Raw genomic sequence first — 101,957 nt, forward strand, 5'->3', positions numbered from 1 at the left:
AGTAAACACCGAGAACACGCATAGCCTACAGTAGACTTGAAGTGTATTTTTGCTGTAGCATGTGGTTTAGAAGAATAGCTCAAATAATTTGATTTAGGAAGAATTTGATGTTAGATGTTTGAGTTTGTATTATCTTGACAAATCTGAGCACAGTTTGAGAGGTTGAAATCTCTTTTGAAAGAGACATCTGTACTGAGGTGATTACCTCAGGAGCCAAAGACTGAGTCTACTTGATCTAAACTCATTGATATCTAAAATCTCTTTTCCTTATTGTTTTGTTTTTGTTTGTTTTAAGTAGTAGCTAGACCTGGTCCACATGGCATTTGACTCATTTTGCCTGAGCGTCCAGCTAATTATTCCTTTTGTTTCTTTTAAATCAGAAGAAATGACGCAACTTATCAAAGAAAAAATGCTCCATAACATTATCAATATCTATAATATACCATCAAACATATGGTACTGTGGTAATGAAATCATCAGAGGAGCATCTCCTTTCATAATGACGCCTCGGTTTAATTTCTCTGTGGAAACGTTAGTTATGAGGCGCAGTATAGGGAACGTTGATTAGAAAGCTGCATCCCTTTGGGAGTCCGCTCTGCAATTGCTTGTTTCTAATGAGTTTTGAATTAGCTGCTGAGACACTTGTCTGTGACTGTTTTGTGAATAAAGGACAGAATGTTGCAATGAAGACACAACAAAAGCATAACACGTCTGTGAGGTTCTGAGGTGCCAGCATGAACACTTTGGGTTGTTTCGAGTTGACTTTACCATTAAGGATCCAACTAACGATTTAGACTGTCTGCTTTGGTATGAATCTGCGGTACACTCTATCTAAATAAATTGTATAAAGAGCTAGGCTATTTGTGAATATGTGCATAGCCCCTATAGTGTTGCTGTAAATAGACCGTATTGACATGCAAAGGCAACCTTTGCGCAGTGGAGATCCTGAAGGAAATAATATCAGCCAATCAGAGCATCTCAAGGGATGAGAGACGTTATAGTTCTGATTCAAGCATCCAGCTGGTTTTATTATACTCTTCTAAAACAAATAGTTTGCCTTGAATCTGCTATAATAAAAAAGCCAATTGCCTATAGATTGTTCTTTTGATTTAAAGGTGAACTAAGTAACTTTTTTACCTTAACCGAAAAGGCCTCAGTGTTAGGAAGTATCGTGTGATATCAGGTCTCGCGAGGTAACGAATTGCTTTACGGCAAAAAAACAGATCTGATAAAATTCTGATAAAATGAGCATCAAACAGAAATAACCCGGCGCCGTATACATGTGGTGTTGGGCGCGCGCAGCTCTTATGCTACGTTCACACCGGACGCGAATAGCGCGTCAGGCGCGAGTGATTTCAATGTTAAGTCAATGCAAAGACGCGTTACGCACGTAAAAAATTCCTGCGGCGCGGTAGACGCGAATACGCCTGACGCGCGAATGGCGCGAATTGAGCGTCTGGCGCGTTACGCGCGAATTCGGTGCATTTTGTGCATTCACGCGTTTGACGCGAATTCCCGTCTGCCGCCCGAGTTGAAAAATTTGAACTTCTGCGTCAATTCGCGCCGCGTTAACCAATCAGGAGCCTATAGCTGCTTGCTGCTGTCACGTGGTGAAGTATCTGGATGCTTCAATAAATTATTTTGTAATTTGTCGGTGGTTCTAATGTAGTTCTAATGCACAACAAAGCAAATATTTTATCACATAAAACTTGATTTCAATATAGGCCTATGAGACATTTTGTATTGAATGCTATTTATTCCATATCTAGATTAGGCCTATATGAAATATTATTATAATGTAAAGACAACTAACATTCGTGTCTGGACAGATGTGTGTGAGAGAGAAAAAAATCACAAGACAGATTAATCACTTTTGGAGGCTGGCTCCATTTATCATCAAAACAAAAATAAATGACAGATTAGGTGGATGAGGGCGAGGGTGATCCTCGCTCCGATGCGGGACAACAGGTCATCAAGCTGGGCACGGGACAGGCGGAAGTACCGCTGACAGCGGCTGTAAAGTATGGACTAGTGGTTCTTTTTAGGATGGGAACACTACAGAAAGATTCCGGCCAGAGAATCCTTTATCATCTTTATTTCCAAGATCAGGATGCCAATATACAAGTTCGTATAATTGAGTGTATGTGGTCTAAACAGAGAGAAAGAAAAAGAAATAATACAATGGTAATAATAACCGATTAATAAACAAATAAAGGAATACTATACTATGCTCATTGTCATCATTCACAACGGTACAGTACAGAAAATAATCATTAACATTAATCCAGTGTAACAGAATATGTCACCATATGCCTTTAATATCTGTACTGATGCACCTTTAAGTGGCTATGCAGAATGACACTATATCACTATAACACTCGATGCAGATAGCACCAAATAAACAGTATAAATACACTGCACTCGAACGCAGAAGCATATTTCTAAATAACTAACACAAATAAGGTCTAAATTGACATATAGAGGGCTAATTATTTCACACAGGAAACATGTCGAATATTACAGCACGCTCTGGTATCATGACTACACTAATTAGTCACGCAGTTCAACAAATAAAACTAGTTCGCATGAACATACATAAATTTCACAACATTCCTTACAACGCAGTATAAACATACAACAATAGTAGGAACTTACTTGTTTTTCATAAAACGCACACAAACGTAAAGAAAGGGGTCTCTGAGTCTCCTCTCATCATCACTGAGCGCGAACAACTGAGGCGCGCGCGTTGGATTTTCTATCCAGGCGCAGTTCACGTGATGGAGCGTTCGAACGCACTTAGGAAACCTCAGCGCTGAACAAATAGGCTTTCAGACAAAGCCGCCCCCAACTGTCCGCATGGCAGTTGAAAGAGTAGGAGAAAGTCTATTTGGTCGTCTCTTCTTCGTCCTTGTCCTCCAGAGCTGGGAGCAGGATGATCCGGGCGACTGGACGAATGTAGGTACGGTCCTTCACTTGAACACTGATAGTCCGTACGCGTCCATCTGCTCCTGGATGAGTCTGGGTAATCCGTCCTACGGGCCATGACGCTCGAGGAAGTTGGGGATCCACGATTAAAACAACATCGCCTGTGGAGAGTGGCTTACTGTCTTTCCTCCACTTACTACGCTCTTGTAGCCCTGGTAGGTAGTGGCTGATGAAGGATGACCAGAAGCGATCGGCAATGACTTGACTGTGCCTCCAACGTCTTCTCCCGAGGTCACTGGGGTCGTAAACTGCTTGAGGAAGCGACGAGTCGTGACGGCCCATGAAGAGGAGGTTAGGCGTGACCGGGTCTGGATCAGAAGCATCTGATGCCAAGTAGCCTAAGGGTTTCGCATTCATTATGCCCTCGACTTCCACTAGAATTGTCATCAGGACAGGTTCAGGAACAGTCTGATTTTTGAGGACAACGCGAAGTGCAGTCTTGATAGACTTCACTTCCCTCTCCCATGTGCCACCAAAGTGTGGCGCACTTGGAGGATTGAATCGGAAGGATATCTGCTGTTCAGCGAGTTGTTCTTTCCACTGAGGTGCCATGGCAGCAACGGCTTCACGCAACTCTCTCTCTCCACCGACAAAGTTGGTACCATTGTCCATGAGGAGTTCGAACGGTCTGCCACGTCGAGAGATGAATCTTCTCAGTGACAGCAGGAAAGCATCTGTATCGAGGCTTTCTAATAGATCCAGATGCACCGAGCGGGTTGTCATACATTTGTAGACAATGCCCCACCTTTTTTCGGTGCGACGCCCGATCCTCACTTGGAAAGGTCCGAAACAATCAACTCCGGTTGAATAGAACGGTGGCTTATGGAGTCGTGACCGAGCTGGTGGATAATCTGCCATCTTCGGTACGTCAGGTTTTGCTCTCCATCGTCGGCACTCCAGACATGAATGCTGATACTTTCGAATGGCCTCTCTACCACGGATAATCCAAAACCTGCGTCTGATCTCGGCAAGAACCCGCTCTGGTCCAGGGTGCAGTAGTGACTCATCAAAATCCTTGATGATAAGCTTTGTCACCTGATGGCTTGGGTCCAGGATAACTGGGTGGATGGTATCCAGGTCTTGTCCTTCAGCATGCCTTAACCTGCCACCAACTTTGAGTAGCTCCGTGGCTCCTTCATATTCTGGTGACAGAGATGCGAGACGACTGTCTGAAGGAAGAGTACGTCCAGCTTTGAGAGCTCTCAATTCTTCAGCAAAGCAGTCCTCTTGAGCCTTTTGTAACATTAGCTTCTCTGCTTGCAGAAAATCGGCAGCGGAAAAGTGTACTGTAGTATTAGCATCAGCCGCCCCGTGAAAGGAGCTGGCAGTTTCCTTAAGAAGCTCTTTCCAGTTGGAGAACTTACTGGGGTCCGGAAGTTGTGTGGCCAAGATGCTGGACACAGTTCCCACAAAGGCAGACTTCCTAAACTCTGTGGTGTCTGGTTCTAGCTCAAATGAGGGCATGTGGGGCCACTCCCTTTCAGACAAATGGAGAAAATGTGGACCTTTTTTCCAGCGATGATCCTGTACCATCTCTTGCAGAGTGAGTCCACGGGTTATATCATCAGCTGGATTACTTAGAGTGTCAACATACCGCCATTGAACAGGGTTGGTCAGGTTCTGGATTTCCGCGATACGTGTTCCCACAAACACTTTGTAACGGCAGGATTCTGATTTGATCCAGTGCAGCACAGTTGTGGAGTCTGACCAAAGAGTGATGTGCTCAGATGGTACTGCAAGCTCTGTCTCGATCACTCTAGCCAACTGTGCGCCTGTAAGTGCGGCACTGAGCTCGAGCCGCGGAATAGACAACTGCTTACGGGGTGCGACTCTCGATCTAGCAAACACGAAGGAAACATAGACTTGCTGACTGTCATCTGTCGTCTGCATGTAGGCTACTGATCCATAGGCGCGCTCCGAGGCATCACAGAAAATGTGAATGTGACGGGTTGCGTTGGCAGTATCGGCGATGGCTGGTGCATATGGACGAGGCAGCTTGAGATGTTGCAAAGTGGGAATTTCCTGCACCCAACTTGACCATTTCTCCAGAAGGTCAGCGGGTTGGATCTTGTCGTCCCAGCCAATATTGGCCTTCCACATATCCTGAACAAGCACTTTACATCTTGTTGTGAATGGCACAATGTATCCCAATGGGTCGTAAAGCTTGGCAAGGACACTGTAGACGTTACGCAGAGTAGCGTCTGAAGATTCAGCCTGGCGATGTTTGTAACTCAGGGTATCATTCAAACAATCCCAGCAGAGTCCAAGCGTGGGCTCTTGAAGGTTGTCACTGGCCTTGGATAGCCATAGCTCACTGCTAGCTGACTGCGCTTCAGGAGGTAGATGTGCTACAACTTCAGGCATGTTACTAGCCCATTGCCGGATCTCGAAACCTCCTTTGTTCAGAAGCGCTCGCAGATCATCGACTAGAACCTTCGCATACTCAGTTTTACTCACACTGTGGAGGCAATTGTCGACATAGAACGAGTGCTCGATCACATGCATGAGAGGAGAATCTGGTGGTTCGTGATCTCTGACGTGCTGCTGCAGGGCAAAGACTGCACAACAGGGGCTGCACGTTGTTCCGAATGGTAACACCTCCCATTGGAATATGCGTGGTTCAGATGTCCTCTGCATGTCACGCCACAGGAATCGCAGAAGTGGTTTATCACTGGGCAACAAGCGGATCTGATGGAACATCGACTTAATATCTCCGCTGATGGCCACAGCATGACATCGGAACCGCATCAGGACTCCAATCATGGTCGGACCGAGAATTGGTCCCGGCAAGAGTTGGTCATTCAGGGACAGGCCTTTATAGGAAAAGGAACAGTTAAAGACTACTCTGTCCTTGCCATTGTGGTGCACCATATGGTGAGGTACATACCACGACTCTATAGACTTTGCTGCTTCTTCTGTTAAGATTTCCGCGACATAGCCGGACTGAACAAGTTTATCCATCTCCTTGCAGTATGAGGCTGCTCGAACGGTGTCCTTAGCCAACCGGCGCTCAGTGCTGCGTAGGTTTTGCATCACTGCATCTTGCTGAGCACAGAGTTGGATGAATGGCTGACGACGCAACAGTGGAGTAGCGTAGCGCTGGGTACCGTCGACCGATACACGTTCGGAGGCTGTCTGTAAGAGGATGAGTGCCTGCTGGTCTTGCTTGGAACGCGTTGCAGTCTTCTCACTGACATAGGGGACTGTGTCAATGTGCCAAAGACGTTCCACATTTCTGAGGAGTTCAGAATACGAAGACTCGGTGGCGATGTGCAGACAGGAAGACTGGTGAGAAGAGACTGGCATAATGTCAAAAGGACCTTGCAAGGACCAGCCTAGCCTTGTGCATATGGCTACAGGACCGCCAGATGGGCCTGCTCTGACTGGCTGTGTAGGAGTAAGAAGCTGAGGCATATCAGAACCAATGAGGAGCAGAGGTTGAGCTCTGTGGATAGGCGTCAAAGGAAGTCCTTTGAGATACTCATAGCGCTTCTGGAGAGCTGCTAATGGGTACGTGTGCTCAGATAAACTCAAACTGCTTGCTGTGAAAGCATGTGGAATCCAAAACTTCTTGTTTGGCTTGAAGATGGGGGAAACATGAAAGCTAACTGAAGAACCTTTCAGCTCCTTCACCTCTTGCTGTACTGTCCTCAGATGAAGCGTCTCTGGATGCTGAGAGAGTTGTAGCTGCTCTACAGCTTGTGGAAGGATAATAGTTCTCTCCGAACCATCATCGAGCACTGCAAATACCTCAAGAATGCGATCTGCATGATGCAGAAGCACTTTGACAACCTTCAGCAACACTCTCTGAGGGCTTCTGGGCTGCTCAATGTAGACAATGGGCTTCGGATTACTGACCATCAGCACTTTCTGGGATGACTCTTGGATAACATCATGCAGGACTGTAAGGTGTTTCTCTTTGCAAAGCTTACATGGGCGTTTAAGCGTGCAGGCTGTAGCTTTGTGGCCGCGGCCGCATTTCCAACATCTGTCGCCTTCCTGAATCCACTTCTTAATCTCAGCTGTAGTCAGTTTCTTGAAGTCGGAGCATGAGTTAAGGTAGTGCTCCTTATTATTGCAAAACGGACAATAAGGACTGAGTTTGAAAGCTTGGGACTTCGAATGGAAAGTCTCCTTGTCGGCTGCCTCCCCAGAGCAGAGGAAGACTGACGCTGTTTTATCTTTGGGCTTTGGACTACGTTGATCTCTCTTTGGAAAGGTAGGCCCTGTACAGTTATAGAGAAGAGTAGCCCGACTGGCGAGACGCTTGGCTTGAGCCTTCATCTGTAGCCACGCAGCGAGATCGGGCAGGGAGTAGGTGAGCTCTGAACCCGGCTGCAGGATTCCGCGAACGAGACAATATTCCACAAATCCATCTCTGTAGGAAGGAGACATTTTGCTTAAGAGACGGTCAACATGGGAACCACACTTGAGCTCGTATCCCACAGGTCCCTCTAAAGTGCGTAGCATACCGACAAGCGACTGGACCGAGAGGGCAAAGGAGTCGAATGCCTCTGCGTCTCCTGACTTAATGGCTGGGGAATTGAGGATTGCCCCTAGTTCACTTTGAACCAGTTGTCTTGGCTGGCCATATTTATCTTGCAGAGCCCCCAATGCAGCTGTATACGGTGCGGGGTCATACATGTATGATTTGGCCAACTGCAGAGCACTCTGAAGCTTGAGCTGACCCAGAAGAACTTGATATTTATAGTGCTCGCTGAGATGAGGGTGACTATTCATCAAGTTGTCAAGCGCCATCTTCAAAAGTGCAAAATCACTTTCTTTGCCACTCTCGAAGAAGGGAAGTGTCGGTTTGGGAATGCCATAAGATGTAGCAATCAAGGTCTCCATACCCGGGTAGGTCCAGGGTGGTGCCGTCTGAACTGGTGATGCAGTTGGTATACTGCGGTGAGGGTACTGCACTGCAGAAGGTGGCGGTGCCACTGTAACTGCTCGTGGTGGCATTGTGAAACTTGTACTGGCAGCTGAAGCCCCTAGGTGCTGAGACGGGAGACCAGTTGTGACAGAAGACATTGTCATCGGTAACGCTCCACCTGCCTGAGTAGTTACCGTGGAGAGGCTGGGAACGAATGAGACAGGTCCAGATGGAAGTACAGAGACTGGTACTGCAATCGGTGCTGCACTGACAGGAACACTGATCTGCGCACTTGTGACGGGATTAGTAGATGGTGCTAATATCTGATTAGGAACAGTGAAGAAAGGTGCTACCTGAACTGGCGCTAGATTTGGCTGTTGCACAGGTGGGTGCTGTATGGGAACCGATGGCACCAGAGGTGGCTGTTGAGTCAATGGTGATGACAGACGTAACTTGGATAACGTAGCAGGAGCTGACGACGTAGACAAAGAATCATCGTTCGTCCCTGTCAGGTAGGTCTTTACAAGACTGGCAATGTGCACCTCCTTCTCGAGTTTCTTCAAGCGCCTGCGTCTCCCCATTTCTCTAGCTATTCTCTCTTTAGCCAGATGTGCTTCCTCTTGTAGCCGCTGTCCTTCTCTAGCTTGTGCATCCAATGCTGCAGCTTCTAAGTCAGCTTTCCTTTCTTCTTCTATTTCCTGTTGTAGATCAGCTAGCTCCAATCCTTTGATCTCCTCCTCTAAAGCAGCTTCTTGTATATCAGACGTACTTCGAAACAGATGGAGTCCGTAAGATAACTGAGAGGACCGTCGTGAATGTGTAGCTGACCGGTAACTTGTCAAACTCCTAGCCCTGGTTGACTGAGCCTGGTCTGGTTGTCCAACAGGGGTAGAGGAGGCTTGGACCACAGGCTGTTGAGAGGGCAGCAAAGTGACTTCGTACTGGGCCAAATGTACAGGTGGACGAGGTTCTCTCTTAGGTCGGTCCGATGACTCCTGCTGCTGACCATCAGTTGATGACTCCATAGTGTCGAGGAAACCCTATATCCGGCTCGAAGGACCAATGTAAAGTATGGACTAGTGGTTCTTTTTAGGATGGGAACACTACAGAAAGATTCCGGCCAGAGAATCCTTTATCATCTTTATTTCCAAGATCAGGATGCCAATATACAAGTTCGTATAATTGAGTGTATGTGGTCTAAACAGAGAGAAAGAAAAAGAAATAATACAATGGTAATAATAACCGATTAATAAACAAATAAAGGAATACTATACTATGCTCATTGTCATCATTCACAACGGTACAGTACAGAAAATAATCATTAACATTAATCCAGTGTAACAGAATATGTCACCATATGCCTTTAATATCTGTACTGATGCACCTTTAAGTGGCTATGCAGAATGACACTATATCACTATAACACTCGATGCAGATAGCACCAAATAAACAGTATAAATACACTGCACTCGAACGCAGAAGCATATTTCTAAATAACTAACACAAATAAGGTCTAAATTGACATATAGAGGGCTAATTATTTCACACAGGAAACATGTCGAATATTACAGCATGCTCTGGTATCATGACTACACTAATTAGTCACGCAGTTCAACAAATAAAACTAGTTCGCATGAACATACATAAATTTCACAACATTCCTTACAACGCAGTATAAACATACAACAATAGTAGGAACTTACTTGTTTTTCATAAAACGCACACAAACGTAAAGAAAGGGGTCTCTGAGTCTCCTCTCATCATCATTTTTCATAAAACGCACACAAACGTAAAGAAAGGGGTCTCTGAGTCTCCTCTCATCATCACTGAGCGCGAACAACTGAGGCGCGCGCGTTGGATTTTCTATCCAGGCGCAGTTCACGTGATGGAGCGTTCGAACGCACTTAGGAAACCTCAGCGCTGAACAAATAGGCTTTCAGACAGCGGCCGTCATCCAGGCGCAGCTCCTGGAGCGAGCAAATGTTGAAACTCGCCACACTGGGTTCGCCTTTGAAGGGTCTGGTGGACACAAATACGGCGACGATGACCCCTACGCCGCCGCTCTGCTCTCGTATTCAGAATATATGCTATTCAGAGCAAATACAGAGCGGTGACTCTCTCGATGAATGCTCGATCAACATAAAAAAAGATGGCCGCCAACGGGTTTCGATTCAGACGCGCGTAAATTTCGCTTAAAAGTTTTGTTTTTACGCGCGTCAATTTCGCTCTTGACGCGCGAATGGATTCAAAGTGGTCAAGCGTATAACTAGACGCGGTAGGCGCGAATTTGACGCGCTATTCGCGTCCGGTGTGAACGTAGCATTAAAGGGGCCATACCTTATTTCCACTCCTTACAGCGTCCATCCTACTGAACAGGTACCGGTGTACAGGGGGAGGGGATCCGGCCGTGAGTGTGAGCCATCTCTGCGTGAGTGCTATTCACGACAGTACAAGTGCTCCACAGCGACTCTAGGGTCATTGTTTGACAAAAACGGAATTCCTACTTAGTGCTGCTTTAATAACTTTTGAAAAATCCTGAGCAGAGAGAGGGTAGTTCTGATGGTTTTTCTATGACCAAAAATGAAAAATACTTTTTCATCCTAATAATTTTTCCACAGAACTACAGAAACAAATTCAATGTCAATTTTCAAGTACAATCTCAAAATCAAATATGTATAAAACACAGAGGGTATTACTATTTCTCTTAAATTGATTAAGTCAAAATTAATGTTCTGTCATCATTTACTCAATCTGATGTCATTCCAAACATACGTAACTTTATTTCTTCTGTTGATCTCAAATAAGGAGATGTTTTGAGGAATGTTCACAATGCCTCTCTTCCATAGAATAATAATATCATATTAGGAAAAGCCGCTTGGACAATCTGCAATATTTTGTTCCTTCTGTGACAAATAAATGCATATGGGTGAGTAAATGACATTTTTTATGTTTTAAGGATGAACTTTCCCTTTAAATATAGTTTTCTCAAGAGAATCTTTAATGCATTCCAACAGAGGCTGCTCATGCGGGGCAGCATGATTTTCTGCAGTGTATGAAATTCCCATGAGCCAATTATCTTTATGAACATTTTACTGCTGCCAATTCATGGAAATGAAAAAAGAGTTGGGGCATTTTTAAACCAGGACATCAAGATTAATTATTGTGTGATATTAATGAACTTTGAAGGTTAATTTTTATTAATCAGCTAATTACAGAGCCAGAGATGAAGCTGATTGCTAATGATGATGATCCCAGCTCAGTCGGTGAACAAAACTGACTGATCTAGAGTGGATCAGAAATGAAAAAAAGACTTCACTTCAGTGTTTCTGTAACTGAGGCCAAGGTCAAGCAGTTGTAATTGGGTCGTGTGGTGACAAGGTACTTTCCACCTGCAAAACTCAAGACGTTTTCCTTTGCAACTGACCTCCTGAAATTGTGTTATACACAACAATCTGCATTAAATACATAATGAATATAATTTAAATTACAGACTGAGCAACACCTGTAAACACAGATTTACCCAGAAAACATCAGAAAAATGATTCTGAACAGACACACGCCAGTGCACTTTTCCATATGTTTATCCCCCACAATCTGGTTTACTTCAGAACAGTGCTAATATGACATTAGCTGGGTCACACTTGCTCAGAGACCTCTTGTGTCCCACACAGGTGACTCCCGTAAGAAAAGCTGAGGTTGTGAGTGTTCGCGAGCACTACAGAAGGTCCTCATTAGCTTGGTTTGAGGGAATACACAGCTAAGGAATACTGGTGGGTGGGCATTTCAGTCTCTTTGAACACTGCTCCATGGTCTCGGAACACAAACCCTGTGCACTATTCCCAGATGCATCATATTTAGTTTAATGTATTCTTATTTGTTGAATTTAATTAAAAGGACATTTTTAATAAGGTACTTGTGGCCTGTTCTCTGCAGGTTTACCGTGCTCTTGATGAAGCATTGATGAGAGGATTGGTGGCACCAAAATGGCCTTTGAAGTAGAAGCATGAAAGTGTTAGTTGAGGTGCTTGTCAAAGATGTCATTCTGTCTTCCATTTCTTCAAAAACTGCTGAGGACTTGTATGATATCACAGTTCAATCGAGTGGCTGAATAGCTCTGGACTGCAGTGGACATGACAGCTTCTTTTGGCAAACATTTACTGGAAATAAAAAAAACTAGACTTCTAAAATGTCTTTAGAATTTGTTTAAGCTGCACTGCTCAAATGTGTAGACTATTTAAAAGGCAATACAATATTAATATTTTTTTACATAATGAATATTGTTACAAACTTTGTATTAAATAAATAAATAAACACTTCAATCCCTGCAGAATAGTAATTTTTATTAAGTAAAAAAAGTATTTAATTAATAAATTGTCTAATTGTCTAATGAATAATTGTGTAATTCAATTATAATATACATACCATATATATATATATATATATATATATATATATATATATATATATATATATATATATATATACTGCTCCGAGATCATGGATATATTTATATATCATTTAAACATTTAACAATAATATTACAATATAACAATATTTAATCTGTTAACTTGCATCCTGATATAGAAAAATGCCTTATTTCAGCCACCACACCCCCTAAAAAAATGTATAGAAAAAATAGAGAAATTACAGTTCATTGCTACAGTACTCTAGATATGAATACATGTGTGTAGTTTTACAAAACACATCATGAGTAAATAAATAAATAAATAAACGTAAATCGAAATCTAATGATTTATATACAAAACAGGGAGAAAAACGGGATTCTATTAAAGAAAATCACATGAGTTCCTTGCATTGAGGATTACAAGTCCCACCATTCAACGCGCGCTGTTGTTGCGCATGCGCAAATCAATTTCGAAACCTCCTGCGCTGCTACTAGCCTAGTCGAAAGTCAGAGGCAACTATTTCACCCTAATTCGTGCTTTTGTGTCTAGTGTGCAGAAATGGCAGCTAGATATGACAGAGCTATAACAGTTTTCTCTCCTGATGGTCACCTGTTTCAGGTGGAATATGCTCAGGAAGCAGTAAAGAAGGGCTCCACAGCTGTGAGTGTGTTTAAATTATATGGTTATATTTGAGCCGCAGCTTTAGCTCAGTGGCTAACTGCTACACAAATATACTCTCAAAATGTATTGCTATATGATTATTGTGAACAAGTGCTTGATACAGGAATAAACACTGTGATTGATTAAGACTGTTTTGAAGCAGCTGGGGTGTTCGCTTATTTAATAGCAATTTGATTGATACGTTAGCTAAGCGTGACTTGCATGTTGCGGCTAATATTAGCATGGGCTGTCCTGAAATTAAACTAGATATATTATTTGATTTGTTACCTTTATTTTGATCACATATGTATGTAAATGCATTTCAAATGCTGCACTAGTACACTAACTTACTACTAAAAGAAAAAACAATGAATTAATAAACATTTTTGCCAATGATGAATGAAGTTACAGCTCCAGCAACTGGGTTTAGTTACTAGATGCATTTCAAACGTCACGACTGTTGAAATATCCCTAAATAATATAATGCCATATTAATAGTTTATGTTTGGTATTACGTTTTATTGCGCTTCTGCTGTAACAATGATTCATGTAGTTTCATTTTTTAAGTCCGTGTTGGGTAATAGACAATATTTCCGGAAGAGGGCGATGTGCCCATAAGTTAAGGTTTAGACATAGCCTAGTGAAAATAAAGTAGTGCATTCACGCTAAATTAGTTTCTTGTTCGTAAAAGTTACCAGTATTCAGCAGAGGCGGACAGAGTACAGAGCTTTGTTACTTGAGTAAAAGTACAGATACCCCTTGCTAAATTTTACTCAAGTACAAGTAAAAGTACTACATTCAGATGTCTACTTAAGTAAAAGTACTAAAGTACTTGTTTTTAAAAGTACTTGAGTATCAAGAGTACAAGAGTAAATTTTCTAAATATTGCATTACTAATCTACTGCCACAGTGCTTACATTTATGCACAGAAACGTCCTACATGGAGTTATGAAAAATGTTAATGTTAATACCTTGGAGACTGTAAAAGGAATTGAAAGTAAAATCAAGTCAAATCAACTTTTTACCATGTTGCTTTATTTAATTTAAATAAATAAATAAATAATTAAATTTTTGGGGGGTCCCATCTTAAATGCGGGGACAACACACACACACACACCACATGTAAGGGTGGCGCTGCCAATAAAGCACCTAAAAGCTGTCACAAAGAACCGGCAAAAGGAATGATTATGAATATGTAAAATATAGCAAGGAGATATTTTAATTGTTTATTAATACAGTTTTTTACAATCACTTTGCTACTATTTTCAGAACCTTGATGTCATTTTTCAAAACTCTAGACACAAAACTCAAAACGGTTATCACTTGTAACACAGGCTGTCTAATGTTCAAAACATTGCATTGTGCATTCACATCTTTAAAGAAATCTTGCACTTGCACAATCATTGGTTCAAAAAACAAATTTACTGTGAAATACCATTGAAACATAACTATAGATCACCCACACACAAGCAACCGATAGTTTCACTGTGTCATTGTTCCTACAATCATTAAACATTGTAGAACAAAATAGGTGATCCAGGTTTCATTATGGTCTACATGTACTGTAAATACATCTCTGTAAAAGCACTGCAGTAGTAGAGAGAATACACACATAGTGGAATCACTGAACAAAGTGTGTAATATATTGATGCAAAACACTACAGTGCAATCACAACACAGGTTTATTGGAATCAAAGCAAAAATATTAAATATTAGTCTACATCCATGGGTATTGTAGTCTAATTGGTTCATGCTCCACGCTAATTGGTGACAATGAATCTCGTTATCTTGAAACTGTCATGATTTACTGTAAACATGGAAGATTGTGTGTCTGTTTCCATACAACTATGCATTAAGAGTAATGCAACAGTTACTTATCATTTTGAGCGGTTGTATCAATTGATAGTTAGATCATTGTAAGGAAATGAATAGACACTCATTTGAAATGTAATGTGTGAATTGCCTTTTGAAATAGTAGTACTGTGATGTTAAGTTGTGTCATATTGAACAGGTGATTTTTGTTGAATGAACAAATGATCTAAGTTTTATGTGTATTGTATCCAAGCAATTGAGAAAAGGGTTAGAGTTTTGAAAAATGTGCATTTTGATCATTGGTTGTGAGTTTTGTGTCTAGAGTTGTGAAAAATGACATCAAGGTTCTGAAAATAGTAACAAAATGATTGTAAAAAACTGTAAACACTTGTTAATAAACAAGTGTTTTCTTTGTCAGTGTCGGCTAAGATGAAGTTGACGATGCTGACTCGCGATCTTCAGTAGTGAACGCGCCAGAGAGAAATGCACATTTCATAAGGATTACATAAGCAGAGAGCAGTCTGTAGTCTGTTTTCTTTCGTTTTGAATTTTTCTGTTTAAAAGTAGACATGTCTGTGAGAGGCAAGTAGGCTACCTTATACACTGAGTTTCGGTTCATTTATGAGACGAGATCCAGTTCACGTGCCGGCGCCTCCATTTCTTATCTATCGTCTGCTATTTACTTCTTATTTATTAAACCCAGGCAATTGGTTGATGAAACATTGATTAAAATTAAGATACAATTAATGCAAAACGAAATTCAGGTTAAAGAAAGGTTTTGTGTTTTCTGTTTGATGTCTCTGTGAAAGTTTTAAAGCATTTTTTATGCCGCTTTCAGAGCGCTCACGTCCGTAACGGAGAACACATCCATAACATTGTTTTTTCCTCATAAATGCAAACCCGAAAAATAAAATAAAACAAAATTAATATTTTATGTACTGTGGAGACTGAGCGCCAACCCTTCTTCATTCGCTGGGTAGTAGCCTACTTTGGTTTGCGCAGTGTAATTCACATAATCAGTAACATTTTTATAAAATTTTATAAAATTAGTATATTTTGCCTCCTAAATTTTTTTTTTTAAGAAATCAGAAATCCCTCGTGGCTACGCCACTGCCACATCTGTGTTAAACACACCACATACTCAAGAACATCAAACCAAATGCTTGGCTTACATTAAGGTGTAATATAAAATCTGACCATGGAGTTGACTTTGGTGGAAAGCTGAAGGTGATTGCTGATAGGCTGTCCCAATCAGTGGCGCCTGCACAATCCAATCACGTTTGAGAGGGAAACAACAAATTGAGGGTTTCCGAGATTGTTTTTTTTTTTTTTTTTTTTTTTACTCGGGTACTCACGGTTATGGATAGAAATGTATTGGAGTAAAGAGTACAATATTTGCCTCTCAAATGTACTTGAGTAAAGTCATGAGTACTCCCCAAAAATGATACTCGAGTAAAGTACAGATCCCTCAAAATTGTACTTAAGTACTGTACTCAAGTAAATGTACTCCGTTACTGTCCGGCTCTGGTATTCAGATATTAAAAATTCGTTTTTTCTACTAACTGTGAACTATTTTTGCACATCTAAGGTTGGAATCAGGGGGAAGGATATTGTTGTCCTGGGTGTTGAGAAGAAGTCAGTGGCAAAGCTTCAGGAGGAGAGGACAGTCAGGAAGATATGTGCTCTGGATGAGCATGTGTGCATGGCCTTTGCAGGTAATATTCATTCTTCTGTGTGTATAATCAATGCCATGAAGGGATAGTTCTGTCATTATAATGTTTGTCAGTAACCGTTCACTTTAACTGTATGGCCTGAAAGTGAATGGTGAGTGTGACATTCACTTTTTGTGATTTAACCCTTTAAACTGGTGCCACTAGATAATTAATTAAAAACCACTGACTTGACAGAATAGGTGGTGTTTATAATATGGACTCTACAATGCATTGGTGAGCATGGTTTAACATTTGAATGCGTTTGTTGTTTGTGTGCTGTCCAGGTCTGACTGCAGATGCCAGGATTGTCATCAACAGAGCTAGAGTAGAGTGCCAGAGCCACAGACTCACAGTGGAGGACCCAGTTACTGTGGAGTACATCACCCGCTATATCGCCACACTCAAACAGGTAACACCCCCCTCACTCCAGTTGACATACAGGCCATTTAAAGGGATAGTTCACTCAAAAAATGCACAATCTAGACCTGTATGACTTACTCTCTTCTGTGGAAAACAATAAAAGATTGAAAAATGCCTTGGTGTTTTTAGTGTACAGTGAAAGTCAGTGGGGTCCAATTTTGTTTGAATACTTTATTTTGTGTTCTGCAGAAGAAAGTAAGTCATACAGGTTTTAGAATGACATGAGGGAGAGTTATGGCTGCATTACCGGTACTCTCACGTAGCCAGACCTTCAATCTGACGGCTGAAGGTCTGGACTCCATCACAGCTTTCATTGGCCAAGGACTGCCCAAGAGGACTGAAATGCAAAGCAACCAATCACAGGTCATTTTGTTCCATGACATGTTTAGGGGGCGTCAACATATAAAGTCAATGTCCCTACGTTAACAGACCGGCATGTGACTAATAAATTATTGATTCAAGATAAATTGTTTCCCATTTTGTGTGCCTTAGCCTCAGATGTCATGCTCTCAGATCATTGGCCGAACGTCTAATGCATGATTTAGGAAAAATCGAATTGTAATTTTTTTCCTGATAAAAATTGTGTTTGAGATTTGTATTTAACCCCAGGTTTGCTGTTTTTGTTTTTAGGGCTGTGCATTGTAAATACTAACATTCATGGATGTCTTAATTTATTAATTTTCAGACTTTAAACCATCAAGCTTTTGTTCTGTCGAAACACAGTAGGATGTAGGGATGGCTCGATACCACAATTTTGGCTTCGGTACGATACCAGAACCTAATACCTCGGTATCGATACTACATCGATTCCACAGGTTAAAAAAAAAACAGTCTCAAAATTTAAATGACACTTAAAAAAACACTGCTTGAAATTCTCCACTACCAAATGTGCAAAGAAAATGTATCAAAAAAAAAAAAAAAAAAATTCAGTCAGGGAACATACAGTAGGTTAAATTTTGATTTTGAAAAAAAAAAACCCCACTGAAATTATACAATTAAAATAGGTTAATATCTATAATAGATTCACATATAATAATAGAATAATGAAATGACATGTAAACCATTAGCTGTCATGCATCAACAGAGATTTATCAACATTTATTGCATTTATTCATCTTGGTTTGGTTACTGTTTTGGTTCATATTAGTTTAATGCATTGCATAAAGTAATGTTAACATGCTAAAAACATGTATTAGTAAATTAAATTTTAATTACTGATTGATATAGATTAATAAATGATATATTACTGTTAGGTCAGGTTACCTAATGAATGTTGACAAATGTAGCTTAATTGTAATATTAGTAATATTCATATTACTACTGTTACTCTCTCCCTCTCTCGGCTTATTGCTCTAGGGGTCACCACAGCGCCACAGTGATAGGGGTCACTATCACTAATACTAAAATGAATATTATACACATTTTTATTCTTTATTCATTCAAATTCAATTAATACATGTTTGTTTGAAAGTGCAAAAATGATGAGACCTACACTTAATTGGTTCTAGCGTGTCATGCAAGCAGATTTGAGCCTTCGTGTTTACCGTATCATAAATGATAAGCTCGTATGTGCGCTGTTCAATAAAAGTCTAAATTAAATCAGTTGAATGATGGACTAACCTGTCGATCTCTGAACTCTTTGAACAAGTCAAGATGAGCAACTGACAAGTCAAGTGCTATAGGCAGATTTGATGTGTTGCCTCCCCATTTGCAGAGTGGTGAATTGAGATCTGTTTCTTTACTTTTCTCATTACTTTTGTTGGCAAAGTAATTCCTTATTTCACTCATACTGCTCTCTCTGTTTATTAATTTCGGGCGTGTAGAAATTCGAATGACTTTCGTTTGATCCATCGTGTTCCTCTGTTGTCACCGTTTGCCGGTTTCGCGTGACCCGCGTCAGTTTAGGTAGCGCACTGCCGCCTAGCGGTGAACTTCGAAACAGCAGCGCATCAAATACCGAATTGAACAAAATTATGATATTGTACCGTTTGAAATATAATATATACCGGTATTTTTGCAGTACCGGTATACCGCGCATCCCTAGTAGGATGTCCTTAACCCTCTGGGGTTCCTCATTTTAGACTCACACTCAGGACCTTCGGGTCAAAAATGACCCGGAGGGCGGCATTAAGATACATTTTATTTGAGTAAAATCAATGAAATATATTTTTGTTCAATAATATTTTTTCTTTTCTTTTTTGGTGTTTTGAGATAATTTTATAATTTATAATTAATATTTATGCAATAATTAAGACCCATTTTTTCCCCATTGAATATAATAGAAAATTTATATAGATATATAATTAAAAAAAAATTTTTATTAAAGCTGTATTTCATTTTAGAGTCAAGTCTAGACCTCATGAAAGCAATTTTTGAAATGAGATCGGAGCCATCTGGTGGACACACTGAGCATTTTTATCACGCAATAGCACATTTTTACCACTAGTGGATTTACAGCTCTCTGTAGAGACCTATGGTAGAAACACTCTAGTGATTTTTTCACATATTGTTTAATTTTTTCAGGTTTTTGATTTGAATATATAATAACAGATTCTCAAAGACTATATTTGTCATTTTTTTTTATTTTTAAAAAATTATTATTTTTTTGGTTGGTTTAAATGGTAATTTTAAGTGGCAGTTTTACTTTATAATACAGTCAAACCTGAACATTGCATTATAAAGAGAACAAATGGAAAAAAATTTGTCACCCATTGTTTTAAGAGATTCACCCCTTCACTGTTGTGTGCTTTTTTTCTGCATCCTGGCTGTTTTGTAGATTGTATGCACAAAAAAACTCTGTATTTTCACATTTTTGCCAATTTCCCATTCATTTCCTATGGGGGTCATTTTTGACCCGAAGACCCTGAGTGTGACTATTTTTTTTACGACCACTTAGACTTTTAAAATCCTTTCCCCAATTTTTTTTTTTTGGGTGTTCATATACCAAGTACCAAAAAAGTCACCAAGTTTTGGACCATTCTGATGAAGCTACGATTTTTAACATTTTTTTTATTTAAACGCTTCGGGTCATTTTTGACCTGAAGAACCCCAGAGGGTTAAAGCTTTTCTTTTGTTGACAACAGCTGGTTTGAGGTGTTTGTGTGGAAAAGAACACAGTGCCACGCTTCACTCTGAAGCACGCCGCGTATATATTTAATTAAATCGCAGTCTTTTCTATTTAATCACAGCAAGCCATATCACGATTTCAGTTTTATTTCGATTAATCATGCAGCCCTAGGGTAAGAAAAGAATGGATTTACAGGGTTTAATGACACTGTTACAACATTTTGCCACCTGTATTCATTGTGCTTTTTTATTGTGCAACAGCGCTACACTCAAAGCAATGGACGCCGTCCCTTTGGTATCTCTGCTCTAATCGTTGGCTTCGACTATGATGGGACTCCACGTCTATATCAGACAGACCCCTCTGGAACATACCATGCATGGAAGGTAAAGTGGGAGCAGTGTGTTTCCACAATGTTCAGATGTTACCCATTTTGCCACCGTATTGACCCTCTTCTCACCTGTGCTATCAGGCAAACGCTATTGGGCGCAGTGCGAAGACGGTGAGGGAGTTTTTGGAGAAAAACTACACAGACGAAGCCATTGCAAGTGATAACGATGCCATCAAATTGGCCATCAAAGCCTTACTAGAGGTAAACACCATGTCCCCACAGTTACATGCGTGCCAAACACTCTCATATCATAAAGTTGACAGGATGTAACATGTTTGCTGAGGCAATTGTATATGATCTGTGCTGTACAGGTTGTGCAATCCGGGGGCAAGAACATCGAGCTGGCTGTGATCCGGAGAAACCAGCCCCTAAAGGTAATACATTTGATTTATGATTTTTTTTTTTTGTATGTTCATCCGTTTACAATCGTCTCGATGCAACATTCTTGTCATCCTTTTAACGTTGGAACTGTCTCAGTAATCTGGCACATTTGTACAAATTCCACCCCTCTCTCCTTTCACAGATTCTGGAGTCCAAAGAGATTGAGACGCTGGTCGCCGAAATAGAGAAGGAGAAAGAGGAGGAGGCAGAGAAGAAAAAGCAGAAGAAGTCTTCGTAAATCACTCATGTGAATGTGTAGTTTTGTTTATACGGGCAGAAGCACTTGGCTCAGGCCCTTCACTGTACCCTCTCCCTTCCTGCATCTCATCCGTTTTAGAGCACAGTCTCTCAGTCTTCTGCTGAAACCACAGCATGTATGAATATGCTTTTGTTCCAGGAAATATTTGTCCAAATCTGAAGGAATAAAAGCATGTTTAGGGTTGGGAGTTACCAAGCAAGTCATTTGTTGAGCACCTACAAGCTGGCCACAGTATGTCAGTTTTCACTCTTCTCTAACACCACTGAGAATTCTGGGGGAATGTGCTCTGACTGATGTTTCCTAATAAACTCTTTTGGTTTGTACCAATGGACTGATGTCTTTCTATTGTCATATTTATCACAAAAAACATTCAAAGAAGACTTGATACAGCATTAGGTCTGTGATTAGACACTGGATCGGGGTGACAGTACTTGAACTACCAACCTTGACTAAAAAACCTAGCCAGTTGCCTTAAGGTCTAAATCCATGATGAAAGATAGATATGTGTGTCTGTAGGGTTAAAAAATTTGGGGCCAGTAAGTTTTTTTTTTTTATATATATATATACATTTTTACATAAAGTTGATCAAAAGTGACAAGACTTTTTCATTATTACACACAAAAACAGTCCATTTTAACTTTCTTCAAAGAATCCTGAAAAAGTATCATGGTTTAGACAAAAAAACAAAGCAGAACAACAGTTATTTCAACATTGATAAGTGTTACCTGAGCAGCAAATCAGCTTATCAAAATTATTTCTGAAAGATGGTGTGACCAAGACTGAGCGAATAAATTGCATTTTAATATGTTACAATAGAAAACTTTTTTAAGCTGTATTAATATTGTACTGTTAAACACACACAATATACTGTGTGTGTGTGTAGTGTTTTAAACATATTTACATAAAGAAAAGTCAACTTCACACAGATTGTAAATAAACCATTTGGGAAATTTTCATATGCAAAATTTGCTTATTTTGTGAACACCATTAGATTTTCTTTTGACAGAAAATCATCTTGAAACCATCCTGTAATTTCAATTTATTCTCTAAAGTGAGTGCTAGATTTGTCAATATTTACAATTAATTAATTTACACATATCTGACTGTATTGAAGGAAAACACATTTTGTCAGCAAATGAAAGGATATGCGTGCAAACAAACACCTCTGAACATACCAATCCAAATTCCTTGATGCTGTCTGTCACAGACCTCCAGAATCATTGATGATTACAAATGAAAATAAATGATCAGAATCACACATTGGATTGCAGTATCAGCGGATTCTGAATTAACACACACAATTTTATTTTTTTATTTTTACCGATGTATGTGAGAATAATTCGGGCAGTTCGTCTATGAACCACACTCTTACCTCAACTAACCTCTTCAGGGACCAGTCTCGTCCGAATGGGGCTTTAGCACTCGAGTTCAAAAGCTGTTTACAATGTTCAGCTGTTCTGCCTGAGAGGAGTTTTGGAGCGGTTTGGGATGGAAAATGATTGTGTGAGACTAGGCCTGTACTGTGGCAAGCCGTTTTGACTATTAATCATTCCCAGGATTATATGAATTCTTGATATCAACAATTAAATTTTCACTGATAAAAATGTTAATTCGTGATACCTGTAGTTGTATTTTCACTAGTTAAATGTCACCATACGTAGACTGTCCGTTTACATTCATTTGTTTGATATCAATAATTGATGTCTTACTATAGTTGAAATTCCAATTTCACATATCAGAAATACAATTCGTACTACTAAAAAAGATTTTTTATATCAATAATTATGTGCAAATATCTGTTCTTGATATCAACAATTGAATTGCTAATAATTTTTTTTATATATATAATTCGATTGTCAGTGACGATGTTAATTTCTGATATCATGAATGTGATCGTTGCCAGTTTAGATATCTGAAACTACTCTCCTAATTTTTGATATCAGAAATACATTTTCAGATCAGAAATAACAACTGTAACCTGTTGAAATAAATATACAGATATCAAGAATTAACATTCCAACTAGTGACAATTGAATCCTTGAAAGTAGGAATTTATATAGTAACAAAAGTAATTATTGATATAAAAAATAGTTTTTTCTAGTAAGAATTGTATTTCTGATACATGAAACTGGAATTTCAACTAGTAAGAAATCAATTCTTGATATCGACAATTGAATTTAAATGACAGTCTATGGTGACATTTAACTAGTGAAAATACAATAACAGATTATCAAGAATTATATTTTTTACTATAGTTGAAATTCAATTCTTGATATCAATATATCAAGAATTAAAATGTCCTTATATATAAAAATGGCCATTGTTACTAGAAATAGAATTAGCATTTTAACTAGTGAAAATTGAATTGTTGATATCAAGAATTCATATCCTGGGAATTAATAAAAGTCAAAATGGCTTGCCATACTAGACAGACAACATTAAAAACATCTTTGTTTTCATGAGCGCACTCATGCATAATAATGACGGGTAAATTACCTCTGTCTTCCTCCATTTGACGTGCTGTCAGAGGGACGGAAACCTAGAACGCACACATAGTGTGCCTTTGATCTGAGGCAGTTAGCAGCGCATGCAGATGATGATGCAATCAATAATTAATTGAATTGAAGAGCTGCAGTCTGGAACAATTTCACTGGCTCTTTAATGAGTCCATCGAGCACACACTTTTCTATGCATTTAGTCAGCATACAGGACCGTGAAATGCTACTGTAAACCATCCTTGCCTGAAGAAGCTCATTCTGAATCACTGCAAAGTATGCTTTCATGCACTTTAAAAGTGTTGCAGTAAAACAATAATACCTATTATTTAAAAGGTAGGTCTATGTCTAAAAGTGCACCAAGTACTGCCAGATTACGCTACATTTGAAGACCGAACTTTTCGACCATTAAATAGCCTTAGCAAGTCCAAAAGTAATGTCCAGAGTGGATATTTGTTTTTAGTGACTCTACAAGTTCGATTAAACCATCAAAATGGCAAAAAGGTTACAGGTTATTTGCACTATGCAAAAACACACACAAAAAAACCCCACACACACACCATAGAAAAACAAAAAGCAAGCTCACAGGAAAAAGCATACATTGAATTAATGCAATTAATAATTGTAATCAAAATTACAATTATGATTGTGTTATCACAAATAAAACAACTGACTCAAAGCACAACTATACGATCTTACAAAAACAAAGATTTTGTTAATTTGAATAAGGGTGATGTCAATTTTCAACAAGGTTGCTAATCCATGGTAGCCTATTTGCTTCTGTTAAAGACGTCAGACTGCATTATTTAAGCTTTTTTTATTTCTATTTAAATAATCGTGTTTAACAGCGGAATACCTGGTGAAAAACCACATCACCCATGATGCTGTACAGAAAATTCTACCAATCAGAGAGTTAGCACACCAAAAGGTCTCGTTAGCTCCACCCACTCCCATGAAGCACTGTGAATGTAATCGAGTCGATTCCCTAAACGCTCTTAAAATACTGTAACGTTTGTATGGATATTTTGCAATAAACAAAATATATAGTTTTATACATATAAATCAACAATTGTAAATGAGTAGTTTTATATTTCTTCATTTTAATTTTATTATGCTGTTCGCAATGCTTCATGGGAGTGAGGTTATTTAACTAAAGCCGTTATGTAGCCTACACGTGGTCTTGTCTTGTACGTGTCTTTTTGTCCGATTTTCAAAAACTTTGAAATCAAGGTTAGAATCAGAAGTTTGTAGTGTCGTGACTCACCTCGTAGTTGATTGGCTTGGTTCTTAGCTTATAACTCTTTAACAAAGACTTTTAAAAAATCCTTATGGGAAAAATGAATGGAAAAAATACTTGAAAACGCTGCTGAAAAAAGGGGGCGAGCACTAGGCTACTGCACTCTATTCTATCCAGATGATACACAAGTTGCTAAATTGTGGCGTTGGAAGAAACGTTGATTTGAAACTAAAAAAAGATGGACAACGCGTCTCCACTTCCTTCCACTGTAGAAAAATGAAGCCAAAATATCCCAGAAACGGTTATTACTGATTTCATCATTTGGAGCCGGACTCAACCGTTACACCCCGTTTTATAGCATCAAATAACAAACCAAACTTGTTGGAAAAACAAACACTTGAACACACACCAGCCTAATAAGAACTACCTAGAATGACAGAAACCATCTTCTGGAAAAAAATATTTGAGGTATAACTGGATTTTTTTTAGTTTGACTTGGATCCCATTGACCTTTATAAAACATAGGCTACCTCAGCCAGATCGAAATGTTTTGGCTTCACTTTTTATTAATTTGTTACATTTATATAGTGCTTTTATGGGTACTCAAAGCCCTTTACATGTGGTAGGGGGGAATCTCCTCAACCGCCACCAATGTGCAGCATCCACCTGGCCAGAACACCCACCACACACCAGCTTACTGGTCGAGAGGAGAGAGTGATGAAGCCTATCAGTATTTATGGGGATGATTAGAAGGCCATGATGGACAGAGGCCAATGGGCAAATTTGGCCAGGATTTTAGGACGTGTGCGGCACACTTAGTTTGAAACATTGCCGAAACCCTGATCTCTAATATAGATAATAAATCTATATCTAGAGATCAGTGAGCGGAAAACAAGTCTGGTGTAAAGTTGATCACTCGGCAGTCACGGTTTGCTTTATGTATGAAAAACATACCTTGCATTAATGAGACAAACAAATCATTTTCAGCATTTTGAATTCAGATGTAGTTATTGGCAGTGGTGGAGGAAGTACTGAATCTCAGTACTTAAGTAAAAGTACAAATAACCAGAGACATATTTACTTTAGTAAAAGTAGAAGTACCACAATGACAACCCTACTTAAGTAAAAAGTAAAAAGTACCTGATTTTAAATGTACTTTAAGTATTAAAAGTAAAAGTACTTGCATAACAATGTATTCTCTTAATGTCTATATTCTAATGATTAATAAAACAGTTAATTCTAATTCATTCAACCTAATAATGATGTTCAATATGATGGAAAAGCAGTTATATTTTAAGTTTTTGTCACCATTTCTGAACAAGCTTGCAATTAGGCAATATAGCCTACACATCAAGCTTACTATCCCCTTACTATATACGGTATATATATATATAAACACATATAATGTTAAAACGCCGTATATGGCGGCGTTTGCTGTAAACGCGATTCATTTATGGCGTAATTCTGAACCTCTTGGCTTGCCATACTAATCACATGCACCCCACATCACTACTAAACCTACCAATGCGTTTCCTATGCATGTAAAAACTAATTTTCGCGTATAAATTGCACGATAAACACACTGCGTGCTATAGAGACGCATTTAGTGTGACCGGGTTGATACATCTATGGCAACCAAACTTCACTGGTGAGACAGAAACGCTGACTTGAAGAGACAAGTTTCTCAGGCAGCAAGTGTCATGTATTGGACAGATGAATATTGTAGCTTGATCATAACTGTGCATGTAAAAACACTTTGATATATTAAATGAAGCGTCCAATTTAGAACACTGGAGTCTTTTGAGATCCCTAATTGAGTCAAGACTTGATTGAGTCAATTAGACTACAGTAAACTACAGTAGCTAATTACTCATTCCTAACACTCAAAAAGAAAATCACTTGTCCAATGTCACCCACAGGTGTAACGATGTACACCGAACGACCGACTGAATGAATCGAAGCAAACCTTTATGGTTTCAGATTCAAGTCAGTGAGATCAATGGTTTCAAAAACGGTTTCATGTCATGTAAAAAAAAACCCTGCCTTTTAATTTGCATAAAAGGCACATTCTGTGCCTAAAACGCACTGTTTGTTCCATTCACTGACATTCCTAAGCCTGTATTGGCATGTGAGGCTGTGTACCTCTGAATAGCATGCGCTCACACTCTCTGAAGGGACTGTGAATGCTGCAGGCATATCAATATTTAGCTCCCAGCTTCTCATTCATGATTATTCAGAGGTAATGGAATATTTTAGAATCCTGTACCTCAGGCAAGCACACAGAGTATTTAAGTTTCTGAGGCTGAGGCGAAGCATACATTAAATCGACTCCTTTTGAGAACTTCCATTCAACTTACAAATGCAAAGACAGTTGTTATGTCATTGTTAGTTACCCTTTAGTTAACCTCGGTTTAAATCATTTAAGATGATCGGTCAGCAGTGGATCATGAGAGACATCCTGCCCCTGATCTGTTGATTTTGGCTCTTGTTATCTTGATCTTGTTGCAGAAGAGTCCTTCAGGGTATGTATTGTCCTGTTTCTTTCAGCTTCAAACCCTCTGGCTGTTTGCACTTCCTATTGGTCTGCTCTAGTTCTTTTGTCATGTTCTGATTGGTTGGTCAGTATCAAGCTGATTTGGGCTCTGATGCAATATCCTGCTTTGATTGGTCAGTATTGTTGTCTCGCCCACTGTCTCGCTATGATTGGTGGATGTTGTTGCCTAAGGCAGTATTTGTGCGATTGGTTAGTCGTGCTTTGTTCAGGGCATCCACTGCCCTGCAGCTTATACACAGACCTCTGTACAATCCCCAATCGAAATGCAACAATAGTTCAGCATGATTGTAACGGACAAAAAACAAAAAAAATTCTGAGGAGTAAAAATTGAAATATTGGGAAGTTACACAAACATTAAAGATCCACACAAACGGCTGCTGCTAATCGTGTTTAATTCATTCTTTTGTGCTTCCTTACCAGCCAATATGTCTGTACAGTTTATTCAATATTCAAAACAAGGATAGGAACACAGAATTATAACAACATTTCAATTTGAAAAAAAAGAGAGAAAGTATTATATAATCTCAAGAACTTGCTCAAACACAGAACATACCTCAAAGGTTGTGTGTGGTTATCTAGCCTAGAAAGGCTTTATACAGCATTAGAGTGTGTCTGAATGTGGGGTCTTGCTCCATGCAGAAGGTCAGGTCTCTCATAGTGACTCGAATTGGTGCTCGAGTAGCAAACTGCCCGTACGAACCTAACAACTGAGCAGACAGACACAAGCAATGAGTTTCTTGAGCCACATTGGCCTACATGGTTTTTCTCATGAAATCAAGTCTAGAAATGGGTAATGAAAAAGTGTTACCAGCTCTCGCTTGCTATCATCACACAGCCCTTGTGAAAATGAAGTACACTTTAACATACTTTATTTAGAATACTTATGTAAAAAAATCATTTACACTCAGTTCACACTTAAGTATACTCTTAATTGCATGTTAGTTGGAATCGAATTAACACCAATGCAGAGGTGGGTAGAGTATCCAAAAACTGTACTCAAGTAAAAGTACAAGTACTTATAGAAATATTTACTCAAAGTAAAAGTAAAAGTAATAATCTTAAAAGTTACTTGAGTAAGAGTAAAAAAGTATCCAATGAAAAAACTACTCAAGTAGTTAGTTACTAGTTACTTTGGATCACATAGGCCTATATATATATATATATATATATATATATATATATATATATATATATATATATATATATATATAACATGATATTATTTAGATATTTTTTCATTTAAATGAAAGCTATCTTAAGCTATCTTTGCAACAAAAACAGAAGAGACAAACATTATTTCTGTATATCTGTATATTATATCTATAGCCCGAAAACCATTGCCTGTCCTTTGGTTTGTATAAATTACAATTTATATTTCATGCAATTTATGGTAAAATAAATGATATGCCATTTCTGTATGTCATGCATTTAATTCAATTACACATAAATTGTAATATCAATTTAGTACATTTAAAATAAATTTACTTCAAATGTAATATTGAATATATTACAATCAAGTACTTTACATGTGCTTTAGTATGTTAGTCAGGTGTATTTCTTCCAAGCACACGAGATTATTAAACAATGTTTTGAAATGTACTTTGAGGTAAAACGTTTAATTTGACTTTTTATTTTTAAAAGAACACACTTGTGAAAGTGTACTTCTTAAAGTACACTTAAGTGGCCTTTTCTTTAATTAACATTATATATGCAAGTACAGTTTTTTTCAATATACTGTTGAGCCTTGAAGTACACTACAACAAGTGAACAATCGATATGATAAAGCACACTTCTTTTTTTACAAGAGGAGCTATAATGAATTCATGACATTATTCTTTGAGAAATCATCAGAACAAACTCACCTCAATCCTGGAATAAGAAATACAGAATAATAAAGAGAAAGATTTCGGCATATAAATATAGAAAGCTGCTGCAGAGAATTGAACTTTTGAAACACACGGTTGGAGTCTTTTAACCTCCCTGTTTTCCTGCCAACTGCACTTGCTCTTTATAGAGATGCTTAATCTATTACAGAGATGAAACCTCAAAAAGAGGCAATACTGAACTTCCCTAGGCACAGGGGGCTTTTGTTCTAAAAGGCCTGTGTAATTTAAGCACACACAAACTCAAAACCGTCTTTTTACTTATTAGCATTCCCCTCTGCCTAAAGGAAAAGGAATTCACAAATGTAAAAACTAATTAAACTAAACTAACATACAATCCTCTGGTCTTTTGTTCAGTCTTTCCTCGTCCTTTTTTCTCATAAATCTCATAAAATCACGAACAATAACACATGGTATATTACAGATTGAGTTCAATCCTTCCCCTTTAGTCGTATACAATACCATTCAAAAGTTTGGGGTGAGCAAGATTTTTTTGTTGCTGTTGAAATGCACACCAAAGCTGCATTTATTTGATAAAAAATACAGTGAAAATAGTAATATTATGAAATGTCATTGAAACAAAATATTTTATTAAAAGAAATAAAATATTCTCTATTGAAATATATTTTAAAATGTAATTTATTCCTGTGATGGCAAAGCTGCATTTTCAGTATCATTACTCTAGTCTTCAGTGTCACATGATCATGATTCTAATATACTGATTTTCTCTTATTGTTATTATCAATGTTGAAAACAGTTGTGCTGCTTAAAAATATATTTTTTGGCCAATTGTGATTTTTTTTTTATGACTAGAAAGCAAAAAAAGAAAGGTAACTTATAACTTTTGTAACACTGTAAAAGCATTTACTTCACTTTTGATCAATTTAATGCATGTGGAGAATCCAGTCAGAAGTCATTTGCAGGTTCAAAGTTCAAACTCAAACATGAAGCGCTTAAGAAGTAACATAATACACCAATTCCCTTCCTAAAGGAGTTTACTAATGTTTAAGAGACAAAAGCAAAAGTGCAATTTCATATGGCCACACAGGAAGACTTACATGTGTACTTAATAAATGCCACAGCTCGTCTCAATCCAGACAGAAATTCAAAAATGTATGCATGCGAGTGATTTTGAACACGTATGTAAACATTTCCTCCACATCTGCACAGAGTGAAGCAGGAAGAAAAGTCACAAACACACAGGGGTGGTTGTATGGACACATGCAGGTACCTGGTTGGCCCCTGAGCCGGGAGCCTCCAGAGGTTTCCTCTTACGGGGCCCTAGGGCTGCCAGCGCTGCCAAATTTGCATCTCTGTGCTCCATCTGTGCCAACTCCAACTGCTGCATCTAAAAAAGAGGAAAAAGAGAGAATGTGGGTTTGACAGGCACTCAAAAATAAAACCAATATTTCCATTGGATCACCCAAATCCACATGGAATGTAAAAAACCATGGAAAAAACCGGAAAGCTGTTCTTGGTGATGAATCTTTCATTTTAGCACTATTGATTTTACCGATAGCCTATGACAAAGAACCCAAGTGAAAGGCCTGAGCCTGAGAAAACACACAAATAGGTTACGTGCTCTCTAACACACGAGTAGATGAGCGTTACCTTGTAAACAGACACACAACTCATCCAGAGGGCTTTCATTACATTCTATTCCCTGTTTAGCCCCAGGCTGCAATTCCAGACCCAATATTAGACTCAATTAAAATGAGCCCCCAATTAGAGAGCCTTGTCTCCAGGGTGTGTGTATGTATGTGTGTGGATTTGTCTATGTGGGGCACAAATGGGACTTTATGAAGAGTATTGATCGTCCTCATTGCTATACAAGGGAGCAGAAGGAATGAAAAACAGGTTGTGGAGGAGGGACATATGTATTTTTATTAAAAACACACACACAGAAATCCCTCTACCTCTTTGGCTCGCTGTTTCAGACGCTGTTGCTCTGGGTCTTCGCTGTTTGAGCGACTCTACACACACAAAAAAAGCGCAGTACATTTCAAACGGAGACAGATTACTGGTGGTTTTCCTCTTTTGTTGAGTTTGCTAGTTACTCTGGCAATGCGGAGCAGTGCTTCTCGCTCCTCTTCCTCCCTCCTCTGTTTCTCCAGTCTTTCCAGTTGCTCCAGGAACTTCAGCTGAGAGCGCGCGTCATTGGTCTGACTGTAACGCCAATCATCCTCAACACAGACAACACACACCACAGCATCACGATATCATCCAACAAGACACAATTCGAGACTATGGTACACATCAGTTTAGTCCACATGAAATAGCATTAACAACCTATTTTACTTCCATACTGCGATGTGATTCAGGGGAAAAACAGGATGCACAATAGTTGGCTGCATCCAAAATCATGCATTTTCTGAGTAGGTCCTTTTTTTGAATAATTACTTGACAATGTTAAAATAGTATGTCCTATACAGTATGAATGTGTGTAGTGAATGTAATCTGAACGTACTACATCTGTCATGGTCATGTGGCCTACGGCGTCAGTTGCGTCGCTTCACTGCCAATCAAAAAATCTCTCCTGTGGCCTCGTGGGATAGTAAAGTGTTCATGGTATGCACACTTCAGAATCTCGCCAGAAGCAGTAAGTCATCTGGGTACTTTTCGCCTACGGTTTTATGAATACTGCGTATTCTGACTTACTATTTTCATACACTATTTTTTTTCCCCATCTACTACATAATAGGGAAGTGTGTGACTTCGGATGCAGCCATAGCGTAAATAGGTATTTGACTATTGGTTGGAATCATTATTCCCACCCATGTGGCCTTGGTGATGTCATCTAAAAAGGAAAGTTGTTATAGAAAGATTGTTGTAATATTCTGAAGGCAAACTATATATTTTTTTTTCGTGGAATAAAGTGCACCGATCAATGTTGAACGAAAAGGATCAGTTTCGATTTCATTTTGACATCTCTGAACCAAAATCTTTATTATGAAACAAGCTTTACTTTTTCAGAAATTCTGAAAGTTTTTTTTTATTTTGTCTACTGTGTGTTATAGGCAAGTCTATACCTTATAAGAGATCTGTCGATGTTGTGCCACAACGGTTAGCTTCCCCACCAGGTCTCGAAGTCTCTCTTGTGTTGCCAGAGAGAGCAATTCAAGTACATCAGGACAGACCTCTTTGATACTCAAAGAACCACCTATGCAGACACACACAATCACACATATTTTAGCATGGGAGAAGCACTCACTCTATTAACATCCTTTATCTGAATGTTTTCAACCTAGATTTGTTGGAGAAAGAATCAAGATGAATCAGTATTTTGACCCACCCAATTTGAGTCAGTTATACATTTCAGGACTGCATCTAAACATTCCTAAAACTCAGACAACTTCAGTCAATAAATCTTACTCCAGTAATTACCCCGCCCAGACGGAATCTGCAAAAAAAAAAAAAAAAAAAGTGCTGTGGAATGATTTAAACCAAGTTGTGGGCCTGATTAATCATAGTTCCTTAAGGAATCGCAGTTCTGTTCAAATGCTGAAATAGAGTAAGATTCCTATTTACTGCCTGACGGAAATGGAAATTGTGTAGAATTAGAGGCGACTGTCTTCATCGAGCTGGAATCCAGTGATTTTGTTGTTTTCCTCTGCTGTTTATATTGTCTTCACATTTCCATAATGTCAGACATGCTTTGTTCCTGTTGGTCTGTTACGCTTGCCGAGTAGACAGACATCTGCAAACACTCCAATTCCATCTCATTTTTGCCCTTTCTGCTGATGCGGACTGAGTTCCTGCGAGGCCAAGCCTGTCTCTTTCATTTCCACATTCTCTCTTTTCGTCTCCTCCTCCTCCTCCTCCGCACGACTCCCCCTACCTCCTGGCTATCTCCCTCTCTCCCTCCCTCCGCCTCTGTCGTCCTTTCTCTCCCTTGTTCTGATGCTTTTTTGATCAGTGCAGCAGAGTGGATTCCTGCCACTCTGGCAACTTTGCGCGGCTCGGCAGTCATTAGCATACTGATTAAGCAGAACAGGCTCGTCAGAGATACCACTGATCAAAGACAGAGACTGCACTCGTGTGTCACAACACAGCACAACATATGCCCCCCAAAAAACACAGACAGGATGCATGCCGTAGAGACAGAGCTGAGGGAGGTGAACAGACTTTGACAAACAGAGATGGGGGGGAAATGCAATATCACTGAGTAAAGATACACTCATGTACAATAAAAACAGTGATCGCTAATAGCTGAGTGAGGTCAGTGAAACACGGAGGAGTTCAGGAATGTTACTTTTAAATGCAAAATTACTCGCTATATGAAATGTAATGTGTTAAGAATCTTTCGTGTTTATTTTTTCTCACTGTTCTACTCTCTTTTCTCCAGACTGGAAGTGCTCTGCCTAGCTTGCAGGGTTGGTTTTACATTCAGAGTGCTAAAAACACCTTAAACCAGTTGGTTTAAAGTCTTAGCAGGTTTAAGCTGGTCATGGCTGATTTAAGATGGTCTTCAGCTACTCTTCCAGTTTGGAAGTTGATTTAGCTGGTCTGCAAGTTTTCCCCCCAGCCTGAACAGCTGAAAAGTGGGTGGCAATGACATATTTGCTACATAAAGTTGGTAACTGGGATTTTTTAATGTGGCCTTTTAATGCAGAATTCACAATTGAGGGAGTATTATGCACCAGAACCTCAAAAAAACGTACTTAAAAAACCCCAAAAAAGATTATTATCATACCTATGTAACGGACGTAGGCCAGTAAGAGCTGTGCGTGTAAACATCACTCCCCTGATCTCAAGAGGCGCGTTAGCGACAGACGCTAGAGGCTAGCACCCGCCTACCACGCCGGAGACACCAGTTCGAATCCCGCTTGGAGCAGGTTGAGTAGGACCGGTTACATTTGGTGCCATGACCCAGATGGGATAGAGGTTTAGGGGGGTGAGTGTAACAGTTGTAGGCCAGTAAGAGCTGTGTGTGTAAACCTCACTCCCTTGATCTCAAGAGGGGCGCTAGAGGATGCAATCCTACTTGCTAGAGAAAGTCGAGCAGAACCGGTTACATTTGGTGCCGTGATCCAGAAACGGGTAAGATTTAGGGAGGTGAGTGTAACGGACGTATGCCAGTAAGAGCTGCAAGTGTAAACACCACTCCCCTGGCCTCAAGAGGCACGCAAGCGACTGATGCTGGAGGCTGCAGTCTTTAGAGACCTGACCTTCTTAGCGCGCCAGCCTCCCAGTTCAAATCCTGCCTGGAGTGGGTAGAGTAGGACCGGTTACAGTCAACTGAAAGCTAATTTACACCGCACCAACTGACACTTCGTCTAGTTTTGTCAGATCAGTGTGTTACCCCTGTCGGAGTCTGTTGGCTTCCGTCGGCTCTTTGTTTTCGAATTAGAATGTCTAATAAGTGATGTGCTTTAATCTGGTGACTGTCGCCATTGGTCTGTGTCTGTCGGTGCAGTGTGAATTGGCCTTAACAGACAACAAGACTCCAGTTGTCATGACAACAGCTAATCGCAAACTAATTTGGTTATTCTGTCTTCTATAAATATAGTAAAACTTATAGTTAAACTGTACAAGTGCATACATTAAGTATTTTATATAAAAAAATGTGTGTGTGCGTGTGTAATTGAATGGGTTTGGTGAAGTTACCAATGTGCAGCACTCTTGTCTGGAGGGCTGATGGGAATAAAAAGGGCTCCTCTTGGCAGGAGCGGATCACTGATCCCACGAGCTCAGAGCCAGAGGCCAAAATACGAGCGCTCTCCTCACTCAGGTTCACTCCGGCCATGGAGGCCACATCATTTATGTCATCGTCATCTCTGAATGAAGGTCACACAATAAATGAAAGAATAGGACTTCACTGTTTTGTCTTAAAATGAATATGCTAACAATCTAGCTAATCTGGAAATCTTAATCTACAGCGAATTGACTGCCTTCTTTCACATTTATCCTATAAAGAACCAATATGCACATTCACCCACTGTGCAGCAGGGAATGGCCGCAAGTCAGAGCTATTACCGGAAAGAGCCCGAGGTGCTGTCCTTGAAGCCGTGTGCCTGTGCTGGAAGGGGCGACTGGGAAAAGTGTGTTTTAGACGCCTGAAGGATGGACTGCCGCACAACAGCACCTGTGGGGACAGAATAAAAATACAGATATTTTTATCAGCTCAAAATGAATTGGGACACTTGGAGGTGAAAGAAGCATAAAAGTAATAAAAGCTCATCTTTCAGGGTATTTTAATCAATGAAGCTTTTATGTAAGCCCTTATATATATATATATATATATATATATATATAGGGGGGTGACCCTTCTGGCATATATATATACACACACACACACAGGCCACTTTATTAGGTACATGTTCGACTGCTTGTTAATGCAAATATCTAATCAACCAATCACTTGGCAGCAACACAATGCATATAGGAATGTAGACATGGTCAAATTTGCTGAAGTTAAAACTGAGCATCAGAATTGGGAAGAAAGGTGATTTAAGTGACTTTGAATGTTGAACATGATTGTTGGTGCCAGAAGGGTATTTCCAGTATTTCAGAAATGGCTGATCTACTGGGATTTTCAAGAACAACCATCTATAGGGTTTACTGAGAATGGTCCAAAAAAGACAAAATATCCACTGAAAGCGGCAGTTCTGTGGGAGAAAAATGTCAGAAATCAGAGGTGGATGGCCAGACTGGTTCGAGCGGATAGAAAGGCAAGAGTAACCACTCGTTACAACTGAGGCATGCAAAAAAAGCATCTCTAAAAGCACAACACGTCAAACCTTCAAGCAGATGAACTACAGCAGCAGAAGACATACCGGGTGCCTCTCCTGTCAGCTAAGAACACGAATCTAGCATGAATCTTCAATTTGCAAGGGCTCATCAAAATTGGACAACAGAAGATTGAAAAAACATTGCCTGGTCTGATAAGTCTCAATTTCTGCTGCGACATTCAGATGGTAGGGTCACAATTTGGTGTAAACAACATGAAAGCATGGGTCCATCCCTCCTTGTATCAACGGTTCAGGCTGCTGCTGGTGTAATGGTGTGAGGGATATTTTCTTGGCACACTTTGGGCCCCTTAAATCCAATTGAGGATCGTTTAAACGCCACAGCCTTCCTGAGTATCGTTGCTGAACATGTCCATCCTTTTATGACCACAGTGTACCCATCTTCTGATGGCTACTTGTAACAGGATAACGCACCATCTCACAAAACTCAAATCATCTATTTCTGGTTTCTAGAACAAGACAATGAGTTCACTTTACTCAAATGGCCTCCACAGTCACCACATCTCAGTCCAATACAGCACCTTTGGGATGTGGATGTGCAGCCAAAAAAATCTGCAGCAACTACGTGATGCTATCATGTTAATATGGACCAAAATCTCTGAGGAATGTTTCCAGCACCTTGTTGAATCTATGCCATGAAGAATTAATGCAGTTTTGAAGGCAAAAGGGGGTCCAACCCAGTACTAGCAAGGTGTAGCTAATAAAGTTAGTTAGTTAGTTAGTTATTTATTTTTCTTCGGTCATTTTGAACAATGAAATCTTAGGTCATATGTAATTCAAAAATCCTGTACATAATACAATGAAAAAAACATAAAACAATGAAACAAATAGAGAAATAATTTTTTTTTTTTTTTAAATACATTAGAAAGATAAATACAAAATGAGTACCTAGGAATTTAGATGCTAAATAATATCTGACCGAAAGTGGCTGGTGAGTGTATATAAATACAGACACCACCGTTCGAAATATTTAAATAAATACTTTGATTCATAAGGATGCATTAAATTCATCAAATGTGACTGTAAAGACCTTTACATTGTTACAATTTCTATTTCAAATAAATTATTTTCTTTTGAACATTCTATTCATTAGGGGTGTAACAATATATCGTGCCACAATATATCGCAATACAAAAATGCAACAATACGTATCGTGGATAGTTCCCCCAAAATAAAAATTACTGTGTGAGAAATCTTTTAAAAAATTTCAGAGTTTTAGTGTCAGTACTACATTAAACTACTATACATAATGTTGATTATAATGTATAATAATGCAATGGGGGAATATTTGTGGGTCAGGATAATGCCAAATGTCTTGTTACCAGTAAAAAGTGGCCAACATTATTTTAAATATATCTAGTCAGGGACAGAGTATATTCGTCTAAAATAATTCTGCATTTTTAGCTTCAGAATCATGAATATTTTTATTCTGGTGTCTCTATTGTCCTTGGGTAACAAGCACCAAGTCCAAACCTATTCATTTAAACCCACAATGTAATATCAAAGTTAGCATTTTAATCAACAGTACATTTTTTGTTAACCTTTTATCATATGTCTTGGAGTATCGCAATAATATCATATCGTGAGTTCAGTATCGTGATATGTATCGAATCGTGACATGAGGGTATCGTTACACACGCCTACTATTCATCAAAGAATTCTGAAATAAAAGTATCACAGATTCCAGAAAAAAAATATTAAGCAGCACAACCCGTTTTCAACATTGATAATAAAAAGAAATGTTTCTTGAGCAGCAAATTAGAATGATTTCTGAAGGATCATGTGACACTGAAGACTGGAGTTGTAATAATGCTGAAAATTCAGCTTTGATCAAAGGAATAAATTACATTTTAAAATGTATTAAAACAGAAAACCGTTATTTTAAATTTGAATAAAATTACACAATATTACTGTTTTACTGTAGCCTGGGAAAACCCAGACAACTTCCGGCAAATTTAGATTTGCTCTGAAAGTTAGTCTGGCAAAGAGCTCATTCAAACTCATTTCCAATCCGCCGAAATCGCGGCACCAATCAGAAGCGTTGGGGCGGGCTTTACACGATGACGACAGCGCTGGGATTTTGAAGCAGATTTTGTAGCCTACATTACAAAGATGGATGCCGCCGTCGAACATCACTCGTTCCAATCAGCTATCGCGTCTGTTTCAAGCGATTTGAACGTTTCCTTTTATTAAAAACCGAGCAAAGAACAACACTCGGAGATGTTTCTCCGCCGCTCTGCATACGTCATCTCCTTCATCGCTCTGATTGGGTTTAGGTCTATCCGCGACGTCCGTTGGTGACGCCCCTCTGGAAATGATTTGTCTATGACGCTTTGCCAGACCATAACTCAGTTACAACTGAGAATGGTTTGGTTTTAACCAGGCTAGTTTTACTGTATTTTTGATCAAATACATGCAGCCTTGGCGAGCATAAGAGATGTCTTTCAAAAACATTTTTAAAAAAAATCAGTAAAAGCATAGTTTCTACCTGTTGTGCACGTTTTGGTTTGAAGGACCATCTGTTTGGGTTGAGTTTGCTTCAGTGCAGGTAAGCCCACCTGAGCTGATGTCAAAGAATGTTTGACGATTAGTCCTTTAGGCTGCTGGATCACCTGACAAAGTAAAAACAAAGGCATTAGGAAGTCAGCATGCAAATAATATTCCTAAATAAATGCAGCAAAGATGCAAAAATGATGCATATGAAAATATTCAAAGAGGGTATGCTGAGTTTGGTCCACCTCGAGGACATTGCGCAAGCCATTTTTAGACAGGAGCACTTCCTGCAAACCCTCAGAGCACTTTCTGATTGTGAAGTAATCAAAATCTCTAAAGTCTATTCAGGTATATGGGAAATGAGCTTCTGTATTTCAGTGGAAATCCATCAAGACGTCCAATAAAATGCTGATATTAGATTACAGAAAAACAAATCATGACATTATTTGAATATGATAACATGACATTCCTGGTACGAAATGGGGTAAGACTCATGCATCTTTGTCTCTGGTGTAAAACTAATTTGGCTCTGCTTGGGCTTGTGGGGTACTGGTGGTTTTAAGTGAATTAGCCTGTACACCGTGGGCGGTGGTGAGTTAACCAGGAAATGAAGACAAAGTGAAGAGAGGCTGTCATAAAAATGAACCAGTGCGCTGGGAAGGAGGCAGTGTGAAATTAGAGTGTTTCTCTCTCACACAAACACACACACACACACACAGTCTACTGAGTCTACTATTACATAAAACATCAAAACAGTGTATTCAGGATCCCCAAACACACATACCTGAATTCCAGACACCATATGGTACTCTAACTATTGATAGAGAAATCATATCTGCATATTAACATTACAATTATGCACATCCAGGTTTGTTTCCATGGTGAAAACACCAACAGTGAATGATCATTTGTTTTCTTTATTATCGAATTACTCTTCCGTTGTTTCATATAGGCAAATCCCTGAAATCATCATGATAAATGACATTGCTGGGACTAAAAATGGGCTGGGGTTTACCAGATGAGCAGTTCTGGTTGGCTGGTTGGGTTTGAGGGAGGAGCTGATGGACGCAGTGGGCTTCTGGTTTGTGGCCTTGGTTGATGCTGAATCAGAGGGCTTGAGTTGGGCGCACTGCTGAATAAAGAGCTGCGAGTTTGGGGTGAGCTGACGGACAGCTGGCAGGCTCCGCTGAAAAAATGAACGCATCAGCATTTCTAGTTAAGTGTCTCTAATTTAGCTTATACCAAAGAGGTTGCACCTCATTCATACATGAGCTGTGAAGGTCTGATAATAGACTTCATCTTAAAATCAGGTCAAAAATGAGGCCAGCACCCTCATATGTGCCCATCTGACTTTGTTGAAGTTGCTGATGACATCTAAATGGGTTTTATAAGTGAAGAAGTGGCAATCACCTTCAGAAAAGGCACTAGATATGGCTGAGGGGACGATTTGAGCTCCATGTAGAGTTTTTCAGTGAACTCTTCTGCCTCTAGTTTCCCATCCTACGTGCAGAGACGAAAACAAAAGCCTTTTTAAACATATAATGTATTGTGATATGATATATATATATATATATATGTGATACATTGATATTGAAAACAGCAAGTGACATACCAGCAGGCCTTTGACAAGAGCTCGGACGTTTTGGGCCATGTCGGCCGAGCGAGTGCCGCTTGATGCTAGCTTCATAAGAGTGACCAAGAAGTTCTTACACTTCTTCACATTCTCCAAGGTCTCCTGATGATAAAGATTCAAATTAAATATTCAAGATATATATAAACTATAATTTCTTTAATAAATACATATTTTAACATAATTAATTATTTTGACAATTATCTTTTGTGCACACTCATTTCCTATAATTTTACTTTCTAACGTTAATTTAAGAACTTTTCAATAACTATTACTAATAATAATTAAAAATAATTGTAGGTTAGGGTTAGGGCAAAATGTTGGTAACACTTTATAATAAGGTCCCATTAGTTAATGCATTAACTAACAATTAGGAGTATATTTGTTACAGTATTTATTAAGCTTTGTTAACCTTTGTTAATATTAACAGATGCAACTGTTTTCCAATACTATATTAGTAAATGTTGACTTTTTAAAAAACTAAGATTAATAAATGCTTTAAAATAATTTTCATTGTTAGTTCATCTGAATGAATGTAGTTAACTAATGTTAATAAATGGAACCATTATTGTAAAGTGTTAGCAAAATTATCATTTCAGCCATTTATTGAACATTACATGATGGAAACAATTATCGGCTTTTCTGCATCGGGCAAATTTGAATATCAATGCATCCCTACACACATGAACTTACAGCTGTAACAGTAACTGGTGTTGACGATGTGTTTGTGCAGGATCTGGTTGGTACATTAGGAGACACCATGCGTGGGGCATTACCCTGGGTTGAGAGAGCACCTTTACCCACAGACTGCAGACAAATGAAGCAGAGACATGATTAGGTAGATGAATGCGACACAGAATGACCTACATTTCTATTTAAATCACTGAGGGAAAGCTAACAATGCATTTCAGTCAACATCTTGCCCTGAAGTCAGAGTATGAATCATTTTTTTTTTTTGGTTTTGTTTTGTTGTTTGGATCAATAATTGATGCAGCCTATGTGAGTAATACCTTTACAGCAGTGGTATTAATTACGGTAGTTGCAGTGACAGAATTAGTCCTCTGGTTAAAGCTCCCTGATGTGCTGCTGTTTGGAGTCATTTGACTGGCTTTGATAACAGGCCCCATGGTAGAGCTGGGCTTTCTGACGACTGTGCCAATAACACTGGCTGGTTTAATGATGGTAGTTCCTGTGGTACATGATGGTGTGAAAATAGCAGTCCCTGTTGCAGTGGGTGGTTTCTGAACGGCAGTCCCTGGAGTGGGGTTAAGTTTAATATTGGTAGTAGCTGATGGACTTGCAGGTGGGAGAGAAACTCTGATGATTGGTGTAGTGGTTACAGTTGCCTGTGAAAAGAGATATATGAAATAAATGGGTGCATTTCTGTAATTTCGTAAAAAAAAAAAAAAAGAATAAAAAAAAGATTCACAATTCAAAACATATGCTATATGGTGGCTTTTCACTATTTTAATGCCAGGGATGGCCAAATGCGATTATCCCTCTTGCGAGGGATCCTCTTTCTAATATATAAAGGCTGCTTCAGGTTTTCCTATATGCAGACCCATGTGTACTGTGATGTGAAAAACAGTGAGCATTATATTGAAATGTCCCCAACATTACTTCCTTAGCTTTTATTTGTAATTTAATTAGAGCTAAACTAAATTATTTAAAAATATTTAATTTGTATCAAATGTTTATATCATTATACACAATTTAAGATATATTTTAACATTAAAAATATTAATAAATTATAATGTAATATTATAACCTTTTAATAAATTCAAAGTTATTTGTATGATGCTTTTCATAAACAAAATAAGCATACATAAAATCTGAAAAAATAAGACAAAGTATTTTTACACAACTGCATGCATACAAGATTTTCTTTTTTTATTACTGTTAAAACATATTTTACCCTTTTTTTGGGATTGTCTATGGACCCCCTTGCCTGATGATCTGTAGACCCCAGTTGGAAAACCACATCCTAAATCATCCCACTTTTGTTTCTATACCCAGCAGTCAAAAAGAGAGACCAAAATAACACACCTGTGAGGATGGGGGTCTAACTGTTGCAGAGGCATTAGCACTGGCTGGTTTTGGCAGCATTCCCTGAGCCTGTGCCTGGGCCAGAGCCTGCTGAGATACCAACATCAACTGCCCGCTGTCACTGCGGATTAACACCATTCCTTCAGAGGCAGGGGAGAAGGAGAGAGAGAGAGAGAGCAAGACCAAGAAGACTGATAAGTAGGCTTGATGGTTAAGTATAGTATTACAGCTAAAGTGCACCACATAGACCAACAATATTAGATCCTGAAACAACACACCTTGTGGGACCTGGAAGTTGGCAGGCAGCTGCAGTGGCACAGTCTGAGGGGTGCGAGTCATTGGTACACTTTGTGATGGGGTGGAAATCCTTGGCAATGTCACGACCGCCCCTTTGGCAGTAGTCAGTGTGGTGACGACCCTGGGCTGGCTTATGGTCACAGAGCTCACAGACACCCTTCCAGGCTGAGGAACCAGTGCCAAACTGGTGGCCCCTGGTCCCTGAACGCTGGATGTCACTACCCTGGCCCCTACGACCACTGGCGTGGTGGATCTGATCTGTGCAGGGCCTGCTATTATCTTTGGAGCAGGTACAGAGGAGGCTGGTGCACTGGCATTCACAGCAACTGTTACAGGACGTTGAGATGCAGAGTTTGAAGAATCTCTCTTTGTTTTTAGCTGATCTCCTTCCTCATTAAGGGGAGTTGAATCTGGGTTGCTGTTTTCAGAGGTGTTAACATTAGCGTTTGAGTCTAAGTCTTTGAGTCTTTTATTGTCTAATGCTGCGGTTTCTAAAGACTCTTCAGTGTTGCTTGTTTGACCGTCGATGTTGCTTTCTCTTTTCTCTTTTGGCGCACGAGACTGATCATTGTCTAATTTATCTGAGCCCGATATTTCCGACATTATTTAGCCTAAGTTTACGATATAGGCTATACACAGATTTAATCAATTGGTACAAGATCACCCGAAACGATTTTTCCATCTACGTCCTCGGATAATCAATTCTATGTGTACGAACGCGCTGAAGACTCGACGGATTTTTAGCTTTAGCCATCTCAAAAGTTCGTGACCGAATTGTGATTCATCCCAAGGATTCGAATCTTTTGAATTAATCAAAACGATTCATGGTTCAGTGACTCTTCTGCATGTTAGGTCTACATTCGCCAGTAGGTGGCAAAAAGTGATATTTTTTATTGTGATTCGTTCATTGATTGTGAGTCGTTAATGAAGCAAGACTTTATTTGTTAATTGCCGTTTAGCCATTAGCTTATTCGACTTGAACCGGCGCTGCACAGACCGACATCAAAGTAGATCACATGATCACACCAGCGAGAGCGATTCAAAAGCAAGTCGAACAAGCCTATTGCCTGGGTCACTCAGTCAAATCCATATTCGTTAATATCATAGACAGGTACCTACCTATCATCTAACCAATGAAACGCTCACTCGAACGCCATTTGGCCATTACGCTTGGAAATGATTCACGAACGAACCATCAATCAAGACGAAATCCTGCCAGTAGGCTAGTTAATACCTGTGCATTTACATTTAATTGAAAAGATATACATTTGTAAATCTGGTAGACCTACTTTATGTTTTAGACATATTTTCCAGATGTTAATAAACAAGTCTTGGTGAGTTTTTAAAACTTTTATTAACAATATCACATTACATTCTTCTCAAACTTTAATCTCATGGATTATAAACCAGTTTTAAGTGTAGCCAGACACTGTAAATTTATGGACAAACTAAAAAAGAAACCCTTTGTGTGTGTAAGATTAAAATATAAATTCTTCTGACTGGCTTACAGTTTTTCTATTTTAACCTGTCTGTTAAAATGTTAAGAATGAAGAACAGTGGTGGAAAGAAATATACTTTTTAATGAAATCTTTCAGATCATTCAGTTTCATTACTGTGTTTGACAAATTGAGGGTTCATCTAGTCATTTGATCCTCCAGAAACCCACAGCTGTGGTTTAACCTTTATGTGTGTTCATGTATTTTTCCAATTAGAGCTGCTATTCCTCTCTGGTGTGATATGCTATTTATGAGAGAAACACTTGAAGATCAGCAACATAAATCATTCATCAAACAACGTTATCTGCAACAAGTATGGCAGATGAAATTCTTTACAGGATGTCATATAGTCTAACATTAGTTTAGCCTCTTCCACTCAGCTGTCATGGTGAAGACAAATCCAGCAAAAGTGCAATCTGGCAGTCTTGAAGTTTTAAAACAAACCCTCATAAAGAGCATCAAATACATCACTCAGTATGGCCAGAGAAGTTCAGAAACAGTTCTTATGTGATTTTTAAGCAATCTTTTTCCTTTATTTAGGGACAGTACCAATGAAAAAATGTCTCTTAGGATTACAACATAAATCAAAACATCCCTTATATTCAGTTAAAAATACCATATCCAGTTTATCGTTTGTCAGAGCGGGCAGCTAATCCAGCGGTTCCTGTTTGATTCGAATGACGGAGGTCGTGACCCCACGGTGACTTCGTTTGAGCTCTCTCCTCAAAACGTACTCACTGAACTGGGTTGAGTCCACACCGCCTCCACAAGAAGCAACAATCTCAAAGCCTCGTTGCTGCAGTCGCTCCAGAACCTGATGAGCACAAAAATGACCAAACACACACCAAATCGTTATCTTTTCATAGTCAATATATCCTATATCAACAGTCCAAAGAATTAAAATACACTACCGTTCAAAAGTTTGGGGTCGGTACAATTTTTAATGGTTTTGAAAGAAGTCTTTTAAACTCACCAAAGGCTGCATTTATTTGATCAAAATGTACCTGTTTTTACTATATGCAGTTCAAAACTGAATTTTCAGCTGCATTACTCACATGATCCTTCAGAAATCATTCCAATATACTGATGTGCTGCTCAAAATTATTATCAGTGTTGAAAATAATCAGTTTGTTTGAATTTTTTTTTTTTTCATGATTAATGGATGAATATAAAGTTCAAAAGAACAGCATTTATTTGACATAGAAATATTTGTTACCATTATAATTGTCTTTACTATCACTTCCATCGATCAATTTAATGTGCCCTAAAACTGGATGAGATTAAGCCTTGTTTTCAGAGAATATCTTGAATTAATCTCTAAATAATATGCAAATAAATGAACCCCTGTTTGAGCAACTTATAAGATGTGTTTGATCCTTTTGGAGCTTGAAAATGATCGTTGTATGAGAACAAAAACTGTGAAGATTCTGCTTTTGTGTTCCACAGAAACAAAAACAACAGCATAGATGTTTGGAACGACATGAGTATAGTGACAGCGTTTTTTTAATGTTTGTGTGAACTATCCCTTTAATTGAACACCCCTGGCACAGAATCACTGCCGTCTTCAGTTAGAAACACAACACAGCAAAAGGGTTATAAACCATCTGTCCAGCAGCTCTCTCAACTGAATCAAATGAGATACTTAAACAACTTGCTTATTCCGTCTTTCTTTTTGTCTTTTTGTCTGTCTGTTTCTCCCTCACTCTTTCTCTCGTGCCGTTTCTTCCCGTCCTGCAGATCTTCGCTCCACAGAACTGTGAGATCACATTCCATTAGTGTGCCTTCAGGATGTGCCTTCCTCTGTTGCTCTCCAGCGCTGCGTCACTAAATTTCCCTTCACTCTCTCCAGCCATCTACAGTTTTCCACAATTTCTTTCTTGGTCTTTTCCCCCTCCCACAACAACCTCCCATTTACAGGTCAAAGTTTCTGTCTGTCTGTTCTCTGTGACTTTCCATCATGCTTTTGTCCTTCAACTCTCTTTTTCTCTCATTTTTCTTTCCTGTCTTCTGCCTCTGCTTTTCTCAATCTCCTGCTTCCATTAGTGTGACGGCAAGTGCCAGGGGCCAAAAGATTTAATAAGCAAACAGGATTAGACAGCCTCTAGACAGACACACACACACACACACAAACAGTATGAAATGTTTACAGAGAACAGTATAGAAAAAAATGTAGCTCATATTGTACATTCATACCTGACATGCATTATTGGCCAATGTTTGTAGTTTCTAATGCTGAATCAGCTAAAGCTCCTGGATGGAGCCGATTGCAGATTTCATTTAAAGTTGTTACATGTGGTGTAACCATCAAGTAAAAAATATAATTTCCCTTGCACTGTAGATAAATGTGAGTATACATATCTTAATCATTATATAAAAGAAAAAAGTATACTGAAAAGTATATGTGTATATATATATATATATGGCATTCATGATATTTCTAAAAAATAAAAAAATTATATATACAGTATATATATATATATATATATATATACATATATATATATATATATATATATATATATATATTCACACACACTTTTGTAAAAAAAAAAAAAAAATTCTTTGTAAATAAAAAAGTATATATATATACATATATATATATATATATATATATATATATTTATTTGAAAAAAATAAATACATTATATATATATATATATATAAATATATATATTTTTAATAAATAAATAATAATTATTATTAATATAACAATTACATATCAAATTAATATAATTCTTTTAAAAATATCATTATGCTTTCGGGCAGTCATACCACATAACAACCTAAACTAACTTTGCCTTGCCATAAAAAGTGTAAATTATCAGATATTTTAAGAGACTCATTTGCAGTCATGTAAGGATCCTCTCCATGATATAATTTGTATATGTATATATAGTAGTTTTATATATTTTTTTCCTGCATGTTGGTCGCACTGCATGACTTTGATTGGCGGACAAAAGTTTAACATTTATTATTAAGCAGTGAAGCAGGTTAGTTATATTTGAAAGAAATAATAAAAGATTATGCCAAACGACTTAAAGTTTATAACGACTTAAAGGGTTAATTCACCCCCAAATTTAAATTGATAGGGCATAAAGCTCTCAGATTTCAACAAAAAGATCTTCATTTGTGTTCCGAAAATGAACGAAAGTCTTACGGGTTTGGAACGACATGAGGGTGAGTAATTAGAACAGAATTTTCATTTTTGAGTGAACTATCTCTTAAAAGTTTGTAACTTGCAAAACTCATGAGTCCTCAAACAGCAAAAAAAAAGAAAAAGATAAATGCTTCATAAAAATGAACTAAATAAAAAAAACAATAAATAAATAAACAAATGTACGAACAAACAAATAAATAAATGCTATTGCCAGGCGTGTATAAGGTGTTCAGCACCTGTACAGAGTTGAGGTGGCAGTATCCGTTTAGAGGGAAGCGTATGACGTGAGTGGAATCGTGGTTCCAGCCGGCGTTGACAGAGTTGCACATGACGTCTCCTATCTCTGGGAAGATGTCCTCGATGAGGGCTTTATCGCCGCTGAGCGTTATCCTCTCTCCCAGCTCGGGGGCCACACGCACTACCACACACTCACACATGCGTGATGTATACCTAGAGTCCTTCTCAGAACGCCAGCGCTCCAGCTCGGCCTGCAGAGGCTGCAGCTGGAAATATCGGGCCTCCTCGTACAGCAGAGAGTAGTCCTACACACACAGATGCACAGAGAGACTGATATTTAACCCTTTACCTGTCACCCCCCCTTTTGATAATTGACATTAAAATGCACTATACAAACCTAAATGGTTGTAATTCAAGAATGCTTTGGAATATAGACCTAAATTTGGTCTTGTTTTAAAGAAAACAATCAGCAGATTATTACTGAAGTGAAAGCACTTAAAAAAAAAATAAAGTATGAAAAAGTTATGGAAGTTATAATTTACAGTAAATCAAATATACTTTATTAATAAATATTTATTTTATAGTAAAAAATATTTTGCAAAATATTTATTTTATAGTAAAAAATATATTGCAAAATATTTTTTACTATAAAATTACTATAAAATGAACGCTATATATCTAACCATGTTGTGTTCCAAATTTAAAGTTGATATCACAAAAATTGAAGTTCCCATGAAATTTTGTTTAGGCGTTATACCAAAAATAGCCACCGGGTGCCATTGAATTCCATTGAATTTAATTGAATGCATTCTGCCATAACAAATTAATAAATTTCTATCCAAATATCACTTCTGTCACTAAATATGGAACCTTGAGACTCAGACCTTTCTGACGATATGTGTTTTGTCAAGATTAGAAAAGGTTTTGATAATAAATTATGAAAGATGATGCCCAAAAGGGGAGGGGCCTAATAAAAAAAATACCGTTTCTATGGTAACGCAACGTCCAATTTCAAAACGGTTTTCACAGGATGAATTCTGAGTTCGTAAGCTTTCAAATGACACCTAATTTATGATAACTACTAAAATATGTGATATAATAATAATAAAAAATGTATATATATATATATATATATAATATATATTATACTTTTTAGAGGACTTCTTACTTTACTTTTTAAAATATAATTGTATCTTTTTTTACTGACAAATACTAGATTATGTTTTATTATGAACTTTTAGCACTAAAAACCAAAGTTTCAATTATTAAAAGTGTGTGCGTCAACTTTTTGTGACAAAGCTCAGAAACTCCTGTAATGACGTCGATTTTTTGAGGCGCACTCTTGTCATAAATTCATATATTACTGTTCATTCATAATTTGTGAGAAAAAAACAGCGCTAAAATATCTATTTAGGAGTCTTAGACCTTTCCAACGATTTATAGTTTGTCATGACTAGATTAGGATTTAATAGTAATATAGTGAAGTAAATTTAGGTTGCCCGTATACGGGCAGGTGACAGTTAAGGGGGAACGGTTCACCTAAACATGAAAATTCAATCTGTATTTATGGTTGTTACGATACTTTTATTGCGTAGTGATTCTTCAAAGTATATCTTTTTACTACTGGTTCATGAACAAAACAGCATATTGGTTCAGAACAACACGATGGTGATTATGAACTTTTGGATGAACTATTCCTTTTTTCTTTAAAAACCTCTATAATATTGATGCATCATCAGATTTAAAGTCCTACCTTAAATTCATCTGGGATGAGCAATTTTGAGGTCCTGAGGAAGTTTAATATGTAGCGGAACATGTGTCCATCTCGATCTATAAAATAATGCTGCTTCAGGCTGTCCAAAACGATCGGCTCTGTGCCATCAAACAAACGGCCAATCCTGAGAGAGGAACAGATATTGAAATATTTAGATGTAACCAAAACAACAACTTGCTTTCCTAGGTTTTTCTCTTGTGAAAACACCCATAAACCACTACTGTTCAAAAGATTGGAAATCTCTTATACTCACCAAGGCTTCATTTATGTGATCAAAATACTGTAAAAGCTGTTAATAAATTAAAATAAATGTGATGGCAAAGCTGAATTTTCAGCATCATTACTCTAGTCTTCAGAGTCACATGATCCTTCAGAAATCATTGTAATATGCTGAAATGCTGCTCAAGAAACCTTTCTTATTATAGTTGAAACCAGTTAAGCTGTTACATATTTTTGTGGAAAAATGTTCCTTCGGGATTCTTTAATTAATAGAAGAATCCAAAGAACAGCATTTATTTTAAATCTAAATCTTATATAACATTACAAATGTATAACATTTATTGTCACTTTTGATCAACTTAATACATCTTTGCTGAATAAACACTGTAAAAAAAAGTTGCTTATAATTTTTAAGTACAATCAACTTGGATGTTTTAAGTAATTTCAACTTAAATACCTTAAACTGACTTCAAAAATGAGTTGAACCTTGTATAACTTTTAAAAGTTAAAAAACAATGCAAAAGTTATAGCAATGCAAAACGTATTGTTGCCACAACATTGATCATAATTACAGTGTATTAAAAAAAAGTCTTCAGTATTTTTGTTTGAAATGCACTACAAATGTTGTCATGTGAAATTAATATATAATGATTTTTATAAAGACCAGTCAATGGACTTGATTTATCATACCAGTGCATTTTTCATGCATCTAAAGAGATGTCAAGTTTGCCTGACTGAAACAATCTGAGGGAACATTGTTGTGACTAGCTGGTTCTTGGAAGATTGAGAACTACTTTGCTGAAATGTTCATTAAAAACAATCTAACATCATCTGCGTGTGCTCATGTAAATACACGACAGTGGATTCTGACAGTTGTTTCGGTTAAACCGTAGCATGCATCGGCATCATGGAGGGCATGGCTGGAGGCGGCGGCCATCATTGCTCCTGACGTTTCAAATGTCATCATCCAGCGCCCTGTTCCTTTCTCTTTGATGAGTGCGTTGTCATATTGATGTTGTTTGTGATGAAGTAGCCAAGGGGCGAATGGATCTGTCACTTATGCCAATGTCTTTCTCTGAAACATCTATATGACAATCATAAAGGCTTTTCAAAGCCTATAGATTATACCAGACTGTGTGGATCCTATCTGAGACAGACAATATGTGTGAGACATATTTCTGTGCCACTGTAAAGGACAGTGGGAGGCGGAAACCGTGTGAGACATGTGAGCAGTTATGAGATTGGATGCTAGTCTGGCTCAAAGCGCTTCAGGCTCCTTTTGGCCTGTGCTCTGATGTTTGACTCAGTCAGCAGCTACAAGACAATAATGCTCTTTGGCATTGCAGAAATATACCGGTCAGTGAGCTAATGAGCACAGACAAGACACATACACATACACACGCATATGGAGCAAACACACATCATGAAGGACTTGTGTGTGAACAGACGTGTTCAGAGGATGACGTGTTTTTCGAAATTTTAGGCTGACTGCTAAACGCTTTAGATGACAGTGGAATACATGTCATTCAAATGCGGTAACAAGAACACCTTTTAATTTGAACACCTCCCTGCATCTATTACACTACACTGTCCATCTCTCTTTGTTTTGCATCTGTGTGTGTGTGCAGTGGCGGCTGGTGGGTTTTAAAATAGAGGAGGCACACACAATTTTAGCGGTCGGATTTTTTAACTACTTTCAAATGGATTTTTTGGTCACTTCTAGACCTGGATATTTATAGAAAACGACACAGACATCAAGACAATATAAATATAAGTTCACTTACCTAGTCATAGCCTATCATATATAGCCTATCGTTCGGTCGTTTAGTGAAGCTGATTGCTGTAGCCTATATCCAAATAGGCATGGGGTGTTCCTTCGTTTAATGGTAGTTTAGTACATTTGTTTGCGATCAAATATTCAATATCTCCCTTCTCTCCATCAGTTGTAGCAGTTCAAACTAATATCATGTAATTTACGTTTTGATTGGTTGATATACCAAGCGAAGCTAGCCTCCTCTGCCATGTTACTTTTCTCAACACTCCTAATCGCTGAAAGAGAAAGTTGCTGATGGTGATTGATTGGCAATTTTTCTTTTTACCAACGGAGGCACAAGTCTCCGGCTATGGATTTGCCTCCCCCTCCCTTTCTCTATCCCCTCAGACTCGCGTTTCGCAGATCCGGCACATTCGGGGAAGCAGCGCGCAGTGGTTTCACTTACAGTGGTGAAATTACAAACAAGAAATACACATTCTGAGACATAGAATTTTGGGAAGGCTGTGCCTCCCTTGACAAGCTGCCACTGTGTGTGTGTGTGTAATTTACCTGGACTCTGGGTATTTGGTTAATGTGGCCAGGCTGCTGGTATACATGTGACCCCCCACGTCAATGTGCACCGGCGCGTTGGCCTTTGTGAGCTGTGCAGGTGTGGGGATACCAGCTGTGCCCAGCGGGGAGACCGGCGAATGTGCCAAGATAGGCCGGGTCGACATGCCCACACTGTTGCTGCGATTTTCCTGAGAATAAAAAAAAAAAAAAAAAAAAAAAAGATGACAGGTAAGATTGCAGTAATTTCACAATTAATGTACATACAGTAGGGCTGGGTATCGATTCAGATGTTCAAATTCGATTCGATTTCGATTCACAAGCTCACAGTTCGATTCGATTTCGATTCTCGATTCGATTCTCGATTCGACTATAATGAATATAGATGTAATACAAATCTCAGTCTAAATATCAGTTATCATTTTTTAGACAATTTTCTATTACATTGATCTCACCTAAATGTTTGTTTTTACAATGGGGTAATTTTTTTGTTAAGAGTTTATGCAACACATGGAAGCTTGATTTCAATCTTTGAATTAAATTGAAAAAAGTAGCACAAATAAATACAACAGAATAGGCCTAAAGACACAAATAAAGAGACATAAAAAAAAAAGGTTTTGGGTAGGTCAGAAATACTACAGAAACTGAATAAAGTAATCCAATGTAAAATAACACTGGATAGTCTTTTAGTCCTGACTGAATTAAATACATAGGCTATTAATTCTGATTCCTTACAATTAATGCTATATTATGTTGTTTTGACAACAAAATTAATGACAGACACATATGGCTGCGTTCACTTTAAGAACTAGTGCACGGATCCATTACTGTTTCATTATACTGTCTGTCACACGCGTTTTATGCTTATTTAAGACATAACCGACTGTCTTTACGAGGTTACTCACCAAGACCAGAGTTTTGACATCATTTTGCGTGTTTTTAACTGTTAAAGCGATATAATCCACGAAAAAGAACTTTTGTTACTGGCGAGCTGTTTGTGAGGCGGATTTAGGCTTTACTGAATGTGCACGCAGTGAAAAACATGCGCGAGTGCAGGATAGTTTAAAATTGCTTGAATGTTTAAACTGGTAAAACTTAAAAAAGACGTGAAAATGATAAACGTTAGTTACGATGCAATGCTGGCCCGATTGTGCAAGTGAATCATGTCCCGACTCCTAAACACGAGTGTGTATCGACGCCAGCAGCGCTTGACGCTTGCCTTGTGCAGAGTGAGAAGACGCAGCACGCGAGCCCTGAATATGGAAAAAATCGATTCGTGGCCGTTGAGAATCGATTTTGAATCGACCACATTTTAAAAAACTATTAATCGAAAAATCGATTTTTTTGCCCAGCCCTAACATACAGTAGCAGAAGGTTACTTCCTTTCTTTAAAAAACAAAACTAAAAAAGGATTTATGCATTCTGGATCATGAAAAGTGAACATTAGCATACCAGAAGTAGGAGAATACAACTTTGGAAATTGTATGAACTTTCTATGATACTTTTATAGAGACTGAATTTATCCATCAAGATTTGACTGGATCATGAAAAGTGCCCATTGATTGGACCAGGATGGAGGTGGTTGAAAGGGAGGAGATAAAAAAAAGTAAAATTTGTAACGTCAATTGAAAAGGAAAGACATTTCAGAGGCAAAACAAGTCGCTACTGCCTGTTTAAAGTAGATATACCAAAATAAGGGCTCACGGGCCAAAGTTGGCGTGTGCAGACCTTTTATTCGGCCCGCTGTGTCATATCACAAGAGGGCAGAAAAAAGGAAATGAAAACATTAAATAATTCAACATTAAATAATCTTTTTGTTTGAAAATGAAAATTCCGTCATTAACTACTTAACCTCATGTGGTTCCAAACCCGACATTCAGAACACAAATTAATACCGTTTTAATGAAATCTGACAGCTTTCTGTCCCTCCATTGACAGCTACGCAACTACCACTTCCAAGGCCCAAAAACCAGGTTGCTGCTGTAAGAAGTGTTAGTGAGGCCAGCAGGGGGCGCTCACCCTGTGGTCTGTGTGGGTCCTAACGCCCCAGTATAGTAATGGGGACACTATACTGTAACAAGTACCGTCCTTTGGATGAGACGTTAAACCGAGGTCCTGACTCTCTGTGGCCATCCCAAATCCCAAAAAGACTAGGGGTCTAACCCCGGCATCCTGGCCAAATTTGCCCATTGGCCTCCTAATCATCCCCATACTGATTGGCTTCATCACTCTTTCTCCTCTCCACCAGTAAGCTGGTGTGTGGTGGGTGTTCTGGCCAGGTGGATGCTGCACATTGGTGGCGGTTGAGGAGATTCCCCCCTACCATAGGTAAAGTGCTTTGAGTACCCATAAAAGCACTACCGGTATATAAATGTAATGAATTTGAACAAGGTAGTAAAGACATCATTAAAATAATCCATGTTACTCACTCAATTTTATAAAGCGACGTGAGTGATTTACAAATTTACCACGTTTTTTTGTTTTGTTTCGTTTTGCACAAACAGAGCACTCGCATCACTTCATTAAATTGTCACATCGATTACTTTAATGAGGTCTTTACTACCTTGTTGGGCTTTGAAAGTGGTAGTTGCGAAGGCTGTCAATGGAGGGACAGAAAGCTCTTTTAGATTTTATTAAAAAGATCTTAATTTGTGTTACGAAGATGAACGAAAGTCTTACGGGGTTTGTGAGTAATTAATGACAGAGTTTTCATTTTTGCGTTTGTATTCTTGCATTGACATGTAGAGAGAGAAAAAAAAAACATTGTTGGATATAATGCATTTTCACATTTTTTAGTCCATGACCCTCAATCAAGTTGGCCCTTTGAAGTAAAAGGATTGTGGACCACTGTTTTTTTTTTTTTTTTTTTTTTTTGTGGAATACAATGCGTCAATGTAATGTACACAAAAGGAGTCTGTGTAAGTAAACAGGTATCAATTTTGATTTCATGTTGACTTGCATTTCAGTGTCACTAGCAGAAACCAAAGAGAATTCCAGGTTCCCGCACACCTACAGCCTCTTTTGCCTCAAACTCTCGTTGTCTATTGTCAGAAAACAGGTAGTTTGGACACTCAGAGTCCCATTTTAAAAATGACACGGGACAACAGTTTTTACACACTTTTGGGAATCAACCTTTCAATGGCTTGCTTATAGCAGTCTCTGCATACTAAACTGGAATAACAGAAACAATTTCAAGCAGCCTCTTCATTTTGGTTAATGTGTGTGTCATGAGCATGAAATGGGAGCGCAGTGCTAAATGGTTCACAACATAAACACAGATAATCACTTCTACCTTGACAACTGTTACAACAAATTAAATTGACCCATTATGGCATCAATGGTGATTCCGCTGTCAGCACTAAACAGCATTACAGTAGCCACAATCTCATTAGCCTCAGTAGGGGCTCGTTTCATGGGCTTAATATCTGATATATATCTGCTTGTGCTTGGAAATAAGTGTTTGCTAAATCTCAACGGTCACTCTCTACCAAGGCACAATGAAACAGCCATGGGCAAAATTTCCTTTAAAGATGAAAAACAGAAAAAAGTAAACGGTAACATAAGTATACTTGTGTACTTAGTGCAATATCAATGCATTTTTCGCCCAGAGTGGAGTGATGCTATCTGAGTCGACTGTCTTACAGAATGAAACGCGCGGAGAGAATGAGTTCAACAGACTGGCTTTATACAGCGACCTGAAAAACAAGCATTAACCCTTGGTAATACACAGAACGTGCAAGTAAACATGTATCCAGGCCAGCACATTAAAGCACTAATGATAAACATCTCTGGCACAACCGGGCATTTTAGCGGGTGCAGTTTTCTGACGGTGGCTGAATGGAGTGTTATGCCTACGGGGAGAATAACTTGGGTCAAAGAGGCATTTTATCATGCATCATTTTTTTTTAAAGCCTTTTATTTTCTGGGTAATTTTATATACAAAGAGGAAATGAGAGGATGGGTTGGAAAATGTTTGCCTTTATTTATTTGGCAGAGACTTTTGACAAAAATAAATACAGTCAACTTACACACACACACATTACAGAAGTAATATGTGCCTTGAACAAAGTCTGGTGAGCTGTGCAGTAAATAAATGCAACCCATTCATTGAAAATAAGTGTTACATGAATAAAAACAACTTATTCCACAGTCATGGATGGTGCTGGAAGCCTGAGAGGTTTGAGCTATTGGCTCTCCCATTAGCTAATTGGAAAGACATTGACACCAACTTAAGAAAATATACTTAAGAAAATATAAGATGAATTATTAGTACTGATGTGAGTTTAAATAGAGCTGAGCTCTCTACCGTGTTTACGGTGACCAGTAAATGCACATTTTGGAATATTTCAGTAGATTAATTGTAATTTGAGAGTGTGAGGCAGAAAGAGGTTTGTTGAGATGTAGAGGTCTAGAAACAGAAACAGTAGTCAGTGTTATAATGCAGTATAAGCATCATGTGTCAGGATCTACCACTATTGGTATACATACAAGCTTTCTAAATTTCTCATGACAGTTGAGACAGTCTCATGACAAAAATATGCACAACCATTCAAAAGTTAGGGGTCAAAAATATATATTTTTTAAAGAAATTAATACTTTTATTCAGCAAGGATGCATTCAATTGACAGTAAAGACATTTATAATGTTACATTTTATTTAAAGAATCCTATAATAAAATATATTGTATCAGAGTTTCCACAAAAATATTAAGCTGTACAATGATAAGAAATGTTTCTTGAGCAGAAAATTAGCATATTAAAATGATTTCTGAAGGATCATGTGACACTGAAGACTGGAGTAATGATGCTGAAAATTCAGCTTTGCCATCACATAATATAAAATAAATTCAAATAGACAACAGTTATTTTCAATTGTAATATTACAGTATTTTTGATTAAATAAATGCAGCTTTGTTGAAGCATAAGAGACGTATGAATGGAAGTGTACATGTAAATGTAATGGTGGAGCTAAATAATGCAAATGACTCAATGAATGCATGAGGGAAAAAGTCTCTCAAAGTTTCAAAGTCTCTGACCCAAACGGTTTACTGTTAACTCAGCTCACACACACATCTCAGCATGTACAGCAAGTACTAAGATATGAAAAGAAAACAGCAAAGACTCATTTTACATCAGTTAATTAGCAAGGAGGGAACAGGATATAATTGGATGTGAATGTGAAATTACAAAGTGTCATAATTGACAAGGCCTTTTTTTTTTTTTTTTCAGGATGCTTTTTTCCAGCACTCTCTTCCCCCTCTAGGGGTCGCTAATAAATATTTACCTAATAAATATTTACCCCAAACCGTTTTTTAAAGACAAATACATGCTGTTATTTTAGTGGATGGCAACTTCAAACAGAAAAGAACAGCAGCAAATACTTGAACATTCATAATGACAATATAGCCGAGGTTGTACTAAAAAAAAAGCACAGGTATAAACTCCTGAGGATTAATCTTTTAGTGTGGTACAGGTAGTGGCTGTTAATTCTGATCATTAATATAATGTAATGCAGCTGAAGAACACACTACAAACAACTCATCTTAGGTATTATATTTAGGAGTCATTGTTATTTGCTGGAGCCCTGCACAGGTGCGTTATTAGCTCATTCGTCTGCAGGCAACAAATGCTTTTATTTTTCACACTCACTTTCATGCTGAAGGCTGAAGAAAGCATGTGCCTGTTTTAGTGCAGCCTACTTACAAAGCATAATAATAAATATTCACCAACATATAAAGAAATCAATCTTAATCACATTCCCAAATGGACCGCCAATGGCAGATGTGCTGCTGCTGCACCCCCCCCCCACCCCAGCAAAAATGGAGATGGACTGGTTTATAAAGATGGGGAGTTAGAAAAAAAGAACAAATGCATATCTAATAACTAACTTAAAGGTGTATTTATCTTAGTCTAGAAACACTAGACCTCAAAACACAGGTTTAAAAAAGATAATGCATACTTCATATAGTGCATTGTTGGGGAGCAGTGGCATAATTCAAATTTAAAGGGATAGGCTTTCATTTAAATCATTTGTCCCGTCCCAAACATGTATACATTTATTTGTTCTGCTGAACAATAAATTGTTCCGTTGACTTCCATTGTATTCTTTTTTTCTCTCCATACCTACTATGGAAGCCAATAGTGCCCCACAACTATACATTCTTTAAAACATCTGATTTTGTGTTCAGCAGAAGTTACAAAGAAACTCATACAGGTTTGGGACAACTTGAGGGTGAGTAAAAATTTCTGACTGATATAGCACTCTTTCACAAGATAGCCCTGGTTATACAGTAAAGAAAATGTACATTATAATGAAGAAGTAAATCTGGGATTTGCTGACAAATGTTCCATGCAAAATGACACACACAGATGAGTCAAATTGAACATCCCACGGTTGTTGCTTTAATGCGTTAATTTGCATAAATACACTTGGTGTGAAAAAACAATTGTCCTCTGACTGATGTGATTGACAGACAACAGGGCCGCTAGTAAAACTGGTCCTAAATGGTTTAAAGCACTATTCTAAGACCGTGCCACGCGGCAAAAGCGTTTTGTCTTTATGCTATACCGATGTGCTAAAGACATGAAATCGCTGTTACCTGTGAGGGGAGCATATGAGGGCTCTCTCCGTTGAGTTCGCAATGAGAGGAGACCAGCGCGGTGACCGTTGGAGTGTCCGCGCGCTCCACGGAGGCGCGCGCGCAGAGTCTTTTCGGCGATGCCCCAGGTCCCGAAACACTAACCGGATAGACGAGCGTCCGCGGGCGTTTGATCACCTTCTGCGGTTTGAGCTCGGCCTCAGCCTCGTCCTCGCAGTGCAGCGCGTGCTGCAGGTGCGCTCGGTTGTTGACCGTTTCCGGGGACACGTGGAGAGGCGCTAACTTTGACCCGATGCCCGCAATGCCGTTAAGCGTTGCTATGGAGACGGCGCCGATGCAGTGGTTGGTGTAGGTCTTTGACAGTTTGGCGGCCCGCGACAGCATCTGCATTCTCGTGCCCAGCAGGTTCTTGCCGATAGCTTTATTCTCGTACCACGTCGTGTCGGTCTCGCTGCAGTGATCCCGTGGGCGCTGGAAAAAAGCCTTGCAGAGAGGATTGCGCTTCGTGAGGTACTTTACGAAGCTCGCGTAGGGACAAAACTCCGTGGCGGTCTCGTACATGCGGGGAAGATTGTCATCGTCCGTGTCGGATCTTTTTTTCGTCCAGGAGGCGGAACGAGACTTGTGGTACGGCCCCAGCGCTTTAAAGTACACAAACTTCCGTCCGTCCTCGTCCACGGCCAGTCCGAAAGAGTCCTCCTCGAGCTCGCGCTGGTTCTCCCGCCCCCTCGTGCAGAAGTACATGCAAGTCTCGAACCACACTTTGTTGAGCAGCCCAAACGGCGAGCTGGCGCTGAACACGGCCGACGTGTAGAGTTTCCTCAGGTCGGAGCGCGTGATGGCTTGCTTCTGCACCACGGGACCGGCGCCCTGCTCCTCCAGCTTGCGTATGACCGCAGCGAGCGCGAGGTTGGCGCTGCGCAGCTCGGGGTCCTTGGTGAGGTCCAGCGTGCGGCAAAAGGGGGGCTCGTTCAGGTACCGGTTGAGCGAGCTCCGGATGCTGATGAGGGAAGACTTGCTGTACAGCTGTCCGCTTTTGGAGCGCGCCTCCGCGTAGAACGAGCGCAGCACTTTGCATAGCGCGTGTTTGTCCATGCTCTCAAAGTCCGTACTTTGCGCCTTCTCCGTCAGGTATTCCCGGAAGATTCGCACCGCGTACCGGGTGGCCAGGCGCGTGTTCTCGCTGAGCCTGGAGTGGTGCATGTCTCCCTCGGGTCCCGAGTCCAAAGCGGCGAAAAGCGGGTCCCCAGCCGCCGACTCGAGCTGGTCCGTATTCCGCATAAGGACCGCTTCCCCCGTTTCCACGGCAGCAGCAGCGCAGCTGTCAGGCTCCCCGCACTCCTCCCACTCTAACTCGGCTTCTTCTTCTGACACTTCTCCCTCTTCCCCTGTGATCTGGATCTCCTGAATCTCTTCTTCCTCTTCTTCCTCCTCGCCCGAGCCTCCGTCTCTCTCCCGATCCCCCGACATCGGGTCCGGTTCATCATCTCTACAGCACTGGTCCCCGCTGCCAGGCATTCTCGCCATATTGCAGTCTGACAGTGTATGAGTCCCGAGGCACTGCGCATGCGCTATATTGGACCGCAGAGCTGAGAGCTTTTTGTGCGTTTTAGTGACCTTCAGCTACGAGAACAGGCACGCGCTCTTAAAGGTGCAGGGAAAGGGAGCTATAGATTGCCCCAAAATGCCCGAAACAGACTCTTTCATTCACACACTTTCAAACTTGGATGGAGAGATAAAGCGAGAGAAAGAAGCAAACGGTCAGCTATACTCTGTATCGGACTGCAGCTGAATTAAGCAGTAAATTATGTCGTTAATACACCCACACAGACACACACCTGCTAATTATTAAAGGGCTATGTAGCTCAGGGAGGCTGACTTGATTTGGGAGTTTCCAGTAGCAGCTGTGATCATGTCTAACCCTGAGGCCATCCATATACTTTCGAGTGTGTGTGTATACAGCCTTTTGTGCATGTGTGAGAGGAAGAGAGAATGTGACAGATGGGAGGAAGAGAGAGAGAGATGAAGGTGTGGTGAGCTAATTGATATTTCTGTGCATGGTAAGAATAATTTCGACACAGCATAAAGTGCAAACCACGGGTCTGTGTATGCAATGATGGCCAGTAGGCAGAAAACCTATACTCTAAACAGGTGAAACTGCAAGGAACAGTTCACCTACAAATGTATATTGTGTCATAACTTCTCACTCCAACCCTATATTATCTCAAATAATATCCTCCTGCACACTTTTTGCAATTTAATGAAAGTGAAACTGTCAAGCTACACATTATTTAGCACCATAAATATCATAAAAGTGGTCATAAAACAGACATAGGCCAGTAAGAGCTGTGCATGTAAACCTCACTCTCCTGGCCTCAACAGGCGCGCTACAGGCTGCAGTCCTTGTTGACGTGCCCGGCTCCCACGCCGGACACCCCGGTTCAAATCCCGCTCGGAGCATGTCGAGTAGGGCCGGTTACACGTACACATCTTTAAAGTCTTTAGAAGTAATAAAATACCAGAAAAAGACAATCGAAGTTTACTGGAAATCTTGAAATCCATTTTGAGAGAATGAATAATGTCTGGTTTGTGAACGAATCATTCTTTTAAGGCGACATTTCAATGAACCAGTTGATGCCGTTTACAAAACAAACAATTCTGTCAATTCTGATTCAGATCAACTCACTGAATCAATGATCCAGTCAACGTGGCTTCCAGCCGAGCTCATCTTGCAATATAGCACTTAAATGGTCCATATGACTCTTTTATGGTTCTTTTGCATCCTTTTTTGAAGCTTCAAGTCCCCATTCATTGTCACTGCATGGAAAAGAGTGATTATTATTATTTAAAATGTTGCCTTTTCTGTTCCACAGAATCAAGAAACGGATTAGGGTGAATGACTGATGGACAATTTTCATTTTTTGCTGAACTCGCATATGACTTGCTACTGATGTGACAGTGTGAGTGGACTGCATTTAACTTCCGCTGTTCTGATATACATGAATGTGTGATTTGCAACTAGAGCTCAGCTGGAACTCACTGCAGACTTTCTCAGGTTGGAGCAGATTTTCATTTTCCTCTCATAGTCTGTATAGAGGCTGCAATGTAAACAGAGCCCCTTTGAAATGCATCATAGCTTAGATCAGGGCTCACTCGATTATACATTGATCTTTTTATGTATGAATGATTCTAGAGTACCCCGGATGAAATTACTTTTGGCCCTGTTAATCTCTAAATACAATTTATATGGCAAAATATGCCAGTTTTCATTTGAGTCATTAGACCGATACAAGATAATCCTATATGAGTGACCTTGATCAAGAACACATTTCCAAGTGCTTCTACATTCACGCCTCTCTCCTCTCCCCTGTGTTAGTGTGTGTGTGTGTGTCGTGAGAACCCCGAGGCAACCGTTGTCTGAGTATGAACTGCACAGAGCTGAGGTTTGGCTCTGGAGAATAAGGCAGATGTTTGTCTCCGGCGCTGTGCCTCCGAGAGAGGCAACGCATGAGGAAGCGGATTTTAGAGCTCAGTAGGGCTCAAAGCTAGAGGAGGGATGGAAAAAAGCTCTATTCATCCATCAGCAAATCAACAGCGATCATCTGACTCATTAACTTTATACGGTCAGAGTCTTTCCATAGTCTTGTGAACATTTCTTTAAGGAAAAGATAAAGGTCAGTAGCAAATAAGAGTGTTTTAATAATGTTCATGCTATTTTAAAAGAAAAGTTTAAATAATGACTCTAACGTGTCATGTGGTGTAACAAAGTAAAACAAAACAATAAAAGTGAAACTAATTCAATTTTCCTTAGACCAATATATTTATATAATAAAATATATTTAAATATGTTAAACAATTTTTAAAATATTTTATAAAGTAAAAAGTATATGATTTTTTTTCAATTATGAATTAATTCATAAATATATAGTTTGGAGAAGTCACACGACGCACACCACATGACATTTACGACTTGACCTTGCCTTGTCATAAAAAGAGGGGTCCTTTCTATGATATCATTTCCTGTTTTATTTTTCTCTGCTAGTTTGCACCACGTGATTATACTTTAAAAAATGTGCCTCATGAGGTGTTTTCTTTTCTTTTTTGACTTTATGCCTTCCCTCCCCCCAAAACAATGACTTATTATTATATTTGAATACAGTACATATTCAAGTCATGCATGTTACATTTTCTTCTTTTTCAAATAAATAAATAAAATTAATTAATTAATAGATTTCAGAGGGGGAAAAAACCATGTCATTGCAAGTACCACGAATAGAACTTTGAGAATAAACAATAACAATGAACAGTCTTGCAAAATCAGAATTCAGTTTTGTAGTTAGTTTTATTCACTTGCTATAGGCAACACACATTTTTGGGCTTTTGAGAGCTCCATGACCTGAAAGAGCTGTGTTTCGAATGAGAAAGACCTCAAATGTGCAGTGCCGAGGTTCCCGAGGTTCACAGTTCCTTGGGAGAAACCCGGCATAAATAGGTCTCTCGCCCGAGGCTATAATGCCAATGTAACAGGACGGTGATCTCTGTAACTCGAGTCCTCGGGTTTACCCTCCGCTAGAACTCAACCAACAGCCTTTGTTAGAAGCCCGAATCCTTAATCATTAAACTACCGGCACTCTTTTCGCACGGCCGAGGTAACGTTGGACCCGTATCTCATTTCTCTCCTCCGCACAGAACACATATATCCCTATGTGAGGATGAGCCTCCATTTTGAAATGAGAGACCTCTCTTCTTTTGTCTCATTCTGTCATTCCTGCCCACAGGCATGTCACCAGAAACAGCTCTGACATCTCTCAAAGGAAAGAGAAGGAGAGAGAAAGACAGAGCGAGAGAGTGAGAGCAGAACAGAAACCCTCCTTTCCACATTTTAAATTCTCGTTAGCGGAGCCCATTTCACACCTAGATACCCAATTAGCAATTAGCAAAGCTTTAAAGTGCAGTCCTGAGCCGGGGCCCTGATCCCGGCCTGATTTGTATGCGCTTTGTGCAGATAGCGATAAGAGAGAGGCTGAATACATGTATAGTTTTAAATTTAATTTCATAATCATTTGCATGGCAGGGTAGCCTGCAGGCGAGAGGGAAAATAACATGCCCACTCTTCAAAAGGGAGATCAGGCTCGTTACATGGCTGTGCGGAGGATTGGAGAAGGGCTTTTTATGTGCAGGCAGGTAATTTGTTCCCTGACTAATCTGAAGAGATAGAGAAGTTCAGAGGAAGCACTTTTTAAAAAACAGTGTGAGCGCAGCATCACAAATCGCCTCTACCTCCGAGGCTTGGGAGAGAATGAAAGCGAGCGAGAGAGAGGAACACCAAGGTGCGATATAGCTGAACTTACTGCCAGAGCCCGAGGCTGCAAAAAAAGGAGTAACTACTGAATGTGCGAGTGTGTGTCTGGGTATGTACGGCTCGGAGAGAGAGAGAGAGAGAAACCATCTTTGAGCACACCAATGTGGCGAGCCATCCGGTGTGGGAGAGATGGAAATCAAATCGAGCACCTGTAGTACATGACGGTCCTCTCTGATCACTGCTTCAATAATGCACTGACTGTTACAGAGTATATAAATGATAATAACATTTGTCTAGCACACAGACTGTTGAATATACACACATCGGGTCTCATTCATGAAACATTCGTAAATATGCGAGTGATTTGCGCGTAAAGAGACCTTCCCGAAAACTCTTCTCCTGATTCACAAATACTTCGTAAACGTCAGATGTGGATAGTGAAATGTGTGTGTGTGTGTTAATGAATTCCAATCAGTCGTAAATGGGATGCGCGTGCACATTCATTCTCAATTACCATAAATCCCGCCCATTAAATCCGACTGACAACTATATATGAGCATCCTATTATGACATGAATGCGAATGGAAAAAAAAAATCTCAGATGCAGAAATTGAAGTTTTATTATCAGAAGTTCATTCAAAACGCCACATTTTATTTTCAAGCGTACATAGTGGCGTATCTGGTCCTAAAAAAAAAGGAAGCTTGGCAGCATATTACAGATGCAGTTAATGGAGTTTCATCTGTTAATCGAACATTCCCAGAAGTGAGAAGAAAATGGTTCGACATTAAGCTTGAGAGCAAAAAACGAATTAGTTCACTTCGGAAAAATAGTATTCAAACTGGAGAAGGACCACCATCGCAGATGCTATTACTGGCTCTCATAATAAGAAAAACCGTCTGTAATTACTATATATAATATTTTTTCAAAATGCTGTGCAAATATGTGAATTAAAGGTGAATTGAAATGCAGCCTTATTAATGAGCAAAACGTTCGGGTGTTAAGCGCACTATTTACGCGTGGCTGGGAGCAGGTGTAGATTTCTTTGGTACCAACTAACATTTGGAAAATACGAACATTTTAATGAATCCGAAAATTTACGCAAGAACCACTTTACACACGATTTACACAAAAATTCGTTCTGCTCGTGTTTCATGAATGAGACCCATTATATATATATATATATATTCAAGTCTGTGTGCTAGACAAATGTTATTATCATACTATTATAGTTTTATCAATTATTTGAATTTGAATAATTTACTTGTTTACTTGTGTATTTTTAAGTAATTTTGTTGTTCGTTTTTGTCCTCTTAAATATATATCGTTTTTTTATTCATTTTATGTTTTAGTTATTTTACTTCAAGTTAAATGTTGCTTTGGCAACTAGCTGAACTAGCTAAGTATATATATATATATATATATATATATATATATATTTATTTTTCAGTTGACGTTTATTTTGTTATGTTTTGTAATGGTTTCAGTAGCTTTAGTTAATGATAGTAACCCTGGTGCTGGCTCGTTCCCGTATAAGTCTGACCATTAGGCTACAGTTTTCCCATGTTTGTGGCGCAGGGGACTCAGAGAGAGACGGAAAGATGGAAAGACTTGCATGACATCCCACTCTTAATCTTATCCATATTCATGGGTGCATATGCAAAGTATGGATGTGTCGGAGAAGCGCTGAAGACAGACTGAGGATTAGTAACCTGTGTTTGAGGTGATTCCAAGCTCACATTAACATGTTGAATATTCTTCAAGAATGAGTCAGAAAACTCAGCAACTCTGCCCTGTCCGTGGGCAGCAATTCAGCTCGCTGCGTGCGATCCATTGTGTGTGCCTTTTTAGTGGGTGATGGTGTTCCGTACAGGAATGCTTGTGTTCTCTACGAGACCAATTACATTTGTACTTTATGATCCCCTACAGTTATACAAGATTCCTATACCAGATTTAACAAATGAGGCTGTGTTGTCTGTGCAAAGCTTTCTCAGGAAAGCAGCAACCTTCATTTGTACAGGTCAAATCTGGCTATATGCACAATTTCACCACACAAGAGCCTGGTTTCAGAGACTGGGCTTAGATTAAACCAGGATTAGGCCTTAGTTTAATTAGGACAAGTAGCTTTTATAAACTTGCCTTAGAAACAAAACATTACTGGTGTACATCGAGAAAAAACAATGGCACTGACAAATTTAAAGATATGTCAGTGCAAGTTGGTTTCAGTTAAAACAGCTCAAACATGCATTTTAGTCTGAGACTAGGTTAAGCCTGGTCTGTGAAAGCAGGGCAAAGTGATACCACATAGGATCCAATTCTGGTTCCCCAAAGAACCTTTTTAGTGAACAGTTATTAAAATAATTGCTTTTTTCTTACTGTGAAAAACATTTTTAATAATCTAAGGGTTTGTTCACTTGGTATGTTTGGTTCGATTACGACGAACCCTGGTGCGAGTGCGGTTCATTTGAATAAGTGTGTGAACGCTGCCATCTATATCCTGGTGCACATCAAACAAGCGGACCAAGACGCTGAAAAGATGGATCTCGGTCCACTTCCAAACAAACTCTGGTGCGGTTCGAATGAAATATGAACGCAACACACACCAAAGATATGTAAACGAACCAAAAATGGGACCCTTAAAAGGACAGAATGCTCAAGCACGATGTTGCTCATCACAGTTCGTTTACAGTACAGGCATCAGATCCGTGTCTCCTCGCAGCAGATCTGCGTTTGTGTGCGTGTTTTGACTCCTTTACACATTTAATAAGCTCTTCACAGGTTTTCAGCTGGTCAAAATACCATCATATGTAGGCTACGCACATACAGAATGTGCATTTAGCCCAGCACACATTGTTCTGGATGTTCGATATTAAATAATAAAAGCTGACCAATCAGGTTGTTGTGAACATATCTATGCCCTTAGGTTTGGTATCTTTAGGTTTGCCGTTAAAATGCCTAATGTGAAATTGTAAATGCTAAGCGAATGCTTTGGTCCGGAGTCGGACTAAACCAAACAAGCGAACAGAACTACAAGTGTGAACACACCCTAAACTAAAGTACCCAGTATTCACTAGCATTATAATGTTGAATTCTGTTTTGTTAATCACGTATGTTCAAAAGGTTTTCATGACACAGTATAGGTGATCAATCCCATGATGATGTACCAATGGACACTTTGCTATCCCATAAGGCAACATGAGCTGAAGAGAGAACTTAAAAAAAAGAAAAAAAAGTTTCAAATTCAATCTCAGGGTTAGTTTTTTTCTTCATCTGCATACAGTGTATATTGTTGCACTGATAGATAGATAGTTAGATAGATGGATGGGTAGATGAATAGATAGATACCCCGTCTAGTGCACACTATGCCCGTTTTGATGACAACCCTTGGCCAGGTTATCTAATTGGACCGTATAGACTGAAATGTCAGGTGACAGTACCACACGCTGGTGGGAATTTTCTTGACTCAAAGTTGACCTGAGGGCAGAAACGTTTGTGATTGGTTTAATCTGACAACCAATCGCAAGAGAGGAGAGAATTGCAGAGGCGGGGCCAGCGCGGGGCCACCATTTCCAATCTCAACCGTCAAAATCACAACGCTGTGCAGGCAAGAGGAATCTCATCATTTCAAAGTAAGTTTTTTTAAAAACAAAAACCTAATATTCTCGAAAATGGAACATTATATATGCACCTATGTGTGATTTTTTTCCCCCTAAAATGTTGCAATGGCTGTTGAAAGCAGTTCTTATGACAAAAATTTAGAAGAACAAGATAACTCAGAAAAACGTCATCTTTTCAGTGTGTGCACATACATGTAAACCTTAAGCGTTAGCTAAGCTAGCTAGTCAAGCTAATCAGGTGAGCTAGAAAACTTGTTTAAGTACATTGCAATTAAAGCTTTACTGTACTCATATTGAAATAATAAATGACTATTTAGGGTGTTGTAGTCTAATTTATAGATTTGGCTTTCCTTCATGACTGTTTAGTCTCATCTGGTCCCAGGGCAGAGACTGTTTCCCGCAATTTTGTCCCAGGGCAGGTGAATTCCTCCTGGTCTCAGAGCAGTAGTTGTATTGTAGGATTTTCCTCATGACTGTTAAGTCTCATCTGGTCCCAGGGCAAAGATGGAATTTTCCTATGGAATGCCAAAGCTGACTTTATTATAAATAAATAAATACATAAATTAATATACGAATACATGTAAAAAAAAAGCCTAAATACATAAATAAATATACAAAGAAATGTAAAAAAGTGCAAATAAATTAGTATTTATACTTTTATTTCCGTATAATATTCCTTATTCCTATGTATAATTGCATTTTTCACACATTTATTTATTTATTTATAAAAGGTGTCACTGTGGCCTCAAAACTTCAGCACGGCTACTCTGAGCTCGATTGCTGATGTCTGAGGTAAAACACGCCCCCCCCCCCCCCCCCCCATTAGCATAGGGACAAATAAATGTATAAATAAACAAATGTAGAAATAAATTAATGTATAAATAAATAAGAGTATGACAAAATACAATTATACATAAATAAGGAAATAAAAGTATAAATCTATATAAAAAAAATACATTTCTTTATTTATGTATTTTTGCTTTTTTACATTTCTTCATATATTTATTATGTATTGATTTATTTATAATAAAATCAGCTTTGGCATTCCATATGGTTTCCCACAATTTTGTCCCAGGGCAGAGAGTATCTTTCTTACAATTTTGTCCCAGGGCAGGTGAATCCTTCCTGGTCTCAGGGCAGAAGTTGTTTTGTAGGATTTTCTTCATGACTGTTTAGTCTCATCTGGTCCCAGGGCAGAGACCATTATTTTCCACATTTTTGTCCCAGGGCAGGTGAATCCCTCCTGGTCTCAGGGCAGAAGTCCGTCTAATTTATAAATTTGGCTTTTCTTCATGACTGTTTAGTCTCATCTGGTCCCAGGGCAGAGACTGGTTCCCACAATTTTGTCCCAGGGCAGGTGAATCCCTCCTGGTCTCAGGGCAGAAGTCATATTTTTTCTCTTCTCAGGGCAACGTAGTTGGACAAAAGGGAGTCAGCTGTCTTCTCTGGTCTCAGGGCAGAAGTTGTATGAGGGCAGGTGAATCCCTCCTGGTCTCAGGGCAGACAGATATTTCTAGATTTTGGCTTTTCTTTATGACTGTTTAGTCTCATCTGGTCCCAGGGCAGAGACTGGTTCCCACAATTTTGTCCCAGGGCAGGTGAATCCCTCCTGGTCTCAGGGCAGAAGTCCGTCTAATCTAATTTATAAATTTGGCTTTTCTTCATGACTGTTTAGTCTCATCTGGTCCCAGGGCAGAGACTGGTTCCCACAATTTTGTCCCAGGGCAGGTGAATCCCTCCTGGTCTCAGGGCAGAAGTCGTATTTTTCTCTTCTCAGGGCAACGTAGTTGGACAAAAGGGAGTCAGTTGTCTTCTCTGGTCTCAGGTGAGAAGTTGTTTGAGGGCAGGTGAATCCCTCCTGGTCTCAGGCCAGAGGTCCGTCTAAATTATAAATTTGGCTTTCCTTCATGACTGTTTAGTCTCATCTCTTCCCAGGGCAGAGACTGTTTCCCGCAATTTTGTCCCAGGGCAGGTGAATCCCTCCTGGTCTCAGGGCAGAAGTCGTATTTTTCTCTTCTCAGGGCAACGTAGTTGGATAAGGGAGTCAGCTTGGCTTCTCTGGTCTCAGGGCAGACATTGTCTGCTTATGTATCTCTTATAAGTTATCATATCACGTCAAACCGTGCAAATTATACTTTGTTCTCAAATTGTTAATGTTAACAGCGTCAGCATTCCGTGACTACATGTAATGTCCTTTCGATATGTATCCTTCCTTGTTTTCGCGTGTCTGGGTGCTGTTTCCTCTTTTTTTTTTTTTTTTTTTTTTTTGACACTCCGAAGTCCGAACGAAGTCTTTTGCATTTTACAGTGGGCGAATCTGTTGTCACTGGTGATTGTCGTTTGAACCTTTCTGGCTCTGCCATTAAATTGATAAGTTTAATTTTATCAAGTACTGTGAGAAAAGGCTTTAAATCTCCGCCTCCAACATCCTGACACACAATATAGCCGAGAGTCTTCTTTATGTGTATCTTCTTCCAAATGTGTGTGTACAGATGTGTGTGTGTAGATGTGGGTGAGCAGATGTGTGTGTACAGATGAGACGTAATGGCGCAAAGACATGCTCGAATCTCCCGTGGAAATCCACCATTAATTAAACCATTAATCCAGAATCAAAAACATTATTACAAGCTTACCACTTTGAATCGAGCTACGGCAAGCAGATAGTTTTGACCACTGGCTGGTTATGTATTTTCTCAAATATCTATTTTGGATCATTTTTAACTCCAAAAAAGCTACCGACTGCAGCTTTAAGTTTCGCCTCAGGTATGTAAGTATCATAGTCATAGGTTCTCATAAGTATCCAATTTAATGCTTCAGGAGAAATACATGTTTTTAATTTTTGTCTTTTGTCTTTGCCTTTAAAGGGAAACTTAACCAAGCCAAATGAATGGTAAGTTATTCAATACTATTTTTTTCCTAATATATGTTAGTCATTTGCGTCATCTGCATAAATAATGATATAATTTGCATATTTACATCCGACCAGGTAGAGCACATTCCGGTACTTTTTTTAAATGGTGTTTTTAGGACGATTATGCACATGGGCAACACAAGGTCTGGGCACTTGCAAGATTGTTTTTATGTAATAGGGCCACAATGAGGCTGTAGCCTACCATTAGTGAAATAATGAGAAGTGCTGGCGCTACTGTAACATAAAACACCATTGGTATGGCATTCAACACAATTTGGCTATTTAGAAATTGTATAATATTTGGCCCCAACTTGCCTCAACATAGTGCATGTGTCTAAAACTTTTGCACATATGCTATAGCTGCCTCTTTCAGCCTAGTGTGACATAACTAACTCACAGACAAGCACTTGAAACAGAGCGCTGTTAGACTGTGTATTTTGATGGTTATCACCAAAACAACGTGTGAAACCAACACATTCAGAAGTCGGCAAAAAAGTCGCTAGTCGATAAATGTGAATTTTAGTCACCAGAGATCATAAAAATCAGGAAAAAAAAAAACTAATTTGCTGAATTGCCAACACTACTTTAAAGTAGGTTTGTATATGCTACATGTAGCCTAATAGTTGATTGGTTTACATTTGTGCCTGTTAGCCTAAGTAAGGTTACCTATTTTGGGACTTTTATTTTCTTCACAAATGCAGACTTAGAAACACTGAAGTCCCAAGGACTTCATGGTGACGATGTCATTGGGACAGTTGGGCCCTTCAAAATCTTTCTGAGCAGTTTGGAGGCCCTTTTAGGCCAATTTAAACTTCCAGATGAGGTAATTCTCTATTTCTTTCAAAAAAAAAAAAAATTATCCTCTTTCCCTTCACCTTGACTCTATTGTGATTGATTGCAGTTTATATATATATATATATATATATATATATATATATATATATATATATATAATTTATTTTTTTAACGTATTACTTCACCAGGTAATGGATGCCTTATTTTACATCATGAGCAGGGTAAGTCATACCTTTTAATAAAACTCACTCACTCACTCACTCACTCACTCACATACATACATACAAATCAAATATAGATCTAACATGATTTAATGACTTAAACCATTTCTCTCCCTCGCTTAGAGCCAGCCTGGGACAGAGGCAATTAATAGTCAGGCTATGCGCCTGATTTTGGAGGGCAGCTCCAGGGCCAGGAGTACTTATTTCTTAAAAGTAAGAGTTATATAAATGTTTAAGGTTATTGTTCAGTGCTGCTGAACTCATTAGGTGTCAAGTTTATTTATGTTTGTTCATGAATGTTTTCTTCTTTTCCTGTCAGAAAAACATTCTTAAAGGAGCCACTGTCATCTTCGGGCCCTACTTGCTGGGAGAGTGCCACTGGACCCTCTTTGTAGGTTGCTGTGAGGTTATGCAGAGACTATTATTCGCTAAATGGCATAACACTAGTCATTATTGTTGCTGTTGTGTCATTCTCATTTGTGTTGTTTGAGCTGTCACATTTTAAAAGAATTTAAATAATTTTCAACACAGATTGGTTGAAATTCACCTTAAAACCTTTCTCATGTTTTCCCATCTTTTGCATAGCATTGCAACTTGAAAGAGGCAACAATTTCCTTCATTGACTCCTTGGGGGAGCAACCACAGCATTGCTTCCAAATAATTGAAAATTGGAGGTGCAAGATTTTTGTATTGCTCTATAAAATGAGATAATGAAAATTCAGCAGAGATCACCTACACAATTATTTTCTCTAATCTTTCAGCTTATTTGCTGCTAGCAGAGGCTGCCAAGGGCCCTGGAAGATGATGAAGAGGGATCATGACTTACAAAACGACTCTTTGTCATGTGGAGTGTTTTCAATAATGGTACAGTTTGGTTGTTTTCTGCATAATGTTTCCGTTTTCTTTTGAAAATATAAATGTTTTTAGTTTTCACTTTAGAGCAATTATTGAATATATTTTTTTATTTACAATATTTTGAATGAAAGTTTCAGATCAAATGTGAATGGATTTTGGACATGGACACAGTACTGCCTTCAGCACACAATACAGGAGTCATGATCATATAATTATTAAATGAGCACCAACATAGTAATATACTCTTGTAACTCTTGTAATATAGTCCATTTTTTTTAAACAATTTGTTGTTCACATTTATTATAAGTCGCATTATTTCATTAAAATATACTTTGTGTTGCTCTTTTAGTTTGCAGAAATGGTCCTCCAGGGACAACAAGGGCACCTCCAATGCCTCCCCATCGCTCAAGAGCGTGAGAGACTTGGGACTTTGTTGTTTAACTCCCTTGGTAAGTAGTAGATATTTGTCCAGTAAGGGTGCTCCTTATTGAGCTCTGCTGGCTACCTGTAGTTGCCTGCATTAAGTTTAACTTACTGATGATTTGGAGTGGTATCTTTAACTTGTACATTCGGAGGATGTCATACTTTGGAGTACATTGTTACTACATCATTTCAAGCATAAAATATGACATTAAGGTTACGTTCAAAATCAGATGCTATTTATTTACGATCTTCTTAGAAGGATGAGGTGAATACACTGTCTTGGTTTTACGGACATTGAAATACGCATGCAGAATGAATCATTATTTTCACGATTATTTTTTGGTTTTTGAAACATTATAATAACATTAAAATGACATTAAGAAACATCTTCATTTCTTTTAGATACAAAGACTCTAAGAAGAAAAAAGGCAAGTGTTAATGATCAAAATATACATACTGTTTCTCAACACATTGTATACCTCAATGTTTTTTTTTTTTTCTCTTTTCTAGGGGAAAATCGCAAAGTCTAAAAATACAGGTAAGAACAGCCCCAGACTGGGACTAATTTTAGGTGTATTGAGATTGTCTGTTTGGTAAGTAGGGCTGATGTATGTAGACAAGCCACAACCAAACTTAGTTTAATTGTTTACATACATACAGTGGGAGGAATGGAAGTAAATTTGTACCTATGTTGTTCAAAGACTGGTTCTGCCCTTGATTAGCTTAGGCACACACGCACACACACGCACACACACACGCACACACACACACACACACACACACACACACACACACACACACACACACACACACACACACACACACACACACACACACACAGTCTTAACTACAGTAGATGGTGATCAGCATTCGAGTCACTCAATCACAACATACATATAGGGATCTTTTCAGTAAGCAATTGTGTCTTTGGTGTCTTAACTTTGCTGTTAGGAAAGTACAGAGCTCTTTCTTTTGAAACCGTTTGTTCCCTGAATGCTGTTCTCTGATTGGTTTTAAATACAGTAGATGGTGGCCTTGAAATAGAATCTGAGTCCACAGAGGTTGAACAAGGTAGGAAGATACTGTATTTATGGTCAGCATTCGAGTCACTCACTCACAACATACATATAGGGATCTTTTCAGTAAGCAATTGTGTCTTTGGTGTCTTAACTTTGCTGTTAGGAAAGTACAGAGCTCTTTCTTTTGAAACCGTTTGTTCCCTGAATGCTGTTCTCTGATTGGTTTTAAATACAGTAGATGGTGGCCTTGAAATGGAATCTGAGTCCACAGAGGTTGAACAAGGTAGGAAGATACTGTATTTATGGTCAGCATTCGAGTCACTCACTCACAACATACATATAGGGATCTTTTCAGTAAGCAATTGTGTCTTTGGTGTCTTAACTTTGCTGTTAGGAAAGTACAGAGATCTTTCTTTTGAAACTGTTTGTTCCCTGAATGCTGTTCTCTGATTGGTTTTAAATACAGTAGATGGTGGCCTTGAAATGGAATCTGAGTCCACAGAGGTTGAACAAGGTAGGAAGATACTGTATTTATGGTCAGCATTCGAGTCACTCACTCACAACATACATATAGGGATCTTTTCCCACTGGTTCCCAATCCTGGTCCTGGGGACCCACAGCTCTGCACATTTTATATGTCTCCTTTATTTGACACACCCAGTTCAGTTCAGAGTTCTTTCTTAGCGAGATGATGATCTGAATCAGGTGTGTTAAATGAGGGAGATGTACAAACTGTGCAGAGCTGTTGGGTCCCCAGGACCAGGAACCACTGCAGTAAGCAATTGGCTTTATGCACAGCTGCACTACTTCCTAAACTTAAGCCAGCTCCTTGTTTCCTGTCTGCCATTATTGGCCAAGCTTGATTAATTCAGGTGTGTCTGATTATTGTTGCCGTGACTACTGAGGTCAGGCACACCTGAACTAATCAATTTGTCCAATAATGGCAGACAGGAAACAAGGAGCTGGCTTAAGTTCAGGAAGTAGTGCAGCTGTGCATAAAGCCAATTGTGTCTTAACTTTGCTGTTAGGAAAGTACAGAGCTCTTTCTTTTGAAACAGTTTGTTCCCTGATTGCTGTTCCCTGATTGTTTTTAAATACAGTAGATGGTGGCCTTGAACTGGAATCTGAGTCCACAGAGGTTGAACAAGGTAGGAAGATACTGTATTTATGGTCAGCATTCGAGTCACTCACTCACAACATACATATAGGGATCTTTTCAGTAAGCAATTGTGTCTTTGGTGTCTTAACTTTGCTGTTAGGAAAGTACAGAGATGTTTCTTTTGAAACCATTTGTTCCGTGATTGCTGTTCTCTGATTGGTTTTAAATACAGTAGATGGTGGCCTTGAACTGGAATCTGAGTCCACAGAGGTTGAACAAGGTAGGAAGATACTGTATTTATGGTCAGCATTCGAGTCACTCACTCACAACATACATATAGGGATCTTTTCCCACTGGTTCCCAATCCTGGTCCTGGGGACCCACAGCTCTGCACATTTTATATGTCTCCTTTATTTGACACACCCAGTTCAGTTCAGAGCTCTTTCTTAACGAGATGATCTGAATCAGGTGTGTTAGGCTATGTCTACATTAATCCGGATACATTTGAAAACGGAGTTTTCGTTTAAAAACGCTCTCCGTCCACACTAGCGTTTTCAGACGTTTCAGTGTGGATGAGAAACTTATAAATTCACCTTACTGCGCATGCGTGAAACCTGACAAAAGCTCACTACAGATGGAAAAATAAATAATAAAGGTATCGCGCAATTCTTCTAACATGATAATTTTATTTAGCAAAATATCTCACCATTCACTGATGCGTCCAGGTCGCACTCAGTCACCATATGTTTGGTCTAAAACGCGACTGCTCTCCTGTATTGCCGCAGGACAGCAAATGTGAGTACATTTTCTGTCATCTTTGCAGTAGGCTACTGTGATATGAAGAGTGTGCAAAGTAACATATTTTAGCAACAGTGTAAAAGTGAATCGCACATAATTAACAGGCACAATACCGGCAAACATGAATATCTATTGGTACAACATGGATCACATGACTAAACTTACGTCATCGTTTTCAAATACCTCCGGCTTCACAGTCCACACTACAACGCGAAAACGGCGTTTTCAAATGTATCCACTTTGGAGAGCGTTTTCCAAACGCTACGTTTTCGTTGACTTAAAACGCCGTCTCAGTGTGGACGGAAGGCCAAAACGGAGAGAAAAGTATACGTTTTCAAACGAAAACGTATTAGTGTGGACATGGCCTTTAATGAGGGAGATGTACAAACTGTGCAGAGCTGTTGGGTCCCCAGGACCAAAACGGGGAACCACTGCAGTAAAAGCAATTGTGTCTTTGGTGTATTAACTTTGCTGTTAGGAAAGTACAGAGATCTTTCTTTTGAAACCATTTGTTCCCTGATTGCTGTTCTCTGATTGGTTTTAAATACAGTAGATGGTGGCCTTGTAATGGAATCTGAGTCCACAGAGGTTGAACAAGGTAGGAAGATACTGTATTTATGGTCAGCATTCGAGTCACTCACTCACAACATACATATAGGGATCTTTTCAGTAAGCAATTGTGTCTTTGGTGTCTTAACTTTGCTGTTAGGAAAGTACAGAGCTCTTTCTTTTGAAACCATTTGTTCCCTGAATGCTGTTCTCTGATTGTTTTTAAATACAGTAGATGGTGGCCTTGAAATAGAATCTGAGTCCACAGAGGTTGAACAAGGTAGGAAGATACTGTATTTATGGTCAGCACAGTTTTGGGCATTAAAAGACTTGACATTAAAATAAAAACTATGTTTTTTTTCACTTCTACAGTATTATTCGAAGTGGAGAGTGTTCTCCGGTTACCTGACGGGACCAAGGCCAAAAGGTAATTTTTTTTTTTTATGTCATTACCATCAATGTTTCATACATTTACATAATTCTTAATAAGGAATTAATTGCACCGAACAATAACTGTGCACAGATCTACACATAGCAAGATTATATTAGACTGGGTATAACCCTCGGTCTTGTGCACTATTATATTTAAATTTAAATTTGCTCTGCAGTTATGTCTGGCCCTGAGAAATTACCTTCTTGGGAGGTACTAACGAACGTAGACAATCTAAAAAATTGTCTGCGTCTGCGAAAGAGATTGGCTCAGTATGTTTTCAAAGTCCGGAACTGTGATTGCGCGGGGCCACAGTCACTGTATGAAATGTATCAGAAGTACACAGAAGGATTTTTTTAAGCAGAAATCTGTTTCTCTACAGACAATTACTGATCTCCCAAATTATGATTTAAGACATTTTTCCAGAAATGTAGATACATTTTTGCTGTAAGGACAGGTGCATAACATATTCCTAAGCCTTTACAAAAGCTCATAACAGCCTCTTACATGGCTCATCATGCTAACATGGCACAACATTTCTACTTGCAGCACCTTTTGCTGTGGAATACATCTTTAAAAGTCTCCAGCTTCCACCTAGACATACTGGGCCAAAGTCTGTAATACTGAGTCATGTCTTAAGAAGCTGTTAGGAATAAGTTATTTAAAACCCTTTTTAAGGTGTCATGTATGTGTTCTCCTGTACCTAAAATGTTACCTACCAACATTTCTACAAGGTAAAAGATTGTTTTAACACTATATGCCTGCTTAAAATCTCCACTGATATTGCAGATATAAAGTGACTAGGGAGGAACTGGTTAGAAGGTGTGGGCCACCAGAGGGCTATTCGTCCAATGCTCTGGTGGCCTACTTAAGGAAAGGCAAGAGCCAAAAAGAGGTGCTCATGGCCAAGTTGCACGACTCACAGGTGGAGCCAGGACCACGAATCAGGCTGTCAACAAGTGTCAGCAAGTTGTGTGAAGGTAACTAAGGTCTAGAGGTTAAGAACATGATGTGCGAGAGTTGAAGGGCAGTGAACCACTCATCACTTCACACAGCTGTTGTAAGAATCTATTCTAAAGTCTGGCTAGGCGTAAATCTTTGTTACCATTAAAATTTTGCACTATTTCGGCAGGATGTGAAGGCATTGAAATTGAAACAAATTGCCAGAAATAACTATTCTGCATGACATTGGGCAGTGACTTTATTTATTTATTCTTTTACCTCGAGTACCACCTCAGATATTAGGCTTATCCAATACCACCATATTAGACTTTACAGCAGTATGGCAAAAAATCGTATTGAAATTGCAACCTCACTGTGATAAGACAAATAGCAAAAATAAATTTGAATTTTCTAATCTTGTTTTACAAGTTTTATTATTTATTATGATTATTGAATCATTGACCTATTATTCACTTTTGCTACCAACACAAATGCACATAGATTATTAACTCTGATATATGTTTTTGTTTGCAGTCAAGTAAAACCGGCGGTCTTTTTTGTCCACATGCCCATTTTGTTGAGCCCAATCATAGCTTTTTATTAAGATCTCAGAAGTGGAACAACCCTGTTGAAGCCATAATTCGATGAGGGAATGTAGGTCTGGGTGGATGCGGTTTTTCTCTTTAGAATTAGTCTCGTCATGGCCAGTGTGCCGTAGCATCTTTTGGATTATGGCACCTGATATTCCGGCATCCGTGATGACTTTGAAAGAGATGTATGCCTTGCAAGAATTGGCCCGAGTTTGTGTGGGTTCTCCATTACTTTTGCCTGCAGCATGATTCCCACGGTCACAGCCATAGTAATAATAGTCCTGCCGGGGGCAGACTGGGGGTCTGAAGTAGCAATGCTCCTTCTCCTGCACTTCGTTGATGTAACCCTCCATGAACTCCTTGGAATCCCCCCTAATAATAACAACATCTTGGTGGACCCTGGAGTCACGTGGCTTCTTCAATCGTTTTTTAACACCATTCAACCAATGTGTTGCCATATTCTGAAATTAGAAAAGACACTATACTTGAACATATAGTTTTTTTGGAGAAACACAGGCTAAGCATCAAACAGATCGGTCCTGATAAATAGTTGGGATATTTAACTAATATGAACATAGTCGAATAATAATAATAAGAAGAAGAAGAAGAAGAAGAAGAAGAAAATGAACAAGTCTTTTCATCTTGCGTTTTTCTATTTTACAAGTCTTGGCTGCATTTATCTCTACCCTGACCTCTTTTTCGCTTGATGGAAATTTGAGCCCTCAATAGAGTCTCTGCAAATTATACAAACTACTAATATACTAAAAAATACATAAAAAATATTCCTTTTCCCCTGAGACCAGAGAAGACAGCTGACTCCCTTTTGTCCAACTACGTCGCCCTGAGAAGAGAAAAATACGACTTCTGCCCTGAGACCAGGAGGGATTCACCTGCCCTGGGACAAAATTGTGGGAACCAGTCTCTGCCCTGGGACCAGATGAGACTAAACAGTCATGAAGAAAAGCCAAATTTATAAATTAGATTAGGCGGACTTCTGCCCTGAGACCAGGAGGGATTCACCTGCCCTGGGACAAAATTGTGGGAACCAGTCTCTGCCCTGGGACCAGATGAGACTAAACAGTCATGAAGAAAAGCCAAATTTATAAATTAGATTAGGCGGACTTCTGCCCTGAGACCAGGAGGGATTCACCTGCCCTGGGACAAAATTGCGGGAAAAAGTCTCTGCCCTGGGAACAGATGAGACTAAACAGTCATAAAGAAAAGCCAAATTTATAACTAAGACGGACTTCTGCCCTAAGACCAGGAGGGATTCACCTGCCCTGGGACAAAATTGTAGAAAACAGTCTCTGCCCTGGGAACAGATGAGACTAAACAGTCATGAAGAAAAGCCAAATTTATAAATTAGACGGACTTCTGCCCTGAGACCAGGAGGGATTCACCTGCCCTGGAACAAAATTGCGGGAAAAAGTCTCTGCCCTGGGAACAGATGAGACTAAAAAGTCATAAAGAAAAGCCAAATTTATAACTAAGACGGACTTCTGCCTTAAGACCAGGAGGGATTCACCTGCCCTGGGACAAAATTGTAGGAAACGATTGTCTCTGCCCTGGGATCAGATGAGAATAAACAGTCATGAAGAAAAGCCAAAATCTAGAAATATCTGTCTGCCCTGAGACCAGGAGGGATTCACCTGCCCTCAGACAACTTCTGCCCTGAGACCAGGAGGGATTCACCTGCCCTGGGACAAAAATGTGGAAAATAATGGTCTCTGCCCTGGGACCAGATGAGACTAAACAGTCATGAAGAAAATCCTACAAAACAACTTCTGCCCTGAGACCAGGAAGGATTCACCTGCCCTGGGACAAAATTGTAAGAAAGATACTCTCTGCCCTGGGACAAAATTGTGGGAAACCATATGGAATGCCAAAGCTGATTTTATTATAAATAAATCAATACATAATAAATATATGAAGAAATGTAAAAAAGCAAAAATACATAAATAAAGAAATGTATTTTTTTATATAGATTTATACTTTTATTTCCTTATTTATGTATAATTGTATTTTGTCATACTCTTATTTATTTATACATTAATTTATTTCTACATTTGTTTATTTATACATTTATTTGTCCCTATGCTAATGGGGGGGGGGGGGGGGGGCGTGTTTTACCTCAGACATCAGCAATCGAGCTCAGAGTAGCCGTGCTGAAGTTTTGAGGCCACAGTGACACCTTTTATAAATAAATAAATAAATGTGTGAAAAATGCAATTATACATAGGAATAAGGAATATTATACGGAAATAAAAGTATAAATACTAATTTATTTGCACTTTTTTACATTTCTTTGTATATTTATTTATGTATTTAGGCTTTTTTTTTACATGTATTCGTATATTAATTTATGTATTTATTTATTTATAATAAAGTCAGCTTTGGCATTCCATAGGAAAATTCCATCTTTGCCCTGGGACCAGATGAGACTTAACAGTCATGAGGAAAATCCTACAATACAACTACTGCTCTGAGACCAGGAGGAATTCACCTGCCCTGGGACAAAATTGCGGGAAACAGTCTCTGCCCTGGGACCAGATGAGACTAAACAGTCATGAAGGAAAGCCAAATCTATAAATTAGACTACAACACCCTAAATAGTCATTTATTATTTCAATATGAGTACAGTAAAGCTTTAATTGCAATGTACTTAAACAAGTTTTCTAGCTCACCTGATTAGCTTGACTAGCTAGCTTAGCTAACGCTTAAGGTTTACATGTATGTGCACACACTGAAAAGATGACGTTTTTCTTAGTTATCTTTTTCTTCTAAATTTTTGTCATAAGAACTGCTTTCAACAGCCATTGCAACATTTTAATGCTATTTACAACACTAGTTTGCTTGTTCTGAAACAGTAGGCTAGCCGAGCCTTAAGCTACAAGCTACAAGCAATACTATGAAAGCAGGGGGGAAAAAATCACACATAGGTGCATATATAATGTTCCATTTTCGAGAATATTAGGTTTTTGTTTAAAAAAAAAACTTACTTTGAAATGATGAGATTCCTCTTGCCTGCACAGCGTTGTGATTTTGACGGTTGAGATTGGAAATGGTGGCCCCGCGCTGGCCCCGCCTCTGCAATTCTCTCCTCTCTTGCGATTGGTTGTCAGATTAAACCAATCACAAACGTTTCTGCCCTCAGGACAACTTTGAGTCAAGAAAATTCCCACCTGCGTACCACACACATCCGCTTGGAAAACAAATGCCAATTCCACGAGCTGGTAGCATGTGGCATCACAGCTGTAAGCCAACAGAACACAACTTATAAGATACGATACACCGGTCAGAGAATACATTTAAAGTGAATCATGCGTCAATCAATGCACTTAAAAAGCGATTCCATAGTAACATGCGCACGTGCGTCTTGTTCCTCTCGCTCGCGCTCCGAGCGTGCAGCAGCTGCGTGGTATACTCGGCTACAAGATGAGAATGAAGGAATGCTCGACTTTAAACATCGCGGTTAGAAATAGCAACCGCCGCTAAACACAACACACACACACACAAACAAGAAACACATCCCCAGCCACATTCAAAAGTGTAGCAAATGCGTGAAAACGCACTGTAGTTGCTATTAAGCCTGCCGTTTGACAACCACAAACCCTTATAGCGGGAATATAAAAGCAGCCGCTGTGTTAAAGTCTTTCTTTAACACAGCGGTTGCTTTTATATCGCTTTCCACAATCGCCTCTCATTTAGAGAGCTTGCGACTTCACATCGCGAAAGCTAATCGAGGACGCCATTACAATATCAGTCAATTATTCGAGGCTACGCTACAGAACAGTTTTACATGTGACAACGTAAACTGCTTCAGGTGTCTTTTTGCGCTGCCATTACACATATCGGGAAGTGACAGGATGTAAACTGGGAGAAGATAAATATTTTTTTTTTTTCGTCCCAAACGCGCTCATCCTCTGGCACATGCGTACATGCAGCTGCGCTCTAAAGACCCACTGCCTCTCTGTGTAGAAAAAACCCACAAAGCCCAATCTGGCGCTACTCACCTGGAACATGGGACATCCAGCGACGTGTCACCTCTCCGTGTCTGGGCTCCTGTCCGCGCCCCTTGCTCAAGCGCTGAGGAATGGAGCCCAGCTGAAGCTGAATTCACAGAGAGTCGCTCCAGGGGTTTCACAACCCCTCTGGGCCAGACCCGGATAGAGAAAAAGAGAGAGAAGAGAGAGAGAGAGAGAAAGAGAGAGCGCTCTCAAACAAACGCCCCTGCAGATCTCTGCTCACTTCAGAACAACTAGTGAATTAACCGATCACAAGAATGAGCTAGTTGTAATACACATAAATGTGTAGTTTCTCTTATTCTAGGATGTAAAAGGGGGGTCTGGTGATTTTTCTGCGTAAAACAGTCGTCCTCCTTCCTACATCTTGCAGCGAGGAGGCAGATTTGAATGGTTATGATTAGTTTTGATGGAACGCTGCCGCAGGCGCTTCCTGCAAATGGATGGTGAGTGCGCGCACGGGCGCGCTCACAGAGGGGGAGAGGGCCATTACACAGATTGAAACCTATCACGACTATGCAAAACCTGTTAAAATTGTGATATTGAAACATATAGTGGAAATTAACCAAATCTTTAAAAAATAGTTTTTTTTAAACGTATTATATGTGTTTACCTCATTTTGCTTCGCTCTAAAACATTGCATTAGATAAATGGACCATTTTGAGTGCAGTTTCTATAAAATTATTTCTTAAAATCCTTATCCGTTTGAAAGGTCATGGAGATTTTTTAAGATGTGTGGGAACTCATGTCATTTTTGTGCAAAATATGAACTGTGAACCAAAGTGTTTTTTTTCTCACCAGTTTTGGTGTGACTCGCTAAATATGTTTATTGCATTGGAAACATCACTCTAAATAAAATGGCTTATGAATTCAATATATAGGCCTATTCACTCACACACTGAATAGGCTGTGCCATTCAAAACATTTATAAAATCCACAATTGATGTTGAGATTCTATGCTATACCTATTATGCATGCTACTAAGAAAAAAGGATAAGGGACTGGAAAAGATGGTAGGATAGTGAATGGCAACAGGACATTTCAAATCGTTGCACTCACACACACACACACACTCAGCCCTGAGGCAGGAGCATTATGGCTGACTCCACTGTTCCAGTCTTTTTCTATGGAGACAGACTTTACCATCAGCATCCTATCTTTAGTTAAACAAATGCAGCCTTCTTTCTTTCTTTCTTTCTTTCTTTCTTTCTTTCTTTCTTTCTTTCTTTCTTTCTGACAGAAGAAGGTATGATAGAATGTATTAATCTCAGTCCATTCTCATCGAAAGTGCCGCCACTCTTGCGCATCTCCTGTAATAAGACACATCATTTATCTGCCTGTTCTCTGGGTGTTCTCTTCTTTGAGTGTTTGAGAGAGATTTTAGCACGTGTCAGCCAGGAACTCATGGCAAAGAGAGAGAAGGTATGAGGGAGTAGGTGTGTTGCCTGCGAACTGCGCGAAAAAGTGTGTTTGCATATGTTTATGTGCGCGTGTGGCACCTTCTCAGTTCACTCCAGGCACTGTGAGAATCAAACAATTTCATGCAGCGAGCAGAAGGGGAAATGAACTGAGCCGTGAGCCATAATAAAATTATCCAAATGTTATTATGGCGCCGGCTGCCTCTGTCCTACTTTAATACACATTTCAGATCCTCCGGGTCTCCTGCTGGCACTAGCCCTGCTGAATAAATCAACATTAGCTTATGTCTAAATTATTAAGGAAGTGACTTAGGCTCCTGTTTATTGTATAAATTATTAGGAGGGTGAAAGTGTTAAATGCTAGATTTGCCATTTAAAATTCAAAAATTCCCTAAGTAACGGCTATTTCTCGGAGTTTCCGCATGGTGTGCTTGTGTGATGCACGTGCACGTGCGCATCCCTGCGAGAGAAGAACTGGAGACAACGAGTGTTTGCGCGAATGTGTGTAAGGATCCCTGGGGTTAACTTGGTAAGGTGATAATGAAAATGGCACTGCTTTTCTTTTTAAAACCTTAATTATAAAACGTATTGCTACTTCCGCATTAAAATTTTGTGTTTCACTTTATTTGATGGTCCCTTTAACACATTCTGGTAACGTTACATTGGGTTAGAATAGGGCTAAGTTGACATGAAGTTGCAAAGTTACCATAAAAAAAAAGTTAGCAGATTAAGCAGACAGTCTAATACTCTAATGAGAGACAGTTAGTTGACATGTAGTTCCAAAGCAACATGACATCATGACTTTGCGTAAACATACACGCCACTTTCAAGTCAAGTGGCGTGTTATCTATACGCATTTAGAGCTATCCGCGTGTATGTGCACGCCGAAACGAACCGTCATCTTTTGCGTGTATGCCGTTAAACGTCCGAGTGATTCCGCGTGTATGTGTACGCCGTTAAATGTCCGAGCGAAACGAAGCAAAATTCATACATCTGTGGAACAATATTTTTTTTCCTAGGATGGTAGGGGAAGACTCATAAATAGTATTAACCCCAGTGACGGGTAGGTTTAGGGACGGGGTTGGGGTAGGTCATATATTTATATATATGTAATGTAACGTTAAGTCAACGGCGTTGATAAACACGCTGAAAAGCGATTATGTGTGTTGATAGCACGCCAAAAATGGAAATACGAATTGGCGTGTCATACATACGCCATTTCATGAGATCATTCGCGCTCGTAAATTGTCAAATTGGCCATAACTTTTAATTCGTTGCTGCCAACTGGGGTGGCAGCAGGGGTGGCAAGGCTTTCTTTTAGGGTGGCATTTGCCACCCTATGCCACCCCGGTAGATCCGCCCCTGGCTATATGGTCAACATAATGTTCAAAAGGGACCATCAAAATAAAGTTTTACCAAATTTTGATTGGATGAGCCGTATTCCAAGCCATTTTAAATGCTTAAGCACATCTGGGATTTTCATTTGAATCCTATTTAGGAATAACACACATAAACTATCTGACAGATAGGCTTATCAGTGAAACAAGCTATTGTTACACCTGTTTATCAGTTCTAGGCTAAAAAAACAACAACAAAAAAGAATCAGGCTAGCGACCCGTGCTTTTTTAACCAATCAGAAACGTTTTTTTGGATGATATGATAATGTTATAATAATGATAATGTTACCTGATTTTATTGATTTGAGCTTTCAGTCACTCAGTTTCCTTAAAGGTCAATAAGCTTTGCACAAGAAGGCCTCTTTAAAGCTGCAGTCCGTAGTTTTTCCTCTTTGTCGCCATCTTATAAGATAAGATGAATATTTTCTTTTCATCTTATAAGATAAGAGAAAAGGCTATAAATCTCCACCTCCAGCATCCTCACACGCAATACAGCCTATAGCCGAGACTCCTTTTTTATGTGTACAGATGTGACGTAATGATGCAAAGACATTCTCGAATCTCCCGCGGAAATCCACCAGTACCACTGGAGTTAAAAACACTATTACAAGCTTACCGCTTTGAATCGAGCTAAGGCAAGCAGATAGCTTTGAACACTGGCTGGTTATGTACTTGCTCAATTTATTTTGGATAATTTTTAACCCAAAAAAGTTACGGACTGCATCTTTAAGTCCTCAGACTATTTAACACTCAAACCATGTGTGTGTCACACTCAGGAAGACCAGAATTGCATTCTTGAAGATGTAGACACAACCTTCCAGGCTTCCACACACAGCCCATCACTTTCATTTGTCTCCAGGAATATTCATTGGGCTGCTTAATATTACACAAAACCCCAGTGTAAGCTTGCATGCATATTCATAGTCAGATTGTTTATTGTTTTTAGCCTCTGGCTTCAACTGTCACATAAAACTTTTGTGTATGTGCATAAACACATATGTTTCCAATGCACATCGGTCTAAATTACTTACTGTGCTTTTGCAATTTTCATCACTTGTTTTGGGGTTTAAATAATGTCTAAAATGACTTGAGTCTGTGAATTTGGATTAATGCACAATCATTTACACACACACACACACACACACACTTTGATGCTGGTATAGTTTGGGCAGCTTTATGTACGTTGTGATGGAGAATCTCCTTTAGTCACATGGGAAAATAAATATTTTAACAGACTAACTGCCGAGTTTTTTCTTTCTCCAATTAATTTAAATGGAGCAATTAAGATTTAAATTTCCATAAATAGCTGAGGGAGGGATTGAAGAGTGGAGGGCTGCCTCTGTTACAGTCAAAAGCCTTGGGATTAACCACCTTCTTAATTATAAATAAAAACATAAAAAATTGCACTTCCTCACTCCCTCCCATTCTGATTTATACACATACACACCATGATTGCTGCAGCCTTTAACCAATTTACAGGATTTTTCCATTATTTTCTCAGTTGTATGGGATGAGGATATTAGACAAGAAATCACAGAAATTTATTGCAAATATAAAGAACAAATTATTGCAAACTACTTTTTTTTTTTTTTTTTACAGCTGAGCATCATTAGAACATCATTATATTCAACAGAAATTCACACAACTTTTTACATTTTGATGAATTTACCTGTTTTTTAAGCCATGAAATCAAACAATATTAAAATGATTAAAACAATATATCCAGGTTTTTCATGACCACCCACCCACACACACACACACACACACACACACACACACACACACACGTTACTGACTAAGTGAAAGAAAGGGAGTGTTATAAAAGTGAAACTGAAAATGAGAATGACTTATGTAAGAGGACAGAGGAGCTAAACGGTCCCCGAAACAATATTTCATAACAAAAAAATCTGGTAGGCTACTCATCACCAACAGATAAATAAATCTGCTCAGCATTGGAGTTTCAGGTTTACGACGCAGTTTAAAGATGTGCTACCCTCTGCTGGTAAACAGATGCAAATGCCTGCTGTAAAAGTAATTATTATGGAAGCCTATTTTTTTTTATAACTCTGTGGGTAAAATGGGCTTCCGTAAGAAGTTCCTGTTACTTTTCTTTAATATAATATAATATAAACAGTTAATATACATCACTTGATTACATATAACTGTATGCATCCAACACATGGCTAGATAATTAATCAGCCTAAAATAACGTAATTACAAGTTGCATATTATGAAAGAACTGACACAATATAGGACACGATATGTTCGTGTTTTGTGTGGATGTGTCGGAAAAGTCATGCATTTTAGGCTCAAAAAATAAAATAAAAGTCATGCAGGGTTGCAATTATACCGATTTCTGACAGTGAGATTCAAAGACATAACATCATCCATAACCTTAAGGAAAAAATTAAATATAAAAATACTCTACACAACATTAAATTTAAAAGGGAGAGGGGTGAGGACAGAAGTAAAGGGCAGAAGGGGTTAATATTCATACAGAGTGCACTGAGAAGGAAAATAGTCTGCATTACTATGGTGATGATCTAATCTCAACCCCTGATTGCCAGGTAATAACCCGTAAACCAAAGAAAACCGTTACAGTTGCTTAGATTTGAGAATCCCATTTAGTTATTGATTCTGTAGTTGATGAGGTGCATCTGCTAAAGGATGTTCAGCGACTGGCTAAAATCTTCAAAGTGGATTCTTCTATTGGATATGAGATCTATGGGCTGTGACTGGCATACAGGGAAGAGCGTTTTAAGCGAGTTCAAAGACAGACCATTATGGTGGTTTAGCTCATTCTTAATGATTAAAGTCAAGTGTTTGGAGTCGTTCGGTAAAAGGTTTCTACACAAACGCACGCTGTGACTCTAGATCAGATCTGTTTCTTTGAGCTCATTAATGTTGTGCTGTTCCTCCTCAGTGGCTCTCACTAGTCATACAGACGACAGCACTTCTCCAGCAGACTCCCTCTGCTTCTTCTCTGCCCTCTCCAGGTCCAGCACTCGGATCGCTGCCTGCTTGGCCATGAGCTGAGCTTGATCGCTGGGGTACGTCTCGTTGTCCACAACCCGATACGGGTCGATTTGGAAGGGGCTCTTGGAGAGGACGTCGGCATAGCGCCGCTTCAGGTCAGGGTCGGGACAGAATAGATATTCGTACACAGCGGCAGCCAGGATGCCCCCTATTAAAGGGCCCACCCAGTATACCTGAGAGAGAGAGAGAGAAATAATAAATCTGGTTAAAAAATATACTATGTGAATTTTATGTAATTAAACAATTAATCTTTTAACTCAAATTGTGAGTTTTAGGATTTAGAAATGTACCTCTAATACATTTGTTTTAATTCAATTGAATTAATTCATTTCACTTCTCACTCACAAGTGAGTTTTAGGATTTTGAAAAAAATGAATTATGTAAAATGAATAATAAATATTTAAGATTCTGTACAATTTTAAAGGGATACTCCACTTTTTTTGGAAATAGGCTTATTTTACAACTCCCCCAGAGTAAAAACTGTTGAGTTTTACCGTTTTTGAATCCATTCAGCCGATCTCCGGTTCTGGCGGTACCACTTTTAGCATAGCTTAGCATACATCATTGAAGTGGACAAGACCATTAGCATTTCTAAAAAAAAAAAGACGAAAGAGTTTCGATATTTTTCCTATTTAAAACTTGACTCTTCTGTAGTTACATCGTGCACTAAGACCGACGGAAAATGTAAAGTTGCGATTTTCTAGGCTGATATGGCTAGGAACTATACTCTCATTCCTGCGTAATAATCAAGAAACTTCACTGCCGTACCATGAGAGCAGCAGGCGTAATGATATGACGAAGCGACTGAAAATAGTTCCGTTGTGTTGACGGAAGGTGGCCTATTTTCAGGCGCTGCGTCATATCATTACGCCTGCTGCTCTCATGGTACGGCAGGAAAGTTTCTTGATTATTACGCAGGAATGAGAGTATAGTTCCTAGCCATATCAGCCTAGAAAATCGCAACTTTTCATTTTCCGTCGGTCTTAGTGCACGATGTAACTACAGAAGAGTCAAGTTTTAAATAGGAAAAATATCGAAACTCTTTCGTCTTTTTTTTTTTAGATATGCTAATGGTCTTGTCCACTTCAATGATGTATGCTAAGCTATGCTAAAAGTGGTACCGCCAGAACCGGAGATCGGCTGAATGGATTCAAAAACGGTAAAACTCAACAGTTTAACTCTGGGGGAGTTGTAAAATGAGCCTATTTCCAAAAAAAGTGGAGTATCCCTTTAAGTTTCTTTTAATTAAATGTATCAAATTAATTAAATAATGAAAACAATTAAGACATTTTATGTCAAAATAAGAAATATTTAATATAGATATATCTGCATTTATATGTAGCTGTGTTCTGAATCATTGGCATCCCTTGTAAATATGATCAAAAATGGCTGTAAAAAATAAATCTGCATTGTTTATCCTTTTGATCTTTCGTTCAAAAAAGTCGCAAAAATCGAACCATTCATTGAAGTCAAATAATTGAATGTGGGGGGGAAATCACATTATGTGATTTTATGTCGCATTAAGATAACAGCTCTGAGTCTTCTCCTATAATGCCTGATGAGTTTGGAGAACACCTGACAAGAGATCAGGGACCATTCCTCCGTAATGAATCTCTCCAGATCCTTCAGATTCCCAGATCCATGTTGGTGCTTCTTCTCTTCAGTTTATCCCACTCATTTTCTTCAGGGTTCAGTTTAGGGGACTGGGACGACCATGGTAGAAGCTTATTTTTGCGCTCGACACATTTTTGTTGATTTTGATGTTGTTTTGGATCGTTGTCCTGATGGAAGATCCAACCACGGCCCATTATAAGATTTCTGGCAGAGGTTGTCAGGTTTTGATTTTTTTTTTAATCTGCTATTTGCTAGAATCCATAATACCATGAATCTGAACAAGATGTCCAGGACCACAACATATAAGATCCAGCAGGTATATTTAACCGTAGGCATGGGGTACTTTTATCCCTGTTTGCACCAAACACATCTGGTGGGTTTGCTGCCAAAAAACTATTTTTTTAGTTTCATCTGACCACAGAACCCAGTCCCTTTTGAAGTTACAGTTATGTCGGACAACTGAATATACTGGACTTTGCAGAGGATTTTTCTTGAAACTCTTGTTGTGTTCTCTCAAGTGGGGGTTTAATAATGCATTGAGTTAGTGTTCAGGGATGCATAGAGTTCGATTGTGCTGGAAGCATTCTGTGATGCCTGACGATGTATGGGTTCGTTTACTTGGGTCTGAAAGCTCAGGATTGAAGTAAAAGTTACGATAAGTTGATGTTACTCTCTGTGTCAGTGTAATCTTTTCAAATGTAGGGGTTGTTTGATTTTTTTTTGTTTTAGGCTTCTGACCCCAAGACTCAAGTAATCTCTGCAATTCTCCATCTGTGATCCTTGAAGAGTCTTTGGTCACTCAAACTCTCCTCCTCACCGACACTATAGACACACGTCCTCTTCCTGGCAGATTCCTAACATCTTTAGTTGATTGGAACTTCTTAATTATTGCCCTGATGGTGGAAATGGGAATTTTCAATGCTTTAGCTATTTTCTTACAGCCACTTTCTATGTAGTAAAGCTCAACAATGTTTTGCTGCACATCAGAACTATTATTTGGTTTTACTCATTAATGGATGATTAATGGAATTTGGCCTTTGAGTTTCCTCATATTTAATTTCATGTTCCTATTCACCCTGGTGTGGTAAAAATATTAAAAATGAGTCAATATTAATGAGAATATACTTCCGATATATTTTACTCATAAAAAATTCTAGGGGTGCCGATAATTGTGGCCACCGTGTTTTGGAGAAACACATTTATTTCATAATGTGATCCCCCCCCCCCCCCCCACTTTCAATTATTTTACTTCAATGAAAGGTTAGATTTTTTTCAATTTTTTTGAATGAAAGATCAAAAGGATAATTTTTTTTTTTTTTTTTTTTTACAGCCATCTTCGATCATATTTACCAGGGGGGGTCAATAATTCTGACCACAACTGTATAATAACATAATATATAATAATGCAATATATATATATGCATTAATATACAATATTATATTTATTATTTATTTATATAGCTCAATAAATATAATGAATATTAAACTTTTCACACAAATTGTTATTATGCTAATATTATAATTTGCAATGAAAAAAAAAATCTATTACATTTAAAATGTGAAATAAATTTTAAATGTGAAAGTGCATATTCACTGATGGTCTTAGATGTTTGGAGTTGGACCCCACTGTATTAATCATGTTTTGCATTTTGTGTATATGATTGAATATATTGTGAAAATGTTATTTTTTTATAAAGTATGCCCTTTCCTTTCCTTTCCTTTCCTTTCCTTTCCTTTCCTTTCCTTTCCTATATTTTCAGCCTAGTAAATAATCTGTCCAGCTCTTATATCCGTGTCTGATATATGTATTTTATCAGTGTGACAAGGATATTGACTCCAGAAGTGTGCCAAACCTGGATCACTAACTGCCGTGACGACAGAAATAGAAGTGGGTGCGACCGACTACATAGCACAGGCCAGATACATTTACCCTGCACAACCCCGGACAGTGTCCACAAATGCAGTTAATGTTGTTTATCTCATTATTTCCAAACGATTATATATACAGTATAATGATCACCAGCAGCTCTCATTAGTGTAACAGTGCCAGTGTGATCTTCAAGCTGCTTCACGTCTGATGCATTGCTTTCATTCATAATCTCTAAAATCTTTCATTGATGAAACTTACACCAAGGCCTTGAAAAGAGCACTGTGCGTAGCATGGTGTAAGTGCGGTAAACACTCCATGAGAGAAATGTTTTGACCTTTCTAATGTAACAGCACCACAGGGGAGACCCTGTATCAACCCTGATGACAGCAGCAGTCACTCAGACGCGCCACTCATGAAGATGCATAACACTCATATGTGCATGTAGGGAGCACACCAACCAGTGTCATGTGTTATTTTGAAGGCCACATCTGTCTGCTTTTTTGACTGCTCTGTAATGTTTCAAGGAGAATGACATTTGAAAATCGCACAAGCAAGAGAGCTGCAGTGTGCCTTGCAGCCGTTTGATATTCAGTACAACAGCAGGATTGAGAGTATGGTGCTTTTATGGTGCAACAGTTCTACACTGATATATTCAAAATGAATTAATCCAGTATATCAAGATTCATGCCAAAGGTCTGTGGTAGGTCAGAGATAAATGTCTTCATGCGCCAGATATAGTTCAGGCTCCTTTGTAGGAGTGAAACAAAGCCAAAATTTTCTTCTTAAAAAAGTTTTGGCATTGAATCAAATTCTCGTCAGCTTCACTTTTATCAATCGCAGTTCCAAAAGGCCTTGCTGACCTTGAATCTTTATGCACATAAATATCAATGTAGGGTTTAGAAAGAACTTAAAGCGATAGTTCACCCAAAAATTGAAACAATGTCATCATTTATGCACCCTCAAGTTGTCCCAAACCTGTATGAGTTTCTTTCTTCTGCTGAACACAAGGGAAGATATTTTAAAGAATGTCTGTAACCAAACAGTTGATGGACCACATTGACTTCCATAGTATTTTTTTTCTCCATACTATGGAAGTCAATGGGGCCATGGGCCTGTTTGGTTACAGACATTCTTCAAAATATCTTCTTTTGTGTTCAGCAGAAGAAAGAAACTCATACAGGTTTGGGACAACTTCATGCGTAAATGACAGATTTTTTCATTTTTGGGTGAACTATCTCTTTAATGAGTCTTCGTATTGTTTATCCACACACAGAATATATTGTGTGAATCTTACCCAATGGTCCTGCCATTTTCCCATGATGACCACAGGACCAAAAGAGCGAGCTGGATTCATACTGGCTCCAGTGTACGGGATCTGAAACACACAGACAAAACGTGTTACACTTGTTATGAATTTTGCAAATAGGCTTATTGGAAAAAAACGTGCCTCTAGTTACATTTTTGCAAAACTCTACAAATGTGCTTAAACTATACAATTCACTGCAATTTCCAGCCTGAATTAACACTTGCTGCAGTAATTAACCAACAAATTATGATTATGGGGCAGAATATCGATTAATAAAGACTAATTTTTGTGCGATTTCTCGCACAGCACTGTGTTATGAGTATGACCTCAAAACACTTTTACCATAGTGCATGATTTGTATACTAATACATTTTGACATCTGCATCACATAGCCAGCTCCATACGTATGGATTTTCTGACGTAGTAAACTTGCTCTGCAACTTACCTGATACAGCACTCCTAAACATTCAATAAGTAGGCTAAAATGCATTGTTCCTTCAGAAAACGTTATCTCATGCTTGCTATGGTTAACACTATCATTGTTCATTTCAAACACAATTGAGCATCGACCTTATTCAACGTAATAAACCAAAATAATAAAACTTTGCCAGAATCATGTTCATACGTTTCCAATAAAAACCAACACACTTTTAGCACCACTCACGGGACATTTTTTCACTCTAAGAGTGTTGTGAAATATCCAAGAAGCAACATAATATCATTTTGCAGAAATGTCGCTACAGGTTGGAATTATGAGAAGAGACTCTAAAAGGAAGAGCAGAAGAGATGCAAAGAAACAATGTGAAGAATGAGTGAGCTGAGTGACAGTGGTTTGGCTCTTTAAATCATAAATGCTGCTCTAAAGGGTCTTAAGTAGAGTTTGTCTCAGTGCCAGACCTAAATACATGAGGGCATGTAGAGGGCATCCCGCTCTCATGCCAACTTTCTTAGCAACACAAATGAGCTTTCATATAAACACCTCATCTGCAGATTCTGCTGGGATTATTGGCATGGAAATAACACTATCACTTGGGATTGTAGCTAGGCTACACATTCTCCAAAGGAGAACTAAGCAGATACACCTCAAGAGACTAATCTTTATAGGATAAAGATCTTCAAGCACTGCTTAAAAATGTGCTTGACAGTGCAGGATTGAAAATTTCAGTTAAGGTTAAAGCGCTCATAAGAAACATGCATCGGAAAGCGCATGAAATGTATAGCAATACAATTTTACACAATTCATTTAATGGAGCAAATCAGGAAATACTCACAGCAAACAGATGGCCGACGCACACCGACAGGCCAATAGCCAGCGCTGCCGAACCTTTAAGATCACTGCGCTTGGGGTCACAGGTGGCAAAGACGGTGAAGACAAGCTCAAAAGTGATTATGAGCTCTATCACAATGGCATGACCAGTGGAGATTTCAGTATTGACCTGCAAGGGGCGATAGTGAGTTATAGCGTGAGCGATATCGAATACTTGCTCGACACCAGTGTTTTTCAATCATTCTCCTGGAGGCCCCTACCACTTACAAATTTTAGGGATCACACTAATGAGACATGCCTTATTTAGGTTATTGAGTGCTCTACTAATGACCGATGAGTTTAACCAGGTGTAAAACTTCTAATCAACTGCCTTAAAGGGTTAGTTCACCCAAAAATGAAAATTCTGTCAGTAATTACTCATCCTCATGTTGTTCCAACCCCGTAAGACCTTCGTTCATCTTCGGAACACGAATTAAGATATTTTTGATGAAATCAGAGAGCTGGATCACTCCTCCATACTAGTCCATAGGCTTCTTCAGGGATTGAACTTGCCGGCCTCGAAAAGTTATTAAAGACATCGTTAAAATAGTCCAAGTGACTACAGTGGCTCAACCTTAAGTTTATCAAGCGACGAGAATACTTTTTGTGCGCAAAAACAAACAAAAATAACGACTTTATTTCAACTATTCATTTCCTTCTCTGTGGGCCTCGAGTCAGTTCACTAGTGTAATAGCGAAAGCTTCTGTTGTTGTACGTCACACGCATCATGCACATGACCAGCGTCGGCCAATAGTGAGCCTACGTGTGACGTAGCTCTACGCAATCACACTACGCTTACTGACTAGAGGCCCAAAGAGAAGGACATGAATAGTTGAAATAAAGTCGTTATTTTTGTTTGTTTTTGCGCACAAAAAGTATTCTCGTCGCTTGATAAACTTAAGATTGAGCCACTGTAGTCACTTGGACTATTTTAACGATGTCTTTAATAACTTTTCGAGGCTGGCAAGTTCAATCCCTGAAGAAGCCTATGGACTAGTATGGAGGAGTGATCCATCTCCCATATTTCATCAAAAATATCTTAATTCGTGTTCCGAAGATGAACGAAGGTCTTACGGGGTTGGAACAACAATGAGGGCGAGTAAATACTGACAGAATTTTCATTTTTGGGTGAACTAACCCTTTAAAGCGATTGCCCAAAACCAAAACCTCTGTCATCATTTACTCACCCTCATGTTGTTCTGTATGACTTTTTCTTCTGCGGAACACATTTGTGGAAGACATTGTAAAGAATGACTCGAGTGCTTTTTGCTCATACAATGAAAGTCAATGGGGTCCAAAACAAAACAGGACCCTGTTGACTTTCATTGCATGAAAGAAAAAAATAAAGACGAGTCATTTTTGGGTGACCTATTCCTCTACATTTTTGGGTGACCTATTCCTCTAATTAAGAAATACTCACAGAAGTCACTCCCAATCCTCCTCTCACTGATGCTGGTGTCACTCCATACAAGACGGCCGCCCCCACTATTGCCCCCAGGCATTGTGCTAACAAATAAAAAACACCCTTTGCCAGGCTCAGCTTCCGCGTGGCAACCATCGCCGCTGTAACGGCCGGGTTGATGTGGGCACCGCTGATGTGCCCGAAACACTGGACGAGGGTTGCGATGGATAAGCCAAAGCAGAGAGAGATGAGGACGAGGTCGGCAGGTGGAGGGTTCTCCTGTTTTGCTGTCCAGTTGATTGTGGATCCAAGACTAAGCAGCACGAATATTATCATGGCTAAAAACTCCCCCGAAACCGCTCGCCAGAATTCCTGAGTCCACACACCCTTGAAGGCTGCCATGACACGGTTATTGCATGAGCAAGACGACACACACCTCCTTAAAGGAATAAAATGAGAGAGAGAAAAAAATGTTGGTGATCTGTATTCGTGATTCATACCATAAGAGTAAGACCACGAGTACACTTCTGGTGTGCATTTTTGGGGGATTTGGTTTGTCCCACTTTTGGTTTAAAGGGGTCATGACATTGATTTTTTATTTGAATATGTACCTTGATGTTCACTAAAAATGTTAATACAGTTCTTTGCACAAAAAAGGAAAATATATATATATGGCTCCTTTAAGGCTTGTCAGTGAACGGCCGATTTTATGATTAGCTAATGTCACTGCATGTGAAACAGTATCAACGCCCACTCGCTCGCTATTGCATGTGCGAGTTAGTGTTTTGAAGACATAAACATTATCCATATAAAACCATAATTTACAACATTATGAAATCATTTACTCTGCTGTCAGATCCAATACTGTTCGCTGCTTTATCTTTCAACAAAAGTTTCTTTGCGAACTCTCCATTACACTGTACCTCACTGACTCCGAGTCCGAACAAACAATATAATACTCCGAAGAGATCCAGGATGGCATTCAAATAAACCAATAAAACCATGCACTTCTCGTTATTCAACCAATAAGATCATAAATTACATCATCTCATATCAGATATACATTGTATAACAATTCTATAAATGGTCAAATCTCCACACAGAGATTGTAGGTCCGAGAAGGTCAGTGTAATACACAATGCATAAGAAAGAACAAAACTCTCTCTCAGAGTCTAAGGGGTCCTTCTTAATCTGAAACAGATGTTTAACTTAAATACATGAAAGGAATGTGTAAGTAAGGCTCTTGCTCTGGACAATAGCTGAGAGAAAGAAACACATTTCTAACACTGATGGTGATCCAGCATGATTTGAGAGGATCCAAAGTGCATCTTTGTTTTTTTGACTATCTGTACAGTGGAATGGTCAATGTCACAAATCTACTTGTTTGACCTAAGAACAGTGCAGTATCTTACATAATGTTTCTACATTTTAAATGTCAGATTTGTGAACATTTGGACCCTGCTGTAATTGTTATACTGTGGAGGAAAGAAGATTAATGCATTTATTGACAACAAAAACAATGAGTGAGAATATAGTGTGAGAGAATGTACAGAAAAACTATTTTCAAGCATCCTATAGACTGTTATAGTGTTTTGATCTCTTTCTGCATGGTTTTAAATCGTCTCTTCATGCAGTTAATCTGTGCGCTCCTTCCAAGTGGAAATTCATCTAATTAGAGTGGCCTCAGTTTCCTTTCAAAGATTCCACAGAGCACATGCTCGGAAAAATTCCAATAATAAAATGGATCTATTATTAACCAAACATCAACTACTCAGTAGGCTATACATCAGCAAAATGCATGCAGAATGCACATCATTAGCAACATTAATTACAACTGAAAACATCACAAGGAAAGAAAAACTAGGCCTTTGTTGTGGAATATACAAAATACATTAAAAAAAGACCATGGTGACCATAGTTTCTAACAAGATATCTACAACTATTACTGTAAACTTTTATAACTTTGTTTTGTTTACTGTCATCAACATAAATTTAAAGGGATAGTTCACTTAAAATTTTAAATTCTGTCATAATTTACTCACCCTCAAGTTGTTTCAAACCTGTATGAGTTTCTTTCTTCTGCTGAACACAAAGGAAGATATTTTGAATAATGTCAGTTTACCAAACAGTTGATTTACCTCATTAACTAGGCCTATAGTATCATAGGATTATATAGTGACTACTATAGTATTTTTTTCCTATACTATGGAAGTCAACTGTCTGGTTATCTTCAAAACATCTTCCCTTGTGTTCAGCAGAAGAAAGAAACTCATAGCCTACAGGTTCGAAACAATTTGAGGGTGAGTAGGCTAAATGATGACATAATTGTAATTTTTAAGTGAACTATTCCTTTAACCATAGGCTAGGCTACTGCAGAAGATTCAGAAGCTTAGTTTGTTTGAAGAATATCCCGTATTAATTGATTAGGCTTTTGCAATAATGCAGAACTGCAAGTGCAAATGACTATGGAATTTTGGGGGAAACTGATAAACACTTCTATGGCGCTGGTTATACATTGAACGGTTCTCTATGAAATAAAATGACGATGATTGGATGATTTTAAACGATCATTTCGGGGATCAGGAACATGTTGCCTTGACAGGTGAAGCCAACTAAAACGTCATGTGAAATGTGAACATTTAACCCGCTGTGTGATCAAAAAATAAAAACTTCAAATTACAAACCAAAACTTCTTATAGAGTCAAAATCAGCAAACTAACTTACCGAAGAAAGCCACGACTTCTGTTAGGAACCGAGACCCGCGAAAACGCCTTTCTCATCCCTGAACAAGCATCCTCTCAGTGGGAGAAGTTTACCTCAAACAAGACATCTGAACCACAGGATAGCTGTGATGATCAGTTACAGCGCGTGCTCATTACGATCAATATGTGTGTGAGTCTGCGTGTTGTTCAGCATCTCCTCCCTCTGATACACACACACACACACACACACACACACACACACACACACACACGCGCGCGCACGTTTCCCCGGTGCACCGATTAAAACTATTAAGTTCAATTAAACACGACCGCATTAAACTATTCGCTGTTATCGGTGTTAGGGGTGCATGAGACTCTAACTAAACACTGTAAACAATTATATGATCAATCATTTATGACAACAAATGTTTTTACATGGCTTTAACTCATCAAAATAAGTTAACATTTTTTTAGCTTTAAAAAAAAAAGAACAAAAAAAAAAAGAGCTAGATTCAAGTCGGTTTAATGTAATAAAAATTGAAATGACTTAAACCTCCAAGTTGGTTATACTTAAAAATTCAAGGCAGCAGCTTTTTTATAATGTAACTAACTAACTGACTAACTAACTAATGCAATACATCTTAAATCTTTGTAATAATTCATGAAAAAACCTCTAGTAGCCTATATAATTACTACAACAACAACATCATCAATATAAATAAGTAGGCCTAATAAGTAAATAAATAAACAAACAAACAAACAAGCACATCAAGACTTAAACAGTGGTTGAAAATGAACTGATGGGACTCAAGAATGCCAGATTATAATTAAGGTGCACTTGTACGCTAATTCATATTATGACATTACATTTTCACACTCCCTATTTATATCTATGTCCTTGTTTATCTTGATTTATGGAGGGACCTGAGTTTGAACCTCATGATCGTGAGCTCATATAGAAAAATTTTCAATAAACTGGACAAACATGAGAAAAAATCTAGTTACTGCAGACTCTTTATAGGGAAATATTTCTCCGCCAATGCAATATTATTTTAAATTAAGAGATCAGTAGGCTACAGCCTATTCTGCATATTTTATTTATTTACTGTACATTTGAACATATATATTTTTTAAAGCATCAAGGGACCTAAAAATGTAGGTGTTCATAATACAGATTACAAATTAACCCACAAGACAAATTAAAATATACAATTATAGCATGCTAGTGATCTAGCACTTTTGCTCTTGAACTCACCTGAATCTGTCCAGGGCTCCACAGCTTGTCATGCCTTCCTCAGACTGTCTGGCAGCTCAGTGTGCTCCTCTCTCAGTGTCGTGTTACCATGTCTTCATGGTCAAATCAGAGCGGAGAGACCAAAGCACAGAGAGATGAAACTGAAGCTTTCGGCACAACTGATCTGACAGCACTGACTAGACCAGTGACACCACTCACACATGCAGCACTCGCCTCATGGTATCTAACACATGCAGCATAGTTACATGAGATCTATCTATCTATCTATCTATCTATCTATCTATCTATCTATCTATCTATCTATCTATCTATCTATCTATCTATCTATCTAAGTATTCAATTCTAAAAAAAACAAACAACTTTACCAACCCCAAATTTTTCGGCCTCATCCAAAACACCCAGTCTCGTTGATGATGCAAATATTTGCATAGCACAATATATATTAGATGTGTCCCTTCAGGATGAAAAAAGAGTCAGTTGTAACCACTTCAGATACAAAACAACAGTCACATTTCCAACCACAACATCTCCGAGTGCTGTAACCTCACAGAGCCAAAGTCTGGACAGGGGCGTAAAAGTGAAGAATTCCTCCCAAATTAATATGTTAGTTCTCTTACGAGAGGTTCTCTCGTATTGCGTAAGTTTAGCTTACGCTACGGGAAAGCGTCTTTTTAAAGATCCCTCGGTCCACTTGCGGCTCGTGCAGAGCCCCCCTCAGCGTCGGAGACCGCCACGTTATATGCGCTCTCTGCCTGGGCCAGGAACATGCTGCTCTTGCGCTCTCTTCGGGAGGATTTGAGCACTGTGAGGAGCTTCCGATGTCTACGGCTCGCCCTGCCGTCGACTCTGAGGATGACGCAAATGGACCCGCCGCAGGAGATAGCTGTTCCATCCTAGCTTCGGATAGCGAGGAGTGGTCGAGCTCTCAACGCTCCGCCTCCTCTTCTATTCAGGAGTCTGGGAGAACACGCGCTGGAGCGGAAGCCGAACTGATGCGCCTCCTTTCGCAGGCCGTCGACCGCCTCGGCTCGAGTGGTCATCGCCTCAGGAGCCCGCCCCCAACAGGCTTGATGGCTGCTTTCTTTAGAGTCGCCGCCGTCAAGCGCCCGCTTCCAGGCCCGCGCCCTTCCTCCCTGAGCTGCACTCGGAACTGGCTAAATCGTGGAATGCCCCTTTCTCCGCGAGGCTTCATTCCTCTGTCTCCGCGTCGCTCTCCCAAGTGGACGGCGCCGCCGAGAAGGGATACAGCTCTATTCCTAAGGTCGAGGAAGCTGTCGCAGCGCACCTTTGCCCGCCCTCCGCGAGATGGCGCTCAAAGTCTGCCCTGCCATCTAAAGCCTGCAGGACCACATCTGCCCTTGTCGGTCACGCATACGCCGCCGCCGGACAAGCAGCTTCCGCCCTGCACTCAATGGCTGTTCTGCAAATTCTCCAAGCCGATCTCCTCCATGAGTGGGACGAGAAAGGCCGGGACCCAGCTGCCATTACAGACCTGAGGAGCGCGACGGATCTCTCCCTTCGCGCTACTAAGTCTGCGGCCCAGGCCCTGGGGAGATGCATGGCCTCGTTAACTGTAACTGAGAGGCACCTTTGGCTGACGCTGGCTGACATGAGAGAGTCTGAGCGATCCGTTTTCCTCGACGCCCCTCTCTCACACTCCGGTCTCTTCGGCCCAGCAGTGAACGGAATCGTCGACCGTTTTTCTGAGGTGCAGAAAACGTCGCAAGCTATGAACCTGTTCCTGCCGCGTCGCTCTAGCTCCATGTCGCGCTAGCTCGGGACAGTGGAAGTCGACCTTTTTGCGTCACAAGACAATGCTCACTGCCCGAAGTTCTTTTCAAAGGACAGGGACGCGCTGGCCCGGACGTGGCCCAGCCACCCATTATATGCATTTCCTCCGGTATCTCTGTTACCACAGGTGATTAAGAGAATCAGGGAAACGCGCCATTCAGTGCTCCTCATAGCCCCGCGATGGGAGAACCAGACTTGGTTTCCAGAGCTAATGCGGCTGTCACAGACAGCCCCATGGCCTGTCCCGCCTAGAGCAGATCTGGCATCCCCACCCGGAGCGCTGGTCGCTACACGTGTGGGTGATCAACGGGTATCTATCGCCCTGCCAGACGCAGTAATGAACACAATCTCGCAGTCTAGAGTACCTTCTACTAGAAGGCTATACGCGTCCAAATGGTCTGTGTTTGGACGCGTTGTGTCTAAGTGGTGCACTAACAAAAACCTAGATCCGCAAACGTGTGGGGTCCCGCGGCTGCTCAGTTTCCTTCAAGAGCTGTTGGATAGGGGCAGATCCCCCTCCACACTCAAAGTCTATGTGGCGGCTGTCGCAGCATTCTCTGAATCAATGCACGACCAGTCGATAGGCAGAAACGAGCTTATCATCCGCTTCCTCAGAGGAGCCAGAAGGATGAACCCCCCGCGCCCCCCCTCGGTTCCTATGTGGGACCTTTTACTGGTCCTAGAGGCCCTGAAAGCATTCCCCTTTGAACCCCTGGACACAGCATACCTGAAATACCTGTCGCTCAAAGCTGTTTTTCTGATTGCACTGTCATCAGTCAAACGCGTGGGGGATTTACACGCGCTATCTGTAAGCGCGTCGTGTCTTGAGTTTGGCCCGAATGACTCAAAAGTCATCCTCAAGCCTATGGTTACGTTCCCAAAGTGGTTGCCACCCCATTCAGAGCACAGGTCATTTCTCTATCGGCTCTGCCAGCATCCGATAGTGAAAGTGATGTTAATCTCCTCTGCCCAGTCAGAGCTCTGAGATTTTACATTATGCGCTCCGCCCCATTCAGGCGCTCTGAGCAGCTGTTTGTTTCGTTTGGTGGGCGCATTAAAGGTCTCGCCGCCTCGAAACAGAGCCTGTCTAGGTGGATAATAGACGCAATCGCAGCCGCTTACACGGCAAAAGGTC

The 101,957-nt window shown here is 39.3% G+C and overlaps 4 protein-coding genes across 6 annotated transcripts; 1 reads left to right on the forward strand and 3 right to left on the reverse strand.

Moving 5' to 3' along the window:
- Positions 1-12,733: 12,733 nt before the first annotated feature.
- Positions 12,734-21,294, forward strand: psma8 (proteasome 20S subunit alpha 8). The gene is made up of 7 exons (XM_056264515.1): positions 12,734-12,927; positions 16,328-16,454; positions 16,736-16,860; positions 20,199-20,321; positions 20,408-20,527; positions 20,638-20,700; positions 20,850-21,294. The coding sequence occupies exons 1-7, from the start codon at positions 12,826-12,828 to the stop codon at positions 20,943-20,945; spliced, it is 756 nt and encodes a 251-aa protein (XP_056120490.1). The 5' UTR covers positions 12,734-12,825; the 3' UTR covers positions 20,946-21,294.
- Positions 21,295-27,663: 6,369 nt separating this feature from the next.
- taf4b (TAF4B RNA polymerase II, TATA box binding protein (TBP)-associated factor) lies at positions 27,664-42,966 on the reverse strand. Its single transcript, XM_056264512.1, has 15 exons — positions 42,332-42,966; positions 42,054-42,193; positions 41,018-41,353; positions 40,701-40,814; positions 39,990-40,112; positions 39,788-39,877; positions 39,393-39,563; positions 38,373-38,496; positions 35,112-35,220; positions 34,743-34,912; positions 32,165-32,295; positions 31,193-31,318; positions 31,052-31,108; positions 30,367-30,483; positions 27,664-27,959 (listed from the first exon to the last, which is right to left on the reverse strand). Exons 1-15 carry the CDS (start codon positions 42,951-42,953, stop codon positions 27,828-27,830), a joined length of 2,562 nt encoding a protein of 853 aa, XP_056120487.1. The 5' UTR covers positions 42,954-42,966; the 3' UTR covers positions 27,664-27,827.
- A 1,417-nt stretch (positions 42,967-44,383) lies between these two features.
- kctd1 (potassium channel tetramerization domain containing 1) lies at positions 44,384-81,899 on the reverse strand. Of its 2 annotated transcripts, none has more exons than XM_056264519.1 (5): positions 81,717-81,899; positions 51,557-51,747; positions 48,994-49,138; positions 47,240-47,545; positions 44,384-44,660 (listed from the first exon to the last, which is right to left on the reverse strand). In XM_056264519.1, the coding sequence occupies exons 1-5, from the start codon at positions 81,723-81,725 to the stop codon at positions 44,496-44,498; spliced, it is 816 nt and encodes a 271-aa protein (XP_056120494.1). In that variant the 5' UTR covers positions 81,726-81,899; the 3' UTR covers positions 44,384-44,495. The 2 variants fall into 2 exon arrangements, with proteins under 2 accessions (XP_056120494.1, XP_056120493.1); XM_056264518.1 differs by lacking the exon at positions 81,717-81,899 and adding an exon at positions 58,155-59,797.
- Positions 81,900-87,094: 5,195 nt separating this feature from the next.
- On the reverse strand, positions 87,095-99,258 carry aqp4 (aquaporin 4). Of its 2 annotated transcripts, none has more exons than XM_056264521.1 (5): positions 99,032-99,258; positions 95,093-95,513; positions 93,638-93,802; positions 92,355-92,435; positions 87,095-87,749 (listed from the first exon to the last, which is right to left on the reverse strand). In XM_056264521.1, exons 1-5 carry the CDS (start codon positions 99,061-99,063, stop codon positions 87,477-87,479), a joined length of 972 nt encoding a protein of 323 aa, XP_056120496.1. In that variant the 5' UTR covers positions 99,064-99,258; the 3' UTR covers positions 87,095-87,476. The 2 variants fall into 2 exon arrangements, with proteins under 2 accessions (XP_056120496.1, XP_056120495.1); XM_056264520.1 differs by lacking the exon at positions 99,032-99,258 and adding an exon at positions 97,799-97,933.
- Between the last annotated feature and the right edge of the window lie 2,699 nt (positions 99,259-101,957).

The sequence above is a fragment of the Rhinichthys klamathensis genome, unplaced genomic scaffold, assembly GCF_029890125.1.
Source record: "Rhinichthys klamathensis goyatoka isolate OS25496 unplaced genomic scaffold, OSU_Roscu_1.1 h1tg000221l_1, whole genome shotgun sequence".
NCBI lineage: Eukaryota > Metazoa > Chordata > Actinopteri > Cypriniformes > Leuciscidae > Rhinichthys > Rhinichthys klamathensis.

Coding starts and splice junctions, on each gene's coding strand:
- psma8 (XM_056264515.1), top strand. CDS start 12,826: ATGGCAGCTAGATATGACAGAGCTATAACAGTTTTCTCTCCTGATGGT. Junction 12,928..16,327: donor TAAAGAAGGGCTCCACAGCT/GTGAGTGTGTTT, acceptor TGCACATCTAAG/GTTGGAATCAGGGGGAAGGA. Junction 16,455..16,735: donor TGTGTGCATGGCCTTTGCAG/GTAATATTCATT, acceptor TGTGCTGTCCAG/GTCTGACTGCAGATGCCAGG.
- taf4b (XM_056264512.1), bottom strand. CDS start 42,953: ATGTCGGAAATATCGGGCTCAGATAAATTAGACAATGATCAGTCTCGT. Junction 42,194..42,331: donor CAACTTCCAGGTCCCACAAG/GTGTGTTGTTTC, acceptor CTGCCTCTGAAG/GAATGGTGTTAATCCGCAGT. Junction 31,319..32,164: donor ATCGACAGATCTCTTATAAG/GTATAGACTTGC, acceptor GTCTGTGTTGAG/GATGATTGGCGTTACAGTCA.
- kctd1 (XM_056264518.1), bottom strand. CDS start 59,681: ATGGCGAGAATGCCTGGCAGCGGGGACCAGTGCTGTAGAGATGATGAA. Junction 49,139..51,556: donor ACCAAATACCCAGAGTCCAG/GTAAATTACACA, acceptor TTCCTCTCTCAG/GATTGGCCGTTTGTTTGATG. Junction 44,661..47,239: donor GCCACCTCAACTCTGTACAG/GTGCTGAACACC, acceptor TGTGCTCATCAG/GTTCTGGAGCGACTGCAGCA.
- aqp4 (XM_056264520.1), bottom strand. CDS start 97,854: ATGAGAAAGGCGTTTTCGCGGGTCTCGGTTCCTAACAGAAGTCGTGGC. Junction 95,514..97,798: donor AGAAGTCGTGGCTTTCTTCG/GTAAGTTAGTTT, acceptor TATTCCTTTAAG/GAGGTGTGTGTCGTCTTGCT. Junction 87,750..92,354: donor GAAAATGGCAGGACCATTGG/GTAAGATTCACA, acceptor TCTCTCTCTCAG/GTATACTGGGTGGGCCCTTT.